The sequence below is a fragment of the Lynx canadensis genome, chromosome X (genome assembly GCF_007474595.2).
Source record: "Lynx canadensis isolate LIC74 chromosome X, mLynCan4.pri.v2, whole genome shotgun sequence".
Lineage (NCBI taxonomy): Eukaryota > Metazoa > Chordata > Mammalia > Carnivora > Felidae > Lynx > Lynx canadensis.
Genome location: NC_044321.2, coordinates 105,390,377 through 105,534,555, shown reverse-complemented (window position 1 = coordinate 105,534,555; position 144,179 = coordinate 105,390,377). Strand labels below are relative to the sequence as shown.

The 144,179-nt window shown below is 37.8% G+C and overlaps 1 long non-coding RNA gene across 2 annotated transcripts; it reads left to right on the top strand.

Annotated features, from left to right (window-relative positions):
• Positions 1-31,999: 31,999 nt before the first annotated feature.
• LOC116737899 lies at positions 32,000-137,404 on the top strand. 2 transcript variants are annotated; one of them, XR_004343222.1, is made up of 3 exons: positions 32,000-32,170; positions 33,405-33,464; positions 136,869-137,404. It is a non-coding gene; the product is annotated as an uncharacterized LOC116737899 (long non-coding RNA). The 2 variants fall into 2 exon arrangements; XR_004343223.1 differs by lacking the exon at positions 136,869-137,404 and adding an exon at positions 89,537-89,878.
• Positions 137,405-144,179: the final 6,775 nt, after the last annotated feature.

Sequence of the window (144,179 nt, the reverse complement as noted above, 5' to 3'; positions counted from 1 at the left end):
GGGAATCTACTCCTGAAATCATTGTTGCACCATATGCTAATTTGGATGTAAATTTTAAAAAAAAGTAAAATAAAAAAATTTAAAAAAAATATATGAACCTAAAAATGTCATTGATGATTCAGGGATAAAATTTGCATTTGAATATTCTTATTATTATGTAGCACCATGTGATATAAACTTTCATTATCTTTTGAACATATTAGGATAAGTATAAAATATAGGTAATATTTATTTAAATTTCAAAACAAAATAATATAACAAATGCCCACAAAACTACCACACATTAAAAAACCAGAATGTGAGTCTACCTGTGTGTTACTAATCTATGTCACCTTCCTATTGCCCCCTGGGAAGAAGTAAGAGCTATACTGAATTTTGTGTTCATGTCCTTCCTTTCTTTACATAATTTTATCACATATATAGGTAACCTAAATAATAAATTGTTTAGTTTGATTGGAAAAAAAAAGAATGACTGACACTATAAAAACACTGACAGTAGCAAGTGTCAGCATGAAGGTGTAGCAACTATAACTTTTATCTATTGCTGGCATAGGTGACACTTAACCACTTTGGAAAACTATTTGGCATAAAATGTTGAAATTACCCATATGTCTACCCTATGATGTGGTAAATTACACTCTTAGATATATTTCCCAAGATAAATGAAAATAAGTGTCAAAAAATATGTACAAAAATGTTCTCAGTTGAATTATTCATAATAGCCCCAAACTGAAAGCAACTCGAAATTCCATCCCAGTACATGGGATAAGTATTAAATTCATACAGTAGAACGCCACATAAAAATTTAAAAACAGACCACTAGTACATGCAACAACATGGATAAATCTCATTAAAATATATTAAGTGAAAGAAAAATAAAAAGTACACACTGTATGATTCTATAAGTATTACATTTAAAATAGACAAAACTAGTCTATGATGACAGAATTCAAAATAGTGTTTTTTGATGGGGATAAGTGAGTGGAATGGAGCACTGTAAGCCTGCTGGATGCTGGAAATATTCTATATCTTGGTCTGGTGGTAGTGACAAGGTGTTTACATGTATAAAAATTCATTAAGCTGTATACTCAAGATTTGTGCCTTTTAACTATATGTAAGTTTATACTTCAGTAATACACTCAGAAATGCAAATAGAATTAAAAAATTAGTAAAAGGACAAAGGTTTTCAAATTAGACCTTATAAACCCAATTCTGTGCACTTTGCATTAAGTATAGAGAAGATTCAAAAGTAAAAGGCTGGGAAAAGATACATACCATGCAAGCACTAACTGAAAGAAAGGTAATAATGTTATATTATTATGATTCAAAGTATACTTAAGGAAAGAAGGATATTGCATAATGACAAAGGGTAATTTTAACAAAGGAAATCACAGGAAGATATAAAAATCATTAGTTTGTATGGACATAATACATCTTCAACAGAGAGATATGAAAAACAAATTTTTGTGCACATAATTTCACATCTTCAAAACATATAGCATAAATAAATTGACTTAAAGCATAAATAGACATATTTACAACCATAGTTGGAGATTTTAACACACTTCGCAAAGTAATTTGCAGAAAATGCAGAGAAAAAAGTCAATAATTATACAAAGATGTAAGCAACACAACAAAGTTGACCTAATTGATATATATAGAACACCATCTGCAAAAATTACAGAAAACACACTATATTCAAGACCTCACAGAATATTTCCCAAAAGGGACCATATGTTGGGTGATGAAGCAAGTTGCAACAATTTTTTAAAGATTGAAACAATATGGGGGAGCTTCTGTTACAAAAATGGAAACAAACTAGAAGCCAACAACAGATAAATAACCAAAAATATCCTAAATATTTGGAAATTAAGCAACACCTTATAAATAACCCAGGAATCAAACCATTACAGTGGAAAATAAAAAGTATTTTTAACTGGATGATAAAAGTAATACAAACTATAAATATGTAGGATTCAGGTAATCAGTTTCTATAGGAAGGTTATAGATTGAAGTGAATGCACTGAAATGAAAAGGATTGAATGAACATCAGTAATCTAATCTTCCAGCTAAAAATAGCCAGTAAAAATATCAACCTAAAGAATGTAGAAGACAGAAAATGATAACACAAACAGAGGTCATGTACAATAGAAAAAATTTTTTTCAGCAAAAAAATTATCCCTTAACATAGAATTTATAAAACCATACCAAGACACGTCAAGATTTAAAAGAACACTAATCACTGATAACAAGAATAAAAGGTATATATCTATAGGTTTTATATGCATTAAAATAATAGAGATAATTGTGAAAACTTTATTTTAATGCTTATGATAATTTAGATAAAATGGACAAATTCTTTCAAAACACCACTTAGCAACACTGGCATTAAAAGAAATAAAAAATATGGGTAGTCTTATCTACTGAAGAAAGTGAATCTGTTGTTATAACCTTTCCCACAAAGAAAACTCCAGGCCCAGATGGTTTTACAAATTAAGTATATCAGATGTTAAAAGAAAAAAAATGACACCATTATAAACCATATTCTTTCCAAGATAAAGGAGTAAATAACACTTGCCAATTCATTTTATGAGGTCAGCATTATTCTGATACCAAAACCAAAGATAACACTATAAAATAAAACAATAGGCCATTATTCCCTATAAACATGAATGAAAAAATCCTTAACAAATATTAACAAATTGAATCTAGCAATATATAAAAAGCATAACATATATGACAAAGTGGGTTTTATCGTACAAATTCAAATTTGGTTTAACATTTGAAGATCAATGTAAGTTCTCATATTAATGGGATGAAGAAGAATATATAATAGTCTTAACATTTGCATAAAATGCGTTTGATAAAATTCTGCACCCATATCTCATAAAGTAAAAATAGAAGAGAACATCTTCAACCTTATAAAGGACATCCACACAAAACCTAAATACAGCATCATAGCTAACAGAAGACTGAATATCTTCCCCCTAATATCAGGAACAAGGCAACTGTGCACTCTCACCACTTTTCTTCAACATTGTATTGAAAGACCTAGCTAGCACAATAAGGCAAGAAAATGAAATAAAAGGAATTCAGATTAGAAAGGAAGAGGTCAGAACTGATTATTTGCAGACATGGATAATGCTGAGAAAATTTCAGGGAATCTAATGAAAAAAAATAGCTACAAGAACTAATAAGTGAATTTAGCAAGGTCGCTGGATAAAAGGTCAATATACAAATATTGATTGCATTTTTGTATTGTAGCAATGAAAAAAGAGAAAATGATATTAAGAAAATAATTCCATTTTATTTTTTTATTTTTTTATGTTTTTATTTTACTTTTGAGAGAGACATAGAGCATGAGTAGGGGAAGGTCAGAGAGAGAGGGAGACACAGAATCCGAAGCAGCCTCCAGGCTCTGAGCTGTCAGCACAGACCCTGATGTGGGGCTGGAACCCATGAACCGTGAGATCATGACCTGAGCTGAAATTGGACGCTTAACTGACTGAGCCACCCAGGTGCCCCAATAATTCCATTTTCAATAGCATCAAAATATAAAAACACGTAGGGATAGATTTTACAAAATATTTTCAAGAGCTATACAATGAAAGCTATAAAACACTGCACACAGAAACTAAAAAAGAAATAAATGTAATAATGTGCCAGGTTCATGAATGAAAAGACTCAATATCTTTCTTTCTTTCCTTCCTTCATCTTTTTCTCTCTCTCTCTCTTTCTTTTTTTTGAGAGGAGCAAGCAGAAGGGACAGAGAGAGAATCCCAAGCAGCACAGAAGCCAATGCGGGGCTCAGTGTGGGGCTTGATGCAAGGATGGAACTCACGAACTGTGACATCATGATGTGAGCCAAAGTCAGAGGTTTAACTGACTGAGCCACCCAGATGCCCCAAGAAGACACAATATTGAAAGATTTCAATTCTTCCCGATTTTATATATGCACTTAATATAATAGCATTCCAAATTCCAACAGGTTTTTGGAAATTGACAAGCTGATTTTAAAATGAAAGGCGCACCTGGATGGTTCAGTTGCTTAAGCATCCGACTCTTGATTTCTGCTCAAGTCATGATCTCACGGTGTGTGAGATCAAGCCCCATGCTGGGCTCTTCGCTGACAGTGTGGAACCTGCTTCGGATTCTTTCTCCCTCTCTCTCTGCCCCTCCTCTGCTTGCACTCTTTCTCTCTCTCTCTAAAAATAAATAAATAAACATGAAAAATAAAATAAAAATATATATATGAAAAATCAAACACCATAGAATAGCCAAGGTAATAAAGGAGGAGGAGAAAAAGGAGGTAGAGAGAGAAGGGAAGGAGAAAATCACCGTCTTCTACCACCACCAAGCTGGATTACGCATAGTACTAGATACCAACAATTAATATAATGCTACAGTAACTACACAGTGTGTTATTGTGAAACCATAGGTGAACAGATGAGTGGAAGAGAATAGAGGGCCAAGAAACAGTTCTACAAATGTAGTAAGTTACTTTATGACAGAAGTGTTATTACCACTTAGTGGTGAAATGGTAATGCTGGGCCAAGTGAATATCCATATGGAAAAATTAACCTTGATGTCTACCTTACATTATACACAAACACTAATTCTAGAAAAAGCATAGAAAAAATTTTTATGACATTTACGGAGACAGTTTTTCTTAAACAGGGCACAAAACCCAAAAAAGACAGGTGGATAAATTAGACTTTATTATAGCTAAGAAAATCTTTTAATCAAAAGACAAGATAAAAATAGAGTGATGGGGCGCCTGGGTGGCGCAGTCGGTTAAGCGTCCGACTTCAGCCAGGTCACGATCTCGCGGTCCGTGAGTTCGAGCCCCGCGTCAGGCTCTGGGCTGATGGCTCAGAGCCTGGAGCCTGTTTCCAATTCTGTGTCTCCCTCTCTCTCGGACCCTTCCCCGTTCATGCTCTGTCTCTCTCTGTCCCAAAAATAAATAAACATTGAAAAAAAAAAGATAAAAAAAATAGAGTGAAATGGCCAGCCAGACTGGGAGAAGATATTTATACATTTTGACAAATATCCAAAACATATAAAGAACTCCTACATATCAATAAGAAAAAGATTGACAAATCAATGTTTTTTAATAAACCAAAAGGTTTATTAAAAGTGCTCTCAACATCATTATTCATCAGAGAAACATAAAGCAATAGAGAGACCATCTATACTATCCCCTCCCCAATCAGAATGACTGCAATTAAAAGTACTAATAATAGGGGAGGAGCCAAGATGGTGGAACAGCATGGAAGTGTTTTGTGTCTCACGTCCATGAAATACAGCCAGACCAACACTAAATCATCCTACACACCTAAAAAACTTATTGGAGGATTAACACAACAATCTGCACAACCTGAACCATAGAATTCAGAAGGTATGTGGCACAGAGAGGTGAACTTGGGAAGAGAGAAGCTGGTGGTGGGCAGGGAGCCACTTTTGCAGGTGGAGAGAGGACGGAGATGGCAGGCGGGGGTAGAATATGGGAAAAGCACCCCTCCCCAAAAGCAGCTGGAGTAAAAGTGGAAAATTGGAAACAGCTGCAGGGACTAAACTAAAAAGGCAGAAAGGAGAGGGTTTAAATTCCATTAAGACTTTAAACAAAGGTAGCACAAAGTCTGCAACTCTGCAGCTCCATACCTGGTGGTGCTCTGGTGGGAAGGGCGAATCCCCAGGAACAGAGTGGGGCCGAGAGGTTCTCGGGCCACACAGGAAAAAGCAGTTCTACTGCTGGAAGGAGATTTGGTGGAGACTGTTGAAGCCACTTGGTCCCAGCAGACCCCAGAAAACAGCCACATTCACTGGTGCTGGAACAAGGTCATTAAGGGTGAAGGCTGGTGCCAGATGTGTGTTGTGATTTTCCATAATCCCTGAAAAGCTGCTGCTACACTATCACGTGAACTTTTTCTGGGGTGGGCTGGCACCTGGTCACAGTCTTGGGGAACCAGCAGCAGCAGGGTCCAGTAGGTGTTCCTGGGTACAGCCTGCACCTGGCCATTGCTCAGTGAGACCCTCCTGCAGAGGGGCAGAATGGGTCAAATCCGCAGTCCTTCTGAAGAAAGGGGCCAGGGAAAATAGCCACATCTGAGACAAAACTCAGGAGAGAGGTACTGCCTGGGGCTTGGTCACGGACAGTGAAGAAGCGGGGAGTGGACAAAAGCTGAAGACAGAGGACGGATGCACGATTGCTGATCTGGGAAAACAGACTGGGTAGCTGGGTGGCTCCATTTTCACTGCTCCCGTGCATTTGCATACACACCTACCAGGGCCGCAACAATCCACCCCAGTAGGCTAGCAGCACCATCTAGTAGAGAACAAAGCCGTTACACTGAGCACCGTCCAATTGGGCCAACCTCGCTCTTCAAGAACACAAGTCTTACTGCCTACTTAGTTTATGGACTATAAAGAGCTACATAGTCTGACTTCTAGGGGAAAATGAAGTCATTTCAGTCCTATTTCAATCTGTTAGCAGGTCCATCTATTCAATTTTCTTTCTTTTTTTCTCTTTTACACTACTTTTCTATTTCTTGAATACAGAAAGAGAAAAAACTAATTTTTATTTTCAATTTTTGTTAAAAATATTTTTCTTTATTTTTTTACTATATTTTTTACTTTTGTGTAAATTTTTTCAAATTCTATCTTACCTCCATCATTTTATTTTAGTCTACTTCAGTGTATTCACCTTTTCAAATTTTCAAATGATTTCTTTTTTTCTCTTTTTTCTGTTTTTCATTTCTTTTCTTTTTCTTGAATGCAGAAAGAGAAAAACTTCGTTTTTATTTTTAATATTTATTAAAAATATTTTTCTTTAATTTTTTTCTACTATATTCTTTACTTTTGTGTAACTTTATTCTTTTTTTTTAAATTTTTATTCAACGTTTATTTATTTTTGAGACAGAGAGAGACAGAGCATGAACAGGGAAGGGTCCGAGAGAGAGGGAGACACAGAATCTGAAACAGGCTCCAGGCTCTGAGCTGTCAGCACAGAGGCCAACATGGGGCTCAAACTCACGGACTACGAAGACATGACCTGAGCCAAAGTCGGACACTTAACTGACTGAGCCACCCAAGTGCCCCTTGCGTAAATTTTTTCAAATCCTATTTTACTCCCATCATCTCATTTTAGTCTACTTCAGTGTAGTAATCTTTTCTTTTTTTTTAATTTTTTTTTAACGTTTATTTATTTTTGAGACAGAGAGAGACAGAGCATGAACAGCGGAGGGGCAGAGAGAGAGGAAGACACAGAATCTGAAACGGGCTCCAGGCTCTGAGCTGTCAGCACAGAGCCCAATGCGGGGCTCGAACTCATGGACCGTGAGATCATGACCTGAGCCGAAGTCGGACGCTTAACCGACTGAGCCACCCAGGCGCCCCTGTATTAATCTTTTCAAATTCTCAAACGATTTCCTCCCCCCCCTTTTTTTCCTCCAATCTGTAAAACGACTTTCAACACCCAGACCAAAACACGCCTAGGATCTAGCATCATTTATTAGATTTGTGTGTGTGTGTTTAATTTTTTAATTTTAATGTTTTTTATTTTAATTTTTTTATTTTAATTTTTCTACCTCATTAATTCCTTTTCTCCCTTCAAAATGACAAAATGAAGGAATTCACCCCAAAAGAAAGAGCACAAAGAAACAACAGCCAGGGATTTAACCAACACAGATTACAAGCAAGATGTCTGAACCAGAACTTAGAATCATGATAATAAGAATACTAGCTGGAGTCGAAAATAGATCAGAATTCATTTCTGCAGAGATAAAAGAAGTAAAATCTAGTCAGGATGAAATAAAAAATGGTATAACTGAGCTGCGAACATGAATGGATGCCACGACGGCAAAGATGGATGAGGCAGAATAGAGAATCAGCGATATAGAGTACAAACTTATGGAAAATAATGAAGCAGAAGAAAAAATAAGGAGATTAAGGCAAAAGGGTACAATTTAAGAATTAGAGAAATCAGTGACTCACTAAAAAGGAACAACATCAGAATCATAGGGGCCCCAGAAGAAGAAGAGAGAGAAATAGGGGTAGTGGGGTTATGTGAGCAAATCATAGTGGAAAACTTTTCTGATCTGGGGAAAGACACAGACATCAAAATCCTGGAAGCACAGAGGACCCCCATTAGACTCAACAAAAACTGACCATCAACAAGGCATATCAGAGTCAAATTCACAAAATACTCAGGCAAGGAGAGAATCATGAAAGCAGCAAGGGAAAAAGTCCCTAACCTATAAGGGAAGACAGATCAGGTTTGCAGCAGACCTATCCCCAGAAACGCGGCAGGCCAGAAAGGAGTGGCAGGATATATACAATGTGCTAAATCAGAAAAATATGCAGCCAAGCATTCTTTATCCCTCAAGGCTGTCATTCAAAATAGGAGAGATAAAAAGTTTCCCAGACAAACAAAAATTAAAGGAGTTTGTGACCACTAAACCAGTCTTGCAAAAAAATTTTAAGGGGGACTCTCTGAGGGGTGAAAAGATGAAAAAATATATATAAATACCAAAAGCAACAAAGATTAGAAAAGACCAGAGAACACCACCAGAAACTCCAACTCCACAAGCATCATAATGGCAATAAATTCTTATCTTTCAGTATCCACTCTAAACGTCACTGGACTCAATTTTCCAATCAAAAGACATAGGGTAACAGAATGGATAAGAAAACAAGATCCATCGGGGCACCTGGGTGGCTTAGTCAGTTGGGCATCTGACTTCAGATCAGGTCATGATCTCACAGTCCATGAGTTTGAGCCCTGCAACAGGCTCTGTGCTGACAGCTCAGAGCCTGGAGCCTGCTTCAGATTCTGTGTCTCCCTCTCTCTCTGCCCCTCCCTTGCTCATGCTCTGTCTCTCTCTGTCTCAAAAATAAATAAAAACATTAAAAAAAATTTTTAATAAAAAAAAGAAAACAAGATCCATCTTATATACTTTACAAGAGACACACTTTAGACCTAAAGGCACCTTCACATTGAAAATAAGAGGATGGAGGGGCGCCTGGGTGGCTCAGTCGGTTAAGCGTCCAACTTCGGCTCAGGTCATGATCTCGCAGTTTGTGAGTTCGAGCCCTGTATCAGGCTCTGTGCTGACAGCTCAGAGCCTGGAGCCTGCTTCGGATTCTGTGTTTCCCTCTCTCTCTTCCCCTCCCCTGCTCATGCTCTGTCTCTGTCTCAAAAATAAAACATTAAAAAATTTTTGAAAATAAGGGGATGGAGAACCATCTATCATGCTAACAGTCAACAAAAGGAAGCCATAGTAGCCATACTTATATCAGACAATCTAGACTTTAAAATAAAGACTTTATCAAGAGATGCAGAAGACATTATATCATAATCAAGGGGTCTATCCACCAAGAAGACCTAACAATTGTAAACATTTATGCACCAAATGTGGCGGCACTGAAATATATAAATCAGTTAATCACAAACATAAAGAAACTCATCAATAGTAATTCCATAACAGTAGGAGACTTCAACACCCACTCACAACAATGGACAGATCATCTAATCAAAATCAACAAGGAAACAATGGCTTTGAATGACACACTGGACCCGATGGACTTAACAGATGTATTCAGAACATTTCATACTAAAGCAGCAGAATATACATTCTTCTCCAGTGCACATGGAACATTCTCCAGAATAGACCACATACTGGGACACAAATAAGCCCTAAGTAAGTACAAAAAGATCGAGATCATACTGTGCATATTTTCAGACCATAATGCTATGAAACTCAAAATCAACCAGAAGAAGAAATTTGGAAAGGTAACAAATACTTGAAGACTGAAGAACATCCTACTAAAGAATGATGGGCTAACCAACCAGTTAAAGAGGAAATTAAAAAGTATATGGAAGTCAATGAACATGATAACACCACAACCCCAAAACTCTGGGACGCAGCAAAGGCGGTCATAAGAGGAAAGTATATAGAAATTCAGGCCTTCCTAAAGAAGGAAGAAAGATCTCAGATACACAACCTAACCTTATGCCTTAAGGAGCTGGAAAAAGAACAGCAAATAAAACCCCAAACCAGCAGAAGACAGGAAATAATAAAGATTAGAGCAGAAATCAATGCCATCAAAACCAAAAAAAACAGTAGAACAGATCAATGAAACCAGAAGCTGATTCTTTGAAGGAATTTACAAAATTGATAAACCACTGGCCAGTTTGATCCAGAAGGAAAAAGAAAGGACCCAAATAAATAACATCAAGAATGAAAGAGAGGAGATCACAACCAAGACAACAGCAATAAAAATAATAATAAGAGAATATTATGAGCAATTTTATGCCAATAAAATGGGTAATCTGGAAGAAATGGACAAATTCCTAAAAACATATACACTACCCAAACTGAAACAGGAAAAAGTAGAAAATCTGAACAGACCCATAACCAGTAAAGAAATTGAATTAATAATCAAAAATCTCCCAAAAAACAAGAGTTCAGGGCCAGATGGCTTTCCAGGAGAATTCTACCAAACATTTAAGGAAGAGCTAACACCTATTCTCTTGAAGCTGTTCCAAAAAATAGAAATGGAAGGAAAACTTCAAAACTCTTTCTATGAAGCCAGCATTACCTTGATTCCAAAACCAGACAAAGACCCCACTAAAAAGGAGAACTATAGACCAATTTCCCTGATGAACATGGATGCAAGAATTCTTAACAAGATATTAGCCAACCGGATCCAACAATACATTAAAAAAAGTATTCACCACCACCCAGTGGGATTTGTACCTGGGATGCAGGGCTGGTTCAACATCCACAAAACAATTAACGTGATTCATCACATCAATAAAAGAAAGGACGGGAACTACAGGATCCTCTCAATCGATGCAGACAGAGTGTTTGACAAAATACAGCATCCTTTCCTGGTAAAAACCCTCAAGAAAGTAGGGATAGAAGGAGCACACATCGAGATCATAAAGCCATATATGAACGACCCAATGCTAATATCATCCTCAATGGGGAAAAACTGAGAGTCCCTCTAAGGTCAGGAACAAGACAGGGACGTCCACTCTTGCCACTGTTATTCAACATAGTATTGGAAGTCTTAGCCTCTGCAATCAGACAACACAAAGAAATAAAAGGCATCCAAATCAGCCAGGAGGAGGTCAAGCTTTCACTCTGCGCAGATGATATGATACTCTATATGGAAAACCCAAAAGATTCCACCAAAAAACTGCTAGAATTGATTCATGAATTCAGCAAAGTTGCAGGATATAAAATCAATGCACAGAAATCGGTTGCATTCCTATACACCAACAATGAAGCCACAGAAAGAGAAATCAAGGACTTGATCCCATTTACAGTTGCACAAAAAAACATAAAATACCTAGGAATAAATCTAACCAAAGAGGTGAAAAATCTATACACTGAAAACTATAGAAATCTTATGAAAGAAATTGAAGAAGGCACAAAAAAATGGAAAAAGGTTCCATGCTCCTGGATAGGAAGAACAAATATTATTAAAATGTCAATACTACCCAAAGCAATCTACATATTCAATGCAATCCCTATCAAAATAACACCAGCATTCTTCACAGAGCTAGAACAAATAATCCTAAAATTTGTATTTTACCAGAAAAGACCCTGAATAGCCAAAACAATCTTGAAAAAGAAAACCAAAGCAGGAGGCATCACAATCCCAGACTTCAAGCTATATTACAAAGCTGTAACCATCAGGACAGTATGGTACTGGCACAAGAACAGACACTCAGATCAATGGAACAGAATAGAGAACCCAGAAATGGACCCACAAACGTATGGCAACTAATCTTTGACAAAGCAGGAAAGAATATCCAATGGAATAAGGACAGTCTCTTCAGCAAGTGGTGCTGGTAAAACTGGACAACGACATGCAGAAGAATGAACCTGGACCACTTTCTTACACCAGACACAAAAATAAATTCAAAATGGATGAAAGACCTCAATGTAAGACAGGAAGCCATCAAAATCCTCCAGGAGAAAGCAGGCAAAAACCTCTTTGATCTTGGCCACAGCAACTTCTTACTCAACACGCCTCCGGAGGCAAGGGAAACAAAAGCAAAATGAACTACTGGGACCTCATCAAGATAAAAAGCTTCTGCACAGCGAAGGAAACAATCAGCAGAACTAAAAGGCAACCAACAGAATGGGAGAAGATATTTGCAAACGACATATCAGATAAAGGGTTAGTATCCAAAATCTATAAAGAACTTACCAAACTCAACACCCAAAAAACAAATAATCCAGCAAAGAAATGGGCAAAAGACATGAATAGACACTTCTCCAAAGAAGACATCCAGATGGCCAACCGACACATGAAAAAATGCTCAACATCACTCATCATCAGGGAAACACAAATCAAAACCACAATGAGATACCACCTGACACCTGTCAGAATGGCTAACATTCACAACTCAGGCAACAACAGATGTTGGCGAGGATGCAGAGAAAGAGGATCTCTTCTGCATTGTTGGTGGGAATGCAAGCTGGTGCAGCCACTCTGGAAAACAGTATGGAGGTTCCTCAAAAAACTAAAAATAGAACTACCCTACGGCACAGCAACTGTACTACTAGGCATTTATCCACGAGATACAGATGTGCTGTTTCGAAGGGACACATGCACCCCCATGATTATAGCAGCACTATCAACAATAGCCAAAGTCTGGAAAGAGCCCAAATGTCCATCGATGGATGAATGGATAAAGAAGATGTAGTATATATATACGATGGAATATTAGTCAGCAATCAAAAAGAATGAAATCTTGCCATTTGCAACTACGTGGATGGAACTGGAGGGTATTATGCTAAGTGAAATTAGTCAGAGAAAGACAAATATCATATGACTTCACTCATGAGGAATTTAAGAGACAAAAGAAATGAACATAAGGGAAGGGAAACAAAAATAATATAAAAACAGGGAGGGGGACAAAACAGAAGAGACTCATAAATATGGAGAACAAACAGACGGTTACTAGAGGGGTCGTGGGAGGGGGAATGGGCTAAATGGGTAAGGAGCATTAAGGAATCTACTCATGAAATCATTGTTGCACTATATGCTAACTAATTTGGATGTAAATTTTAAAAAATAAGAAATAAAACAAGTTATAAAAGAAAGTACTATTAATACTGTTAATGAGGATATGAACTAACTTGAACTCTCATATATTACTGGCAGAAGTGTAAATTTTATGGAATATTCTTTGGCTATGCAGATGTATATCTATGATAAACTTAACCCAGGAGGTAAAAGACCTATACTTTGAAAACTATAAAACACTTAAAAAGGAAATTGAAGACAATGCAAACAAATGGAAAGATATCCATGCTCACAACTGGAAGAATTAATATTGTTAAAATGTCCATACTTGCCAAAGCAATTTCAAAGGATTTTGAAATCCTTATCAAAATACCAAGAGCAGTTTTTCACAGAAACAGAATAAAATACTAAAATTTGTATGGAACCACAGAAGATCCCAAATAATCAAAGCAATTTTGAGAAAGAAGAACAAATCTGGAGGCATCACAATCCTAGATTTCCAGATATACTACAAAACTATAGTAATCAAAACAGCATATTGCTAGCACAAAAATAGACACGTTGATCAGTAGAACAGAATAGAGAGCACAGAAATAAACCCAGGCTTAGATGGTCAATTAATCAATGACAAGGAGGTAGAAATATACAATGGAGAAAGACAGTGTCTCCAATAAATGGCACTGGGAAAACTGGACAGCCACATGCAAAAAAATGAAACTGGACCACTTTCTTACATCATACACAAAAATAAACTCAAATTGCATTAGAGACCTAACTGTGAGATCTGAAACCATAATACTCCTAGAAAAAAACACAGGCAGTCATCTCTTTAACATCAGCCTTAGCAACATATTTATGGGTATGTCTCCTAAGGGAAGGGAAACAAAATGAAAATAAATTATTGGAACTACACCAAAATTAAAATCTTTTGCAAAGTGAAGGTAGCCATAAAAAAAAATGAAAAGGCAACCTACTGAATGGGAGAAGATATTTGCAAATGATATATCTAGTAAGAAGTTAATATCCAAAATATATAAAGAATTTATATAATTCAACATCAAAAAACAAATAATCTGCTTAAAAATGGAAAGAGGACCTAAATAGACATTTTTCAAATAAGACATGCAGATGTCCAACAGGCACATGAAAAGATGCTCAACAAAACTAATCATCAGGGAAATGCAAATCAGAGCCACAATGATATATTACTTAACACCTGTCACAATGGCTAGTATCAAAAAGATAAGAAATAACAAGTGCTGGCAAGGATGTGCAGAGAAGGGAATCCCTGTGCACTATTGGTAGGAACATAAATCGATGCATCCACTGTGGAAAACAGTATGAAGGTTACTCAAAAAATTAAAAATAGTAATACCATATGATCCAGTAATTCCACTATTAAGTATTTAACCAAAGAGAAGGAAAACACTAATTTGAAAAGATAGGTGCACCCTCGTTTACTGCAGCATTGTTTACAATAGTCAAGATATGGAAGCAACCTAAATGTCCATTGATACATGAATTGATAAAGAAAATGTGGTATATATTAATGGAATATTTACTCAGCCATAAAAAAAAATGAGATCTTGCCATTTGTGACAACATGGATGAACCTGAAAGGATTATGCTAAGTGAAATAGGTCAGACAGAGAAACACAAATACCTTGTGGTTTCACTTACATGTGGAATCTAAAAAACAAAACAAATGAACAAACAAAAACGCAGAAACAGACCCATAAATACAGAGAAGGAACTGGTGGTTGCCAGAGGGGAGGTAGGGAGGGGGATGGGCAAAATGGGTGAAAGGGAGTGAGTGTTACAGGCTTCCAGTTATGGAATGAATAAATCACAGGGATGAAAGGTAGAGCATAGATGGTAGTTACAGTTGTAGTGAGCATAGCATAATGTGCAGAGTTGTCAATCACTCTGTTGCACCTGAAAGTAGTGTAACATTGTATGTTCACTACACTTCAATTAATTTTAAAAAGACACATTGAAAAATAAATCAAATTAAATTAATAAATTAATAAATAAGACACATTGAAACACTTCTCCATCTGAGGGCTTTAGAAGACCTAGAGTTGGGGGAGGGGGAAGAAGAAGCAACAAGTAATAGGGGTATGCTGGGACTCCTGGGGGTAAAAATGCCCTTATAGCCCACAAAGCCCTGGATAGAGTAGGTGCCTAAAATGTGCTTACTGGCTGAAGGAGAGGGTGGGGGAACTCGGGAATCAGCCTTTGTTTGGTTTCCCCACTTTTTTTTAGTATAGTTGACACATAATGTTACATTAGTTTCAGGTGTGCAGCATAGTCATTCAATGAGTTTATACATTATGCTATGTTCGCTACAACTGTAGCTATCATCTGTCACCATACACACTATTACAATATCATTGACTGCATTCCTTATGCTGTGCCTTTTATGTCTGTGACTTTTCATTCCATAACTGGAAGCCCATATTTGAAGGTGCAGATGGTAGAGGTGGTAGGGTGTATGATACTACTCGTACCCTTTCCCCCGCTGGCACCAGAGCCTACCTGACCCAAACTCAGAGTACTTAATGCTCATCCTTGCTCTAATTCCACATCATATAATTACCATTGGAAGTTGCTACAATTTATGACATCATGATTAAAAACATGAACACTGTTTCTGCCACTAACTAGCTCCCTGAGTTACTTAACTTTTCTGAGCCTCACTTTACTTGTCTGCTTCAAAAAATGGCTGTAAGATTAAATTTTAAAACACATGTAAAATTCTTAGGTCAGTCCTGGTATGCGGTAAGCACTCAGTAGTACCTTTTGATGGGTCTGTAGGCCAGGGGCTTTACACATATTATCTCTAACGATCTACACTCCTCGACTCCCTTTCCACCAGCCTCACCATGCATCCAGTTACCCTTAAGGTGCCCTGGACCCCCCACATTGTCTGCCCACCGCACCATTATCCAGTAGTCCTATGTGACTCAATTCCCCTATCTTTCCCTCCAAACTCAACAGCCCAACCTCCTATATCTTAGTCATTACCTCTTTTGTCCACAAGGTGGCACCAGAGAATGCGAGGAGCCAATGAGCTGAGCAAAACTTCCGAAGAGGCTTTTGAATTCTAAGAAGCTTCCTGGAGAACCAAATAAGACTTTCTTATGGAAGAAGAGGTTTTGTTTCTTGTTTGAAGCCTGCCCCAAACCATGCTGCATGGACCATCTTAGCCCATAGTCATGTTATAGCCTTGCCCATACTTTTCATTCATGCTTCCCTCACCTTACCTTTCCAGCATTTGGGCCAGGAGGGCTTTCAAGATAAAGTGTGTCTCTGAAACCCTTTAAAAAGGTTCTTTAAATCCTCTCAATCCTGTAGCTGGGAGACAGGTGCTCCACCTGCACTTCTAAGCTCTGTTTCCCCCAAAGTCACTCACTGGTACTTCCTGGAAGATGTCCCCTGGAAGATGTTGGGAAGATGTCCCAATGAGGTGGGGAGTAGCAGAAGGGAAGATAGATATGGCTGGTTCGATTTTCAAGTCACTTTGACTCTGGAATCCTCAAAATTTCTAGACTTTGAGCATTTTATCTTATACACTAGAACATTATTGGAATAAAATTTTATCCAAAGATAAGACAGATCATCAGTGGGGTAAAGGGTGGAGTAAGAGAATCAAGAAAATAGCTCTGAGAAAAAGAGGTGGCTAGATAGTGCTTAATATGATTCAGATTCTACAGCTATAAAACAGTAAATAGAATAGTCACTATCACATAAGGCTATTATAATTAATAAGAGAGTTACTCCCTGTAAAGCACATGTAACAGTACCTGGCATGTAGAAAGTGTTATTTTAATTTATAGAATTGTAGTATACACTTATACGATTATTACCAGTCCTTGATCACGCTGAAGCCCTCCAGACAGGCTGCTTTAGGAGCCTGAACTTTCCCTGGTTCACAGTTACTTCAGTGACTTCAGATTTCTACTCACCCTGAACTCTTTCTGATATACCACAGGATCTATGACATCCTCCTGGAAAATGTCCTTGTCGATTAAACCCCATTTGTAACTAAAATCAATGAGCAGCAATGGGGCTGGTGATGAATGAGCAGAGAGATGTCTCAAAAAGCCAACATATGGCCTATCTGTGGGACTAGCCCACTGTAGATGACAGAGTGAGCCATTTTTAGCACCAGCAAGAGATCTAGAACTTTCTCCCTGATCCCATTTTCCGCATTCCTTCCTTGTAGTAACTCTAGCTCCCCACACTGGCCTGAGCAATTATCCTTCACCCCACCACACCATGTCATCATGTACTGCTTTCTGTGACTCAATTGTTTATTTCTAGGAGGACAAGAAATGTGCAAAGTATGAAGTCATATAGTAAAAACCATTATTTTACAAAAAATGCTACAACCAAGAGCTGGGGGGAGACTTGCTTAAAGTCACGATGCTAGTATGTTTGTTTCTTCCAAAAGACTCTAGGCTCCTTAAGAGCAGGGACCGTGATTTCTACTTGATTAGTATTTCTCTCTACATAGCACTTTATACTGTAGAAAGCCAATGAGAGCATAGAAATAGAACTTGTCATCAAGTCAGAAAACTTGGGTTGTGAGCAGACATCACTCACTAACTGCATGTGCTAGGTTGAGTCACCATGCTCCTTACACTTAGGTTCTGCGTTTATAATGTGGGGCTAATCATCCTGACTTCTCTTCTTTACAGAACATGGTCAGGGTGAAGTAGAAGGATGGGCACAGGTGTTACCTATGGTCCATGAAGTGTCAGACAAACTAAGTCATTTAATAGATCTGAGCTAGGCATAAAGAAGCTACAAAATAAATGCTCTCTAAATGAATGGAAATAGGGCCACTGGCAAAGTGGCCAGGATGTCAGAAGCCAAGGGTACAGGCAAAGTGTCCAGAGACTTGGATAACTGTGTCTCCCTTTACTATCTTGGAAAAGGGATACAAGAGCAACACCCCACCTCCAGTTTGCCTGGGACACAGGCCCATTGTCCCAAACCTACCCTTACTGCCTCTCATGCAGTCTGCAACCTCTTCCACCTTTTCCGCTTTCTGGGTTCTTTAAAACCTTCTCGGGGAGTGAGGTTATAGTCTTCAGCCAAAATTCCCAATCATAGTAGCCCCCCACCTCTTCACAACTTACTATTATACACTAAGCGCAATGCAATGCACAATTCTGGGGTAGGGGGCCAGAGGCTCCATTATCATTGTCATTATCATTGTGGGCTATGTGACTAGCGCCCTCTGGTGCACAACTCCAGGAAAACAATGTGACAGATGCACCTGCGCATCCTCTTTATTCCTGTCTCTATGACCACACACAGGCTATCTCCTCTCCTAGCAATGTCCTATTCCCCTTTTCCCCACCCATTCAAACCCTCCCCATCCACGGAGGTCCTATTCAATGTCTAACACCTCCATGAATCTCTCTCTGATTTCTCTAGCCAAAGTTGACCTCTTGCTTCTATGAATATCTGACATGTCAAAAGTGCCATCCTAATTTATATAATTGTGGCACTACACTTATCTTATTATTAGCAGTTTTTGATCACACTGAAGCCCTCTGGACAAGGTGCTAACCCTTTACTGGCACTCAGTCACTTCAATCTGTCAAGATTCCTATTTACTACTCACTCTTAAAGTCAACATCCCACAATTTAACATGTTTAAATGTTCTCTTAGTTTCTTCATGTGCTTTAGTCTTCTCTCTGTAAGTACTAGAGGGCAGAGACCATGTATGATTCCTCCCGGTGTGGTGATTAACAGAAATAACGTACAGGAATAATAAGAGGTGCTATTTATTGAGCACTTATAATGGGTCAGGCACATCAAATGAGACATGCTTTAAATAAATATATGCCATTCAATTGTCATAGGAACTTCATGTGGCAGGTACTGTGAATCATTTTTCACAGATGAGAAAATTGAGGTTGAGAGAGGCCATTTGACTTGCCGCAGCCTAGAACCACATTCACTAGCAGCCTGGCTCCAGTGGTCATGCTAAATGATTATCCCACTGTTTCTCAAAATGTGGTCTGCATCAACCATCTGCATTAGAATTATTTCCGGTGCATGTAACAAGTAGTTACATGCCCCTTCGAGCTGAGCTGAATCAGAATCTCTGAGGATAGGCTCCAGGAATATTGGAGGTTTTGTCCAGGTAATCGACAGTAGACTAACGTTGGAGAACCAATGTACGATACTTAACAGCTACATGCTAGATGACACAGAATCGTGCATGTAAATGCATACCCACGCATGCACATAAATAAATATATACCCATCAACACACCCATTCAGTGAGGGAATATTTCTATGAGGTCTGCTTTTCCAGCCAAATCGTCACATCAAGAAATTCTCATAATAAATTCCACATTCCTGCCTCCATAGGAAAAATGGGTATGAAATTATCTTGGCCTTGCTAGTTCCCCACAGTGGAGGGTAGCTGGCTGGCTGCCCTGACTCACAGCTCATCCAGCCTCCCTGCCACCCTGCACACTGTCTGTGTAGTCTGTCCATTAAGTTATGCCATAAGCCAATTTCTAAAGATGGTGAAGGTACAAAGGAGACAGACACAATGCGTATCAAAATCTTTCCTTGGCTAATTCTTAGCTGTGTGGACTTGATCTTTCTTGCTTCAGTTTCTTTGTCTGTAAAATTGAGGTTATAACAATAATGGTACCCATTTTACAAGATTGTTATGAAGGTTAAATAAGCCAATACATTTAAAGAGCTTGAATTCTAAGTCTTAGAACAAGAACTTACCAAGTTGTACTCAATGTTAGTAGTACAGTAGCAGTGGTAGTTATCAGGTTTTGAGCTTAGCATCCAGACCCTGCTTCTGGCTGGATTACAAGTGGATCCCTAGATAGAGAACCCTAGTGAGCTTGTCAATATGGTGTGGGAGAATATTACCTTAAATATAAACCTAGGACAGGAGAAAAAAATAAAGTTATTATTTTGCTTAGCACTTCCTCCTGTGTCATACTCATTTAACTTAATATTATTTATTTTATGATATGCAGCTTTACCGCAAAAAAATTCAGTGCTCCCATTCCCTGGCCTTGGCAGATGTTTCCAGGTATGAGATAAAATAAGGAAGGTCGCATTAGAATGAGACAGAAAGGAGAAAGGATGTACATGTCCAAAATGCCTCATGTAGAATCCTTAGAGTCAGATATTTTCTGAAATCAGTAATTTGGCGGTATTTTAGACAGGTTATATGGTGAATATATGGTATGTTACACAACACCCTTGATTGGTGTTACAAACACGTTAGTATTTCATAGTAAAATGCAAAGTCACATAAATAGGTTAAGACTATAAATAGCATCATATAAGTTTAGGTCAAGTTTTGCTGCCTAATGAGTTTTGGTGCCAAAACTTATGAAACTTTTGGTTTTTACAAATTACTGAATTTGGGGATTACATAGTCCATGGTTGGGTAGGTCAAGAATGAGAACAAAGAAAAGTCACTGATATTCAATAACAAGGCCATGCTGAAGGCTCCTTAGTTGTGGATTGGAGGTCCATTTTGCACCTTCTCCAGCCAGAGATTACACACTTCCTCCAGCCTCGTGTCCCCAAAGTGTATATGACTTTGATTGTAGGGTTGTGGATCACTTAAGGCAAAGGTATTCCTACTATACACGCAGAGAACATGATCCTGGGATAGCAGCCCTTCATACACCAGGGCCAAGTGTTGACCATGGGTGGCATCAGGAAGCAAGAACTAGAACAAAGAGCTCTGATTTGCTTTTTTAATGTATTGAGTTCATGCACAAAATTTTATCTGGAGGAAGGATACTGCACTGTAGTCAAAGAATATGTGCAAACCATACTGTTGGAAAGTACATTGAATTGTATAACTGAAATTTTCTAAGAGAGTAGAACTTAAATGTTCTCACCAAAATAATTAATTAATTAATTAATTAATACAAACATGTTAGGTAGTAAATATGTTAATTACCATGATGAGGGGCATCCTTTCACAATGTATATATATATAAAATCATCACATTGTACACTTGAAATATCTTACAATTTTATTTATCAATTATACCTCAATAAAGCTGAAAAAAAAGAAAAGTGGGCCTCTGAGTTTATTCTATTTTGAGTTCTTGGATGCATAGACTCATGTATTTCATCAAATAAGGAAGTTTTTGGCCTTTATTTCCCCAAGTGTTCTTTCTGCTCCTTTCTCTCTCTTTTCTCCTTCTAGGATTACCACTACAATTATGTTGGTGTACTTGATGGTATTCTGTACGTCCAGTGGGAGTTTCCCCTGCCATACTGAAGGCAGAAACATAATCAATCCCTCTTGACCTCAGCATATAAACTTCCTAGGGGAAGATATGGATGCCTGATACAATGTCGATAAGCCAAGTCAAGACTGGACTGTGGAAATTATGGAAAGTTGGCTGTTAATTCCCTTAGAAATACTATTTGTAAGGCTGGTCCTTGGGCTAGACAAAAATGTGAGGGCCTATGTCAGTGATCATCTACCTTTTTTCCATCCGCCTTACCCATCATAGGTACAACACACCATCAGTAACTTTTATTTTACACTCAGGGAGGGATTCTCTCGGAGGGGGTGCCCTGCAGCTACATGTACTCCCATGGAGCTTGTTGTATAGCTCTTTGTGGGTGCTCTCAATTCCTCACAGGTTCAAATCACTGTAATAAATGACAGAATGGAAGCCTAACATATTCCTACCACTAAACCCTTCCCTACATCAGCCTTCACCAAGTCCAAAATGTCCATCCTGGAGGCTAAGGTATTTTGAGGCAGCATGATAAACTAGGAAGGAAAAATCTTCCACTGAGGGTCAGAGGTCAGAGAGGTTCTAATCTCAGCTCTGCCACTCATTAGCTGTGTGACTTTAAGAAAATCACCTAACCTCTCTGAACATGTTTCCTCAAGTGTGACAAGGGGATAATAAGAAGAACCACTTTACAGTTATGAGAATTAAATGAGACAAAGTTTATAAAATCAAGGGGTGAAGATGAAATATAAATCCCACAAGCTTATTATAGGCAAAGCAGTAGCATGTAAACAGAATAGGAGATGGAAATAAGATAAAGCTGGATTCAAAACCTGGCTCTGCATTTACTAGCTGTGTGACACTTTTGAGGTTTTTAAAGTAGCATTATAACTGGTTTCCTTGTCTGTATAATGGGAATAAGAACACTCATCACAAAGGACTGCCATGAAGCCTCAATAGGAGAATATAAGTAGAAACAAACATGTGCATACATCCCACCAATATTTATTGAACATACAGGGAATATGATACAATGAGATCAGTATGGTGTGGGGAAAGAAAGGGGGCGGAGGACTTGAGAAAGGGAGCTCAGGAAAGCCCAATGCTAGCACATAGAACATGATGGAAGAGCATCGCAAATTGGAGTTCCCATTCTTTGTGAAGTTTTCCAACTCACACTACTTCCACCCAGAAAACTTGTAAAAGTTTCTCTCCTTTAAGAAGCACATATCGGGGTACAAGTGGTCTGAAATGTTCATAGCAGCACTCTCAACAATAGCCAAATTATGGAAAGAGCCTAAATGTCCATCAACTGATGAATGGATAAAGAAATTGTGGTTTATATACACAATGGAATACTACGTGGCAATGAGAAAAAATGAAATATGGCCTTTTGTAGCAACGTGGATGGAACTGGAGAGTGTTATGCTAAGTGAAATAAGCCATACAGAGAAAGACAGATACCATATGGTTTCACTCTTATGTGGATCCTGAGAAACTTAACAGGAACCCATGGGGGAGGGGAAGGAAAAAAAAAAAAGAGGTTAGAGTGGGAGAGAGCCAAAGCATAAGAGACTGTTAAAAACTGAGAACAAACTGAGCGTTGATGGGGGGTGGGAGGGAGGGGAGGGTGGGTGATGGGTATTGAGGAGGGCACCTTTTAGGATGAGCACTGGGTGTTGAATGGAAACCAATTTGTCAATAAATTTCATATATATAAAAAAAACAAAAAAAAACAAAAAAAAAAAACAAGACTTTCTTAAATAAAGTACTGACAAAAAGAAAAAAAAAAACTGAGAACAAACTGAGGGTTGATGGGGGGTGGGAGGGAGGGGAGGGTGGGTGATGGGTATTGAAGAGGGCACCTTTTGGGATGAGCACTGGGTGTTGTATGGAAACCAATTTGACAATAAATTTCATATAAAAAAAAAAAAAGAAGCACATATCCTGGGATGACTCGGTAGCTCAGTTAAGCGTCTGACTTCAGCTCAGGTCATGATCGCACAGCTCATGGGTTCGAGCCCTGTGTTGGGCTCCGTGCTGACAGCTCAGAGCCTGGAGCCTGCTTTGGATTCTGTGTCTCCCTCTCTCTCTCTGCCTCTCTCTCTCTCTCTCTCTCTGCCTCTCTCTCTCTCTCTCTCTCTCTCTCTCTCTCATTTATTCATTCAGTGGTGCCTGAGTGGCTCAGTCAGGAAAGTGACTAACTTTGGGTGATGTCATGATCTCACGGTTCATGGTTTCAAGTTCCACATTGGGCTTTGCGCTGACAGTGCAGAGCATACTTAGGATCTTCAGGCTCCTTCTCTCTCTGCCTGTCCCCTGCTCACTCACTCTCTCTCAAAAATAAATAGACATTTAAAAAGTTTTTAAAAATTAAAATTAAAAAAGAAGAAGCACATATCTATTTTCCTGAGGTGCCGACTCCTTATTCACCAGTCCTTTCCTTTCCCTCTCAGTCTCATGTGCTCACCCTGCCCCACCAACATAAAATTCTGAAACACCAATGACACTGTTGGTCTTGATTCAGTAGTCAGCCGTTTGCCCTGGTTCCTTCCTTGTATCATGGCTGCTATTTCATTTGTAGGAATCTTCTTTCCTTTTAACCTTTTTTTATGACAACTTTATTCAGATATAATTAACAAACTGCTATCACACCACATCCTAAGCAGCTGGTCTCTTTAAGTCTGGTCAGAGACCAAGCTGCCAACACTGAATGCAGTTTCTGTGTTTAACCCTGGGTACCAACCACACACCTAACTAACCCAAGACATAGCCTGAGTGCCTAACTTTGGACTTGAAGTCTTAACCCTAATTTCACACTAAGCCTTTAGCCCTAGCCCCAAATGGAGACCTTAATTCTACCCATAAACTGAGCCTATTTCTGGCCACACTCCAAGGCCAGAACCCTGATTCAATGGAGTCCTTTAGTCCAGTCACATACTCACTACGTCTGGTCCAAGACTCAGTACCTACAATTGGTGTCTGATGGAGTCTCTAGCCTTGATCTCCTATTGAACCATAACTGTGGCCACTGATAAGCCCTTAATTCATGACACAGAGATGCAACCTATTATGAGACATAGCCTGTCACAAGCTGAGTCTCAAGCCTGATCTATACACAATGTGACCTAACTCTGGGATATACTTAATATCCTACACTGACCACAAAATGAGTGCTCAGCATAGATACTGATGGAGCTCTAGCCCTGATCACAGACTGAGGCTCTAACTCGGTCACAGCCTGAGATTTGATCTTGGAAACCAACCCAGCTACAATTTCCACAGACTTAGCACTAATCAGAAAATGACCCCAACACTGGCAACAGAATGACTACTAAACTTGGCCTCATGCAGAGACAAAAACACGTACAGAGACTGAACTCTAAACTTGGCCAAAGACTGTGCCTTAATCCTGGCCAAGAATTGAAACCAAATCATCTACAAAACTTGAGAATATATTCTGACCACATCATATGCCCTAATCCTGCCCACAGAACCCTGAACATAGCCACAGCCTGAGACTTAACTCTTTTCAAAGTCCCAATTATAAGCCTGGCCAGAGAGTTGGTTCATAAATATGACTACACAATAATCCACTGAACCTGGGACAGACTAAGCTTCATCACTGGCCACTGACTTGGCCCCCATATCTTATAGCCTCTAACTGGTTATAAAAGGAATCTCTGGCCACAGACTGAATTCCTGACTCTTACCACAGACTGACTACATAAGCCTAACCTCCAATGTGAGTTTTCACCCTGAAAGTGGAACTGGAACTGATCTCCCACAAATGGTTAATGACTGAGCCTGGCTTAATATGAGCCCCAGAATGAATCCCAGCTCCAACTACAGCTTCAACATTAACCCTAGCCGCAGACAGATTTCCAATACCAGAAACTGAACTGTTTGCTAACCCTGGGCAAGGACTGAACCCAAGGCTTGAAAATGAATTAAGGACAAAACAAAGCAAATATTTTTCATATTCTTTGTGTGAAACATAGCAAGAGATTTGACTTTAACCCTGAGCACATGCAACTCACCATGGCCAAAATCTGAGCCTTATTGCTGGCCACATACTGAGCACCACCCTGGGATAAAGAATGTAAATCTTGCCCACAGTCTGAGACCCAAAGACCGAACCCTATGCCTGTCTAAAGAACAATTCCTAACACTGCATGGTTGAACCAGAACCCTCCTCATATTATTAGACCTAATAACTGATACTGAGTACTACCCTTTGTCACAGACTGAGCCTTAAACCCATAAACAAAGTTCACTATGTTAGTGGCTACAGAGTGTGTCCTAGCACTAGCTTGCAGTTGAGCAATCAGCCTGGCCACAAACCTAATCCTAAATTGGGGAGTGATATACCCGTGACACTGGGCACAGTAGAGGCACTAAAAATTAGCACAGACTGAACTCTATTACTGATATCAGAATGCTTGCTACACTAGTAGCCAGAGTCTAAATCCCAAACTGACAACAGGATATGAACACTCTGAACTCAAAGCCTGGCAACAGCCTGAGACTCTAAACCTGAACACAAGCTGTTGTCTATTCTCACACTAACCTTATTTGTAAATTGGCAGGTAACATCAACAGCCTATCTGAGAAACATGTTTACTCTCTTAGCCCTAAAACCTTCTTCACAGTAAGCCTTAGTCTGGCTATTGGTAACCCCTAAACTTTGGTAAAAGCCTGATCAGATACAAACATCAGCTGCATCTCTATACATTCACCATGAAATCTCTGAAAATAAAATTAAGAAAACATCCCGTGTATAATAGCATCGGAATGATAAAATACATACAAATAAACTTAATCTAGGAGGTTTAAGACTTATACACTGAAAACTATAAAAACTTGATGAAAGAAATTAAAGTAGATCAATAGATACAGAAGCATCCCTGCCTCATGTATTGAACAATTAATATTGTCAAAATGTCCATACTACCCAAAGTGATGTACACATCCGATACAATCCCTATAAAAATCCCAATGGCATTTTAAGCAGAAATTTTATTTTCTTATTTTGTAATATATATTTAATGTTTATTTATTTATTTATTTTGAAAGAGAGAGAGAGCACAAGCAGGGGAGGGGCAGAGAGAGAGAGGGAGAGAGAGAGAATCCTAAGCAGGCTCGGCACTGTCAGTGCAGAGCCTGATGTGGGCCTTGAAGTCACTAAGCATGAGATCATGACCTGAGCCAAAATTAAGAGTCAGATGCTTAACCGGCTGAGCCACCCAGGTGCCTCTTAAGCAGAAATTGTAAAAACAATCATAAAATGCATAGGTAACTGAGCAGACAGTTCTCCAAATGGTCTTATACAAATGGCCAACAGGTATATGAAAAGATGCACATTGTCACTAATCATCAGGGAAATGCAAATTAAAACCACAGTGAAACATCACCTCACACCTGTTAGGATGGTTATTATCAAAAAGGCAAGGCACAACAAGTGTTGATGAGGAGGGAGAAATTTGAATTCTTATACACTGTTGGTGGGAACATGAAATGGTGCAGCTACTTTGGAAAGCAGTGTGGAGGTTCCTCAAAAAATTAAAAATAGAACTACCACATAATTCAGCAATCTCATCTCTGGATATATGTCCAAAGGAAATGCAATCAGTATCTAAAAAATATATTTATACACCAATGGTCATTGCAGCATTATTCACAATAGCTAAGATATAGAAACAACCTAAATGTCCATCAATAGATGAATGGATAAAGAAAATGTGGTATACAAATACAATGGAATATTATTCAGCTTTTACAGAATAAGGAAATTCTACCATTTGTGACAACACAGATGAATATAGAGGACCCTATGCTAAATAAAAAAGCCAGTCACAGAAGGACAAATACTGCATGATTCCACTTATATGAGAACTCTAAAATAGTCAAACTCAAAGAAGCAGAGAGTAGAATGGTGATTGCCAGGGGTTGGGGGCAGTGAGTATGTTTCAGTTTTGCAAGATGAATAAGTTCTAGATATCTCTTCTATAGCATAGTGTCTATAGTTAAAAGTATAGTGTTGTGTACTTTAAAATATGTTACAAGGATAGATCTCATGCTAAACATTTTTACCACAAAACACACACACACACACACACACACACACAGAGTTTTGGAGGTGATATGTTAGGGCCTTGATTATGGTGATACCATAGGTATACACATAAGCCCAAGCTCATCAAAATGTATACATTAAATATGTGGAATTTTTTGAGTATCAGTTATATCTCAATATCACTTTTAAAAATTGGATGGGGAATTGCCCATGATTTTTGTTTTTAATCAGGAAAATAAACTTTTCCATAAATCAAACCATATTTCTTTCTGTGCCTCATTGATTTAAAAGAAAACACCTGATAAAATGTAGCATTAGCTTTGAGAGTCTGTCCTTTGAGGAAGATATGGAAAGGAGATATTTTAAAGGTACTGGGCTAAACAATCAACAGTATTGCCACAGCAAACCAATATCCTTATTAAAGGGCCTATCTAAAAATATTTCATAACTTGTTGCCCCAAACCTCAATCCAGCTACTGATCATTATAAGCCTCCTTAAACTATCTAAATAAGCAAAGACTAAGTGTACTGTGTATGGGATAATATTGCAATTATACAGACCAAAATGTTAATAGACAAATAAAAGCTTAATTAGATAGCACTACTAGCAGCACTCAGTGAGCAGGAACTCTATACAAAGTCAAAATGGGACCACTACCTGCATAATAAACTCTGACACAGGCCAAGTTGAAGTGCTAACACAGGTCACTGACCGAGCCATGCTCTGGCCACGGGATAAGGTACAACACTGGCCACTGGCTTAGCTCCACAGAATATTCCTGATAGGGGCTATCGACAAAGACAGAACACTGAGACTGGCTAAAGCCAGAAATTACACTTTGGGCTTACTCTGGCCAGATATGCTCCCAAATCCTGTTCATATGCTCAGTTGAAATCCCAGCCACAATTGATACTCTCATATTGTCCACAGATGAAATGCTAACGTTGCTCTCAGACAAAACTCTGGGGCACATCATAGGTGATGGTGTAAAATGGCAAAAGACTAAATATTAAATTTAGACACTGTGCCTTAACACTGACCACAGCCAAGAATCCACTCTAACCATGAACACTAATTGTAACTTTACCTGATAAAAGACTGAACATAACTCCTGTTCAAATTCTTGTTTAGCCTTTTCCAAGACAACAAAATCAGCATGAACAGCATCTTCTGGCAGAGCCATAACTGGTCTTTGTTGAATTCCAAGCCTAGAGAAAAAAGCGATTCCAATGCTGACCAAAAAGCGAAAGTCAAACCTTGAGCTGAGCCCTATCCTTGGGTGTCTCTCTGAGGCTGGTCCACAGACAGCACTAACAAGAATAAAACCTCTTCTTACATACAGACTAACTAGTAATACTGGCTAAAATTTGAACCCAAATCTTGTACATTGGCTTCACAATGAGATATAATTCAAGCCACACTGGACTAATGACAGCTTCCGAGTGAACTTTCATACCAAAGACTCTGACCCTTGACACAGATTGAACCATAGCTATACCTCTGGGGACTGATGTTGATGTCAGACTAAGCCCTAAATTTGGTACCAGGGTCCTCTAGCAAGGGATCCACACTGACTTATAAAGATAGCAACAGAATGATTAAGCCTTAATCTAAGCAAAAACTGAAGCCAAACACATTCCACATTCATAAACCTGAACCGTGGCCAAGACTTGAGTTTTACACTATCTGTTGACAAAGCCTTAACCTTGGCCTACTGACTGATCTATAATTCCAGTCACACTAACATACCCTGGGACATTATTTCACAAATTTGTCTTCTTATACTCAATTATTTTTTTCCTAAATGTATTTTCAAGCATACTTTTTACCCACAATAGATCAAGAGTCTCACCTTTGTATGTATAATACACATATACACACATATCCATTCTAATAAGACTTGCAGAAATATTACTTGTCATAGCTATATATTTTCATTATTAGTCTTGTTAATTCATTTTTTCCCTATTAGAATATGAGCTCCAAAGGGAAGGGATGTTATGTGGTTTTTTCCCCTACTTCTCTGTTCCCAACACCTTGAATTATGCCTGGAATGTTGCAGGTACTGAACGAATATTTGTTGAATGGATGAATGAGTAGTTCCATGTTACTCTTCTGTCCTCTTTTTTTTAAAAAAAAAATTTTTTTTCAACGTTTATTTATTTTTGGGACAGAGAGAGACAGAGCATGAACGGGGGAGGGGCAGAGAGAGAGGGAGACACAGAATCGGAAACAGGCTCCAGGCTCCGAGCCATCAGCCCAGAGCCTGACGCGGGGCTCGAACTCATGGACCGCGAGATCGTGACCTGGCTGAAGTCGGACGCTTAACCGACTGCGCCACCCAGGCGCCCCATTCTTCTGTCCTCTTGTTTGACCTCTCTGTGTTATATTCTAGTAGTTACACTTTATTTTCTCTTGGTTCGCCTATCTGGCCATTTCTTCTCAGCCTCCTTTGAAGGCAAGGAGCCTTGACTTCCTCTACCTACTACTTGAATATCGTTGTTTTCTAGGGTTCCATTCTTAATCTTTGTCCTTCTAAAAATTACTATTCTAAACACTCTCCAAGTGAAATTTAATCCATATTTATTTATTTACTTGCCAGCTATATACTGTTGTCTCTCAAATGTTTAGTTCCAACCCTGACCTCTCTCCTATGCTTCAGACCTACACCTCCTAGCAGCCTACTGGGTATCTCCACCCCAATGTTCCATAGACTCCTCAAATTTAAAGTGTCCAAAACTTAATCTCTCCTACCCATCACAAAACTTGCTACTCTTTCAGGCTTCCCTAATTAAATGAGTGGTACTACCACATACTCAGTCTTCCAAATCAGATCTTGAGAGTAACAATAGACCCCTTCCCTTTCCATATCCAAGTTATCACCAAGTCCATCTGATCATACCATGTCCTTGCTTAAAATCCTTTAATGGTTCTCCACTGCTTTCAGGTTAAATTTTGAACTCATTGATATGGCCTCCTATTCCTTCCTGTTCTAGCTCCTGCAACGTGGAACATCTTTTTTGGGGAGTAGGTGTGGGGGGAGAGTGTTCTCTGCACTCTCTCACATTCTTACTCCTCAGTATGAAATATGGTTGATCTCCCTACCCCAAATAGCTTACTAGTCCTTCAAGTCTCATCATTCAAGATGGCTTCCTCCAGAAGTGGAATGAGTTCTTCCACTTCTATGGTCCTGTTGAACCGCATGTAGACCTTTTTAGAGCACTTTGCACAATGTATACTCTCTCTCCTGTCCTAGATTGTGAACTACATATGAGCAAGGGCTGTTTTCCAATTCTGTAGCAACAGTGCCTAGTCCGGAGCCTTGAACAAAGCAGTTTGCTGAGTATAAATTATTCAATCTATTAAGTCCATTTATTCCTTCACTTGTCTTTTAAAATTTTAGGCAATTAATTACCTTAGCAAAATGCAATTCCTCTTTCTTTGCATTCATTCCACTTGTGAGTGAAAAGGTTGTTCTAATGAGTAAAATTGTAGTAACCCAACTGTAATGATCCTTTCGGCTATTAAGGATTCACCTCTGGAAAGGAAAAAAAAAAGTCAAAAATTAGGAGTAAAATTAGCCTTAATAAGCCACCATTTTCCTCAACCTTTAAATCACTTGAAAGTGCTAGTGGTCTCCATCTATTTATTTATCCGGCTTATTAACACATCTTTACTAAACAATAGTTTCTTAAAGAAATATACATTTATTGCTTATTCAAGTTGTATTCTCTATCTGTTCTAAATTGTTGCATGACATCAGTGATGTGGCCACTGTTCTTCATGGCAACAATGTGGCTTCATTATGGGTTAAATGGGATTCTTCTGGGCTGGCTTTGATCACATTTATATGCCTATTATGCCCTACTTCAAAAGGAAAAATATGATACTCAATTAGAAACACAGTATACATTTTCTCTAGGACCTTCGAAGTGATTCTAATGCAGATGGTTCACACAGAATACACTTTAACAGTTTTAAAGGACCAGTTACAATTCAAAGGGAAAAATGTGATACCCAACTGGAAACATAATATACATTTTCTCCAGAGCCTCTGAAGTCATTCTAATGCAGATGGTTCACATAGAACATACTCTGACAGTTTTAAAGGACCAGTTACAATTGTAAGCTTATCGGAACATAATATTTTTAAAAAGTCATTCAATCAAAAGTCAATGAGAATTTTAAATCATGATATAAAGTGCCCCCCCCCAAACGCGAAGAGCTTAACCAAAAGGTAAAATAAATCTAGAACCTTCATCTAACCCCACAAGCACAACCCCATACCCCAAGAAGGTAGATTCTGTAGGACAGTACACTGCAAACTACAACACCCAGAATACCCTCCTCCATCTGAACTCAGGGGACGATCGGACTGGATGAAGAAACTGTGGGTATACCGAAAGAAGTGCCTCGACTTCATCTCCCACAATCCCCTGCCTTCACCTGAGTCTCTCCGCCAATGCCAATATTGGATACCCCAGGAAGACAGCCTCCAGCGACCTGAAACTACATTTCCCATGAGGACAAGGGCTTGGGCCTCCTGCTGCCCTGGTGACCAGTAACCAATAAGAAATGCTGCAGCGGCCGCGATGTGGGTGAGAGTCCAGCCCTGGGCCCGAGTGCCGGGCCCAAGCCGGCTAGCGAGAGGCGGGGAGTTCAGAAGACAGTTGCGTGGTGTGGGGCGCGGCGAGGGCACTACGCTCTCAGAAGCTGTCACGCCGGCCCGATTTTCCGCGGCAGTATAAGGAGTAGCCCCTTCGGTAGCCGGGGAGCTGGAGGTCAGAGAGGCAGAAAGCCCGAGCGGCTGTGGTTGGGGAGTGTGGGACCGAGGGGCCTAGGGAGGAGGGTGCTTCCGGGCCGTTGTCTTCGGCGCCTGACTCCGCCCAGCTCCGCCTCTGCCGGGGAGGGGGTGTCGGGCCTGGGAGTCGGGGGTGGGCTGCTGAGCCCTCCGCGCCCGTTTCCTGGAGCTTGGAACCTCGGGAGCGCGCGCTCTCTATTTCTCCACCTAGTCTGCAGTCTTTAATCCCCCAAAACGCCATCGTGTATCCTCGCTCCCGTCCTGTGCCTCCTCCGAGATCTGAAGTTAGGGTTCTTGACCAGGGTCTTCCCTAGGCGGCGTCTGGACTCCCCTTACTACTTGGAGGAGTTGGATGATCTCTTTCTTCGCTTCCCTCAATTTACATTTCAGATTTGGGCACACACCCTTTCTAACGTACACACTCCCCAATTTTCTCTGGGGTGTGGGAATTCCTCGCACGCTCAGGGCGTGACTTTTTGTCCAAATTTCACTTTTTGCTTCCTTGCTGGTGATATAAAGATCGTCGCCATCTCTTTATTGGCCCTTCCAACCACCCGCCCCTGCCCTGACCAGATCTTTGGAGTGGAAAGGGTTTCTCCTTACAGTTCAGTGCAGTGTTCTGGTGAGAGTCAAAGGCAAGTTAGACCGATTTTAAAAACCAAGCGCTATCGAGGTTTCTAACACTACTCATAACAGCACTAAGGTTGAAAAAGATTTAGGGGGCACACAGACTGTGGAATAAAGTAGACTGTGCGAAACAGACTGTATTAATTATTTTATTATTACAAACGCGTGCAAAAAGTTTCTAATACTGATGGGCTTGGGGGTTGATATACGTAAGGAAGGTCAAGCTTAACCCTGGAAATGCTGTAGTTTTGAAATTGTCATCTTCCAGACCAATCCGGGTATGCTTTCTGGAGGACTTGAATTTTAATTTTGGCTCCAAAGGAGTAAATGGGATTTGAAATGGGCAAAGAGGAGGGAGAATGTGCTTTCTGGAACTGGCGTTGGAATCTGAGAAGGGTATATAGAAGAGGGAGCATTTTTATGAAGGGTGGGTTTGCCTGACTGCAATAAAAAGGTGTCATGAAAGAGATTGGGGTCATAATAACAGGACACTTTAAAGCATCCACATAATTTGGATATTATTCTGTATCAAATAAAACTAAACACAAAAAATTAAGATTGGGTGATTTTTGTTTTTTTCATCCTAGGGGAACCTGATTTGAGATCATTTCTTGGAGAACACAAAGAAGTGTGGTGGTATGTTCCAGGTGTGAGTTTAATTTAAACCCAAGAAGAACTTTACCTTATAGACCGTTCTGTTTGTGGCTATTCTTAGCTACACTTCTATAGTTGTCATTTTAAAGCCTGGTGACAAATTTATTAAGAAATGTATTTGCTCTCCTTATGCATCGTATTATCTGAATTGTAGTCATTTCATTGGGTAACAATGACTCCTATTTATTGAGCCCATATAATGTTCCAGGTGCTATCATAAGCACTTTGTTGCATTATCTTAAGAGTCTTATGAACTAGGTACTATTTTCCCCATTTTTCTAGAAGAGAAAACTAAAACTCAGAGAAGGTTGTTTAACCTACCCAAAGTCACATAGATTGTAAGGAGTTGAGTTGGGATTTTGGTATATAGATTTCTGGCTCCAGAGCCCATGCTCTCTCCACCATGGTTTGTTAGTCCCACTGTTCAATTTTCTTCTTGACTTTCTGTTTGTGGTAAGGAAAGATTATTGTCAGGTGTAATTGGTCATCCTGGCAGAAACCCAAATGATTCACTTTTAGTCTCTATGTCAGTATGTGTATGCTGTAAAGTGGCTGCCAAAACTGAATTAGCTTCACTGTTATTGCAGCCGTAGCTAATTGTGTCTGCCAAAACTATATGGCTATTTCTGAATCAGGTGATTCTCTTTAAAAAAACGTGCCTTACATGTAAGCTATTTGGGCCTAGATAGTCCTTTAGGTTTTATTTTATTATAGCTTTTATTTTAAGTGACTTCCTAGATCACTAGGTCTCCTCCATGACCTTTGCTCACAGGGATTATTCAGGATGCAACAGAGTATGAGAGCTTTTCCTGGGTGTAGCTGGGGAGATATATGCCCATAATTCTGAGATAATGTAGCGTGTAATATAACACTAAGAAGTACAAAGTGCTATCAGAAGAATAAAGGAAGCAGTGACTAACTGTAAGGGAGAATCAGGGAGAAGCCTTCTGTGAGGAGGTGACATGACAGGTCTTGAAGGATAATGAGTTCACCAGGCAGAGAACAGTAGAGGGGAGGCATTCCAGATTAGAGAGACAAGTCTGTGAAAGACATTGGGCTGTATAAAAGCAAACCATGTCCCTTCAATATTTTGGAATTCAGCATGACTAGGGTATAGATTGTTTGGGGAAATGAAGGTATAATGGTAAAAGAGTCTGGAAAGATAGATTGGGTCTGATTTGTGAAGTTCCTTGAATGCAATGTTAAGAAATGTGGATGTGCTTCCATAGGCTATTGTTTTTCAAACTGTAGAGCATCTACCACTGGTGGTTATGTTGTACTCCCACAAATATTTTAAATTTCAGTAATTATATATTCTAATGTGTCTCATAAAAGGTAAAGCTGAACTACATCTTTAAATGTAAGGTTGCATAGGAAATGGCTTAGGAAAAATATAAAGTGAACAAGTTTAAAGTTGATTTAAAGACAAATGTTAAGTAAATAGTAGTACCCATGATGTGTGACTATGATAATACTCAGATGACTCAAATTTGGGAAGTACTGATAGTAGACAATAAAAAACATTAATATATTTTAGAAGATGAGCACCATGATGAGGTTTTTACTTTAGAATGTACTGGAGTGGGCCATGACCAGTTAGGAAGCTAGAGATGATGAGGACCCAAGGTAGCCACATATGAGAAGAGGCAACAGATATGAGAGCCATTTAGGAAGTAGAATTAGTAGGACTTGGCTGACGGGAATATTATTATTCTATCAATGTCATCAGAGTTATTTTTTAAAAGTCTATATGTCACTTGCCTGTTATCCTTTAATTCTAAAATGAGCATATTATTGCTCAAATCGGGCCATGTACATATATGCATTAAGGTAACAGTGGAGGCTGTTTTCACAAATGGGTTTGGATTACACACAAGCATCCTCACTGCCTTACTGAGTGTCCTTAACACCAGTGGCACAAATTTCCAAAGCACTGGTAAGGAATATGAGTATGATCTGTGACCCTTACTCATCTGAGGAACTCCTCCTTCAAGACTCAGCTCAAATATCCACACCTCTTTGAAGCCTTTCCTGCAGCTCTCCCTGCCCTCCCCCACCACACACAAACATATACAAGCATACACAAAACAGTGTTAGGCTCATGGCTTACATAGAACCCTGCAGTTACCTCTGTCCTAGGCTGTACCACACTAGTGTATCAGTCTGTGGATGTGTCTGTCTCTCCCCAAGACTATGAGCTCCTTGAGGGCAGTAGCCAGGTCTCATTCATATCCACACCCATAGCATCCAGAACAGCACTTGGCATGTGGTAGACACCTAACAAATGGTTATTGGATGAAAAACATGCATAAACATGAATATAACTCAGAACTTTGGTACCAAAATGCCGAATGTTACGAAAAGATTAGCTGTTTGCTACATTAGCTACTTTGGCTAAACAAAGCAGTAAACTAAAGTCACCTGAATGCAGAACTTCTCTAGAGGCTTCTTTTCTTTTCATTTAAACTCCCCCCCACCCCGAGTCTCCTATGGTCACCTTACCTTTTTCTTTCTCATCATTTATCCACCCAGCCACCTGTTCCGTAGGCCTGCTCATTGCTTTGCTCTTCTTGACACAGTTCACATTGCTGCCTTCCCAATACTCTGCCAAGGATCTGTCCCTCATTTCCACCTACAATCCAGTTGACTCCATCCTTGAAATCACTCTCAAATGGGTCTCCTACTTACAGATACTGCTAGTGGGACTGTAATTTGATACAGCCCTTCTGGAGAGAAATTATCAATGTGGATTAAAAATATTAAAATTGGACATAGCTTTCAACCTACCACTTCAACTTCTAAGGCTCTATGCTAAGGAAATAAATGTGGTGTTTCCAAAATTTTATTTCTCGGAATGTCTATCCCAGGGTAAAGAAAGAAAATAGCATTTTAAATGTCCGTAATACCAGAGATTTTGATTAAATTAATTATCGTGTATCTGTAACATAGATTACTATACTAAGTAGCCATGTAAGTGGATGTTACTAAAAAATATTTAATGATGTTGAAAGTTGTTTATGATATATTAAGAGAAAATTCACATTATAAAGCTGACAAATCCCAGTTTAAACGCATACACATGTACATGGGCACACACACACACACACACCCTATGTGTGCATACATAGGAAATCATTATCCTATAATGTTAAACACAGAAAAAAATTCAACAGAGGTTTGCTATAAGTGGTAAGATAACATGAGTCCTATTTTTAACCTTTTGCATATTTTTTAATCATCTGTAATAGTATATTTGTTACTTAAAAACATGTTTTCCACATGTGTTCTATTATTGCCTTAGTTTGGGGTACACCTCTCCCCAGCACACCCTGCAACACACCCACAGCCCCCCCCCCACACACACCCCTTCTAGACTGGATTACTACTGTCTCCAGCCTGCTTTCCTTCCAATCCATTCTCCACCAGTGCTGACAGAATGTTTTTTCTAAATCACAAATCTGAAGCTATCCAGCTCTGCCCATTGTCCTCAAGATAAAATCCAAACTTCTTAGACTAGCTTATAAAACTTTTGAAAATCAGCTCCCTGCTTTTCTCTCCAGTGTCACTTTTTCCTCCTATGGTTTACTTTTTCTGGTGTCTTAGGCCAGTACCTGGCGTATAATAGGTGTTTACTTAATGCTAGCCAGATGTTGATGCATATTGTATGGGTTAACTATTCTGTGCCAGGATTTCATTTCATTCTCATAGTAAAAATATTAAATACATACAGTAGTTATCCCTATTTTACAGATGAGGAAAATTAGTTAAATACATAAAAGTGGGAAGAAAAATCATTATGATAAATAACATTTTTCAAAGGAAAAATTAAATCCCCCCCTGCTGTATAACACAGCTGTATTTGTTTTTCTGCAGCCCCTGCCAATCTTAGCATGCACACAGACTTTGTTCATTCCCTTGGGCAAGTTATATGTGACCACGGCATAACAAGAACAGTCCAGACTGACATGATCTCACCATGTCACAGTTCACATTGTGCTAATGTACAGAGCTCTTTTCTTTGTGTACATAACACTTCATGCAGGACAGACAGAAGAGCTCCGATTGCTCTGTTTTTCTTTCTGTTTTGAAATTCTATGTCTTTAGGGATGGGGATGTCAGTAGAGAGCTACAGAAAACTGTGATAGAATTGAATGTACAAGAAACAATGTGTCTCATGGGAGCCAATGTCATTGGTTAATTTATTTTTTTAAATGTCATGTAGATGTATTTTCCAGCAATCTCTCCCCAGGGAAGACCTTGGTTGAATCCAACTGTTAATCCTATTTACAGAATGCAGCCCATGCATGCACTATATTCCTGCATTGTTAAGTGATTTTAGACATATGTGGTGGATTACCATAACGACATACAATCAGGTGAATATGGGATATCTGATTTTCTCTACAAAATATATTAGTGTTCATATTGTCATTCAGGATCCTGCAGCGTGGACTTTCCTTCATTTGCCTTACAAATAATTCCCATTGTGCAAAAATGGATGCTTTTAAAGGACAGAAGTCCTAAGCACAAATCATTTGAATAAAATGACTTTACTTTGTAAGGAATTGTCACTGTTAAATACTTCAAGAAAAAGAATCTATACTTCTCTTGTTCCATGAACAAATAAGTTGAACATAGAAATTACAGATAGAGTTTCAATTCATTTGCCGAATTATTGTGGGCTTATTATGTGCAAAGCACTCTGTTAGACACTGCCCTGGATACATATAAATACCTTCTTGTAATGCCTTCCAGACAGAGAGACAGAAACAGAGATTGATCTCGTGTACATACAAGAATGAGTGTGCAAGAGGAAATGAAAGAGAAGATTTTAACAAGCAGGCTTGTCATATAAGTGAAAATCTATGCGGCTGAAAGTTGGGATATGTACCAGTAGGGACTTACTCTTTTTTTTTTTTTCTCTTTCCTCTGTGGGACATATGGGCAAAAATAAGCTACCAGATAGCTGATAAGCAAATGATCTACTTCTCTGTTTACAAACAGTTTGAGAGAAGGAACAGTGACTTTCTGTACGTCTAGCCCTGCACAAGCCTGCTAGTGATGTTTTGAGAGTTATGACTATGTCAGCTTCTCCAGGGTTTCTCTCTGCTGCAGAGATTTGGCAGACACCTCAGACAAATTTTATGTCTCTTAAATCTTCCTCAAGCTAGGCTTGGCTCATAGATTTATATGTACAACAAAAAAGCGAAATGTTTACCAGTTTGACATTTTTGAAGATCAAAACAGACTAAGTTTTTTTTTAATTCCGCATACACCTCAGTTTAGTCTACAGAAGGGGCTAATTGCTTTTGCTATTTGTTTAAAAACAGCTGAAATGTTTACTTTGCAGAAGTGGCAGTGGATCATATGTCTAAAGATTTATACTCCAAGCCTCAGTGTTGCTTCCTCTTTCTTGTGCCTACAGGCATCAAGTTTTGCCAAAGTCTTCATTTTTTTTTTTTGCCTTTACTGTTACATAATATAAACCAGTGCAGGATGGGAGGTGCTAGGAAATATATTAGCAATCTAGGAGAAAAATAAAAGATCATTTTTATTAGCTCTGCTCGGCCCCCTTTTTGGCTCTCAGTTTTTCAGTGGTTCCTTACCCACAAAATATTGTTCCTTGGCATAATAATGACAGGTGAGAATGTGAACTGGGGAACTTTCAGTGACTATCCATTAACAAGTCTGGTCCAAATGTATCTGTAGGCAGAGCACAAATGAAAGTTTGGCTGTAATTCAGAAGAATCAAAACACTGTGTGGAGAATGTTATATAAACAACTTTCCTTCAGTGCTGAATTATGAAAGGTAACGATGGGGAAATCCCCACTAAGGGCCCTTCCTGTCCGCTCCAGCTGCCCTTCTTTTTAGTCAGCAACAGCTGCCAGTAAGAGCTTCCTGGGGTAGAAAGGTCCCACAGGAAGACCCCATAACCTGTCCTCCTACCACTTCTGCAGTCAAGTTCTCAGACATACTTCACTGGGATTACTTTGGTCACACAATATTCTAATTTTTACCTTTCAAGAGATGCTGAGTTTGAATTCAAGGAGCACTTGATATTCAAGCTCATTTATTCAATAGACATTTGAGCACATACACAGGACCAAACCCTATGGTAAGTGCTAGGAGTACAGTGATGAACTAGAAGTAGTCCCTGCCTACCCTTAAGGAACTCACAGTTAAGTGGGGGGAGATAGACACCTAAATCAATAATTATATTACAGCGGGAATAGTATATTACTCTAGATAAGAAATACCCTGGAAACATGATGGAGGGAAGAATTATTGCTGGAGGTGGAGAAGTCACAGACCAGAGTCTACCTGTTCTGAATCACCAAGGATGAGTGGGCATTGCCTAGAAACGAGGTGAAAAAAGATGTGGTGGGCAAGGGTTCCAAGCAAAGGGACCACCGACACATGTGAAGCAGTCACATGTGTGAGAATGGATACTTTAGGAAAAGGTAAGATACTGTGTGTGAACCACTGGGAGTTGGGTGAGGGGGACAGGATAAGAATCTGGAGACAGGTCTGTGTCCAGTTGGTGAGGGAAGTCTGCCTGCTAAGGAGCTTGGCCTTTATAGGCAGGGGGGAGCCAGCTCAGAGTTTTAAATGTGGGAATCGCATGATTGGATTGGAAGATGGGCTTTATAGGGGGGAAAAAAACTAGAGACAAAGTCCACCTTATAGTTTGGCAGTCTTTGAGAGGTCTTACCCTAATCACTTGCTGCTATTCAGCAATACCGTCTCCATTAGGTTTTCTTTCAGTATCCAAAAATCACTTTGAACAACAGTTTCCTTCTACACATATGACATACCTTCCTGTACTCCTTCACATGTTGCTTAGCTGAATATTCATTTTTCCAACTCAAATCAATTATCTCAGTAGTGATTGGGGCTTGATTACCATGAAGGAAAGCAGAGATTCAAAGCTTAGCAACTTAGTTTAAAAAACTATATGAGGCTTATTTATTGCTTACTGAGTCAGCAGGGCTAAGCTGAGAGCTGGGCAGTTCCCCTCGGGAGCTGGGGGAGGGAAAGGAACAGAGGCTGAAAAGATGACAAAGTGGCTGTTAAAAAAAAATGGGTAGCATCCAGAATGTTGAAAATCCCTAAAGGCCACATCCAGATATGGGAAATAGAAGGGTCAGAAGTATATGAATAGAAAACAAATATGTGTTGAAGGTACCTGTGCTCAAACAGATTATTACTGTGTAGCCAATGTGTTTTAGAACATGTTCTTTCCCTGACTCAGATACTGTAAATGGTTTCCCATTATCCATAGGATGAAGTCCAAACTCCTTAGCGTGGCCTTCACTACTTTCCGTAGTCTGGCCCCAATCTACCTTTCCAGTCTTCATACTTCTCTTAACAGAATTTCTCTGCTCTAGCCAGCTACCCTTTCAGACGCTGCTTTGGCATTCCCTCACCTGCACTGTGAGTCTCAGGACAGGGATTATGTTTTTTGTCTCTGAATCCCCCAGAATGCCTAGCATAGTGCGTCTTGCATATAGTAGGCACCCAAGGTAGATCTGTCGGTTGATTATTGCCCCCCACCTTCATTCTTTCCAATTTCTCTACTATTATTGACCCAATATCCACTCTACTAAAAATGGCAAATGAGACATTAGGTAAAAGGGGCCAGTGTTAACAAACTATCTTTTAACTTTCTATTTTAAAATCATTTTAACTATAGAAAAATTTCACAAATCATATAGGACTGTCATCTGCCATCCACTCAGATTCACCAATTTTTTAACATTTTTCCTGATTTCATTATGCTTCTTTATATAAATATGATATTTTGTTCTGAAATATTTGAAGTTGAAAAAGCTATACCCTTTACCCCTCTCCTTTATCCTCAACCTTTTATGATGAAAAAATTTAAATATACAGAAAATGTGAAAGAATTGTACAGTAAATACCCCCTATGCACACCATTTAGATTCTGTAATTAACACTTTGTTCTATTTCTTTTATCACCCATCTCTCCATTTATACAACTTTTTATGCATTTCAAGTAAAGTTGCAAACAACTGTACATTTTTTTCTAAATTCTTCAGTATGTGTGTCATTGACTGGATGAACAAACTACTTTGTGCTCTGAAATCAACCGAATCATCTTGTTTTAGCTGCATTTACTGTATTGCCAAAACTCCAGTCTACCTGTGTATCTTAGATCTATTTGGCCATGGAACACATGTCTCTTCAATTAACTTTTAGATGTCCCTCTACTTTACCTAGTGCAGTGCCACACACACATTCCATAAATACCACTGGTTGCTCATGAACAGAGACAGAGCTAGAGCCATGAAAAGAATCACAGTAAAACTAGAATAAACCAAGGGCGGACGGGAGTATATGAGAAGTGGGCCACAAGGGAATGGGAGAGAGAGAAGCTAGGGCTTGAAGAATTAGGGGAAGAAAAGGGCCTTAGCCCACTTGGTACTTCCAGCAGTACTTCTATCTGCTACTTTCCAACCCTCTATTTAGAAGGATAGGTTCTAGGGAACTGGAGACAATTGCTGCTCAGCAGACCACATGACAAGTCTTCTTACTACTACTTAGGCACTGCCAATTAGTATATTCATAGAGCCTCATGAATATGCTAATCTACAAGATGCAGCTTAGAGGGTATGGGTGGGCCACTGAAAACTTGATTCACACTAAATCTGTTCTACAGGCCAAGGAGCACTTGAGTTCAATGAATCCTGTTTTTCTTTTTCTTTATAACCTTTCCTTTCTTTCTCTGTTGCTTATGAGTCCGAGGATAGCTCTAATATACGTTTATTGAACAATTTTATGTCAAACACTGTGCTAGCTGCTATCACATCATTAATGCTTTACAACCACTCAGCCAGGCAGGTACTACTTCTTTTCCCATTTGCCAGATGAGAAAACTTGAGACTTATAAGCCAGAATTTTAGCAACTGAGGTTTTTCTTACTCCAGAGCCCAGTGGTCTTAACCACATGTCTGATGAAATTTTTTAAAATTGTCAAGTCAGTATAAAGGCAAGGATTTTTTTTTTTTTGCTGTATTGACTCAGCTGGTAATTTATTCACTGAGCAAGCCCAGTTGAATCACTGAATTAAGAAGGAATTCAGTCATTCAGAATTTAATCATTAGAGTGTTAGTATAGTAATGGATTCAGATTGCTTGAGTTCAGATCCCAATTTTATCACTTACCAGTTGAGTGAGAGTAAGAAAGTCACTTAACATCAGTAAACCTCAGTTTCCTTACATATAAAATGCAAGATAGTAATATTGAGCACATAGCTATGTTGTGAGAGCTAATTTAAGAAAATAATGTAAAGTATCATGCCACGTCTGGCATACAATAGGTGCTCAGCATATTCTAGATGACTTTCTTTCCTTCCTTTTTCCCTGTTGGGGTCAGACCACTCACCTGTAGCTGTCCTTTGAAGAAAACAAACTGCTCCTGGAATGCTTTTTGAAGAGAAATATTCTGAAGAGGAATATTAGGCTGACTATTCCCAAGGCTAAGCAAGCACAGTTGACTAACTCCTATGTGAGCATGTTTCAAAATAAGCTAGAAACAGAAACCATTAGGAGAGTTGCAGAGGCCCACCTCCATGATTCCTAGAAATTAGGGCCAGATTGTGACAAATGTTTTCTATTTTGTCACGAGAGTAAATGTCACAATTGTCATAGACCATTAGACCTGGGATATTGATAATCACAGCCCAGCTGTTCCAAAGCAAGCAAGCTGAGATTGAATGAGTATAAGTGACTTGACCAAGGTCAAACAGTAGAAAAATCAGGAGAACCCAGTTCTCCCAACTTCTTATCCAGTGTTAATTTTATGGTTCCTTTGTGGGTTCTTAGGCAGGTGAAACCAAGTCTTGATGTGTGTGCTTTGCAGGAATGTGAACTGATTGGACTCTAAGGGTTTGGTACAAGTTTGATCGATTCCCAAAAGTTGAGTTTTTTTTGTCTGCTTGAAGTCAACTCACTAGTTGTTGCTTTCAAACTGTTAGCACTTCTTTTGTTTGGGGTTTAGCAACTTAGTGTTGTTTCTCCCTGTTTTAGGTTCATGGTTTGATTCACATTCTTGGTTCTTTGCAATCTTCCACAGGGGCATTTGTTTTGACAAAAATACTTAGTATCTAACTAAGGTGGTTAGCAATGGGAATTCATTTGAAAAGGGCAGTGAGGCTTGGTGACGGCTGCTGAGAAGGAGCTTGGGTGGATTAGGGAACCATTAGTGCTTACGTTCTGGAGCTTGAAATCAGGATAATGGAAACATTGCAGCGGTTCTTGGTGTATATGTTTATGTGTTTGTTTTTATCAGGATGCTCTGATGCTTTCAATTCCATTCTTGCTAATCTGGGTTGAAACTGCTGCCTCCTACTTCATTACCTTTTGATGTATGCTCTCAGTCATGTTCTTGATGCGATCCTCATCTTTGGACTGTGGGAAGGAAGCTAACAAAAAATTATCTTCCCTGTACTTTTCCCTTTACTTTGAGTGGCCCTTCTGAGGAACTTGTGGAATATGAATTTCAAGCTTATATATATATGTGGAGGAGTTCAGTTGCGATGCCCAAAGACAGAGCTCCTGATTCTGAAATACAACCTTTGTTCCTTTCTTACCAATGTGGTTTTAAAAATCTCAGGCAAGTCTCCTTTGCTGAACCTGAAATGGGGCAACACCTTTGTTAGTGGCCAGCCATACCACAGTCAAGGCTGTGTGTGTGTGGGGGGGGAAGTTTGCAGTGAGGAGGCCTTTCGAGAACTGTACCCCGCCTGCCTGACTTTCCACATGCCAAATGAAAGTGAGTTTTGGTGCTAGGGCTGTCAGTGCTTTTTCAAGCGGTTGACTATTTACTCACGCATTTAGAAGGCTAGGATAGCAGCTGTGGTGGTAAAAAGGCTATTCTCAATACCTCAAAAAGCAAGAATTTTCTAAAAGGTGAGGTTTTGGGTGAGTCCAGCTAGTATTTTTCTGCTTAAAAAAAAAAAAAAACTTCTCACTTTAGATTCATTTGCTCTTCTTACCTCCTTTCTCTTCCTGCTTCCTCTCGCCTCCCCCGCAACCCTCCCCTCCTGTTCCCCTTTTAATGCTTCCTCCCTTTTAGCTACCAGTCACCCAACTCTTTGTGAATTATATTATCCATTTGCCCCCTTGATTTAACATAGATTTTGGATACATATTTTACTGGCATTTTCAATATTGGCAATGACATTCAAAGGGGCAATTAGAAAGTTTTCTTTCTTCTCACAGGAAGTGGGCTCAACACTTGTTTGCGAACACAGATGGTATTAGAGGGGGCCAAGGGGAGCTGACATCTGATATTTCTGCTATAGCGCCCACTTTTTTTTTTTGGCTGCTTCAGATTCAGCCCATGTGGACAGACACACACTTGGGTAACCACCATACAGATGGAAATCAGGACATGTGGGATTTGGCTGAACCAAAGGTCCCCAAACATTGCCTGGATCATTTAGTGCCCCAGGTGTGGCCACCCCAGGACTTCATGTGCTAAAATTGTGTCCCAGCTTAAACCAGCTGGTCACTGTATATATAGTATCAAGGCAGCTTGGAGCCTCATAAAACATGACTTTGGATTTTTACCTTGTGGATTTAGATTTAGCTAATCAACCTGAATCCTTCCACACACCCTGGGCAATGAGGATATACCAAGTTAAAAGAAAGATTTAACAGAAGGTGATGCTCATTGTCCTGTAGCTTGCATTCTAGATGGCACATAATATTAGACCATACAAAAACAACTGAATTGACTTTCCAGAAAGGAAAGAAGAAATTAGAGGCTTCAGTTTCTTTAATAAACTTTTGATGTATTATGTATCAGATTTAAATTTTTTTCTTTTAAGACAATTTCCCTTCTGTGGCATTTTAAGAGCAAACAATATTTCCTTCCAACTTTAAAATTGGAAGAATAGAGAATTATTTTCATGAAATTATATTGGGTCTTTCTTTTTACTTATGTGATAGAGGCGCCTGACTTCAGCCATTTAGGCAAGATTTGTTTCAGAGTATAATAATAATAATAATAATAACAATAATAATAAAAATAAAAATAATAATAATAATCCCATACAATTTTATAACCCTCTATGATTTACAAAAGGGTTTTCATATCTATTATCTCATTAGCTCTTCATAGCAATCCTGTGAAGTAGTCAGGATAGGTACTTAGATATAAGTTATGTCAAACTTATAAATAAGGGAACATAAGCTCAGAGAAGTTAACTGACTTGTCCAAGGTAACACAGCTAGAAAGTTGTAGAACTGAAACCTGAACCTAGGTTTCCTGATACCCAGCCGCAGTATTCCTTCAGTTGTGTCATGTTTCCTTCCTAAGTGACTATCTCCTTTTTGTTTCTACTCATCATTAATCTTGAAGTTGGTCTAAAATATGTGCTTCAGTTTAGGAGATGAGTAAAACTGAAGCGTTTACGGGCAAAGTGCCTTATTAAGGCTGTCTATGGAGAGAGTTGTGCATATAGCTCTTAGCTTTTCATCTTGACTTTAACTATTTTTAGGTATACATAGGTTGTTTTCCAGTGTTTAATATATGTCCCAAAGTTGTGTGATCCAGTGATTATAGGTGTGAAAGCTGCACCTGGGGAATGGGGTTAGGGATGAAAAGTTGGCTTAAAATAATTAGCTTCCTGCCTTTTTGTTAAAAGATGTCATGTTCAATATAATTTAATTTCCTCATACTTCCTTTGCTTCCAGGCTTTTAAGTACAATTCTTTAGGGGAAATTAGCAAATATTCATTTTGAATGTTGATTTCTCGGGAACAAGAGTAGCTAGAGGAAAGAGAAAGCAGAGGGGTGACTTTTCATGCTCTGTAAGTGTGGGGAAGCAGTATTTCGTTTGGAGCTGTGAGCTAAGATTTCTTCTAAGGCATGCAAATCGTAAAGTTCTGATTTGTCAACTGCATGCTGTTTCTTTAGGCACTGATGTATGAAATCCCGAACGAATTCTCCGATGAACATACTGCTAATTGCTTCTCCACCTGCTCTCCAACCTCCTCCTCCCCACCCCCTCCACTCTCAATTCAGCCTATAAGTGTCCGTCATTGGAGATGGATGGTGACACATGCAGTAATAGCAATTCATAAAAGCCAGTTCCAGCCCTTGTCTTCAAGGCTCCTGGATTTTCCACTGCCTGCTTTTGTGTAAGTGAAGTGGATGGAAGTGCTACTGGCATCAGAATCTACCTCCCTATGCTCCGTTGCTAGAGCTCAGTTGCTCGGCTGGAGCTGAGCTAAACAGAAGCATCGGATCTAAGCTGAATTGTAACTAGGTTTTTTTTTCCTCATTGGGGGTGTGGGTTAGGGGTAGTGTGTAGTGGGGTTTGGGGTGCTTTGGCTTTTCTTTTTGTGGAGAGAAGAGGGTAAGGGGAGAATAACTCACGGTAGGATACAACGTGAAACAGTTCCCTGAAGAGTGTCACGATGTTCCTGGTACAATATACAGGTATGGTATGTTTTATTTTATCTGAAATTTCCCTTTTGTTTAAAGTGCACTCCTCTCTTATTTTGCCTCCAATTCAACTGTACTGAAGGACAAATAAGGTTCTAATGAGCTAAGCAAAATAGCTGCATGAAACATGCCTTCCCCTTGCTATAATGTTTATAGCAGATTGCTATGAAAATCTGGGTTTTCTGTTAAATTGTTAGTCCTGATCCCTTAATTGTGCATGCTTCTCTGCTATATTTTTGTGTTGAATTTCTCAAGTCTCCTGTCTGCAACTGGTAGTATGCGATATAGACTAGAGTGTTTGCACAGAAGACACAGTGCTTTGGAAGCAAAAGGCAATTTTTAAACACTTAGTATGTTGTGTTTCTCTTGAGTGTATTAACTCTTGGGTTTGTTAATTGGTTGTCTAGATTTGGGGTATAGTTAAGAGAAGGGAAACTTCAAACAAGAAGCATTCCAGAACACATTTGTTTTGGTAAACTTATTTTTATTTCATTATTTAACTCAGATTGATGAATATTATATATTATTGTTGTTTGGTCTCTTGGTAGAAAAAAAGTGCTGGAAACAACAAGGCTAAAAATTCCAGCACCAAATCATTTTGTATTGTAAAATATCATTGGACCAAAAGTGTTCCTTAAGTATTCTCTTAAGCTTTCAGAAACATGTTTGTCCATAATAAAGAACTTGAAGACTGATAAGGTATTGGTGAATGTTTGTTTTAAAGGCTTCTTACGCAGCAGTTAGACAGAAAGGATCCTTCCAAATGAAAAAATCTTAAGAAAGTTTCAGTTTCCTGCTGAACAGAACAGAAGCTTAGTTCCTACAACTATGTGTTTTGAGAAGTTTAAATATCATTTATTGTCAAGGATTCTCACCCCCATTCATGCTTTATTGTCCTTAAAATATTGTGCTCCTTTGCTTAAGAGCTAAAAGATCATGTTCTGTTTTGATGCGTGGTTTGACAGTTGATTTCGCTCCTCATTAATTGGACAGCATGCAGATGATGTGGAGAAGTGAGTGAGTGACAGTATTTCAAGGTTACGCTGAAGAGCATACAGTGAACCTTAGTGCCTGGACCAACAGCTGCTGAATTGAATTGTCTGCAATTAAAGCAACAGCAGGTTTGTGTAGTCTCCCTGCAGCCTGTTTATTTGAATTTATAGCTTCAGTTTCTTCTTTGGGTAGCGGTTGGTTTGTTTCACTAAGTGTTGGAGAGTTGTGCTTGTTGGATGTTTTCTCTACCCTGATGCATGCTTGACTCCAGAAGAGCCATTTCTGTACATTTTTAATGTGAGAAGTTCGTGTGGTTTTTCTCTTTGGATTAAAAACACAGACTATCTTGTTTTCTCTACTACAAAAGCAAATAGATACATTTCATGGAAAATATTGCTTGGTTCAATAAATACAAGTTTCTCATGGACCTGTATTACTGGTTTAAATTTCTGGCAGTGAAAAACGTTGGACTTTGCTATGCTACTGGATTACTATATCTGGGAAGAACTTCTCCATGCTAATAAAAGTGTTTATGTTAAAAAGAAAATGATATTATCTCCTTGCCATCTCTCAATTCCAGGGTGACCTAATGAATGATGTCAAACCCAACTAGATGCCTTTTATGACTGAATTTTATTTGCATGCTAATAATGAATACATGTTTAATTCCCTCATGGTTTTACTCTATTAAAAAATAACTTACAGTATAGTTGTTGGTTATTGACTGATCCTGGATGTGGTGTAAAATATTTACACAGTAATTTCACATATACTGGATCAGTTTATCCTCATAACAACCTGGTGTGAGGGCAGTGGCATTATGATATCCACTTCAGAGGTAGGGAAACTGAGGCTTCAACGATAAGTAACTGGCCTGAGGTCTTACCTCTAACAAGTGGCAGAGGCTGAACTCATAGGTTAGATGATGTGATTCAAGAATCTGCTTTTTCTGCCTCTCAGCTGATGGATCCAGGGTAAATTTGACTTAAGCTACTAGTCAAGAAAACCAAATGTACTCATTTACTAAAAACAAACAAAGAAACAAACAAAAAACAATGTCTTATTTGAGAGCACTCTAGAGATTTTTTTCCCCAAACTATGTTAACAATTTTATTTTAATACGTGGGTGCTTTCCAGATTAATTTTGCAGATGCATGAAAATATTAGTGATTTTTGTTTTTTTAATGTTTTTTATTTTTGAGAGAGAGAGAGGGAGAGAGAAAGGAGGCAGAGAGGGGGACAGAAGGGGACAGAGGATCTGAAGCAGGCTCTGTGCTGACAGCAGCAAGCCCGATGTAGGGCTCAAACTCGTGAACCATGAGATCATGACCTGAGCCAAAGTCAGAGCTCAACCAACTGAGCAACCCAGGCGTGCCAAAAAACATTAGTGTTTTGATTAATTTATACATCAATATGAATGAAAGTAGAACCTTGTAAAATTGGGGAGAGGATTAAAATGTCCAATCAAAAAGGTTAATGTGGAATATTTTCCTTCTAAAGCAAGCTAGTTTGTCTTTAATATTCTGTTCAATAAACATATACAGTTTTCATAAAAATATGTGTATTTTAAAGTATACTGGCCATGAATGTGAGGTGCTATATGTTTTAAAATTTGCATATTTTATCCAGATCAACAGAAAAAATATACAGCTAACTCCATTTCACACTTTTGTTTCTGTGTATCTTATCTATCTACCTATCTAAATAAAATAGACCAGATTTCTCATCTTTCCAAATTTCCAAATAGTTTTTTAATTTTAATTTCATTAGTTTAAAGGGGAAAAACATATTTTCTGTCCCACTGAAGAAGGGAATACTGTTTAAAACTGTGTTATCACTTCATTTGCTGAACCCACATACTTGAGTATCTCATAGTCGTTCTCTGGTAAAAACAATTTTAAAAGCCTCTTCAGGAAACATTCTTGAAGCAGTCGTTCTTAGCTCTGAATTTAATAGAGACTATGCCATATACTGGGGAAATGACTGGATGCTCACACCATAGACAACTCGTCTTTAGTATTTGACAAAGAATATTTGAGAACGTTGCCAAGAACCTGAACCAGAGATTGGGCCAATATTGTTATGACCTATTTATGAGACTTTTGGAAAGATGGCAATGGATATATTGTCTCAGATGCCATGTAATTAGAATTTATCCTTATCTAAGATAGTATCTTTACACTTTAACATATCTTAACTTAAAGCTATTCTTATATTAATCCTTTCTAGCAAAAAAGAAAAAAGGATGATATAAAGCCCTCCTTATCATTCTTTAAACTTAAATGGAATTTGACACTTAAAAAAAATACTGGAGGGAACTTGGGGGAATGGGTCAGGGTTAGAGGGCAGGGAAATGGAAAACTAGGCAGGTGATTGGAAGCTCCAATTTGGTTTCAGGTGGCAAATTTCCTATGCAGTTGAAAGCTCTGGCCAACACCCCCTCACCCCATTCCTCTTTCTGGGAACAAGCACTCTAAATATAAATGAAAAGGAACTTATTAGGACTTTTTAAAAATGTTGACATTTTCTGGTTGGAGAAAGAAAAAGTCTTTCATCTACAAAATAATCATTTTTTTCCCCTGTGCTCTTTGAGGCCAAGAGAAATTAGAGAGGGAGTAGATTTGTAGGTTCGGGCTGTTAAGGGAGCTGAAGATGGTTGTCTGATGGATTTTTCCCTTCAGTACATGTCTGAGAATGTTGTAGGGGTGTGAAGCCAGGTCTTATGGATGGGGGTATGAGGGCTATATGCATCAGCCAGTGGTATGCTGGAGCCAGCTTACACTAGCTTACGTAAGGGGATCACTAAGAATGTCTATAAATTTAAAAACTTACTCATATCTGTCCCTTTCCAAAAAAAAATTAAGATACTCATTATGTATAATAATTAAGGCATGCTGTCCGTGCAGGACAGTATACTGCAGATGCCCTTTGGTATGCTGAACCATACTGATTGCCATCGCTTAGATATAGCACTAATGCCTTCAAGGGATGTTGAACATAGAACAAGTAAGCGTGTCCCCCACATATACACATAATAATAGCTAACATTTATTGAGTGCCTACTATGGATCAGACCATGTTACAAATGCCTTGTATGTATATAAACTCATCAACTTTCACAGCACTCCTATGAGGTAGGTAATATATTTCCAATTTTACGGGTAGGAAAAGCGAGACACAGAGTTTAGGTAATCTGTCTACCAGGCCACACAATTACTAAGTAGCAGAATCAGGATTTGAACACAGGAAGTCTGTCTCCAGAACCTATGCCCCCTAGCTACTATGCAGTATGTTGTATATCTTTAAGGGCACTTCACTGAAGAAGCTGTTTGCCACTCATGTGACACCCATGTCCACATATCCCATTGTCCATGCCTTTGGAAGACATAGAAAGTGTAGAGCTGTCTGCTCACTAGACTGTGGGAAATCTTTCTTTTTTCTGACCCTCATTGCTGGTATTCTATTGCCAGAGTCATGGTGGGTCATTGCATCTCCAGAATCTTCTAAATACTGCCACTAGAAATGTTCTTTCTTCAAATTTTCAGCTAAAACAAAGTCTCATATTCTGTTGCTTCTCTCTCGATTCCCAGCTTTTTGCAAGAACAAGCATTGCCAACCAGAGGTGCAGTTTTTCTTCCAAATGACCAAATCATAGGACATCTTCCCTGCATCTTCTTTCACTCCATTTTATGCCTAGCTGTTAGAGTGTTCTTCCTAAATGCAGATCTTATCATATGACCTTTTCTCCTCAAACATCTAAAGGATTTGGTGGTGGTGTTTTTTTGTTTTTGTTTCTGTTTTTTCCAAACAGGCATTTAGGACCATTCGTGGTCTGGTCCCTGGCACCCAGAATGCATCTGTCACTTCACAACTTTCCTTAAACCCTGTTCACTAACCACTCTAGATCACTTCTAGGTCATGAGGTACACCCCAAATTTTCAAGCTCCTGAGCTTTTCCTCATGCTGTTCTCCAGATTTTAATTGCCTTTCTTCCACATCCCTGATGATCCTAGAGCAGCTCAACATTTAAAGTTCAGCTCAAATGATACCTGCTCCTATATTATAATACTTATTTGTGGTCTGTTTTCCCCCACTAGACTGAACTGTTTGAAGTTAAAAAAACTTATTTTAGTAGTCTCTTAGCACCTAGCCTTTTGCCTTGTATATACTTAACACTTACATGCAGTATTTAGGTCTTCAGAAACTGCACCACCAAAGTTTTTCTCCTCTCCTGCCAGCTCAATATTCAAAGCTGTTCCCAGAGCTTCAGAGTTCCCGAAGCTGAATGGCTAGATAGCTTCTGCCCCATAGATATTATGGAATATTCTGTTCAGAAGATTTTTTCTGTGTCTAATGTGACTATATTCTTGATTTTTTTTTCTTCATATTTACCTTTGCTCAGATCTACTATGCCTTGAAAACTCCTTCTTTTGCCTTTGTGGAATATTTTTGCAGTTTTGTAGAGAGACAAGGACTTGCCTGGTACACATATAATCCATACAAGAAAATGAATCAGAATTTGTAAATTGATCGTTGAAAATTGTGTTTAGTGACTACTTGTGTCAGCATTGCCTAGTATATATGTTTAAAATGCAGATTCCTGAATACCCATCCCAGGTCTACTGAATCGTTCTTTGAGTTGTCTGCTTTTAGCAAACACTCCAGATGATTCTTCTGTACAACTAACCTTTGAGAACCACTGTCCATGTCAAAAATAAAGTGTTAAGTCCTAATCTGTATTCTCTGTGGATATGAATATTAATTACATTGTAGAAAAACTATCATTAGAATTGTTTGAACTTTTTGGTCTGACATTTGAATTTTTTGGTCTCTTGGTGTCTAACCCAGAGCCATCCAATAGAACTTTTTGTGATGATGAAATTTCCTGTATCTTCATTGTCCAACACATATGGCTCTTGAGTACTGAAATGTGGCTACTGCAAGTGAGGGACTGAATTTTTAAATTTAATTAAACTGAGATTTAAACAATTACATGTGGCTATTAGATGCACTACTGGAAGTACAAATCCAGAAAGCTTGGCTATCTAGAATGAATAATTTCCTTAGGGGTCTAGTGGCTACAGTGATCATTGTATATAAATAAGAAATCAAACAGGAACATCATTTTCTTTGACATAGAGGACACTGCATTTCTTTTTTTTTTTTTTGAATAGTCTAAAATTTTTAAATGGCCTAAAGTGAATTATCCTCAGAAATGATTTAACCAATTATGATCTCAATTAAATTTAAATGAGATCTACACTCTGCATTTCTCATCAGTACTATTTTTCTAATCTTATTGGCTTGCTGTTGAGAGCTCGCTGATAAGCCCTGATTTCTGAGCTAGGGATAAGAAAGTTGAATTAATCAGAGGAAAGAGCTCTTGGTTCCAATGTTTGGGATGTAGACACTTCCAGACATTTTAGCTCTCATAGACCCTTTAACCATTCTCTTTTGGATTGATCAGCCCCCAAGCCACTCATTACTCATTACTTTTCCACTTCCATTTCTTTCTCTGACAAATTTTCCTTAAACCAGTAGTATATCCCTTTTAGCATGATTTCATTATTTAAATAGCATTAATACTTTGGAAGAATTTGAATGAGAAATGGATTGTAATCTCTACATAAAGACGCATAAATCTTGGCACCTTGCTTTATTGTGTGGAGTTCATCGTGTGTATTAGTAGTACTTGGTGGCTTTCTAAAACTATCTGAGGGTCAGAATCTATGGTTTTGGAAAAAACACGTAGGTAGAATAGTGGACTTGACTATTGCTATCTGTGGAAACTATATGATAAATAATTATGCCTGTCTGACCTGCCTGCTGTTGCCTAGATTCCAGTTCTTTGTAACTCTTTTCAGTTGCTAGAAATTTTAGCACATCCTGAAATTTCTTTTTCTGCCTTCACATTCTTCACTTTCTTTGGTTCTGCTTTCTGTTTTCAGTGGACAGAAGACTCCCCCTACCCCCAGTTTTTTTGTACCATTCAGGCTCACTCTCAGAATCTATTGTTGTATCCAGCCTCACTGGACCGCCTAGAGGAGTTCAAACCCGGTGTTTGAAAGTGCCAGTCAGGGCCACCCTTGAGAACTCTGCAAATAGGTTCTTTTGTTTTGAGAACTAAAGAGATAGTACCACGGCTACAGTTTTGAGAAATGCATAAAGACAAAACCCATTTGGAACTAAAGAAATTTTTTAACCCCTTGGCTCTCCCTTCCCCCAGCAACAAATGACATTTATAATTTTCAGTGACATTTCCATTTAGGAAGCCAGATATTTCTGCTTTCAATGAAAAAGTATACTCTGATCAGGACTCTTCATAATTCAAACCAGGGTGGAGAAGGAAGCAAATATATTTTAAAGGTAGATTATAGAACTACACTAGGATCTTTAGATAAGTTATTTCATTTAATCCTCATTAACCCTCTAAATAAATGTTGTCTACCTTACTCAAGACTGTATATACCACTAACTTGTCTACAGCTCTATCCCTAGACTCCAAAGCCTGGATCCCCATTGCTTTTTTACTTATATATGAACTGAGGAATGGTTGTCTTTTCTGTGTGTGCGAGCATGTGTGTGTGTGTGTGTGTGTGTGTGTGTGTGTGTGTGTGTGTATGTGTGTGTCAGAGTCAGAGAGAGAGAGAGAGAGAGAGAGAGGGAGAGAGAGAGAGAGAGAGAGCACGCGCATGTGAGAGAGAAGGTTCTCAGCACTAGGGTGTTTCCTCACAAAATTCCCAGATCAGTGTAAAGTGAGAGAATGTAAAGAAAACATTCCCTGTGTTAACTTTTTACAAAACAAGAATTGGGATGAATCCAGTTAATGCTTCTGATGAAGAGGTAGTAAAGAAAGCCTTCTTTAAATCCTTTGTACACTCTACCCATTGCCACGCCCATCTGCTATGCTAGACTGCTAACTCTTGCTGCTAAATATGGTTGGCATTTTCCCAAACACTGCCCTTTGGTTTGGAGGTGGGGCTGGAACTACAAAGAACTACAACTCTAGTATGCTTTTCTGAGTCATGGAAATTTGCCCAACTTATTCAGTGGAAGTTGTGCAATCTGAATTCACCTAAACTTTTGATAAGGACTGTGAAGAGTATAAAATAATTGTGACAATCCATATTTAATAAAAATTACATTAATCTGCAAGAACATCAGACTATTTTGAAAAAGCTTTTTGGGTGGCATATTATATTTTTTTCTTGGTTGTGAATATCATACAAAGAGATCATCATCAAAAGTCAATTTGATTCATGATTTTGAAAGTCTACAGGTGATAGGAGATAGTAAACTATATTAAGAGTGTGCAGTATAATCTGGCATTTAAAAAGCCAATGTAATTTTGAGTAACTGACATGGATATGGACTAATAGCTTCTTAGAGCAAAGTAGTGAGAATCCCTTTTTAATTGGTAATAAGACTATGCCCAAGTTTCCATTCTCTGGAATTGAGTTGCTTGAAATGGAAAAGAGCAATGAGTTGCTTGAAATGCTTCAGGGATCCAGGGAGAGTGGTTTACAATGGTGGGATACAAAGTAAATACAATAAAGATAGCTTCAGTAGTTAGTGAATATTGGTACTCATGACTATTTTGAGTGGTGTGAGCAGTAAAGAGCACAAACTGGCAGAAAAAGGGATAAACACAGGCAGAAATATGACCATTGGAGAAATGACCCTGGGATTCCACTAGTATCTTTCCCCCTCCCAAATAGCATTCCCTGAGTGCCCTACCCTTGGGCTGTATGAGGCTTTTAACAGAAGGGAAAGAAATGGTCTGGAGAGAAAAGGTCTCAAGGACTTGAAGTGACAAGGGAATAATTATTTTGTTAAATATTTACAGTTTAAAATGAAAAGAACTTCCACCTAGCAGCAAACTATCCAGAACATTTTCTTTGCTGGCTTCACATCAAGACCAGATGAAGCACAAGCTGGAGAGAAGAACTCACTCTAACATGGAATATGATCTAAGGCAGTGCCCTTCTTGGAACTTATCCATGGAGATTTATTACTGGAAGTAACAGAAGGGCTAAGTAGAACATAGAACACAGTTCCAAGGCATGAACGCCGAGGTTGGGATTTATAGTACGGCTCTGATGTATTAGCTGGACAGTGAGTACAATTTCATTGCAGATGTTTTCCATTTGAGATTTTTGATATAGGGATTTTGTGTATGCCTAAGCTATCAATGAGCCAAGACAAGTCAGTTAGGATTACTTAGATAGTTCTATTTGTGTTGCCTGTACTTCACCAGTCCAATAAGGAGGGTACTTGACTTGAAGCTGTTTAGCTGTTTCTGATCCTCCCGTCACTATTGGTAAGCTGCCCCTCACAGGATGTTAAACTGCCCCTTGCTGTTGTGAAATGGATGGATGGATGGATGGATGGATGGATGGATGGATGGATAAGCAGCCTTTCTCATTGTGTCTGAGCTTTTCTTCTTCAGTATAGCATCATTCTGACTAGTTCTAAAATGTAAAGTGGAGCAGAGGACTGCTACCACATGAGGTTTTAAATCTAGATCATAATGGACCACCCAACAAATGGTTCCACTTTATGATCCCCAGTTAAAGTTATTGACAGAGAGAAAAGCATTGCAGAATGGAGTGCCAGTTTCTTATGGCATTTGTGGATTTAGGCCAAAATATTTGAATCCTTGCATATTCTATACCTGATGAAAAGACAAAAGAGGGTAAAAAGAAAGAAAAGACAGAGTCCAGAATGATTTGTATTCATTAACTTAACTATTATCAGTATTAAGTGCAGTGTAAGATCCTATTCTTATTAATATTTATGAAATGCTACCATTAAAGCTATAGACTACAGAAAGAGTAATCTAGTAGATAGGCCAGTGCTAAATGATTGAGCCAGAGACTGCATATAAATATTAGAAATGGCCTAGACCCCACCATCAAGTTTTATTGTTTCATAAGAAATCACTATTGGGACTTATGAATCTAGTGGGGATATGTAAGTACTCATTTATTCCTAGCTAATAAGGAAATGATTAAGAATGAGAAAAAGATTTACAGATGAAAGTTTGTAATATAGGCATTTTAATAGAATCTTAGGGTTATAGGAAACCTTAAAGGCTATTAAGTCACATCTCCCTCTTCTACCACATATATATATATACAATCTGTTACATGAACCCATCTCACTGCATCTTTATTTTTTTTTTCAACGTTTATTTATTTTTTTGGGGACAGAGAGAGACAGAGCATGAACGGGGGAGGAGCAGAGAGAGAGGGAGACACAGAATCGGAACCAGGCTCCAGGCTCCGAGCCATCAGCCCAGAGCCCGACGCGGGGCTCGAACCCACGGACCGCGAGATCGTGACCTGGCTGAAGTCGGACGCTTAACCGACTGCGCCACCCAGGCGCCCCTCTCACTGCATCTTTAAATGGTTACCCAGTTTATGCTTGGATGCTGGCAATAATTTGGCACTTTTCACTATGACGTAGCACATTTGATCTTTGAATAGCACCAGTTATTAAGTGTTTGCATAAGTGAGCCAAAATCTCTCTCCCTTCAACGTCCACCCAAATGCTACTACTCAGGCATAGCACCTTTGACACAAGCTGCAACATGAATTGAACCCTCTGGAATTATATTGTGTGGTGACCCTCATTCTGCTTACCCCTTGGAGCTTACACCAAGCAACCTCACCCTGTTTCCATATGGTAACTCCTCAAATGTTGGAAAACAATTATCATGTGCTTCTCAAGTGACTGATTTTTTTATTAATAGCTTTAGTGGGGTATGATTTACATACCATTCAATTCACTCATTTTAAGTATATAATTTAATGACCTCTAATACATTCAGTGCTATGCAACCATCATCAAAAATTCAATTTTATAACATTTCATTACGCCCCAAATAAATAAACCTTGATCCCCTGAGACATTATCTCTCTAACTTCCCATTTTCCCTAGTGCTAGACAGCTACTACTCGATCTCTCTATGGATTTGCCTATTCTGGACATTCTGTATGAATGGGATCATGTGAAATATGTGTCCCTTTGCATTTGGCTTCTTTCACTTAGCATAATATTTTCAAGGTTCATACATGTTGTAGTACATACCAGCACTTCATTCTTTCTCATACCTATACACTATTTTGTTGTAATGCTATACTACATTTTGTTTATCTACTCATGAGTTAATGTTCATTTGGGTCATTTCCACTCTTCAGCTATTGTAAATAATGCTGCTCTGAGTATTCATGTATGAGTTTTGTGTAGACATAGATGCACATTTATTTTGGGTATATACCCAGCAATACATACTTGAGTCATATGGTACTCTATGTCTAACTTGTTTAGGAGCCATCAAAATTGTTTTTCAAAGTGGTCACATAATTTTATAATTCACCCAAGCAATGAATAAGGGTTCCAGTTTGTCCACAATCTTGTCAACAATTATTATTATCTAATAATACTAAGGAGCCACTCTATTGGTGTGAAGTGGTATCTCATGGTTTTGCAAATATTTTCTACCACTCTTAGACTGTCTTTTCACCTTCAAGATGGTATTACAAACACTTGCAGCACAAAATTTCTTATTCTGATGAAGGCAATTTTATTTTTTCTTTTGTTGCTTATGTTTTGGTGTCATACATAAGAAACCACTACCTAACTCAAGGTTGCAAAGATTTACTCCTATGTTTTCTTTTTTTTTAAGTTTTTTTTTTTTTTGAGAGAGAGAGAGAGAGAGAGAGTGGGAGAGAGGCAGAGAGAGAGGGAGAGAATCCCAAGCAGGCCCCATGCTGATAGCACGGCTCAATGTGGGATTCGATCTCATAAACTGTGAGATCATGACCTGAGCCAAAATCCAGAGTCAGGTGCTTAACCAACTGAGCCACACAGGCACCTTCCTATGTTTTCTTCTAAGAGTTTTACATTTTCAGCCCTTATATATAGGTTTCTGATCCAGTTTTAGTTAATTTTTGTGTACGATGTGAGATCAAGATCCAGTTTTATTATTTTGCATGTGGATATCCAATTGTCCCAGCACCACTTGTTGAAAAGAGTATTTCTCCATTGTATGATCTAAGCACTCTTGTCTAAAATCAATTGGTGGCAAATACGAGGGTATATTTTTGGATACTCAATTCTGTTCCATTGTTCTATATTCCTGCCCTTATGACAGTACCACACTGTCTTGATTATTATAGTTTTATGTCATTTTTGAAGTTGGGAAGTGGGACTCTTCCAATTTTGTTCTTTTTTCAAGGTTGTCTTGATTATTATGGATCTCTTATATTTCCACATGCATTTTGGAATCAGTGTGTCAATTTCTTTAAAAAGAAGCCAAGTTGGATTGTGAAAGGGATTGTATTGACTCTCTCTATAGAGTGATGTTTTAAAAGGCACAAACATCATTTAGAATGAGACCCCATGAGGAGTGGCTCCATACATAATTTCCATATGCCCTTTCTCACTAGCAGCACCACTTCAGAACTAAAACTTACACCTTTTACAACTAATCTATTATTTGTGAAGTAGCCAGAATCCCCATGGTGTATGTAATATAAGACAACCAAAGTGAAGTGCCCTTTTCAGTGACCAACACATCTCTTGCATTTGACTGGGATTATTCCCAGATAAGTGAAGAATCCAAGAAACAAATCTGGAGAAGAAAATTGATTAATCTGAGATGATTTCTTTTCATTCAGCCCATTCTGGAATGCAGGTGTTGCGTGTGTGTGTGTGTGTGTGTGTGTGTGTGTGTGTGTGTGTGTGTTGTTTTTGTGTCTTCTGTTTTGTTTTTGATTGTTAACCCTAGCAATAATGCCTTTGGATAATAAAATAGAGTGTTCCAAATAAGCTTTGTGGCATTTCATCCTTTTAGCTGAGCTGATTGATATTTCAGAGTTACATGTGAATCTGGCTGTGCCACCTGAAAAGGGGGCTTATAATCTGTCTTTTATTTCTCTGTTTTTCTTCCTATACTTTATTTATTACCTTTGCTTTACAGTAATTTCTGCATTTGCTTCTTGGTTATTAAGCCATAAGATCTCCATAGTTTTTTTTTTAATGTTTATTTATTTTTGAGAGAGAGAGAGAGAGAGACAGAGCACAGGCAGGGGAGGGGCAGAGAGAGGGGGAGACACAGAATCGGAAGCAAGCTCCAGGCTCTGAGCTGTCAGCATACAGCCCCATGAGGGGCTTGAACCCACGAACTGTGAGATCATGACCTGAGCCGAAGCTGGGCTCTCAACCGACTGAGCCACCCGGGCGCCCCAAGATCTCCATAGTTTGATCTACCTCCCTGTGCTGTTGTGATCACCTGTGCTGCCAACCTTGTGATACTGGTTTATTGACCTTTATCCTTTCTTCCCACCTCTTACTACCAAGGAGTCAGTCTATAGAGCCTTTCTAATTCCCTCACACTCCATACCTCAGATGGTGCTGAAAGTGCTTCCCAATTACAGATTGAGCGTGTTTCTAGGCCATGACAACAACACTTCTTAGAGTATGGAGTGTAGAAGCCAGTCCTTAAGAATGAAAAGAATTCAATTTTTCCAGGGGAAAAATAAACTGTAACTACTGTTATAATTAAGAGAATTCAATTCAATTTGTTTAAAACTCAGTCAACTAGAAAGCTGGTGTTGTATATTTCCTATAGCTTAAAAAAAATTTCTCCCTGCCTTTCTTCTTTTCTTCTTTTCCTTTCTTTCCTTTTTTTTCATTTCTCTTTTTAGCAATGATGATCATGCAAAGTTAAATTGGGAATGAAGGTGGGTAATAGTTGGTAAGTATTATTAAGTCTAGAGCAAGGCTGAAATCAAGTGGAGAGAGAATATGCCATCTTGGGGAAATGTCAAAATATCCAAGGCTGGGAGGCATAGTTTGAAAAGATTTGTTGGAGGTTCTGATATGATCTTCAGTGGGTATTACACCAGCCTGGTTGGGGATCACTGAGATAAATAAAAATGACTCCTCTATCATCCATGAGCATTTTACTTTTTATCAGTCTGAAATGACTCTCTGTATCTTCATAAATGCTTTTGCCTTACAAAATAAAACAAACAAAAGAACGCATGCTGAAGACAATAGAAACTTACTTAGAACAACCCCACAGATTGTTCACAGTGTTTGCAATTTGCTCTATCAAGGAACCCAATGAGGTAAAGAAGTTCTTATAAATAAGGGGAAAAGGCATGTCCTACCTGTAGTGATTCTGCATATCTTAAGTTCTAGCGGATTATGTGTGGACGGGAACACCACTGTCTGAAATAGACAAAGAGAAGAAAAATGCTCTGGGGGCCTCTCCTAGCTTCAAAATACCTTTTCCATGTAATTGTACTAATTAGAGATTGTGTATTGGCTGATGATTTTTTTCTTTTAAGATACTTGTGTCTCATGGGAAAGTTAAGCCTCAATCATATTTTAGCATCAATTACTTTAATTAGATATACAGATCAATTCTTATCTGAGGTGTCTGTCTGAGTGGCTTAGAAAGGAAAGTGTAAGAGAGGTAGGTGTATTTCCTTATCTCCTTCTTTACCTATTTGATGGTATTATGGGGAGGGACTTTCAAAACATTTCTGTGGTAAAGAACTCAAGTGCTGGGATAGGATGAAATTACATGATATAGATTAATTTCATATTTAGTTTGTCCTCCTCCTTTACCTTTCCAAATCCTATCTAACTTAGCAAACTCAAATTCTACACATCACGGAAAGCCTCCTCTTTTTCTGCCAGGCTACATTGATTTCCCCATTTTCCAAACTGCAACATTATTTACTATCTGTACCACCCAGTCCAATGTTCAGTTTGGTATTATATCTCCTCCTATTCTTCAGTGAGTTTATATGTGCTAAAATTGTTCTCCTTATACAGGATTAGTGATGTATGCATACTATATGTGACTGTTGGAAGGAAATGGTTATTAAGTTCTTGAAGACAAGGACTGTGTCTTTCTCATTTCCTACTTTATTATTCTTCATGGCATATAGGACAGTATATTTGGATCCAGGGGAAAAAATAAACTGTAACTACTGTTATAATTAAGATTTTGTTTTATGCTGTTATCTAACTTAAAACATACATTTGCAAGTGGATGCTATGATTGATATGCTTCCAGAAATGGCATCATTCACTCTGCCTAAACTGGCAGCGTTCTTTCCCTGCTTTGCACTAGCCTTTGCTCATGGCCCTGGTCATTCCTGATGGCTAAGGTCTTGATACTGGCTCCTTCTCATAACGAATTAGTGAGCAATTAGAAATGCCTATTTCGCTTCATGAAATAGGATAGGACCACTGAAGAAAATATAGTAGTTCTCTCTTATTTCCAAGATTTTCAAAGTGTTAACTAATCTTACTGTGGTAATCATTTCACAATATATACATAAATCATCACATTGTATACATTAAACTTACACAGTGTTCTATGTCAATTATATCTCAGCCTGGGGAAAAAAAGATCTATACCTGATAATCTCAATAGTTGTTTCTTTCTTAAAGTTCTCTCTGTAGAAATAGAGGAAAAAAAGTTTATTTAGACAAACCCATTTTTTTTACATAGACTCAAGGGGGCAAAAAAAGAATACCCTTCTTTTTTTGAAAGAAAGATAGAGTGGCTTTTAATTCTCCTTAGAAGTTGCTGGAACAGTAAAACACAGTAGCCATTGGCAGAATGTGTGTTAAAAGGATTTATATATTTAATCATTTCCCCTCTGCACGTCCTCACCCTTGTACTTCTTCCTTGTAACTTCAGGTAGAATACAGTGCTGACGATTGCTTCTCTTTCCCCCCAGTTGAAGTTTAAAATTATGAACGCTGTATAATGAAATGGTGATTTTTATTCTGTTCTGGTGGTAAAAAGGGATTTGCTGATGTGTAAAATGAGACAAAGATAAATAACAAACAGATGTTCTCACAAAATGTTCATTAAATCCCTGCCTAGTGAAAGATGCTAGATTACATGTGTTCAAACTCTAAATGTGTTAGAGAATAAGGAGCTTTTATACCTTAATGCTCAATTTACAAAAGACTATATAGCTTTCTCTGTAAAAATCATAGTAATCAGTGACTTATAGTCTCTTCCTCATTTCAGAGTGGCTTGTCATGACTGTTTTAAAACTTTTCTTATTGATTTTGACAGTTCCAATTATGCAAACAGACATCACCTTATTGAGAGATTATGAAGTGAGTTTAAGTCTTCTGGCTTGTAAATCCCCACATAGGCGTTATCCAACGTGTAGAAGTTAAGACTTTTCCTTGGATCATCTCTAAAAAACTGTCTGCTGTGGGGAATATGATAGAGATTGGGGGGTGAGGGGTGAGGTTGGGAAGGAAAAGCAGGAAAAATACCACCTTTGTCTTGTTCCTCTCATTCTTTCATAAAAAGTAGAAATAATGTTGACATAATGCATTGCTTACAGCAAGGGCTACCTGCTACTGATAAGCCACTGTTCTGTGCTAAGTGCTAAGCAGGTGTTTATTTCTGGTAAGTTATAATATGTAGTTTGTGTTCCAAAGGTGGGAAGGAGTACTCAGCTTTACATGGGGAAGGTGGTAACTAGAGAAGGTAAGTTCAAAGAGATGATATTTGATCTGAATATTGAAATACAGTAGAAGTTCATTAGAAAATAAAACAAAAAACATTTCACTCAGAGAAAATAGCATATTGCAAAGACACAAGATCCTGAAATGACGTGGAAAGCTTTAGATGAACTCCCAATGATTCAGTTTGGCTTTGCACTTCAGTTTCTTCATCTGTAAGTTGGGCTAAATAAAGATACCTGTTTTATATGGTTGTGAGGACTAATAAGTTAATATACGTAATTTGGAGCAGTGCCTGTTGTATAAGTAGTGATTAATAAGTCTTAGCTCTTATAATATTAATAGATGGAGTTAGGCATTTGGATAGGAAAGTGGATTTGTACCCACTTTAGCTTTTGCTAAATTGAAGTACTAAGTAGAAGGGGGTAGATTATAGATTAAGACTGTGCTAAGGTATATATATTTTTTCTTATAGATGATTAGAAACTATTATGGAGTTTTAAGCTGGGGTTTCACATAAGTGACCAAATTTGCATTTTAGATCACTTTGCCTTTTGAAAGATCTGTATGGGGCAGGGAAGGAAAAGTGTTTATGGAAATTGGATCCTTATAGTCAGTTATAAGACTATTGTAATAGTCTATGTAAAAGATGATGGAGGATCTAAATTAGAAAAATGGCAATGGAAGAAGTGGAAAGACAGGTGCAATTTCAGGAGATATTTCAGAGTTGTCAGGTATCACAGACTTGTGACTAACAAGTATGTTTTGTTTAGCCCATGAAATGTGTTTTGTTTTGTTTTGTTTTTTAATATGAAATTTATTGTCAAATTGGTTTCCATACAACACCCAGTGCTCATCCCAACAGGTGCCCTCTTCAATGCCCATCACCTACCCTACCCTCCCTCCCACCCCCATCAACCCTCAGTTTGTTCTCAGTTTTTAAGAGTCTCTTATGCTTTGGCTCTCTTCCACTCTAACCTCTTTTTTTTTCCTTCCCCTCCCCCATGGTCTTCTGTTAAGTTTCTCAGGATCCACATAAGAATGAAGACATATGGTATCTGTCTTTCTCTGTATGACTTATTTCACTTAGCATAACACTCTCCAGTTCCATCCACGTTGCTACAAAAGGCCAGATTTCATTCTTTCTCATTGCCACGTAGTATTCCATTGTGTATATAAACCATAATTTCTTTATCCATTCCTCAGTTGATGGACATTTAGTCTCTTTCCATAATTTGGCTATTGTTGAGAGTGCTGCTATAAACATTGGGGTACAAGTGCCCCTATGCATCAGCCTTCCTATATCCCTTGGGTAAATTCCTAGCAGTGCTACTGCTGGGTCATAGGGTAGATCTATTTTTAATTTTTTGAGGAACCTCCACACTGTTTTCCAGAGCGGCTGCACCAGTTTGCATTCCCACCAATAGTGCAAGAGGGTTCCTGTTTCTCCACATCCTCTCCAGCATCTATAGTCTCCTGATTTGTTCATTTTAGCCACTCTGACTGGCGTGAGGTGTTTGAATTTGAATGCCTTTAGATGAAACATGCATTCTCTAGTTTGACTTAGGCTCTGTTACTCCTTATTGTATCACAAATTGATATTAACTGGCCCTTTATGGGTGAGGGAGAGGTGGGAGTTAAGGATGACTCCTAGATTTCTAGATTGGATGACTGAATGAACAAAGGTACCTTCAGCCTCGATTGGGAATTCAGGGCTTTGAAGAATTTGAGAGAAAACATAAATTATGTTTTGAGTATATTATGTTGGAGGTATTTACAGGATACTAATCAGAAATATATATCTGTGGGTCAGGAGATGTCTGCATTAGAGATATAGATTTGGGGAAATCATTAGTTTATAGGTGGTAGCTGAAACCATTTAGGTGGATGATATCACTCATTGCCTGTATTTAGAATGCTAAAAGAAGAGGACTGTACTCAACAAGAAACCTTTGAAGTGACCAGAGGTAATGCTACAGGAGGAAAGAGCTCCGGGCATAGTGTAGACCTCAAAGTGTACACTCATAGTGTAGATTCAAGTGTAGATTCATAGTATGGAACCACTTTGAGTGGTTCTCAACATGCGGTCCATGGACCCATGGGCTCCCCAAGACTCAGGGTGCCTGAGAGGTCAAAACTGTCTTCACAATAATTCTAAGATGTTATTTGCCTTTTTTTAAATTGACATTTTCACTGCTAGTGCAAGAGTAATGGTGGATAAAACTGCTGGTGTCTTAGCAGAAATCAAGGCAGTGGCACCAAATTATGCTAGTTGGTGATTGTATTCTTTACCACCATATACTCACAGTTAAAAAACAAAGTCATTTTCGCTTATAATTTCCTTGATAAACCAGTAAATATTACTAACTTTATTAAATCTTGACCCTGTGTACATCTATGTATTTATTTAGTGTGTGTTTATTTAAATTTAAGTTAGTTATATACAGTGAAAACACTTTTATTGAGGTATAATTGATATACAGAGAACTACATGTATTTAATGTGCACAGTTTCATGAGTACATATCTTTTTAATCTGTGTGTCAAAATGGAAAGTATGCATAAAGCACTTCTGATATATATTTAAGTATAATAGTGTCTCCAGGTAAAGCACTTGCATGATTGAATTACAAACTGAACTAGCAGCTTTTTACATAGAACTCCAATTTTACTTGAAAGAACAACTAACAAACTATGGTTTTCAGACTTGGGTATTTGGCAGCCATTTTATCAAAAATAAAGCCCATCACTTTAATGGAAATAGCTGACAGCATTTGTTGTCAACAATAAAATTTGACCTTTAAAGTGAAAATTAAAATTTTGGGACAGTTGTATCTGCCACCATAAGCTTGAGAGCTTCCCAATATCATAACTTTCTCTGATGAGATCAGCAGTGACATTACTAACGTGATTTTTAAAAATATTATACAATGAAATGTGTCACCATTTGGAAGATCTGCATAACTCAGTGAAACAACATTTGTCAAATGATCAGTGCATGATGTAAAATCATGCCTGGCTAAAAGATTCATAAAGTATAAGACTGGAATTTAAATAGTGGATTTTAATACAACAAATTCTAAAAAGTTTATTAATATGGATTCAGATTCCTCATTGCATTTATCTTAAGGAAACTACCACTGTCAAATTTTGGTGTAGTACTAGAGAAGGTATCCACATTACCTGAAAAAACTATTCAACTACTCCTCCATTTTCCAATTAAATCTGTACATAAGGCCAGATTTTCTTCATATACTTTAACCAAAAAACATATCACAACAGATTGAATACAGAAGCAGACATAAGAATTTAGCTGTCTTCTACTAAACTCTCTTCTATAAAAAAGATTTGCAAATTTATAAAACAATGCCACTATTCTCATTGTTTATATTTTGTTTTTAGAAATATTATTTTTCACATGTCATTTATGTTAACAAGTATTAGGTTTATTTTTATATTTAAATAATAAAGAATACTTTTTAATACAGTTAATACAGTTATACTTTTTAATACTTTAATACAGTTATAACTTCTAATATAGTAGGTATTAATAGATAAAGCCTATAAAAATCAAAGACTCTTTGAGATTTTCAATGTTTTTAAAAAGTATAAAGGAGTCTCAATACCAAAAATTTTTAGAGCTGCTTTTGTGGACTACTGAAAAAAGTGGTGGGGGCTACAAATGATGACATTTGTCTTACTATTTAGTAGCCTAGACTCCTACAGGGGAACTGAGATAATGAAAAACATAATATGGAAAAATATGACTAAGTGTCAAATCAAGTGGCATAGACAGTAGGCACTAACCAAGAAAAAGAAGTGTGAACTAAAGTGGTAAGGGATTTGTTGGAAAGGGAAACTGGGGAATAGGTAGGATTTTGTAAAACAAGAGTGGGGACAACTCTTCAGTCTTGACGATCACCATGACAAAGTCCTGGAGACCAAAATAAACATAATATGCTCTAGGAACAGTAAGGAGACCGGATTACCTGGGGTAAACAATTTGAATTGGTGAATAGCAAGAAGTTAGTTGAATATAATAGACTAGAGCAGATTATGGAGGGCTTTAAATGTCAGGGTGAGGAATTTTGATTTTATGGACAATGGGAAGCTATTAAAGGGTTGTGATTTGGGATGATGACATGATGAAAGTTATATTTCATGAAAATTAATCTAGACATAGAGTAAAAGAGAGACTGGAAATAGACTACAAATCAATTGGGACAATATTATAATCATTCATGCATGAAGTGATGAGGACCTAGTTGTGGGAATAGAGAGTAAATAACGAATACAAAAGATATTGTGAAAGCAAAATGAATGGGACTTGATTGATTAGAAAGAGGAGACTGATTTTGAGACTGGATGATTGAGAGGATAGTGCTGTCATTAATGGAATATACAAAGGCATAGAGAGACCCATTTTAAGTATTTCGTGATGAATAGATTATTAACTTGTTTGTTGAAAGTGTGGGATTATCCTAATGGAAATATGTATGTATAGGGAGTCACAATATAGGAAGTTGGATGAGAAGTATAGAATTGAGAGACTACACTAGAGAGATGATTATTGGGTTTGAGGAAATGAATGAGTTTCCTGAGGAAAAAAAAATTATATAAATCAGAAGCCCAGGAACTAAGATTTCTGATCTAAAGTTATTAGGTTTTGATAGGAGAACCAATGAAGAAGACTGGCAAAACAAATTGAAAACTATTAGGAGAATAGAATAATATCAGATTGTAGAAGCCAAGGGAGGACAGAGTTTCAAGAACAAGATGGAAATCCACCATTTCAGATTCCACAGAGATGGGATGGTTTAATATATAATTTAACCTCTGGGAAAGCAGAGATCTTTGTATCATATGCTTTACTCAATGATGTTTCCTACATGCCTAGAACTGTGTTTGGCACATAGTATGTGATGAAAAATTAAATGACTACACTTGTGATGACAAAATTAAATGAAAAAGCAATGACTACTGCTGCTAAAAGTTTTGCAAACCTTATAAATAATAAGCACATTGAAGAAAAAAATCAATGAGAAATATCTTTAGATACAAATCTCTGTAGATATATTGATTCTATTTGCTCATCAGGTAGTATTATGGGAAGCTAGCAGAGTGTTGTTAAATGCACAGTGAAAATGGAAGTGGATTGTTTAGCTACTGATTTGCACGTGAGTCAGCCCGAGAGAAGTAGATGATGTATGTCTATTTGCATAACTCCACAAGCCAAAACACATCTGGTAGCCTTATCTTCTAGTCCTGTTAGGCTGTCCTATTCATCTGTATAGGATATATTCCTTTGCTGGTAATGTCTAATGCGGTAATCCTTCATTGAAATGAATAACCATTTTGGGATTTAAACAGCGAGAATCATACCCATTAAGAAATTTGATTTGATTTTACACTTATTTTGGTATTTGTTTATAAATTTTAGTTGCAAGTCTTTCCAAAGCTTAGTGCTTTGGTTGGATTGAAAAGACTATGTCCAATTTTGGTGGTTAAAGTATTTTCTTTTGTTTCAGTTTTTGCATAAGTTGCCATAATGGATACTGGAGAAATATAGGTGAATTTACTGGAGGAAACAAGTTATTTGATGTTTGTGGATTTCCTCACAAATGAATTATATAGCAATGACTGTGTTTTGAGTTTTGGTTTGGATTTGTGTATTAGTTATCAACTGCTGTGTAACAAAGCATCCCCAAAGTTCGCATATTAAACAGCAAACATTATCTCACAGTTTCTCTGGGTCAGGAATCTAGACATAGTTTCACTACATGCCTCTGGCTCAAGATTTCTCATGAGGCTGCAGTCAAGCTATTGGCTGAGGCTGTGATCTCATCCGAAGGCTTGATTGGATGGAGGGGTCTGCTTTCAAGCTTACTTATATGGTTGTTGGTAGACCTCAGTTTCTTGTCACATGGGCTGCTCCACAGGGCTGCCCCATTACCCAGCAACTGGCTACCCCAGAGAGAGTGATTCAAGAGAGTGAGGAGGAATGCCCAAGACAGAAGCCAGTATCATTTTATAACCGAAAATCAGATATGACATTCCATCACTTCATCCATATTATAATTGTTAGAAGTAAGTCTACATCCAGACCACATTCAAGGGGAGGAAATGACACAAGGGTTTGTGAATACCAGGAGGCTGAGATCATTGATCTCAGGTTAGAGCTGATCATTGATCATAGGTTAGAGCTTCCTAACCACAGGTTTGATGACACCCATTTTACCTTCAAAACACACAGCTGAAATTGTAGAAAGAGAAAAGATACAGAGCTAAAGTCAAGTGTTTAGTGATGAAACCAGGAACACATCCTGTCTCTTGAAGTATGAAAATTTGTATCTTCTATAAAGGATAAAGAATTTCAGAAAAATGCCTAAAGCTTAAATACACATGTATTAAATTATATATAGGGGCGCCTGGGTGGCTCAGTTGGTTAAGCATCCATCTCTTGATTTCAGCTCAGGTCATGATCTCACAGTTCATGGGTTCGAGCTCCACATTGAGCTCCATGCTGATGGAGCCTGCTTGGGATTCCCTCTCCCTCTCTCTCTGCCCCTCCACTGCTCAGGCCCTCTCTAAATAAATAAATAAATAAATAAATAAATAAATAAATAAATATTTAAAAATAATAAATTAGGGGTACCTGGGTGGCTCAGTCAGTTGGGCGTTTGACTTCGACTTCGGCTCAGGTCATGATCTCATGGTTCATGAGTTCAAGCCCTGCATTGGGCTCTGGGCTGACAGCTCAGAGCCTGGAGCCTGCTTCAGATTCTGTGTCTCCCTTGCTCTTTGCCCCTCCCCCACTTGTACTCTCTTTCTCTCTCTCTCTCTCAAAAATAAATAAGCAATATTTTAAGATTTAAAATAATAATAATAAATTATATATAATTTTATAAACACACATACAATTTTTACAGATATAATGTGTTTACTGAAGCACTGTGAGAAGTAACTGAAAAGTGAGAAAAAAAAGTTAACACAGATAAAACTTATCTTCAAGTGATTCCTACAATTACAAAACCACCCAGAAAGACAGCAGAAAATGTTTGACATTAACAGTAACTCCATTTTAATTTCAATTCTGTTATTCAATTAATGTAAGTTAGTATGAAATAAGATACAGACTACAATTAACTGTAGCCCCCATACTTTTAGTGCCTATTTGAAGGCAGAGGTAGAGAAAGTAGACTAAACCAGTGAGAAATTGAATTATAAAAAGATATTACACATTATCTCATAGTTCATGTCAGAACTATCTCTTCCTCTTACCTTTTCTTTACCTCTATTAGTTTAGTTTAATAACTAAAATTGTAGAAATACATATTTTTTATGATAAAATGGTAATTTAGCAGGAAACAGAACAATACTGTCTTGCAGCAGATCTTTAAATTCAATTTTTAACTAAATTAATTTCATGAGGTCTAGGTTCTATCTAAATCCAGAAATTATAGTATTCATTTACATTCATAAACCATATCCCATTTACTCCAAATAAAAGATATAACCCTGTCCTTGTCTGTAGAGACAAAAAAAAGAATAAAGAGAAAAAAGTGCATTATTAATCATAACAAAATCAGATGCCTATTTGAAACTGAGGAAGGAGAAAATATGTATAATATTTAAAAGAAGTGTGTTTATATATGTGTATTTCAAAAGGATTACATTTACAAAGTAGTCATTTGGAAAGACAGACATCTTTGCTTTCAAAAGGGAAAATAAGTAAAAGAGGAAGCGTTTGTATTAGATGGTCTCTAAGGTCTCTCCTAGCTTAACATTCTCTGAGTCCATGTTCAGAGTATACTTTTGAGGTATAAGTCTTGATTATTTGTCTTAAGGAAAATGACAGAACATACATAATCAATATCTGTAGATATCTGTAAACTTCATTTTAGCCTGAACTTTATTAAAGTCAATACCAAATGTGTATGTGTGTGTGTGTGTGTGTGTGTGTGTGTGTGTATTTTTCTGTGCATACATGTGCACGCATGTGGTCAGGGCATCTGGGCATGGAGGTTATGGGAGGGAGGCAGTGCTGTGAACCTTGCAATAGGATACTCAGCCTTTCTGTGTCCTACTAAGGAATGTGGATAATTGCTTTACAGACATAAACCACCTTTGTATTTTCTGTAACTCAGGATAAGAAGGAAGCTGTGATTAGCCTTCCTTATGCCCTTTGGAAATTCTCTTCAAATAGGCTTTTCTTCTCAAATTCCCCTATTCTCAAGTTTAACTAAGGTTGTTGCTCCATACTTTCTCATCCCCCATAGGTTCTGTTTCATACTCATTTACTTATTCATTAAAATTTTTGAGTGCTTGGGCGCCTGGGTGGCTCAGTCAGTTGAGCATCCAACTTCGGCTCAGGTCATGATCTCACAGCTCCTTGAGTTCGAGCCCCACGTCGGGCTCTGTGCTGACAGCTCGGAGCCTGGATCCTGCTTTGGATTCTGTGTCTCCCTCTCTCTCTCTGCCCCTAACCCATTCACATTCTATCTCTGTGTCTCTCAAAAATAAATAAACATTAAAAAAATTAAAAAAAAATTTTGAGTGCTTGCTATGTGCCAGGCATAGTTCTAGGTGCTGGTAAAACATCTGGTACAAAAAAATCTCTGTCCTATGGTTTAGGTTCTAGGAGGAAGACAGGCAAATGTTACACACACACACACACATACACACACACAGAGCCTTTAGTGATATATGCACATATATATAAGGTGATAAGTGATTATGTGAATATGTGTGTATTTACATATGTATGTATATACAACACACACACATATATATATATAGTCAATGATTATATATATATACACATATATATACACATATGTGTATATATATATAGTCAGTCAGTGGTATGGAAAGAAATAGAGCAGAATTAAGGGGATTGAGAGCATTGGTAGGATGCAAATGGCAGTTTTAAATGGGCTATTCAGGGTAAGCTCATTGACAAGGGATATTTAAACAGTTATTTGAAGGAGAGTGACTATCTGAGGGAAGAACATTCAAGCAGAGGAAATGACCAGCACAAAGACCTTCAGTCAAGAGAGTGTCTGGATTATTCAAGGAACTAGCATTCAGGAATCTAGTATGGCTAAGAGCAGAGTGAGCAAGGGGAATGATAAGAGATTAATTTAGAAGAATATAATTGGGGGAGAGGGCAGCTCTTTCAGAGCCTTGTAGCAATTATTAGGCTTTGGCTTTTACTCTGAGTAAAGTAAGAAAACTTTGGAGGGTTTTGAGCCCAGGAGTCTTGTACTCTGACTTTCAAAAGGATCATGTTGGCTGCTAACTTGAGAAGAGATTATAGGGGTGTGGGCAGGGTAGAAGCAGGGAAACCAGCTAGGAAGCTGCTGCAATAATCTAAGCAAGAGATGATGGTGGCTGGGAGCAGTATAGAAAGACTGTTAGCTAGTGACAGTGGATAGATTCAGGGTATTTTATGAGCATGTAATAAACAGGATGTGCTGATATATTCTATATGGGACGTGCAAGGGAAAAGTCAAAGATGAATTGAAAGTTTTTTGGCCTGAGAAAGAAGGGGACGTTTATTGAGTTGGGAATGATTAGGTGGGTTTGACACGCAGGAGTTCAGCTTTGCACATATTAGTTTGTGATGTTTATTAGACATCAAGTCTAATGTCAAGTAGGTAGGTGGGTATGTGAGTCTGTAGTGCAGTGGAAAAGTCTGGGCAAGAACTATACATTTGGGAGGGAGTCTTGCACATACATCGTATTTATTTTTTAATGTTTACTTTTTAATTTTTTAATAGGAAATTTATTGTCAAATTGGTTTCCATACAACACCCGTGCTCATCCCAACAGGTACCTTCCTCAATGCCCATCACCCACTTTCCCCTCCCTCCCACCCCCCATCAACCCTCAGTTTATTCTATTTAAAGTGAAGGGAGTAAAGACAGAGCAGAGATCCAAGGACTGAGCCCTGAGTCAATCCATTGTTAAAAAGTTGGGGAGAAGAGGAGGAACCAGCAAAGAAAACTGAGAAGGAATGGCCAATGAGAGGTAGAAGGAAAATCAAGAGTATGGCATCTTGAAAGCCAAATTGAGTAAACTGACCATTGATTATAATCTATTTTGTCCTCTCTATTGCTATTGCCCTCCCTAGTTCAACATCACATCATTACTTGTCTAAACTACAACAGTCTCTTAATTGGTCTTCTTTCCTCCCTTCTTATCTCCTGTGATGCATCCCCTACACTACCAGAGTTTCTATTTAAAACACAAATTGGATCCTGTCACTTCTTCGCTTAAAATGCTTAATCTATTTGTAGTTTATTCACACTCTGCTGCTTCTTTTCTCCATGCCTCTGCCTCTGCTCATGTAGTCCATTGTGCCTGAGATCCCCTCTCTACATTTCTCATCATCTAGCTAACTCCTACTCATCTTTCAAGATGCAGTTCAGGTACTATCTCATTTAGAAAGCCTCCCCTGGTCTTTCCTCAGTACTTTAGTTATGCCTATATTTCTATTGTTGCCCTGACCATACTATTTTTTAATCATCTATTTTATTCCCATTTAGGCTGTTATTTCTTGGGGTGCAAAGATGATATTTTACCCATCTTTAAATGTTTGGCACCAAGCACAGGGTCTTACACATAGTAGGTACTTAAAAATGTTTAATGAATGAATGAATAAACGAGTGGTCAGTTTTTCTTCTTGCTCTGGATATGTCAGTTTCAATTTGGAGGGTTATAAATTTTTCTCTATAACTTTGAATTGTTTCCAATTCCTTGATTTAAAATTCTAATATAATAGTTATGGGACAGAATAACTGATTTGCATCTCAGATGCAGGAGCAGCATCCTGAATAACAATATGCTATGGGTTTGATAGCACTGGAATATTATCTCCTCCAATGTAATCAATATACATCTGAGTTATTGTAATATAGCCAATTCTCATGAGATGGATTTGTTAGGTTACTGCATTTATCTCTCTGGGATATCTTTACATGTAAAATAAGTTCTTATGGGAATACTCAAATTTGTTTGTACCTCTGTAGAGAAAGAACTTATTGCCATCCTGGGCCTTTATCTTTTTATTTGATTTTTTAAAAGTTTATTTATTTATTTTGGGGGGGTGCGTGGAGGGAGAGGGAGACAGAGAATCCCAAGCAGACTCCATGCTGTCAGCACAGAGCCCAATGTGGCACTCCATCTCATGAATCATGAGATCATGACCTGAGCCAAAATCAAGACTCAGACACTTAAGCGACCAAGCCACAAAGGCACCCCCATCCTAGACTTTAAAAGGGTACTTAATACTCATTTCTCATAAGCTAAAAGTATAAATCTAGTTTTTTTCACTGGTTGCCTTTATTTCATAGATAGAAATGCAAAAAATATCCATGATGAGGCATACCTGTCATCCACCTGATCCAGTATTGTTTCTGAGACGGGTTTATTAGAAAATCATCATGTCTGCCTAATACCAATCTCAAAGTAGGTAGAAGTGTCCCTGGGAGGAAAAAAAATATTATTTATTTCAATAGTCCATTATAAATCTATTGTCTGATTTTACCTAAAATTATTTGAATTTGTTCATTTGTAAAATTTTAAAATTTCACTGTATTTGAGACAAAAGAATTTTCTAGTTACATTTTACTATTTAAGGAAATGCTTTTTAAACATTGAGATAAATTTTACATGAGATGCACAGATATTAATGTACAGTTGGATGATTTTAATGGGGGCATATACCCTGTAATCAACACAAAAATGAATATATAAAACATTTTCATCACACCAGAAAGTTGCCCTATGATCCCTTCCAGCTGATCTCCAACCTAAGCAGGCAACCACTATTATAACTCCTATCATCACAAATTATGTTACTAAACTTCATAGAAATGAGATCCTATACTATGTACTTTCTTGGGTCTGGCTTCTTCCCCTCAGCACTCTTATTTTTTAGATTAATCTATATTGATGGGTGTTATCGGTAGTATGTTACTTTTTATTATTAGGTAATGTTCCATTATATGAATTAACTATGATTGATTTATTCATTCGCCAGTTGATGCGTATTTGGGTTGCTTCCAATTTTTGTCGATTTTGACTGTCAGCTATGGACATATAAGCACTTAATGCTGTATATTCCACTCTAAGTACTGCTTTACTTTATACCACAAATTTTGATTTGGTCAGTTTTTATGTTCATTCAGTTCAAATACTTTTGTCATATCCTATATGCTTTCTTCTTTAATACATGGATTATTTATGTTTTTCAGATATCTGTTACTGATTTCTAACTCAATTCCATTGTGTCAAAAACAAGCTTTATATGACTGAAATAGTTTCAAATTTATCTGAGACTTGCTTTATGGGCTTAAATACAGTCTATCTTGGCAAATGTTCTAGGAACTGTAACCTTAGTTACCTTTGGAACTAGGACCTCTGGACCAGCAGAGCCAAAGGTCATGGAAACAGAAAGCAAAAAATTTGCTACTGGATTACTAGGATTACAGGGATAATAGTGACTTAAACCACTCCCATTTTCACCTCTAATAATTATTCCTGGATCCATGAATCCTGACTATTAGGAAAATAACACCATATATTGGACACTGATTTAGAGCATATACTATATCCTGGAAGGCATTACCACCTAGCTGGTGGTTAATCTTCAAAAGGCCATTTCACAATGTAGCAAACCTGCTGTTTCAGCATGATGAGGAACATGGTAACTAGTGAATCCCATGAGCATGAGCTCATTGCCATTCTTCATCTGCTGTAAATGAGTTTCTTGATCAAAAAGGATTCTATGTGGAATTCGTGATGGTGGATTATACATTCCATATGTTTTTACGAAATTGACAAACTACGTTTTAGAATCGCTGCCATTTTACATCCCCACCAGCAATATGAGTGATCCAGTTTCTCTGCATTCTTGGCACAATTTGGTGGTGTAACTGTTTTTTATTTTAGCTATTTGTATAAATATGAGTGATATCTCATTGTGATCTTAATTTGCATTTCCCTAAAGGCTAGTGATGTTGAATGTCTTTTCATCTGCTTATTTGCCATCTGTGTATCCTCTTTGGTGAAATGTCTCTTCATGTCCTTTGACCTTTTTCTAATTGGATGGTTTGTGTTTTTACTGCTGAGCTTTGAATGTTTTTTATATATTTGTGTACATGAGTACTTTGTCAGATATGTGCTTTGCAAATATTTGTTTTGTTTTATCAATCTGTAGCTTGTCTTTTCATCTGCTTAATAGTCTTTCACCAAGGAAAAGTTTTAATTTTTGATGAAGTATGATTTATCTTTTTTTTCTCCTATGGATTGTGCTTTTGTTTTTATGTCTAAGAAATCTTCACCAAGCCCTAGAACCCAAAGACTTTTCCATAAGTTTTCTTCTAAAAGTTTTACAGTTTCACATTTTCAGAGACTATGATACAAAATGAATTAACTTTTGCTTAACATGTGAAGTTTACATGAAGGTTCATTTTTTTTTGCCTATGCACATCTAATTGCTCTAGCACCATTTGTTGATTACTATATAAACTATATATAAACTATATAAAGTTTACTATATAAACTTTGAAATAGGATAGACTGATTCCTCTCATGTTAATCTTCTTTTTCAAAATTGTTTTTTTTTTTTCTATTCTAGTTCCCTCTTCTCTCCATATAAATTTTAGGATGTTTGTCTATATCTAGAAAAAATCTTGCTGAGATTTTGACAAATGCTGCATTTAACCTATATGTCACTTTGAAGGAGAATTGACATCTTTACTATGTTGAGTCTCCCAATCCATGAGCACAGTAGGTGTCTCCATTTATTGATATTTTCTTTTATTTCTTCATCATTTATTGTCATTTTCAGCACATAAGTCAGGTACCCATTTTGTTAGATTTATACCTAAGCATTTCTCTTGTTTTTGAACAGTTATAAATGGTGTTTTATTTTTAATTTTGGGGTTCACATGTGAATTGCTAGTATATACAATTGATTTTTGTATACTGGTATTGTCTCATCTGACTTTGCTGAATTCCAAATTAGTTCAAATTAGGAGAGTTTCTACATAGACCATCATGTCATCTGCAAATAGGGATAGCTTTATTTCTTTGTTTCTTGTTTTTAGGTTTCTTATTTATTTTTCTTGCCTTATTGCACTGGCTGGAACTTCCAGTGTGATATTAAATAAGGGTGGTGATATAATTTATCTTTGCCTTGTTCCTAATAATTGAAGGAAATTATTCAATCTTTCACCTTTAAGTAAGATGTTAAATGTAGGTTTTTTTGTAAATATTCTATACTAAGTTGAGGAAGTTCCCCCTCCTATTTTCTTAGACTTTTTATCATGAATATGTGTTGCATTTTTCAAATGCTTTTTCTGCATCAATTGGTATAAGTATGTGATTTTTTTCTCTTTAGCATATTTATATGGTGGATTCCATTGACTAATTTTTTAAATACTGAACCAGCCTTGCATCCCTGGAATAAACTCCACTTTGACATGATATATAATTTTGCTTATATACCTGCTATCATTCTAATTGTCTTTCCTTTATTGGTAAAGATGTTCTTTTTCTCTTGCTGATTTCAATATTTTTTCTTTGTCTTAGTTTTCAGTACTTTGATTATGATGTATGTTGATGTGGATTTTTTGTTTGTCCTATTTGGGGTTAGTTCAACTTTTTGATTCTGTAGGTTTATGTCTTTGGCAAAATTTCTGAAAATTTCACCTATTATTTCTTTGAATAGCCACTCTCTCCCTTTTATTCTAGAAATTCAATCATACAAATGTTAGATCTTTTGTTATAATCCTACAGCTCCCTAAGGATCTGTGCAGTTGGTCCAGCCTATTTCTCTTTATTGCTCATATTAAGTATTTCTATTATTCTGACTTCAAGTCCACTGAATGTTTCCTCTGTCATCTCCATTCTACTGTTGAGCCTATTTAGTGAGTTTTTTATTTGGTTATTGTATTTTTCAGTCCTAAAATTTCTGTTTGGTTTTTCTTTACATCTTCTGTTTCTTCACTCTGACACTCTATTTTTTTCATTTGTTTAAAGCATGTTCATAATTGCTTGTTCTAGCATTTTCATGATGGTTGATTTTAAATGTTTGTCAGATAATTCCAACATCTATGTCATCTTGGCATTGGTGTCTGTTCTCCTTTAAGTTGAAATTTTCTGGGTTCTTGTTATGACAAGTGATTTTTTTAATCCTTGGCATTTCAAATATTATGTTATGAGACTCCGGATCTTATTTAAATCTTCCATTTTGGTAGGTCTACTCTTATGTCATGCTGGTAGGTAAGTAGTCACCCCTTCATTACTCCCATATGGAAGTAGAAGTTTAGGTTCTCTATTCAGCCTCCACTGATACTATGAAAAAGTGGATGGGGACCCCATTACTGCTCATTGGTATAAAATTTGAAGCTCCCCTCTAGATTGTTGCTGCCCTCTAGACCTCTGTCACCCTGGCTGATAGAGGGAGTGGCACCTAATTCCTGTTCACCTTGTGATCTCCACTGACATTGCTGGTTGAGAATGAAAGATCCATTTCGCTTTCTCTGATATACCACCCCAATAGGCAGATTGGGTCACCTCATTAGAGTCTGGAGAAGGTGGAAGTATAGGTTCCCTACTTAGCCCTTGCCTAAAGGGTGAGGGTAAGGTCCACATTTTCCCTATATTGTTTGTCTGTAGTAGGGTAATTATTATCTAAAAGTTTTCTGGATTGCTGTTTTCCCCTTTCTTGGTCTTTTGTCTAGAGAGCACAGGTTTTCTTGAAATTAGTTTTGTCTATTCCCATTGGCATCTCTGGGTTGGTGGCTTCTCCAGTATCCAGTCTGGGATATATGAAGTAAAAGAATACCCACAGAACTTACTACTTTGTCATTCCTTGGGTTTTGAGGTCTCTAGCCAGCCTTCCTCCTTTTCTCAACATTTTACATTCTTTGTATAATTGTTTTATATGCAATGGCCAGGTTTTTAGCTGTACTTAGTGGGAAAAATAGGGAAAAGTTTATCACTTTAACTTGTTCTGGAACCAGAAACTCAGATATGCTTTTTATTATTCTAATTTACAATCTGTAAAGTGTTTTCCTAGAATTGCAGGTATCAGCCTACAAAACCCCATTTGTAATGTTCAAAATGGTCATTGAAATTATTTATTTCAACCATGTCTTCTCTCAGCCTTCTTTCATCCCTTGAATCATTTAGTTGACCTTCAGTAGATGATATTTTCAGCTTTATTATGACTTTCTTGAATATCCCGATGATATTTCCCCCAGATTTCTCAACTCTATGTCAGTTCTTACTTCCAACTCCAAACATAGTAATTTTAGTGACCTCCTGGATTTTTTTTTGATTGAAGAGAAAAGCCAAGACAAGTCTTCACTTGATTCATAGCTATACTCAAATGTCACTTCTTCAAAGTGGCCTTTCATGACCATTCTCTGTACACTTACTCTGCACTTACACCTACTCTGTACACTTATTTTTTCACATTTCTTAACACTATATGATATTTTGTATCTATGTGTTTTCTCATTGTCTCTCCTCCCCAAATATAAACCTTTAAAAGGGCAGGGGCTGCTGTATCCCCAGTGCTTAGAAAAGCCCCTGGCATATACTAGGCTCTAAATAAATATTTTAACTGGTTGAATGAATACATACTTCACAAAGGATTTGGGTAGAAGACTGAAAAGAGAATAGAAAGTCCTTGGCACTTAGTCTAAAGGGAATTCCAACTAGCTTGTATGATACCAAATAGTAACCTCCAGATAGATATATACAGACCAAACTTAGATCAAAATGTGTGAAGGCAAGAAAATAACTTTTTCCTCATGTTATTTTTTTCTCTCATAGATGCCACATTTCTTGTTCTATGAAATACTTTAGCATAGGAACAAAATCTTTCTAAAGATGGCAGTTGTAGTCCTCTGATGGGAAATTACAAATTCAAAAATTTAAGACTCTTGACCAGAGATTTCCACATTTTACTTAGATGATGGAAGTAAGTGACAGTTTGGCCAGCTGCCCCAGGTGCATTAAAACTCATGTGGTCTCTGGAGTAACTGGATTTATTCCAAATGCAAGTCTTCCAAATGAAGCTCAAGACCTTGAATTGAATCCAGTTTTTACAGAAGAGCAGTTAAAATGAATACCATAAGGCAGTGATGTCATCTATTCTCTGCATTCAGGACCTTGCCCTATTTCTCCACTCAATGTGACTTTTGTTGCAGCTACCTATGAAGCCCCACATAGACTGGGATCTCTTCACTTGTTACAGCAGAGGAAGGGATGCAGCCTTTTCTCTTAAGATGTCATTGCACCTTGGAAGAAGAGGAGAAAGTAATGAGATATTTCTCACTTTATGTTTTAGCTTGATATCTCTCTAAGCAACTCAGATATAAGGCACCATAGATTGGGGGAAAAAAACTGTTTTACACCCCCCCAGGATGTTTATAAAAATATGTCCATTCATGGGGCGCCTGGGTGGCGCAGTCGGTTGGGCGTCCGACTTCAGCCAGGTCACGATCTCGCGGTCCGTGAGTTCGAGCCCCGCGTCAGGCTCTGGGCTGATGGCTCAGAGCCTGGAGCCTGTTTCCGATTCTGTGTCTCCCTCTCTCTCTGCCCCTCCCCCATTCATGCTCTGTCTCTCTCTGTCCCAAAAATAAACGTTGAAAAAAAAAATAAAAATATGTCCATTCATAAGACATATTATGAATATGAATAGTGTATAGTATACCATAATAAAATATTAGGGATATGCTAAAACAGAAATGGAATTTAAATTCACCTTAATGTCCTTTTAAATGTAATAGCCTTCTAGGGAAACACAATTCAGGTTTTGGAACATTCGTTATACACAACACTTGTCCTGGATAACTGATAACACCTGAGCTATAAAAATACAGAGCCACCTGGCCCTTTCCAGGATTTCCCCCAGAAATTATATTGTTCCTTAAATAGGCAAAGCTTTTACTCAAATGAGCTATCTCCAGCAAGCTTTCCATCAAATTCTCTGCCATCGGTGTAGTTGTCTTAATTTTACTTAAGTGCCTACTGGCTGACTTTGACTCCAAAAAGACAAAGCATATCTTACAGGACAGAATGTAAGCTTGAAAGGAAAAAGAAAAACAACTGCCTTCTTGACCTCTCTGCCTTCTTTCCACTGCTAATGAAGATGAGAAGGAGGAGAACAAGAAAATGGCCCTCATTTCTAACTTGATTTACCCACTTTAAAGACTTTCTTACTTGCACCACACAAATACCTCCATATTAACAGGCTTGTTGAAAGGCTTCCTACCAAAGCAAAATTTATTCTAATTATGTGCTTCCACAAAATTATGTTTCAAGTAGTTGGGCAGAATTTTGCCTTTATTTGTTCTGCTGACTCAAGCTGGGGGAGTGTGTACTCAATGGTATGTACTTCTTTGCTTTGTTTTTATTCTAATAAAATAATCACTGTAAGTAATTGTAGATAGTAAATAGTAGAAAGAATAATGAAGAAATTTGGTTTCTTTCTTGTAACACTATGTTTAAAAGAAAAAAATTCTCTAAAATATAGAAAGTGCTTTTAACTCAACATATTTTTGGCTGAACTGCAGTGAACATGAGTAGAATAGCCTTATCCATCCATCCATCCATTCAGTATTTATTGAGTACCCACTACTATAGGCATTGATGACACAGCTACAAAAAAAGAAAAGTGGATCTTCTGTTCCATTTAGTGGGCCCTGATGGTATCCTGCTCCTTAAAACCCTCTCTCTTCTGAAGTGCATCCTCATTTTATTTATTTTGCTTTCCACAACAAAAGGGTGAGTTTCTCCAAGGCAGAAATCGTATATTCTTTTTTCTATGATGTTACACATTCAACAAATACTTGTTGGATTAGATTGAACAAAGATTTTTGAAGATGTAGGTGAGGAAAGTTTCAAAGTTAGCCATAGGATGTTAGATCTAGAAGGGCCCTTAAGGTCTTTTAGCCCATAGGTTTTTAAAAGGTATCTATATAGGTACCTTTAGGGAATGGGGGAGGTCCAGGGAATGGGGGAGGTCCAGCAGAGGGATTATAGGACTGTTATAACTTTCACTGTGCTTCAAGCATAACATTTACACTTTCAAGCCTTTTATATGTAGGGCATTCCTATAAGATTTTATTTGAAGAAAGGGTTCGCTGCTTAAAACAACAGAAAACCACTGATTGGTCCAAGACCTCTCTCTTATGGATCTTTTAGATAGGCCTAAGAAAGTTAGGTAATTTTTTCAAGATCACATATTTAATTATTCATATTCTTAAAACTAAAACCTGACTCTTGTAATTTCCAATCTAAGGTTCTTTCTATGATATTCTGTTGTTTATTAGTTTACAACTGTTCCTACTACACCCTTCTTGCTGCATCTCTACAGATGCAAGTTTTTTTTGTCTGAATTCGTAGTTTCAGCTCTTGCTCTGGCACCTTCCCTAGTTTTGTGGGTTTGGCTGGTTCCCCTTTCCTTTGCCTCCCCTGTTGCCTATTTACTCTGTTTTTCAGTTGAATGTCTTCTCCAGTCCAGATTACCAACATTGCTGACAAGGATTTTGAGCTTTCCTCAAGGGGAGGTTACTTAGGATTGCAGTTTTTCACATTTTGAAGACAGAGCCTCTAGGACCAGTTTGGCCTTAATGTTCTCTCTCTGACACAGACAATTAAGACTGTTTTAGGGAGGGTCTGCTGCCACCAGCCACTGCTGCTACTGCTGTTTCCAGTGCAATGGGAAAGAGTGGGTTGGTTTGGTGGCCAATTGGGTTTTCTTTGTTTTTCTAGTTTATTCTTTGTTTTTGAATGCTGTTACCTCTTTCTTACTAGCACCCATAGAGAAAAGCACTGTAACAAAAGTTTAGAATTCAAAGGTAGAACTGCAGTCTCCATTTGGTAAACATAAAATAAAAAATAAATAGGACCTCCACTTTAAAGTTCATGCTAAGTTTTCAGTATTTAATTTAAGGCTATTCTCACAGTTTTCTTTGTTCTCCACTTTTCTTTTTTCTCCTTAGGCATGACTTTGTTATAGTGAATGAGAAGTATATCCTATCCTTGCCCATCATTTTAAAATGGATGGATTCTCATACAGCAGTGTATCTACTGTGGTGTAGAGTTTGATATTATGTATTGAGAGCTTAGAATTCAATCTTTTCAGGGGTTCATTTTTATTTGTTGACATTGATAAATAGAACTATGGCTTTTCTATTCATAAGAACTATAGCAATATAGTTCTTAATTGCAATTATTGTTCAGTGCATTTATCATTTTTAAAGCCTAGAGGTTCAAGAAACCTGGACCGTCATCAGTTACAGATAGAGGGTACCAAACTATTTTTAGAAGAGATTTGAAACTGGGATTATTAGATGATTTGAAGGTATGAGTCTATGACTAGGTAAGTTAGAAACTTGGCTGGTTTATCAGACTGAAAGCTGATTTTCTATCCTAGAATCACACTGGAACTAGGATTTACTTAGAGTGAACTTTATCTTAAACACAATAGAATCCTTGAACATTATAAAATGCAAGACATTAGTTTGTATTTATCATAGTCAACAAATATTTATTATCTATGACCCTTTATCTTAGGAGTTAAGGTATTAGTTTCACAATAGTTGGTTAAATGTATTCTATTGCTAATTCATATTTTTATACAGTTAATGTAAAGAGATTATTCTTTATGTACATGAGTTAAACAGAAGAATAGGCAGCTGTCTGGGTTTTAGTCCTGATTTTTCTATGGATCCTCTGTCTTCTGACCTTTTTCTCTTAGAGGCCACCTAATAGATACCACTTTGCTAATGCATCAACTTGACTATTTCTTATAATTGGACTCAAGGAAATATCTATCACAAATGGAATTAATATCTAAGTGATCTATCCATGCAGTACAATAATATGTTTTTACAAACTTGGGGCATTTTTTAAAACACTGTCTTCTGAGAGATGCCACCAGATGCACATACAACCAGAAATTATGCCTATATATTAATATATAGCGACAGTGAAGAACAGATTTAGGATTTCCCCAGAATAATCCTATTTACATTTATTTATTCATAGATCTTAAGTGTATCAGACTAATACTTAGAAATAGTGTAAAAAAAACACCTTTTCCTCCATTACACTAGACCTTAGTGCTACCTCACTCCGAGCTCTTCAGAGATTCATTTTAAAGCCAATGTGAAAACACACTTCTTTCCAAGTATAGATAGTACACTTCCCTTTTCAGGACACTTTTAAGGACCTTCTTACTTCTCATTTATAACATTCTTCTGAATTTAGCCCCAAGCCTTTTAAAATGTTTCAAAAAAGTTTTCTCATCCCCTTTTGTCGTGAAACTCTACTTCCTCAATGGGGACAGTAATTGGTTAGACATTATCTCAGTCTCCTGATTTTGCAGTATGGATTTCTTTCCTCTGCCTGCCCACCACAGAATAGATATTCTAAGCTTTATGGAGACCCAATATGCCCATGTTCAAATTTATAAAAAAAAAAATCAAAAGCAAGTCTACATGAAGCTTGGTGGTACAGGGATACCTCACTTTATTTAAAAAATGTATTTCTAAGAAACTGAATATATAAATTCCATATCTGTAAAAACAACTCCTACTTAAATGTACATTATTAGTTTTGCATTTTAAAATATTCCTATGTGGACTACTCCCAGCAGTTTCAAATATTACTGTGTGGGAATGTATCCCCACATAGAATTTTTCAAGGAATGGCTCCTTTCTTAGACTCTGATTTCTCAACCTGATCTCCCATGGTTTCTTGTGGTTTCTTCCTACTTTATTATCCCGGTGACTCAGGTGTGCTTTCCCACCCTCTGATGTCTGCTTGGCTATCACATATTAATATATCAAAATGTAATTATATATTTGTATATTTATATGTGAGATATAGTTAGAATTGATATAGGAGCCCTATAAACTATGTATTTACCTATTTACCTAAGTTCCATGGTATCCAAGATCACCAGGCACAGTGGGCATTGCTAGGGTTTGCTCACTTTTTTTCTGTATGTTGCTATTTATTCTAAATATTCTAATTTTTTCCTCTTAGCCTTTACATGACAAACTAACTCTATCCACTTCTGAACTGAAATGGTGTCAACCTAACAGTGTTGAAAATGCTATTGGCTTTCTTTAGAAAGTGGACACTCTTCTTTTTTCTTTGCACTGAAAGAGTTTAACCCATCTCCAGCACTGGCAAGGATAATGTTCTTTTGATTTGTTTTTAAAAGGGTGTGCACTAGTAATCTCATTTTAGCCTTTCATTTTCCTCCTTACTATTCTGCCCCTTGGCTTCATTTGCCTCTTTATGGGGAAGAATGCATCTGAGGCTTTCTGTGCTTCTACTCTTGCCATGATATGTAGACTAGTTTATGGAGAAATACATCAGCTGCCTGCTGTGCATTTAAATTCCCCACTTCCCTGCTATATTTGTGTGCAGCAACTGAAAGACAAATAGATGAATGCAAGGCCATTTTTGTCAGCATAAGTTTTCGGATACATACATTACCAAGCACACATATCATTAAATACGAGTTTAATATCTAGAAGCAAAAGTGGTAGTACATCAACATTGTCCACAGAGGAGAAAAGGGGTCACTGTTTATGAGAACTAAATGGAAGCGTATCCTTCCTTATCAATCAAAGAAATTAAGAGATGAGAATTGGTCTTTTAGGCCATCTGGTTCTTGCCCCAGGGACCAGTAGAGGATTGGTCCTTGCATTATTATATTCTTAGTGCTGGTTATTTTTGTTACATATTCCCATAGCTTTGCAGTAACTTCAAATGCTTCTGTAACCATAGTTCTTCAACTTCTCTTGATCATAGTTCAGGTTGTATCTCATCTCAAAAGAGTTGTCTCCTTTCCTTTTAAACTTTCAGTAAGCCTTATTCACCAAACTGTATCAAGTTACTGGGATTCAACCTTTTAAAAATAACTTATGTCTACTTGGCCTTAACTTTTTCCTTACCTGTTTTTTGTTTGTTTGTTTGTTTGTTTGTTTGTTTTTACTATTCTGAGTGTTATTAAACAATTTTAAGAATTTTGTCACCGTATAGTAAATTAACATTGTCAACATCTTAAAATTAGACCTTTGAGACCAGCTATCATTTCTTACAAAGCATAGAAATGGGAAGGGAGGGATGTCCAAAAACTGCTTCACTATCTTTCATTTCCCTTCCTCTCTACCCTTCACTCCCTCACTTCCATTCTTCCTCTTCTCCTCTTTCATACACACACACACACACACACACACACACACACACACACACTGGCCTTATGTCAAACCAGATTGTCATGGTGCCGTTTGGATGGGGGTGGAGCATGTAGGAAAGAGAATGGAGAGCCTGAAATGGAGTTTCGGCAGAGAATCAGATATGTTAAGGAAGCAGTGAATTAGAGAATTTCCAAGCCCTAAGGGACCATGGAGAATGTTTCCTTAGTTATACAAATGAGGAAAGTGAGGCCTAAGGAGTTAATGCCTAAATTGGCTGACTTCTCTGGAGTTCACTGTTTTATTTCCTACACTAAACTGAAGGCAAAAATTATGAGAATTAACAGTATGGTGTCAACATCCTGGATTTGCCATCTGTCCGTTGATTCATTTAGTAATCATCATATATTTATTGATCAATTATCTTGTGCCAGACACTATGCTAGGTGCTAAGGATGCCATATGATCCCTGACCTCAAGGAGGTTTTAGTTTATTTACAAAACCTTAGTTGGACTTAGAGAAGCTGAGAAATAGGCAATCACATGGAGGATGCTAGCAGAGAATAGAAAAAGCATCACCTAACCCAGCTTTAGGTGGCTGGGGATAGCTTCCTGGCAGAGGTTACCCAGGCCAAAGTGGGGCAGAGTGTTCCAGACTGATGTTAAAGTATATACATTCCCCGAGGCAAGAACTGAAAATAGTTCAGTATGGCTGGGGAATATAGCGTAGTTAAGGGTTGAGAGCATAGGTGGTTAAGGGATTTGGTTAAGGAGGCTATAGTGTATGGATGAGACTCTAGAGATAAGCAGGAGCCAGGTCATAAAGGACCTTATTTGCCACATCAGGGAGTTTGAAGTTCTGCAGTCTAGGAGTGATAAAGTAGTCGCTGAAAAGTTTTTAAGCCAGGAAGTGACATGATCATATTTGTCTTTTGGAAGGATCACTCTGTCTGCAGCTGGAGAGTTGATGGGAGTCAGAAAGAGATGTGAGGAGGTCTTTGCAGTAATCCACCTGAACTGAGATAATGATAATTGGGATGAAAAGAAGGGCTCACGTTTAAGATAGGAGGTAGAGTCCATAGGACTTGGTTACTAGATATGGAGAACAAGGGAAACGAAGAATATGCATAACTTCCAGGTTTCTGTATTGAACAGCTAGGTGGGTTGTATGCTGTTTACTGACATGGAGAACATGGGAGAAAAAGCAGAATTATTGAGTAAAAGTAATGGGTTAAGTTTAAAGTCCCCATGAGATGCCCATACTAAGAACAAACCGGACTGGAGATATAGATACCAGAGTTATCAGCCTATATAGAGATAGGATTTGAAATCATGGGATCCCCAGAGCCAGTCTGAGGGTCATTTGCCCTTAGACTCCTTTAGGTATCTGATAACTATAGACCCTCTCCCCATAAAATTTACATATATAATTCTGCATGCAATTTTAGAAGGTTCATAGACCTCTTGAAGCACATCCATGCACCCCTATAATGTCTAGATTAAGAACCTCTGGTTGTGGAATAAGAAGAAAAGAAGCATAAAGTGGAACACTGACATCTCAGAAATGAGTAGAGGGAGAGAAGTCCATGAAGGATGCTGAGAAAGAGAAACTAGAGAGTTAGGAGGTGTCACAGAAAGGCAAGGGAAGAGTTTCAAGAAAGCAGGAATGGCCAGTAGAGTTAAGTGCTGCAGTGAGAAAGAATAAGATGAGGACTAAAAAGTGGTCACTGGCTTTAGCAAGAAAGAGTGTCACTGACATTTGCAAGGGTTGTTTCAGTAAAATGCAGTGATTAAGGAGTGAATAAGAGGAGACGAATTGGGAACAGCAAGTGCAAGCCACATGTTTCCAAGGGGAGGGGGGATGGAGGGGAAGCTTCTCTTTTGTTCGTTTAAGACAGAATTGAGAGTGCAGAGTGTCTTTTAGAATTTTCTTTAAATGTGTCATGCCATTTTCTGATTTCTTTTTTTACCATCAAAAAAGAAAAGAACAAATAAACCAAAGAAATTAGGTCTATGAGAAATGGAGTTTCACAGTTTTCCAGTGCTTCTGTCTGATATTAATAAATGATGAATTGTGGTTTTAAATCCCTCTAGTTCTATATCTCTTCTTTGGTTTTGCTTAAGGTGTCTATCTACCCAGGATCCACAATGCCTCGGGCAATACTAAATTAGCACTATAGGTGTATTCAGGCCTGCCTGGCTGGGAATGAGAGAGGCAATAAGGCTGGTTTCAGACCCTTGATTGAGGAGCCAGCTTCGTAACACCCAGCTTAGTAATTATGGGGGCTTTGTGTTTGCATGCGTGAACCTTAGTTAAGCTTTGTCATAGGTTTTCCAAAACAGCTGGGGCTTTTGGTCTATGAAGACATTAATTTGCGTCTCCAGGGGCTATGCATAAATCAAACTGGGAAAGAGGGAGGAGGAGCGAATTTCTTTGTGTGAATCCCAGCTCCCTGTTAACTGTTTAATTGAGGAGAAGGAAAGAGTCCTATGACAATTACTGAATTAGGGATGCACTATTATCTTCTGCTTGATGTGTTCTTGCTTGGTGTATTTATGCTAAGAAAGGCAGTAAACCCTGTCTCTCCTAAGAAGGCAATGCTTTGTTGACCTTCAATAGAAATGTAGACTCAGATTTCACAGTTTCCCTTGTTTCAAAGGGATGCTTAATGTTGGTAGTGATGGTTGTTAATTTAAACTTTGGTCCTCTTTTCTTACCATCTGCTGTGTCGTGGTGTCTCCGCCATAGTTCAGGGATAACAGCAAGAGTCCCACCTGGGGAAAGCAGAGTAATGACATAGACCTTTGGAAATTCTTCTGTGTCTTCCCCTCTAGCCACAGAGAAGATAACTGGGAGACCACGTCATCATGGAAGGATTTGTCATGTTGGAGTGAATTAACGATGGGAAATGAGCCTGGACCTAAATTCTTCTGACCTTTAGAAATATCAGTATAAATGATGCTGTGGTGAGCCAAGGTTCCCCCTTCCCCGACTATTTTGGATTTATCTTTCAGCCACTGCATGAATCCAACAAGAATGCCAAAATGTTGAAAAATAGAGGTTTTTCATGGTTTTCTTATTTTCATATGTGCTGCCTGATAGAGAAATACGTCCTAGAAAATAGAATATCCTCTGTAAAATACTATAAGAATTCTGCCCCTACCAGCGTGTGTGTCTGTGTGTGTGTATGTTGTGTTGTGTATGTGTGTGTGTGTTTTACTAAACATTCTTAACATTCAAGAGTATGATCATAGAGGGAAGGGATCATGTTCTCCTTTATAACAGCCTTGTGATGCCATTGTCAGAGTTCAAATACCAGAATTCATAGTCCATGACTCAATATGGTGTTTCTTGAGTTAGAAGCAAAAAACCATAAATTTTATCAATGTTTTATGGGATGTTTTTTATTAATGAGTATACCAGCAATGTTGATACTTAAGACTTCTATTGGGTAATGTATCTATAGATTTAATAGATTATTTTCTTAGATTGTAAAAAAGAGTATAGCCTATCCAAAAGATTAGCCTACACATTTGAAATCTCTCATAAACCAATTACTTTATATGGACTAGAAGTAAAAAGGCATTGTTCTACAGTAATTTTGGCTACTACCTTAAGATTTAAATTAATAACAAAAATTTTAAACATACTTATAGTATGATCTCTGACACAGCATAATGGGTGATTTATGTACTCAGACATTCTCACAGCATAATACTAAATTGAACTCTGAAGAGTAGAATGTCTACCCAAGGTCAGGTTCCAAGCCATTTCCTATGGTTAATATATTATAAACAGACTTGCTCAATGCAGCTCTCTCTGTTGTACCTCACTTGTAGGTGTTGAATTCTCTACTTCAGCTTGGCTATATAATGATAATCTTTGTAAAACACAGTTTCGTTAACTGCTTTAAAATTACATAAGCAAGAGATTGGGAAAAGAAATGGTCACCTGTTTCAGCTCTCTATTTAAATTACATAAGTTGTTTAAAAACCCCATTTTGTCTGGGATATTCTTCAGTGATAACTGCTTAAAAAGGTAAGTATGGTGTGGGAAAATACAAGTTTTTAATTGGCCATAAGGCACAGAATAGAACTATATATTTTTAGATCCAGAAGAGACATTACAGTTTGCTTGATCCAACCCTCTCATTTTACAGATAAGGAAACTATGATCCATATAAGTTTAATGACTTACCCAGGATTGTATACTAAGTTAGTGGCATAGATGGGGCACTGTATCAAGTTCTGTGACTCTTGCTTAGTGGTCTTCTCAGTATTCTATACTGCCTACAGGAAATTGGAAAGGTGGAAACTGAACTCCACCCTTGTACTTTCAAAGCATACACTCTACCTCTCTCTATGCCTGGAAGTGCTTCATCAGTACTAACCAGTAAGATTAAAATTATTATCTTTTTAATTCAATAAGTTACTTAGGAAAACAACCACATAAAATGGGTTGGAAGAGACACTCTGGCAGTAATGCCCGTCAGTATATGTGGCAGGAATTAGATTGGCTGTATTATTATGCATCACAACCTGCTACAAAAGCAGAGTCCCAGGAAAGAGCTACTGGATCTGGCCAATACAACTGCTCTGATTCAATAAGTAACTTGAAGTTTTGATGGAATCGATCACTCATTTGCCTGTGGGCCAGGAAAAAGGAAATCAATGAGCAAAAAGAATCATGATGATAAGAGAATACACCTCAACCCTGCCTTGCCCACATATGCCTGTAGCTGAGCTGTATCTTCCCAAGATTAAAGAAACTTTAAGATTGAAGTCCCACTCTACTCCGCGTGGCACACATGTGTCACACTTCTGGAATAATGCTTTCTATCCCAGGCAGTACATCTTAGAAAAACACTTGACAAACTAGAATAAAACAAAGATGGTCAGGGGCTGGAAAACCTGTCATATTAAGAAAGGTTAGAAACTGGGACATTGTGCCTGGAAAAGAGAAAACTTAGACATGGAGAATAGGAAGGAAATTGACGTATTTTTAAGTACCTACTGTGTGCCAGGCACTTTGTGTACTTCTCCTTTTACTCTTTTTTTAATTTTTTTTTTTTTTAAATTTTTTAACATTTATTTATTTTTGAGACAGAGAGAGACAGAGCATGAACGGGGGAGGGGCAGAGAGAGAGAGGGAGACACAGAATCGGAAGCAGGCTCCAGGCTCTGAGCCATTAGCCCAGAGCCCGACGCGGGGCTCGAACTCACGGACCGCGCGATCGTGACCTGAGCCGAAGTCGGACGCTCAACCGACTGAGCCACCCAGGTGCCCCTCTCCTTTTACTCTTATACAACCCTATGACCATACCTCCTAACACAAAGTTAAGTGTAATAATACATGTTAAGAATGAGATAAACTCAAAGACCCATTTCAACTCTAAAATTATATGAATCTAAGTTGGTACATCTACTGGTTAGGGAGCAACCATGCCCTTTCTGGGCCTTTTGTGGACTTAGCTGGGTACTCAGAGCTCACAGTTGGACAGGCTTTACTTCTGTTACTATGTATATGAGCTATGGGCACAGGTGAAGTATAAATTAATGCCCTGGCCTGTCAAATGGAGAGAAGCTGTTTCAAGGGTTTGTTTCAAGAACAAATTGAGAAATCACTGGGCAAGGTCAAAAGAAATCCATTAATGAAAATTGATTAGCCTCCAGGGTTTCTTTTCTAATTGCAACAGTTTATAATCCAAATGAATTTAGTACTCACTTTCAAATTCCAACTCTTTCACTTTATCTTAATAATTCCTTGCATTAACTTGCCATATGGTTCTTCCCTTTCCAATCTTATGATAATGTCATTTATCTATTCATTCAGACACCTTTGTATTTCTAATATTGGCCAATTACAAAAGCCATCTGTGATTTATATAGCATTCTCACCTAGAGCACAAAGGGTTTCATTTAATTTAAAAATACAAATGTACCATGCCATGAGGAAAATAACCCACAGATAGAGCTAAATAGCTAACCGTTCCTCCCTCTCCCTCAGCCTTCCTTTACCTTTCTTTGGCTACCTTTCTAAAATAAAGCATTTCACAAAAAAAAATGAGCTCTTTAGGAATTCCATTACTGTGAGTAGTAGAAGTGAGAAGACACTATCATTAACCTCCTTTGCTCAGTGGCTCTTGCGAGAATTGGAAAGGCAGCTAGGAGTATGGCTTATCACATCCTATGGCAAAGATGACAGTGGGTTGTCACCTGGGAAGGCAATGGGGCAGAGAGAAGCTAGTCAAGAGCTGCTCTAGAGAAATACAAACATAAAAACTTAAGGCTTTTCAATCAGTTGCTCCTCAAACTGGCTGGAATCCCTGTAGAAGGCCAACTGAGTTTTTGAATGTGTCCATTCTTTCTGGAGACTCACTAATCAATTTGGCATTGTGCATTGTAGAAAGGATCAAAAATCAGAATCCATCTATACTGATGGTGATCCAGTGTGTGTTGCCAAAGTTAGGTGAAGTTTTTATAAAATTCCCAAATGCTCAATCCCCTAGAGAAGGGAATTCGCTGACTGTGGTGTAGTTATGTTTCACAGCTAGCCTTCCTCTCAATTTAACTTTACTAAAAGCACCAATGATGTTTCAGAAACAATGTGTGAGGTTTATATTAGAACCATTTTTATTGACCTAACTGAGGCCTTTGATTTAGTCACCCATAAACACTTTCTTCAGAAATTCCATGATTCTGGGCTTAGCGGTGACCCTGTAAAATGGTTTTCTCTCCGTTTAGTTCTTGCCAACTTAGCCTCGACCTGGAGGTCCAAAATACTTGCAGACTGTCATCTTTAGTGAAGATTAACTGAAGCTTCTCTTTGGCTGATGGTGAAGGAGAGTTCAAAGACTATGCAGGCAGCTCCATTTATGATCACAAAAAAGGTTCTCCTTTTAAAATCATCTCCCTCTTTCTAGCAGATCTGCTTGTGTCAAGGGTACACTTTTTAGCAGAATCTCTTTCTCAAGTTGCTTTCAGTGTATATTATCCCCAAAGGCAAAACATTCATTGTAATACATACAATATAACTTATTGTCAGCAGAATAATAGAATGGCAGAACTAAATGGGATGTTATAGAATCTTTATCTTGATATTCTTGTTTTATAGATGGGGAAACTGAGGCCCAGAGATGTTGAATGACTCATCTGAAGCCATACAGCTACTTAGTGTCAGAGCCTAGAGCAGAACTTAGGTCTCAGGACTCCTGATCAAGTGCTTTTTCTGCTATGTCATGCTGCTTCATGCCTAACTAATTCATTTAGGAGTTACCTGTTATAAATGCTCATATATATTATATATAAGTATATATTATATGGGTATGTCTGTTATATACTCTATGAATGGCAACATAGCCTAACAGTTAAGAGTAGACCTGGGTCTGAATTTTATCTCTTGTATGAATTTACACATCCAACTTAATCTCTGAGCTTTGGCTGACTCATCTGTAAAACTGAAATAATAACACCCACCTGTTAAAATTATGGTGAGAAGGAAATGAGAAACCATATATAAAGGACTTTGGAAAGTGCCCTGCACATAGTAAACTCTCAGTGAAATGCTTACTATTTTTACTTATATATAGCTTTTTTTATGTATAACTCATTCCGCTCCCCCTCCCTACTCCCTAAGATTTCTCTTGGAAATCTTTATTTTATTAAACTAGTATGCAAATGTGTTAAAATGCAGCAACATTTTTTTAAGCTAACCTGAGTCTAGTGTATCAGGTTCTTTTCTAAGCTAATTGCAACCTAATTTGGTTCTGTTCAGTATCACATCTATTTCCACAAACAGGAAATTGTTTTTTCTAGATTTTGATTGGCAGGAATGGTTTTATAAACTTTATTGAATTACATTAGTGTTGCTCTGTGGTGGAGGAGATTCTTTCATTACAAGCCTGTTTCTAGGTGCTTATCTTTTTCATAAAATTACCCTTTGGACTGAAATATTTTCAACTTGTTTTGTATTTCAGATGGGAAGGAAAAAATTGGAGGGCAGGAAAAAAGTGGAGAAATTTCTTATAACATTTTATTTGACTACTGAGTAATCACATTTAAAATTTTTCTGTTTGCTCCTGTGGTTTCAAAATGTTAAAACCCCATAAGAACCCAGAAACACACAGCACAATTATTTTAAAGAACAGCTTGCAGAAATTCCACAGGAAGCAACTGTGTATATGAGATCAGAGTCTTATGAAGACATGGTACCTGGCCCCAGAGGCTTTCTTTTTCAAATTATCTTTGACAATCCAGATTTTTTAAAACAGATTTATTTAAATTGGACTGTGGTGTTTCATATTCCCAACTATCTTTCTTTCTCAACTTGGGTGAGAAATATTTGTCAGGAAAAAATAGAGGTACAAAGTAAATAAAAAGAAGAGACTAGAGAGGAATAAAGGAAAGCAAGGATTTGTAAATGGAGCTGGAAGCTCAACTGAGAGGCTAAGGAATGGCTAATCAGAGATTCCCAAGATGAGAAGCCAGAGCCCAGTGAATGCCCTGGTAATTTTGGTCAAATTGCTGTCACCATGGTGTAAGAAAGATGAGGAACCATTGCAAGAAGAGTTCTGTTCATTAGAGATAATCTCAACTACAGAGGGTGTGACTGAGGACCTGAGAGGGGAGTGGAGGCAGCTGAGCCTTTAGGCTAGACCTCAGAGTGGAAGTGGAGTATAGAAACATCAAAAAGCAGCAAGAACACATAGGTGCAAAGGTTGGGCTCTAGAGTAGAAGCTAAAGAAAGGAGGAACAAGAAGGGACTGTGTAATCACTTGAACCAGTATGAAACTATGTGGTTATTGTAAAATTGACTGTAACTTACCTTAACAACCCCCATTTAAATTGTGAACTCCATCAGAGTAGCACTGATCATCTGTTTACTGCTGTATCCCCAGCACCAAGAGCCATCCTTGGCTCATAGTAGGTGCTCACTAAATATTGGTTGAATGAATGATCTGCATGGAAATTTACTTTAAGCTTTCCTCCCACCAGAGTAAAGATAATTGTATATGTGAACTGCCTGGCTGTGCTGCATTGGAGTAATGGGGAGAAAAAGGTGAAGGAGGATCTTAAACCCAAGATGTGAAGCAGAGACACCTGGGCTTGCGGCAGGGATGGTTTGGATGGCTGCCTTTAGAGTGTTCCATTTACCTTAGTTACTCGGAAAAAAATTGCCTTAATTTTTTTTTGACTCTCCTTTCCCTAGTCCTGAGTTATTCTATGCTAGAATTAGGAAGGAAGCAAGGTAGTCCTGAGGAAGAGGCTCCCCATTTGACATCTTACCTGCTATGTACAACCTATGGTTGCTGTTCCATTGCCTGACTACAAACAAAAAAGGAGCAACCTTAGAAATCAGAAACCCTTCTCTCTTGTTACTGTCTTATGCTCATTTGAACCTGTGCAACCCCTCTGTGAGCTTGTTATGCCAGCCTCTAGAACAGTGCCTAGCACCTAACACTCAATAAATACTTATTGAGTATTTATGACCCTGCCTGGTTATGCAGTTTTGAAATACCATCCAGTGTGTTAAGCCCCTTTCCTTCATCCCTTAAAGAATATAGGGCTATATCAGGATGAGCAATTATGAGGAAATTGGAGAAAAAGAATGGAAAGTAATTATAATTTTATATATTCCCAAATTCTGGTGCACTTTTGGGAATCCCCTAAGTGTCTTAGATGAGTTGCAACTCCAAATCAATGTATAAGGTAGTTATTTTAAATGTACAGTGCTAAGACTCAAGAACATTTAACACCTGTTTTCCTTCTAGGGTGAAAAGGAAATTTTGTGCTCTTCTATATGTGTCATTACACGTGAATACTTACACTTGGAGGTGAAACTGTTAAAACAGTTGTGTCTTTCTTGTGCTTTTCTGGCCCATCAGCTAATGGGTTATACTTAGATATGTAATTCAAGACTTTCTCACTCCTAATCCCAAAGCATTTGAGCATAACCAACGTTTCTCTAGAAGGGAGTGGTACGTGTGGCAGATATGCTTTCTACAGGATGAAAGTTGGAATTTGAATCCCAAAAGGTTTATAGGCAGATTTTGGAGGCTCCCACTCCAGAAGCCAGGAAGCAAAATATCATGGACAACATTTTTAATACTAGGCTAGATGTGTAGGATGTGAAACTAGTACAGGAAATGTAGAACATTTGGCAAGCTTATGCTTCCTGTCTAAAATAACTGTTATGGAACATTAGTGGGAGGTAATGTACTATAGTGAATTCTACTGTTTTCCTTATTAGACTCATTATACTACTGAATTTTCTATATGTTATAGATTTCTTTCTTTTATTTTTTCTTGTAAGAAAGGTCACATCCCAACTGTGTATGTATAAGGGGATATCTATATTTAGTTTCTACCTTTAGGTGCATTTGTTTTCCTGAGTTACATCTTCAACAACTGACATGGTGTTGTTCGGGCAAGACATTTATTTTGAGCACTATAAGGTTTCTGATGGGAGTGCTGTAAACTCCAGCTCTAAATTGATGTTGAAGAATCGATAAACTACTTAGCAGAGGAATAAATGACTTGAGGTTAAAATAACTAAGTAAAATGTAACTCTCGCTTTCTGTTCAAGTATGTATAGTGAGAAGGAGCATATTTGACAAAGAAAGCCTTGTATAGTTAACAACCTCAAGATCCTGTTCCTCATCTGGGTAATGTATGCAGATTATTTTTTTAATTTCATTCAGAAAGAGATCATCACGAAGATCAGAATCAGATGACTACAGTTTAGTAAAGGATTTGGAATCATGAAACCAGTTAGATTCTTTTCCTAGAGAAGTCAGAGTTATTTTCCCCTGTTCAGAGTATCTTTATTTGATAGTAATGTGTTAGTGACTATAGAGGACCTAAAGAAGAACTCTTGACTTCTTGACTTCTTCCTTTTTTGGTTTATTCTAAGGACTCTGTCTCTCCCCATTTGATCATTGTTTCAGGTATTTTTCAATAGGATCCAGGGATTAATTAATTCATTCCATAATTCAGCAAAAATTTATTGAGCACCTGCTTGGTGCCAGATACTCCATTAGATATTATAAATACAACAGTAAATGAAAGATATACAAAGGTCCTGCTATCATTGAACTTCAAGGCAGATGAGTGAACAGAAATATATGAATACATACATAGAATTCTTTTTTTAATGTTTATTTTTGAGAGAGAGAGAGGGAGAGAGAGAGAGAGAGAGAGAGAGAGAGAGAGAGAGAGAATGTGAGCAGGGGAGGGGCAGAGAGAGGGAGACACAGAATCCAAAGCAGGCTCCAGGCTCTGAGCTGTCAGCACAAAGCCTGACATGGGGCTTGAACTCAGGAACCATGAGATCATGACCTGAACTGAAGTTGGATGCTTAACTAACTGAGCCACCCAGTTGCCCCTACGTACATAAAATTCTTACTGATGGTGGTTAAGTATGAGGACAGCTATGGAGGAGAAAAAAAATGTCAGGGCCTACTTAGATATCACAGAAGGAAGGTTTCTCTAAAAAAATGCATTTCGGGCTGAGGTGTGATGGAGGAGAAGGCGTCTGATGCACAAATAGCCTAGGAAACAGCAGGCACAGGTTAAAGCAAGAAAGGTTTGGTGTGTTGCAGGAACAGAGGGAAACCCAGCATAGTTGAGGAGAGGGAACATGGCATATATAAATATAAATAAAGTCGGAAGAGGTAAATGGTGCCACATCATACAGAGTTTATAGGCCTCAAGAATTGGGGTTTTAAAATTTGGATTTTATTCTAAAAACAGTGGGAATCCATAGAAAGGTTTTAAGCACAGGAGTAATGTGAACTCTTATATATTTTTTTGTAAAGACTACTTTGGCTGTTTGTGGACAGTGAGTTAAAAGGTGGACAAGAATGGAAGCACAATGGCCAATTAGGTTATTCATTTATTGCAGGAGACTAGGTAAGAGAAAATGCTGACATCGATAAAAGTGATGGTAGCAAAGATGAAGAGAAATGGAGAAATTCAACATGGATTTTGAAGTTATAATCAAAAGGCAGGATCTACTACTGGTTGGGAAGTATGGGATGTTGAAAGAGTAGAAGTCAAGGCTGACTTCCAGTAGAAAGGGAGAAGTGATGATGAAGAAGTAAAGGAATCTAGACAGGAGCAAAGTCTTTGAGCAGGCAAGGGAAGATGGGATTGGGGGATACTCTTTCCATCTCAACAAAGCAGAAGAGAAAGAATAAAGATGTAGGTCACTGTGTAGATTTGGTGGTGGGAAGAGGAGAGAGCTCTTTCTGATGGCTTTTGTTTTCTCCACAAAGTATGAGGCAAGATCATCAGCTAAAGGCAGGAAGTGGGAGAGGAGTGGGAAAGATATAGAAGGATTGCAGAGAGAAGTGAAGATATATCATAGTCAATTTGAAGAATGGGAAAGCAAGCTTAATGCAGAAGGAACACTGCGGGGCAAAGATGAGTGCTCAGTTGAGGCTTGTGATTGGAAATACTTTAAATGAAAGTAAAGCCCATCAACTCAGCTATGTGAATTTTCTCCAGTCATGTTCAATAGCTCAGGTCCAGGTCCAGAAAAGGCAGTTTAGCAGAAGTCTACTCCTGTTTTGCCATATGAGTATATCTGGAAGAGCATAGCATGGTAGAATGGGATGGACACTTGACTGGGGTTGAGAAGACCCAGGCTGTAGTGCAGGCTCAAGCTACTTGCAAACCATGTGACTTTAAGTAAGTCGGTTCAACTTGCTCTGCCTCCCTTTTCTCATTGGTAAGATAAGAAGGTTGGACTAAATAATCTTTAAGGTTCTTTCTGGCTCTGAAACTGTGTGATTATTATTTTTTTCCTTGGGAAAATTCCTAATCTCAACCAATTTCTCATTAATATAGTGTTGTGATTAAGCATGTATACTCTGGAGCCAGACTGCTTGGATTTGGATTCTAGCTCCACCCCTTCACAGCTGTGTGACCTTGAGTAAGTCATTTTACCGTTCAGTGCCAGCTTTTTCATCTTTGCAATGGGCATTAAAATGCCACATATATACTTAGTAGGGTATTGTAGTGATTAAATGAGTCAATGCATGTGACACTCTTAGAACAGCACCTATACTATGCCCTCAACAAATGTTAGCCATTACCCCAAATAAGTTCTAGTTCTACATCATCCATTCAGCCGTAAAATGCCTGAAAGCTTGGAATTTCTTCTGCTTGCAAGCACGCATACCACCTGACACCATATTTAGAGTACATCATTTTGTTTCAGGTTGGCAGTGTGGCATAGCAAACTGATTTTGGGACCAGATGGGCCTTGTGTCAGATGGGCCTTGGTTTAAATCCTGAGCCTGCCATTTACTTAGCTCTGGGATCTTGGGTAAATAAATTAATGAGCCGGTATTCATGTTCCTCTTCCACAAAATGAGGACAATAGTAATATTTATCTGATAGTCTGTGGGAGAAAATCAAATGAGGTAGTGCATGTGAAGTACGTGATAGTACAGGGCTCGGCACACAGTCAGGATTTAATGAAAGCAATTATTATGATTATGTTACCATGCCCTAATATTTACCTTGTTACGTCAGTTCTTGAGGTATAGGTAACCTTTGTCCCTGTTACTTGTTATTTTCCTGAAGCACAGAGGAGCAACAAGTAGCCCATCGGAGAGAAAAACCTGAAAGAAAAAGCAGTATCAACCAGTGCATTAGAGACAAGGTGAAGCTAGAAGGACTAGAGTAAAGGAGTGCACACTGTGATTTGTTACAATCAGTATTGTAAACACAGATTTATTTTAACATTGAAATCTTCCTTTAGAATTTGAATATTGTCTTTCAGTGAGAACAGGTTAGTAGAGCCCAAAACAATAGTATGCCTGGTCTCCTCTGCTCTAAGAAGGTCACCATTGCCTTTCATTTCTGGACAAAGGCACCTTCCATGGACCCCTGCTGATCAAGCTCCAGGGAAGTGGCCATTCTTTTGAGGCCCTTGAGCTCCTTGATGGAAAGGCATCATGTGAGGCTGAAAATGTAATAAAATCTCATTCATATCTGACACTCAAAAAACTGCTTTGGAAGCAGCACCTACTTTGCTTCCTACGTTTGAAAACACCCTACTGAGTTATATTGATTTTTTTAAGGAAAAGAGATATGGGGGAGAGCAGCTCATTCCAATGCTTTCGTGTACCGGTTATCAAACTAGATCATTTATAAGGCTCATAAAGGAGCTCAATTAATATCGATGTTTTAATCTCAATGTTGTTTTCCACATGGTATTAATTACAAACATAAATTAGACGCAACTTTTTTCTTATCAATTATAGTTCAGAAAAATATCATATTTAATTCTTCAAGCTGAAATTTTGGTCATTCTTGTTAAATGCATTTCATCTTATCATCTACTAAACTGAATGTTTATGACCAATATCAATGCAAGACTTTATGAACTTAGACAAAAAGTAAACTTCGATCCCTGTCCTAATATCCCCTTGTATGTGCTAGTTAAATGCAGAAGCTAAATTTCTTTTACAAGGCGCCTGCCAAGCAGATTAGTCACTATGAATTATGGGCTTTCTTTCTGTCTCAGATATTTGCTCATATCTCTTTCTCTAGCTCTAAAAAGATTGTGATAGCAATTGTGATCTTACTAGGATACACTATTGTAGTGGCTGGAGCATCAGCTTAGATATTGTGATATCATTTGCAGTTGGACAAATTCACTTTACTTCTTAATCCATTTCCTCTTCAGAAAAATGACAATGATAATATCTGTCCTTATCTATTTTGCTTGGAGGTTGTAAGAATAAATGAAACATAGATGGAAGCAGTTTGAGCATAAATACATAAATCTGAAAAATTATGACTCCTCAGGAATTATTTAGGCATACTCGTTTTTGTGTTTTTACAAAGTCCTTCCCTCTCCAGAAATACATGTGTAACATACTCCATCACCATCAGATTTAAAGAAACATATAGACACAGACCCTCATGTAAACTAATATACTTTTAAAAAATGGTTACCTTGCTCTGTATAGAATTTGATCAACACGTTAATATACTTACATCTGGCTGTCTATGCATCCATCTATGCACTCATTAATATATTCAACAAATATTTGTCAAGTTCCTACTATGTGCCAGGTACTGTGCTTTCTTTGCTGGATGAAAATTATAAGAATCAAGACATGACTGATTCCTGGCTCATGAGCTTGTGATCTAGTAAGGGAGATGACAGACAGTTAAAATAAAGTTTAAGTGCTGTATGTAATAGGTGATTGTCAGAGTGTAATAGAATACCAAGCAGGAGTACAGAACCTGAGATGTGGAGGGTAGAGAAGGTGGAAAGACTTCCCATGGAAGTGACAGGTAAGACTTGAAGAATGAGTAATTGTAGCCTTGCAAAGATGAGTAGGGAAGAATATTCCAGAGGAATATCACTGCAGAGGGGTATCACTGCACTTAGTATTTTGGAATGTTTATCCCATTTAGAAATCAGCCAATTTATAGGTGCCTCTACCTAAATTTGGAGGAACTTCATGGCTTTTCAAACCTTGTGGATTATTGGCTCTCTTCCTGGATACACTGTATAAATGAAACCCTGCCTTAGTATGAACTGATTTTGCTCTTTGATTTCTTTTCTAACTCCTACAAGTCAAGTTCTCAATTTCAAATGTTTTATTAGGGCCTTCTTATGGTTCTGAGTGTTGTTTATTTTGGTTATCACAATTGCAGATAATTGCACATTTGCATTTAACATGAATTTAAATGCTTTTAATGAGTTTCTGCATTTTGGCTGGGTTAATTAGTTTATTAGTAGGGAATTGTGTCCAACGCAAGTCTGTTTTATCTATATAAGCCCCAGCAAGCGTGTATAATTTTCTGATATTAGCATAGATTTGGAAATCACTCATCTATGTGATTTAGATAGTGACCATTTATTTATAAACATTTTTTAAGACCATGTAAGTCACTTTCTAAACTTAGTTGAAATCATTTCCCTCCCAAATTTTCTAGGATTTCATTCTTCTCTGAGCTCCGGATACTAAATAGTTTTCAGCCCTGTATGTTTGAACTATTTCTTGTTGACTTTTAAGTATTTTTCTATACTATTTTCAAAGCATCAGGCTGCTGCCTTGTGTTTTCCTCAAACTAAAAACAGTTTACCCTCCCAGGCAATATCTGGACCTAATGCAAGCACATCAAAGTTCACGTGAAAGTAAAGAACATTGTATGTAATTAGCAATAGGGCGTAATGAACCATCTCACTGGCCTGAATACAGAGCTAATGTCTGCAGGTGCTATCACTTTTTGAGGAACACAAATGAATGATTTAAAATGTGATCCTGGTATGCACTTGACAGTATATATAGTGAAACTTTATAATATGTAATTACATATGCTTATCTCTTTATGGGACTTTATCTAAAATGAAAAGGGCACCTAAGCCCAACTCTCAATTTGGACTGCATAAGCTGACGGGTGACAAAACAGGGCTCAGAGTTGACATAATTTCTACCATATAGCTAACTTTAGCTTTTGATCAAAGTGAATATTTATAGTTGTAAAGGAAATGTACTTCTTCATTCTTTTATAAAAGTAATATATTGTGAAAAGCTTCAAATACAGAGAAGAACATGGTATACAGCTATGCCCACCATACAGATTTACCAAACATTAATATTTTCCATATTTGTTTCCAATCCTGTAAAAATACAAATATGGTTGAGCAGTTGAAATTTACTTTGTGCCCTTCCCTGATCACATTATCCTCCCTTCCTCCCCTGCAGAACTACCATCCTGAAGTTGATATAAGTCCTTCCCATTCATGTATTTGTACAAATGCATGCACCTAGAAATAGTATTTAGCAGAATTTTAATATTTACAAAATGTATATCATACTATCCATGTCATTAATCAACTTGCGTTTTCCACTCTATTTCTGAGACTTATCTATATTGATATACATACCTATTCATTTTAGTAGCTATAGAGTATTTCATTTTATTTCTCCATGTCCTTGTTGATAAATTTTGTAGGTTTCTTCTCACTTAACGTTATTACAAAAAGTACTCCAATATACATCATTGTATATGTCTTCTTCTGGGTGTGTATAAGGTTCCCACCTTGAAGTGACAGTACTGGATTGCAGAGCATATGCATCTTTCAACTTTATAAGACACACCCAAGTTGTTCTTCAAAGTTGTCATTCCACTGTCTTAGAGTTGGGGCTGCTGTAACAAGTACCATAGACTGGGTGTCTTATAAACAACAGAAACTTATTTCTCACAGTTCTGGAGATTGGAACTCTGAGATCAGGGTGCCAGCATGGTCAGGTTCTGGTGAGGGCTCTCTTCCAAGTTTCAGACTGCCAACTTATGTATCCATATATAGTAGAAAAGAAGGCTAGAGGGGTTCCTGGCTGGCACAGACAGTTGAGTGTCCAACTCCTGATTTTGGCTCAGTTCATGATCCTAGGATCATGGGATTGAGCCCTGCATTGGGCTCAGCACTGAGAGTGACACCTGCTGAAGATTCTGCCTCTCCCTCTGCCCCTCTCAGCCACTCATTCACTCTCTCTCTTTCTTTCTCTCTATCTAATAATATATATATATATATATATATATATATATACACACACATACATACATACACATGGGCTAGAGAGATCAGAGGGACCTCTTTTATAAGGACACTAATCTCATTCATGATGGCTCCACCCAATCACCTCCCAAAGGCCTCATCTCCAAATACTAACCCATTGAGGAGTAGGGATTTCAACATATAAATTTGAGGGAACACAAAGCATTCAGTCCATAACAACTACTTTATACTTTCTACAAGTGGTATATGAAGGTTCCTATTTCTCCATATCTTCCAGCACTCAGTATTGTCACTTAAAACATTTTTCCAATTTTGTGGGTATGAAATTATGTCTCACTGTGTTTTAATATGCATTTTCTTGTTTACTACTGAGGTTTAATATGTTTTCTTGTATGTATTGGTCATATAGGTTTCCTCTTCTATGAATTGCCTGTTCTTATCATCTTCTCATTATTCTATTTGGTTGTTAGTCTTTTTCTTACTGATTTGAAGGAGATTATCTATTCTGCATACTAATCCCTTATGCTTTGTAAATATCATCTCCAAGCCTGTGACTTGTCTTTTAACTTTGCTTATGATGCCTCTATTGAACAGATGTTTATTATTTTAATTGAATACAGTGTGTCAGGGTCCCTATTCTTTAAATATAAAACTGTGTGGAATAAAGTAATCATTCCCCTAGAAACTGGAGTCGTTAGTAAATTAAAATGAAGCAACTTTATTTATTTTATTTTATTTTATTTTATTTTATTTTATTTTTTTAATATATGAAATTTATTGTCAAATTGGTTTCCATACAACACCCAGTGCTCATCCCAAAAGGTGCCCTCCTCAATACCCATCACCCACCCTCCCCTCCCTCCCACCCCCCATCAACCCTCAGTTTGTTCTCAGTTTTTAACAGTCTCTTATGCTTTGGCTCTCTCCCACTCTAACCTCTTTTTTTTTTTTCCTTCCCCTCCCCCATGGGTTTCTGTTAAGTTTCTCAGGATCCACATAAGAGTGAAACCATATGGTATCTGTCTTTCTCTGTATGGCTTATTTCACTTAGCATCACACTCTCCAGTTCCATCCATGTTGCTACAAAAGGCCATATTTCATTTTTTCTCATTGCCACGTAGTACTCCATTGTGTATATAAACCACAATTTCTTTATCCATTCATCAGTTGATGGACATTTAGGCTCTTTCCATAATTTGGCTATTGTTGAGAGTGCTGCTATGAACATTGGGGTACAAGTGCCCCTATGCATCAGTACTCCTGTATCCCTTGGGTAAATTCCTAGCAGTGCTATTGCTGGGTCATAGGATAGGTCTATTTTTAATTTTCTGTGGAACCTCCACACTGCTTTCCAGAGCAGCTGCACCAATTTGCATTCCCACCAACAGTGCAAGAGGGTTCCCGTTTCTCCACATCCTCTCCAGCATCTATAGTCTCCTGATTTGTTCATTTTGGCCACTCTGACTGGCGTGAGGTGATATCTGAGTGTGGTTTTGATTTGTATTTCCCTGATAAGGAGCGACGCTGAACATCTTTTCATGTGCCTGTTGGCCATCCGGATGTCTTCTTTAGAGAAGTGTCTATTCATGTTTTCTGCCCATTTCTTCACTGGGTTATTTGTTTTTCGGGTGTGGAGTTTGGTGAGCTCTTTATAGGTTTTGGATACTAGCCCTTTGTCCGATATGTCATTTGCAAATATCTTTTCCCATTCCGTTGGTTGCCTTTTAGTTTTGTTGGTTGTTTCCTTGGCTGTGCAGAAGCTTTTTATCTTCATAAGGCCCCAGTAATTCACTTTTGCTTTTAATTCCCTTGCCTTTGGGGATGTGTTGAGTAAGAGATTGCTACAGCTGAGGTCAGAGAGGTCTTTTCCTGCTTTCTCCTCTAAGGTTTTGATGGTTTCCTGTCTCACATTCAGGTCCTTTATCCATTTTGAGTTTATTTTTGTGAATGGTGTGAGAAAGTGGCCTAGTTACAACCTTCTGCATGTAAAATGAAGCAACTTTAAGTAAGACACCAGATTGTATGAATATGACTTCATATAAAATAAAGTTGGGAGGTTATCTAGAAATGTACAGGAGTTGTAGTCACTAAAAATGTAACTTCAACAGACCATTAAAGAAATTACATAAAGTTATACAAGATGAAAAAGCTCTAGATATTTGCTGCACAAGAATGTGCATATTGTACAGTAAGTAACAATACTGTATTGTACATTGAAAAATTTGTTAACAGGGTGGATTTCATGTTAGTTACATTTTTTTTGGTCATAATAAAAAAAGAAAATCACTCAGTACATGTCCTTTCAGCCTTAAAAAAAAAAGTAATTTCATTGGAAATCTAAGTGTTGGCTCCATTATTTATCCATAACTGTATTCCTTAGACAAGTCATTTTACCTCTCTTCTAATTTTTTTCATATGTAAAGTGAGGAAATTATGTCTGCTCTACATCCTATTCCAGGTCTAAAAGTTCTATGGTATATGGAAATAAAGAATGGTTTGGATGTATTCTAATGATTTCAGACATTCATTAAGAATTTTCCCAATTTCAGACCATGCAGATTTTCAAGAATTCCACTAGTATTTCTTGGAAGCCTTTTAGTATACATCTGTACTCCCTTTTGAACCTTAGGGCCATATATAGTACTAAAAACAATTCCCATGAATACTCTTGGAAGACCTAAGCTAAGAGAAGTGAAAAAGAATGAAGAACAAGAAGTCGTAGATCAGAAAGGGAGGGAGGGAAGAGAGTGAGGTGTTTTGAGGCGAAACCTCTGTACTGTTCTGTAACACCAAAGGCATGGGTTGGTGTCCTGTGTTCGAAAAGTCAGAAAAATGCCTTTACTTTGATTAAGCAAAAACAAAAACAAAAAACAGAACTGATCAAACATGTGGATCTTGGTCAAATGTGTCCATCAGCAGTTTCTGACTTAGAAAGCACTTTTCTTGCCGTTTAAAGATGACCCTTATCATGACTTCTCATCTCTGTTGGCAAGTGACTGACTGCCTTTTGTATGCTGCTTCCACATGAAAACTATCCCTTGATTTGCAGTCAAAGTCATTACTAGGTGTTTTTTTTTGTTTTCTTTTGTTTTTGTTTTTGTTTTTTTTTGTTTTTTTGTTTTTAATCTGACTATGCTTTGGATACTCTGGGCTGAACTTCTGGCTCAGAAACAGTCATCTTACTTTTAAGGTCTGCTGCCTTACCCCAACACTATTTCCAGTGCATCTTTAAATCATATCTCTACTTTCCATTGTCCAATTTCTTTTTTCTGATTATCTTGTCATCTCACATTTTTTCCCACCCCTTTGTCTATATGTTGGTATCCTGGTTTCATTAGAGAATCTTAGGTGGGTAATATTCTTCTGTAAGACTTCTTGGTAATACTACAGAAACTGTGCAAGAAGTCAGATAGCATCCAAGTCTCATCACAAAATAAAAAGGCATGGCTGTTCTTCTTAGTACCCTTTTATGTTGTACTCACGCCCAGCAAGACCACTAAGTTTTCCTTGAATTTACTTTTGTACTGTGCATTCTATGCCTCTGCGCCAGCCATCTCTTTTGCCTGAAATACTCTCCTCTCTTGGTCCTCCCTCCTGTCTGCTTTACATATTCTTTAAGTACCAGCTCACATATGACTTACTGAAGAGGTCTTGGAAGAATTAGGCTATTTTTTAGCACTTTGTTTAGACTCATCACATTCTATTATGTCTACTTGTTTGTGTCTGTTCTGCAGGTTCCCCAAACACATACACACACACTACACACATTCTGTATACTTCTTGTGTGGGTGGAAACATAATTTTCATTTGTAATAAAAAATGCCCCTTTCCTCATGAGAGACATAATCTTCCTTGTAAAGTGTTCTACCCACAATTTTAATATATAAAGAATGAGAAGAAGGGGACAAATATGAGGAGTGACTTGGTTGTGGAAATCAAAACAAACTTCGTGTTAGTCCAGTCCAAGTAGTATAAAGCTTATACCATAAGGAGAAAATAAAAAACAGCATTCTAGGACATATGGTTGGCCTTATTTAAAGGACCATGAAAGAATGAATTTTCATTGCCACTCCGGTAGAACCCAGTTCTATAGCAGTGACGCCAATCTTGGCAAGTGTGGAACTAGAATCATTACTTTAGGTAGTGTACTGTCAACTTTCTTCATGACAGTGTTATAGATGCTATCTGAAGTGGGCATTCCAGCATCAACACTTGTTAAAATTGTGGTGACTGGTTCATTGTGTTTTCAACAGCTGCACATAAATCAACTCCTTCCCTGTAATGGAATAGCCAGTGCAGCTACCAACAAAGATGAAACAAATTGTAATTTTCTGACATCTTTAGGTAACTAAAGCAGTATGTCTCTGTTAATAAACTTTATAAACTCTCATAAATATTGTCACTTGCTCCTTGCATCACCTTTATCACCATTTCTTATTGGTCAATAGGGACATAACAGGAATTTACTTCTAGGCCAAAGGATTTTCAAGAAAATATTGACTAACCTTAGTGAATTAAAAACAATTAAAAACCTACTGATCTTTATATCACATACCAGGGCAATTAGGAGCCTACCATAAATGTTCACTCTGTGGTGTATTGAGAGATATAAAATTGGTAGTGTAGTCTCTAGTTCTGTGAAGTGGGTGACAGTATACAAAATGAAGACCTATACATTCCACAGCTCAATAAGGTGATAGAATCTCTAAGTGCTTGGAGAATACAAATCAAGGAGAGGTCTTTGTGATATAGGTTATTCCCAGAAGTCTTTTTGTGTCTTGTTAGGTGATTTACTGTCCTGCCCAAATCATATTTGCCCGTTTGGGGTCTACCCTTCCTGCTACAATGAGTTGCAGATATCTGAGAACTTTGCAGATCCGAAAATTTTGAAATTTCTTTCCAAGTTGCATATGCCCTTCTTTATACCTAATTGGTGGTGATTTTATGTATGTTATATTTGTTTGTTTGTTCCACCTTTCTGGCTGAATATTGGAACATGATTTCTATTAATTCAGTAGACCGGAACCATTTTCTAAACTGTGTACCTATACAACTCATCTACTCATATTCTATCTATTCTACCTTATACCTCAAGATTAGAAAGGGCTTTGTCAAGAATCCTTAGCCTTTTGTTGTCTGTTCTAGCTCTTAAAAAAAAAAATAGAGGACAAGAGACAACAAATGCTTCCTAGAACCTGAGTAGGTCAAAGCTTTTGTTAATAGGCCTAATCTAATCTGCTTCCTGATCTGGACAAAGAGATTTATCACTATTTGACATACAATATATTTTACTTATTTTGTCTATTTTCTGTATCTGCTACTAGAATGTGAGCTCCACGACGGCAGGGATTTTTTACCTGTTTGTTCAGTGTTGTATTTCCAGAGACTAGCATGTAATAACTGCTCAGTAAATATTTGTTAATTGAATAAAAGTGAAGTTACCCATGTCTTACTGAGGCCAGTATTAATTAGCTCAGGTACCAAGGGTAACTACAAGGAAGGAAGTGTGAGTAAAATGTAACTCATTTTACTAATACTTTGCTCAGTATAAGATCTGTTGACTATGTTTTACTTGGATTATCTCAAAAGCTGTGTAAAGTAAATAATATTCCCACTTACAGATAAAGAAATTAATGTTCTGGGAGTTAATTGTCTTGTCACAAGTCAGTAAGTAGCAGGTAGGAGGATTGTTATTCTAGAGTTTCACTCCAGAGCCTTTGTTCTTCTACCACACTATTCTGATCTTCTGGGAAGTCTGGGGAGCATTTTGCTATCATACAACCCACTGCCACTTAAGTTGTAATCTAAGGGAACCGTATGTTCCCAAGTAGGGCTACATGATGGTCACCTTTGTTAAGGGAAGGAATTTAGATGATAGGAAATTCCTTTGGATGACACCTATAGAGAGGATATGAATCCCAACTGCTCCCATGAGGAGTACTGTTTATAAAGAGACTGGAATCTAGTTCTGGATCTCCCTCCCATTAATGAGCCATCACTTCCCCTCTCAATAACCCTCAAGTTCTCAGCAAAATGGCGGTGGGAGGGTGGTTAGATCTGGTGACTGCAGGGTCCCTCCCAAGTCTAAGATTTCTTTTCTCTGACTATGAATGACTGGAAGACATTGCAATTAAGAGACATTGTTTATTTTCACAGTGGGAGCTCAAATGGCTTTCCAAAATTTACCTTTCCCATTAAGTCTTATTGAAAAGTTCTTCTCCCACAAAGTAATGATAATTGGCCCATCATTTTTTAAACACCCTATAAAATTTTCATCAACTCTTCCAAACTTCATAGTAACTGGAGACTGAATATCTTATGCTTTCAGCTCATGGGCTATATGCTACCAAAATACATGCCTTAATATTCACAATGGCTTTTTACTTCCTTATTGGAAAGTAAATGACCTTATCGACTACTCTGGAATGTACCTATAGGACTCTTTGCATATGAGTAAATGTAGTTAGGGGAGGTAGTATAATATGTTCATTCATTCAGTGAACAAAATTAGTTAGTTAATATTGAATACACATATGTGTCAGGCACTGTGTTAGGTGCTAGAATACTAAATTTGCACTGTAGTGTTTAGACCAGTTCAATGCCTTATAAGCTATATTGGGCAAATTAATATGTTTAAACCCCAGTTTTCTCATTTTTAGAAGAAAGTAATAATAATACCTGCCCTATGTACTCCAACACTGAGAGTTATAAAAATAAATATGAAATGGTATAAAATACCTTTTTAATCTATAAAGCACTATTTAGTGTTGGTAGTTTTTTATCCTGGACTCCATGTGTAGAATTTTAATTAATGAGGTTCTTTTAGTCCTTGGAACCCATTAGGATATTTCAGAATAAAAATCATGATTTTTGTTCTAGTTCATTGATTCACCCAAAATCTCTGCGTGAGTCATTGGTAATTCTAGAAGCAGAACTGGAGCTCTACTAATGATAAGAGTTAAATTGTAGTATCCCTTGCTGATTTGGAAAGACTTCTGTAAAAAAAAATCCTTATGATGCTTCTTAATATTTTAACAGTCTATAGACCACTCATTGCTCTTCTTTTCCACAGGAATTTATAGAAATATTTATGCAATTATATACTCCTTACTCATTTGTTTTAAAATAGCTTATATGGGTGTTAAATTTATTTGGATCTGTGAAGTGGAAGATGCTTTTTCAGTATGGTAGAGATAGCAATTCCCTACTCAGTCACACAAGGGCAGTATTAACAGTGGCAATGTTCTGTAACAGTAGAAATGTTTGAATGAAGCGAAGTGTGCTATAGGCTGCTGGCGTGATGACTTGTAAACTTTTCCTCTTCCCCTAACAAAGGTTAAATATCAGCCAGATTTTGTATACGGGAGCAACAGCTTTGCCAGTTCTATCTGCTGTAATCCATAGCATCCTTTATTTAGATGATGATGCACTCAAAGACCACACCCTGCCCAGTCTGGTAAAGGGAATCACCAGCAAACAGACACCACTGTGTCCATGTGAACTCTGTCAGTTAAGCATATTATTGCAGCTGATTTATGGCAAATTATGATTCGCTTGTTTCTTTACAGTAAAGCCTTGGAGACAAACATTTCCAATTTGGCTTTCCTCTCTTCCCCTTCAACTGCAAGCAGGATCAATAATTGTCATCACAAAATAGAGCTCTGTTTTGAGTTTTAACATTGACCCTGCTCCCTAAATGAAGCCAACAAAAACTCCATTCACTGTCTTCCTCAGTTCTATGTCTCTAAGGAAGTGAAAATAGGAGTGGTAGAAAGAGAATGAGTTGTTATCAGGGAAAGATGTCCAAAGGATCATTATAAAATATGTCATCAGGTATGTATTGAGTGTCTGTGAAGTACACAGTGTGTTATGATGTACTGCAATGTCTAAGTGTGTGTGTGCATGCCTGTGCTGGAGTTGGAGGCACAGTCTGCCAACAAGGTGTCATCTGCTTTGGAGAAAGAAACCACTTCCACAACAGGACTTGCAAACAATTCTAAACTAAGAGGAATGCAAGTAGAGTATGGAATGAGCAGCCAGAGTAGGAGAAAGGTGCTAATAGTGTTGGAATGGTCACAAGGAATATTTAGTTACTGATGCCATTTCAGACATCTTCCCTAGGAAGCTACCTTACTATAAGTTAAGGAATTCTGGACTATTATTCCTTACCCTTCCACCACATTCAGCTTCAATTTCTCCCAGAAGTGCTAAGTGTTTTCCCTTTATTGATGACATTATTTGTAGAAAGAACATTTCCAAAAATATGGAAAAGTAGTTTTAAAGTCCAAAAAGCTGCCTTGAAACCATCACTGTACTTGAACAGGCAGTTTTACTAGGAATTGTGAGATCTCTGGGAATTGAAATATTAATAGTTTACATAGCAGGGAAGATAGCAGGTTTAAGAACATGGAGTTGAGAAATGAATCTGGATCTGAGTTGAGTAGCTGTAACAGGAAGCCTGTCATAGACTGACATGAATTCTAAAGATGGTATCAACTACTTAGTGGCAGAGGGTAGGTAGTATTTTTGTGCAGAGATCCCACTACATTAAGGAATGAGAAGTAAGAGGAGTAAAAAAAAACTTTAAAGCAAATTCAAAGAGAAGCATGGTAGGTGAATGCAAAGGAACAGACTCCCCACAGCTCTAGTCTGGTACATGCATTGAGAGGGAAATCTGATGCTTAACTCCTAAAACGCAACTAGCCAATATACTGATGTTACTGGAATGTTGACTCGTAATGAATCAACACATCCTGCTTAAGGGAACAAGAAGTACTACTTAATTTGTCAACCATCTCTCCTAGCGTTCCAGGCTCCTATAAAGGTTAGCACACCTTTGGATGCCAGAGACTAGGGAAATAATAGAGGGAGTGTCAAGAGAGGCTACTAACAATAGTCCCCATACCAAAGTTTGGCCATCACTCCCCACTCCCATTCCTCCAAACAAGGGCTTAGAAATCAACTGCAATTCTGTGTTTAAGATGCTAAAGAAAAGTATAGAATGATGGGTCTAAGTTAGAAATAATTGAGGTTTAAGTCAAATCTTGATTATTTAAGAGCTCATTATCTGGTTTGTGGGTTTTCTGTACCCTTGGTATTCTTTATTCTCCATTCTGCTGTCTGCTTTTTTGGCAATTTTACTGCTCATTAGTTATTTTACAAGAAGGTGGGCAGGGAAGGAATAGGACAATGATGCTTTAATCGGCAAATTTTGCTATCTATTAGTGCTCTGGTGAAGATTCTGACGGGGAAGGAAGCAGAATCCATGGGCCAAAATGCATGGTTTGAGGTCTATATGAATTTCATTTTTCTTCACAGCCTCTATCACCTGTGAAACATTGAACAAATTGTATGCCTTTGAGGAGAAAATGCCCAACTTCCTGATAAAGAGAGGGAAAATCAGCCCCTTAAGAAAGTGCTGAAAGTTCTTTTTTTCAGACCCTTTTATCACTATATTAAGCCAGAAAATACACTATACTAGGCAAACATCCTCTGATCCCTTGTGAGGGGTAGATTAAACATTTTAACATGACATTTATAATAACAACTTGTGGATTTTTTTAGTGGTGGTGGTCAGAATTTTTCATTTTTCTGGATTACCTCTGGCAAGTTCGTTATTCATTAACACTATCATACATATTTGACCTCTCTCATAGTTACCCCAGCTCCTATTTGTAATCCTTGCTCGGATGACTGGGCTGTGTCCCATTTAATTCTTTTCCTTACTCCCAAACTAATTATTTGGGGCTGATAATTACACCTCATATGTCATTTTCTGGTTTATGTATAAAGTACAGATCTAACCATGTTATAATACATATTTTTGAAAAGTTAAGGGTTTTTTATCATGGGTAAATAGATCTGGATCACAAAGGGCTAGCCTTTGTGGTGGTCCAGGAAGCAATAAAAGTGACATTTATTTTAATAAAATATATGCATAGAATATAGCTTGTGGTTTACTTGCAGTGAGGAAGAAAGAAGTCAAAGGCTTAGAAAAATCAGTTAATAAAATCCTAGGTAATCTTCAAGAAGAAAAGAATTAGAAAGATGAAGAAATATAATTATGTTTAATAAAATATTTTAAAAACAAAATGTTGGGCAGATCTATTTTGTGGAATTAAATAACATCGTATAAAAAGAAGATCCTCAATTTTTGTATAAATTCCTCATTTTAAAAAATATTGCATATGTTCCAACAAGAAAACTTGTGTCAAATATACATGAAACTAATATTCTTATATTTTAGAGGGAGTATAAAAACAACAGAGATGCCTCAAAAGTAGTATCAGCTATACCTTCGGTATTTGTGAGTAAAGGATGCATCATGGCATAACTAGCTCCATCCTTGCAGAACTAAAAAGAGTTCTAATACAGAGAAAATACTGGTACCATTGTTTTTGTCCCTTTAAATCCTACCTTTGGGGGGCTTAATAAATGTTCGATTTGCAACGATTGCAATTAAGGCTCAATGTGCTTGAAAGAAATTTCTTGTTCAGAATTGCCTGCTTACCATGATGGCTTCCTCACTTCTTGTTTCTAGGAAATCATTTCTAAATAATTAACTAGGCAATGGTACAAATTGACATAACTGCTTAGCTTTTCATGACTCCTAGTAATTCTTTTTTTTAATATAATTTATTGTCAAATTGGCTTACATACAACACCTAGTGCTCATCGCAACAAGTGTGTTTTCACTCATATGTGGATCATGACTCCTAGTAATTCTTTAAAATACAACTCTCCTGATGACTAGGAGCCCTAATAGCCTGATCCTTAGAGTGGCAGTTGGGAGATCCAGCTCTGCCACTGGCTTGCTGTGGGACTTCAAACAAGTCACTTAACCTCTCTGAGCTTTAGAGTTTCGTATGTTAACTGTATAATCATACTCTGGTCACCTCACTAGTAAGCTGTGAGATGGATATGAAGGAGAGTTGAAAAGGTAATAGCTTCATTCTTTTGCATGTAGCTCTCTAGTTTTTTCCAACACCATCTGTTGAAGAGACTGTCTTTCCCATTGCATATTCTTTCCTGATATCAAAGATTAATTGCTGTATAATTGTGGGTTTATTTCTGGATTTTCTCTTCTGTTCTAATGATGTATGTGTCATTTTTCTGCCAGTATCATACTGTTTTGATTATGACAGATTTGTAATATAACTTGAAGTCTGGAATTCTGATGCCTTCAGCTTTGTTTTTCTTTTTCAAGATTGCTTTGGTGATTCAGGGTCATTTGTGGTTTCATACAAATTTTAGGATTGTTCTAATTGTGAAAAACACTCTTGGTATTTTGATAGGGATTGCATTAAATGTGTAGATTGTTTGGGAGTATAGACATTTTAACAATATTTGTTCTTCTAATCCATGAGCATGGAGCATCTTTCCATTTCTTTGTGTCATTTTCAATTTTTTTCATCAGTGTTACATAGTTTTCAGAGTATAAGTCTCTCACCTCTTTGGTTAGGTTTATTCCTAGGCATCTTATTATTTGGGGTATAGTTTTAATTGGGATTGTTCTCTTAATTACTTTTTCTTCTGCTTCATTATTGGTGTATAAAAATGAAATAGATTTCTGTATTGATATTGTATCCTGTGACTTTACTGAATTTGTGTATCAATTCTAGCAGCTTTTTGGTGGAATATTTTGGGTTTTTTATATATGGTATGATGTCATCTGCAAAAAGTGAAAGTTTGACTTCTTCCTTACCTATTTGGATGCCTTTCATTTCTTTTTGTTGTCTGCTTGCTGTGGCCAGGACTTCCAGTACTATATTGAATAGAAGTGGTGACAGCAAGCACCCTTGTCTTGTTCCTGACCTCAGGGGAAAAGCTCTCAGTTTTTCCCCATTAAGGATGATGTTAGCTATGGGTTTTTCATAGACAGCCTTTATTATATTGAGGTATGTTCCCTCTAAACCTAGTTTGTTGATGGTTTTTATCATGAACGGATGTTGTACTTTGTCAAATGCTTTCTCTCCCATTTAATGAAATGATCATATGGTTCTTATCCTTTCTCTTATTAATGTGGTGTGTCACATTGATTTGCAAATATTAAATCACCCTTAAAACCCAGGAATAAACCCTACTTAATCGTGGTGAATGATTTTTTTAATGTATTGTTGAATTCGGCTTTCTGGTATATTATTGAGAATTTTTGAATCTATGTTCATCAGGGATATTGGCCTGTAGTTCTCTTTTTTTTTAGTGGTGTCTTTGTCTGATTTTGGTATCAGGGTAATGCTGGCCTCATAGAATGAATTTGGAAGTTTCCCTTCCTTTTCTATGTTTTGGATTAGTGTAAGAAGAATAGGTATTAATTCTTAATTAAATGTTTGGTAGAATTCATCTGTCAAGCCATGTGGTCCTGAATTTTTGTTTATTGGGAGTTTTTTGATTACTAATTCAATTTCTTTACTGGTTATTGGTCTGTTCAAATTTTTTATTACTTCCTGTTTCAGTTTTGGTAGTTTGTATGTTTCTAGGAATTTATATATTTCTTCTAGGTTGTCCAAATCATTGGCATATAGTTTTTCATAATATTCTCTTATGATTATACTTCTGTGATGTTGGTTGTTATTTATCCTCTCTCATTTCTGACTTTATTTATTTGAGTCCTTTCTCTTTTTTTTTTTTCTTGATTAAGTCTGACTAGAGACCACTTTCTTACACCATACACAAAAATATACTCAAAATGGATTGAAGACCTAAATGTGAGACCTGAAATCATACAAATTCTAGAAAAGAACACAGGCAGTAATTTCTTTGACATCGGCCATAGCAACTTCTTTCTAGGTATGTGTCCTGAGGCAAAGGAAACAAAAGCAAAAATAAACTATTGTGACTGCATCAAGATAAAAAGCTTCTGCACAGTGAAGGAAACAATCAACAAAACTAAAGGCAACCTTCAGAATGGGAGAAGATACTTGCAAGTGACATATTCAGTAAAAGGTTAGTATCCAAAATATATAAAGAACTTAGAAAACTCAACACCCAAAAACAAATAATCTAATTAAAAATAGGCAGAAGACATGAACAGACATTTCTCCAAAGAAGACATATAGATGGCCAGACACATGAAAAGATGTTCATCATCACCATCAAGGAAGTACAAATCAAAACTACAATGAGATGTCACCTCATACCTGTCAAAATGGCTAAAATCAGCAACACAAGAAACAACAGGTGTTGGTGAGGATGTGGAGAAAAAGGAACCCTCTTGCACTGTTGGTGGGAATGCAAACTGGTGCAGCCACTGTGGTAAACAGTATGGAGGTTCCTCAAAAAGTTAAAAATAGGGGCTCCCTGGATGGCTCACTTCCAACTTCACCTCAGGTCATGATCTTGCAGTTCATGGGTTTGTGCCCTGCATCAGGCTCTGCACTGAGAGCTCAGAGCCTGGAGCCTGTTTCAGATTCTGTGTCTCCCTCTCTCTCTGCCCCTCCCCTGTTCGCGCTCTGTCTCTGTCTCAAAAATAAACAAACATTAAAAAATGTTTTTAAAAAGTTAAAAATAGAACTACCCTATGATCCAGCAATCTAACTGCTAGGTATTTCCCAAAGAATACAAGAACACTAACTCAAAGGCATACATGCATCCCAATGTTTATAGGCAGCATTATTTACAATAGCCAAATTATGAAAGCAGCCCCAGTGTCCATCAATCGATTAATGGATAAAGAAGAGGTATTGTATCTATATGTGTATACACATAAACGCACTCACACACATACGCACGCTGAAATATTATTCAGCCATAAAAAAGAATGAAATCTTGCTATTTGTAACAACATGGATGGAGCTAGAGAGTATAATTCTAAGTGATAGAAGTTAGAGACAGGCAAACACCATATGATTTCACTCATGTGGAATTTAAGAAACAAAACAAGGGAAAAGATTATATATATATATATATATATATATATATATATATAGAGAGAGAGAGAGAGAGAGAGAGAGAGAGAGAGAGAGAGAGAGAAAGAGAGAAACCCAGAAACAGACTCTTAATTATAGAGAACAAACTGATGGTTACTAGAGAGGAGGGGGGTGGAGGACAGGTCAAATAGAGGAAGGGGATTAAGAAGGGTACTTATCATGATGCGCATAGGGTGATGGATGGAAATGTTCAATCACTATATTGCCCACTTGAAACTAATAGAACACTGTGTTAACTGACTGGAATTAAAGTAAGAAATTTTAAAAAAGAAAAGAGAAGGTAATAGCAATTTCTGAATATAACTTATTATTGTTAAAATAAGAAAATCAAGTTTTTATTTAATGGTAACAGTAAGGAAATGTTCCTGCTTTTGAGGATTTTTCAAAGTTATCCACATCTTGTCAATAAGCTTCAACTTTTCAATGAATCAGACAAGACAGTACATTTGGTGATACAGTTCACCACTTTGCTGAACTGAAGGGCAGAAGCAACCATTTTTTAATGTAGCTTTCCAGAAGATATCTGGGAAGCAGCAACAGATATATTGCCATTTTTAGCCTAATCATTTTGTTGACCACAAGGCAGAACGGCAGCAAGCTCAGATGGGAGAGCTGAAGTCATTATCCAAAGGTCAGACTTGATAAGCAGACTGCTATTTCTTCCCCTAACTCCCATATGTCTGGAGGGGCATGTGGGCAACAGGAGAAGCCAGAAAGCTCACTGTCAAAAAAGTAAAAAAGTATTTAAGTGATTTTATGCAAATAGAACTGGCTATATTCTGTGCAGAATGACAGGATTCCTGTCTTCAAGGAGTTCTTAGTCTCAACAAATGAGGAAACAGCAGGAATTTCAGGTAGACTCCATATCTGTCTTGTGGCTTGGCTCAAAGTAGGCATTCCACAAATGTCATCTGGATGATTGGGTGAATGAATGGGTGGACAGACCAGTAATGAATGAACAATGAACTCTGAAAGGTAATACTTTGGAGTTACTATTTGGAAAAGCAGACGACAACTTGAAAACCTTTAGCAGTATAACTTAGAAGTCAAGCATCAAATTCCACTAGACATTAAAGTAATTGAAATTTATACCAAGGGTGGAAATTACATTTATTATTTTTATTTATATGTTACATGAAAATAAAACTTAAAATTAAGAAGTCTAGCTCTTCTACCCTCCATTGAATTGCTATATTATGAAGATATGTTATGTTGAATAGTTTATCATAATTATTTTTATTTTAGAGAGAGAGTGCAAGTGGGGGATAGGGGCAGAGAGAGAGAGAGAACCTTAAGCAAGCTCCACTCTTAGCGCAGAGCCCAAAGATGGGCTCGATCCCATGACCCTGGGATCATTACCTGAGCTGAAATCAAGAGTCAGACACTCAACCAACTGAGCCACCCAAGTGCCCCTATCATAATTATTTTTAATCAATTTGATTTATTTTCTACCTAATCATCTGGAGATAACATTTGCACTTTTTCTTTCATTGATGGTAAGCTAGCCATCAGTAAAAACTTTAATCCTAGGGGCACCTAGCATGTGATTCTTGATCTCAGGATTGTGAGTTTGAGCCACACGTTGGGTATGGAGATTCCTTAAAAATAAAAACATGAAACAAAACTTAGAAAAATTAAAAAAAAAACAAACCTTTAATCCCAGTACAAACCCTAAAGGGAAGATAACATACTACAAGGGAAAGATATGTAGCTGGAAGATGGGAGTTCCAGGCCCTCCTCACACTCATGTTATAACCTTGGGAAAGCACTGAATCTCCCCTGAGCTGCAGTTTTCTCATCTACCAAGCAAGGACATTAATATTTTTCTCCATCATAGGGATGTTGTGGAAGTACTTGGTAAGATGTGAAATTCTATGATAATGTCATTTATTGTTAGGGAAGGAGTTAGAAATAATATTCTGGTGTTCCAAGGTTTTGGTTTCTGGCATTTTAGTGTAGAAGGTGGAGTGCTGTCCCTGAATGTTGGCTATCACCCTGATATGGCTATATAAACAATTCCTGAACGTTACCATTAAATAAAATGTATTTAACGTGGCAGTTGAACAGATTGTAAGGTATAAGTTTAGATGCCATTTAGATGGTACTGTTCTTTTGAAGATTTCTCTTTATTTATCTCAGCTTTATTTATATTTGCCAGTCTACATGGCATATACCATGCATTTCTCTGATTTGCAGTGACCAGAATAAAATTGTTTCTTTGATAGGCCCTCACAGCATTTGACAAGTAACAAAGTTGCTAGAAGCTTTTACTTTAATTGTGACTCCCACTAAACTGTAAAATAACCATTTCAATTTGGAGGATCATTATCTTACTAAACATAAATCATTTCACTATCCTCTAAAATGTGACTATGTTTAAGAGCAATAGACAAGCCACAGCCACTCTCTGTGTGTTGGATGAGGTTGTAAGTGTGTCACCAAATGCTCAAAACCGGTTGTTACTGAAGAACAATCCTATCTCCAAGAGGGAAGACAATTATTAAGAATGAACTTAGAAAAAAAGACATTTTGTAGATGTATTAAAATAGAAAACATAAGCTGATTAGGCAAAGTTCCAAAGATTCATTAGTTTATTAAAGTAGATTGAAATGAATGTTTGAGAGATTTAAATAAATTAACCTTTAATGAGTACCCAGGGGCCAAGGAAAAAGAATGACAGGGGATTAGGAGTATTTTGTCTGATTGTTGCATAATGCACAGTGATTAGGTTTTTTTCTGAATGCTCATTGCTGTATTACAATACTAATAAATAAAAAAAGATTAAATTTAAAATATCTCTAGATTGTAATTGTTGCCTGCTCTTATGTGTACACAAATACCATGCTTGGATTTAATAGCAATCACTATAACTTTGCAGAAAGAGACAGGAATTTTTGTCATTACATCACTATATTTTGAAATGTCTCATATGTGAGCAAAGCTTTGGTCAATTAGGATAATTTATTCCTAACATGCTGGACATGATTTTATCATTTCAGCATTAGATTCTTACTGAGTTTTGTAATACACGTGCTCTAAATAATATTAATTGATAGCAAGTTACTTAGAAGATGTATTGGTATTCAAACATATTATTTTTTTTAACTTTTATGTATTTATTTTTTTTGGGGGGGGGAGGGACAGAAAGAAAGGGAGAGAGAGAATCCCAAGCAGGCTCCACACTGTCAGTGCAGAGCCTGACACAGGGCTCCATCTCAGGAACCGTGAAATCATAACCTGAGCTGAAATCAAGAGTCAGCCACTTAACCAACTGAGCCACCCAGGTGCCCTGAAACATCTTATTTAAAAAAAAAAAAAAAAAAACAAAACAAAAAACAAAAAACCTTTCTGTACTTCCTTACAACTTCTGGTTTATAATTAGAAAAATTCTTAAGATTTTTTTGGAGCAGTGTTGGAAATGCTTTGTGTTTTTTTTTTCAGGGTGCCTTAACTGTATTACTATTAAATCATTTATTGACTTCAAAGTAAGTTTTGAGTTGGTGGTACTAGGAAGGCATTCTTCTAAGCATTCTTCTGTCTCATTTGCTACCCATTACTGAGTTTTATATCAAATTTTTATTAATGTGTTCTAGCTACACTTTTCTTGTTGTTTTACCTTAAACTCAGAGCTTGCAGATCACACGGTTCTATTCTCATTTTTCAGATGAGGAAACATTGACCAAGAAATACTTGCCCATTTCCCAACTGAGTTGTTGGAAGAACAGACACCATATAGTCTGTGCCTTTGTGTCCAGTTCTTCCACTATACTTAACTGCCTCCATAGCACTTTTTACATTTTACCAGATCCTTCTTTTTTTAAGTTTTTTTTTTGTTTTTTTTTTAATTTTTATTTATTTTTGAGAGAGAGAGGGAGAGAGAGCAAGCACAAGTGGGGGAGGTGCAGAGAGAGAGAGAGAGACAGATAATCTGAAGCAGGCTCCAGGCTCTGAGCTGTCAGCACAGAGCCCGACACGGAGCTCGAACTCGCGAACCATAAGATCATTACCTGAACCGAAGTTGGATGTTTAACCTACTGAACCACCCATGCGCCCCTTTACCAGATCCTTCTTAAAGTTCAGTGGAATCACTGAAGAATCACTGAGGTTACAGATGTCGTAAGCAAACCACACTGTAGCCTGATTTTATTAAAAATAGTTGTAGTTTAGACACAGTGTTTCCCAACATTCTTCATGACATTGTACACGTAGTGGAGTAAATGAATGATCTACTTGAGGGCAGGGGTGACTGGCCTATAGTCCCAAAGGTTGTAAGGTTTGAAGCCTATCCCCAAGGCAGTTTGGAATCTTTCTTGGGAGACAGGAAAAGAGACACAATAATTCCGAAGTATTCTAGCTGGTATCTCCTGGAGCAAGGAAATGAACATAATCCCGTAAATATACTTTGCCCCAAATTCCTCCAAGACTTCAGCTTCTTTTTGTTTTTTCCAGCAACCCTTCTAATCTTTCTTTCCACCTTTTCCATGGAAGCATTATAAATTGGACAAATTTAGATCTAACCTATTTATAGCACACAACCAATACAGTTCCCTGAATATTATAGATAATGAGTAAATGAACTTACCCTCTAAGTGTTACCTGATTTTAACTTAAAAAAACACTTTGGTCAGTGTATTCATTTGCTCCATTTAGAGCAATGGCTCTCAGTCCTGGCTGCACATTATAATCACCTGGCATCTTTTAAAAACTAGATCCCAAGGCCCCACCCAAACCAATTAAATCAGATTTATAGGGGGTGGGGCTCATGCACTGGTATTTTTTAAAAGTTCCCCCAGGTAATTTTAATATGTAGCCAGAAATGAGATGCTCTCCTAACAAATCTGTGAGTTTGGGGACTTGATGGAAGCAGAAAGTAGTTAGTGAAAAACAAAAGAATATGGCACTTCTTTTGGCACTGTTCACTTTGTGGCAAACCAGATTTGGGTCACATGTGTATCAGAGAAAACAATTGTCTTTTAGGAGCACAAAGTGAGGACTCTTAAATATAATTGGTTTACTATACTCTGACTATATGGTCATACTTGGCATCTGCCCAGTAGGCTAGACTGCCTGGTCAGGTATTCATGGCCTTAGCTCATTGCTATTCCAGTTCTTCCTTCCACCATCATCCTAGGCAAGTGCCCAACTTCCAGGAAAATCTGAGCCTATAATTTTACCAAGGCTGTAAATTTACCAGTCCAAATATGTCTTCAAAGAATGCATTTCCCAAACCTGTGGGGAAGGGGCTCAAAAATATCAACAACAAAAAGAACATAATGGAAGATGGAAATTGATTCAGTTAGGGAGGAAATAAAAGTTGGAATGATCTTCTAAATCAAAGTAACTGTGGCTTTTGAAACCCATTCCAAGATCCCATGGATGTCAGTTGGATCTAGACGATGTTTAGGTGTGTTCCAGTCCTGGATTCTTCCTAGCAGCAGTTTTAGAAAGTTACAATGCTTTCACACTTTGACTTCACCTGGTACAACTGACTCCTCTATTGTTTAATCAGAATGGGTTGTCCACTTGCTGCCTCTGGGGTGCGTAGAACTTTAGGTGTTAAGAATCTGTACAGTGTTTAAGATCTATTATCTCATGATGTAACAGGACTTTTAACTTCCATGCAGTGCTATTTTGTTGCAGAGAAACTCTTAAGTTGAAACCGATCATGGAATTGAATTCGGCTGTAGCCCTCTCTTCAAGGCAATCCATCACTTCCCAATCTCCTAGGAGCCCTGATTTGCTCTGTCAGTTGTTTGTCTCAAAGCATCTTTCTGAAATGAATTTACTTTAAAGTTAAAGATGATTAGAGTGCTTCTTCTCCAGCAGACAATTACATTGCTATATTCTTTGGCAGAAAGAAAAACTACGAAGCATTAATTTTTCCAAGCTTTCTTTGAGTATTGTTAAAGGAGAAACATCAGCTTAATCCAACATACTATAATAACCAAAAGACAACTGCTATTAAAATGCAAGATTTTCTAATAAGACCATTTTGAGGAGTTATTTGGGAGGAGGAGAAAAGAAAGAAATATGAAGGGAGGAATGGAAGGAATTTATGAAGTGTTCCTGACCTGCAAACACACGTTGTCTGTGAATACTGTAGACAAAATAAACCAAGTCTGAGAGCTATTATTAAAATGTTTTTCTCTCTTCTTAGCCCAGTAGTATGTTATCCTGCCTCTTACACTATTCTGCTTTATATTTCTCTGGATGAATTGATATCTTTTGACAGGCTTTATTAAGAATACATAGTAAAGGTCAAGTATAAGCCATTTGCTGATGTTTCCTGGCAGCCTTTATGTCATGGTAAACAGAGATTGGAAGTGGTTTTATATTCAGCATAGCATAGGCTTGGATTGTGCTTTTTCTCATACTGAAGCCCACAAACCTTGCATGATTTTCAAGACTGTGACTTAAGAGCTTTAAAATGGAGTCATCTCAGACTCTTCTCATCCCCTCAACTCCCAGATCTAATTAGACACCAAATCCAGAGGATTCCACTTCATGAATATCTCTGAAATCCATTCATTTTTACCATGCATTGCCACTGTGTGAAGTAATAGTTACCATCATCTCTCCACCGTATCACCCTGGTGTTCTAACTGGTCTCTCTGTCTCTGGTGAGTTCTCACCAGTGCATCCTGAATTCTGCCATAACTGTAAGCTTAGGCACAGATCAGATGTTGACAGCCTTCCACCCAGAATACATACAACCCCACAAATATCCAGAATGAACCCCAAGGTCCTGCAATAAGTGCTCTGATAAAAAGGCTCTGTGTATTCCTGTGGAGCGAGCTTTTGGGGATTAAGAAACTTTTCACTAAAGATTTGATCAACGTTTTGAAGGATGAATAAGAGCTCTCCAGGTAGAGATAAAGGGAAAATTGTAATTTAAGCAGAGGGAATGGTATGTACAGAGCACCAAACAGGGAGCCCAGAAACAAATCCAGCATATACTATCAATCGATCATCAGCAAGGATGCAAAGAATGTGCAATGGGGAAAACATAGTCTCTTCAGTAAATGGTGTCAAGAAAACTGATATCCACATGCAAAAGAATGAATTTAGACCCATATTTTACACATACAAAAAAATCAACTCGAAATGGATTAAACATTTAAATATAAAATTTTAAACTAAAATTCGTAGAAGAGGGGTGCCTGAGTGGCTCAGTTGGTTAAGCGTCCAACCCTGGATATCAGTTCAGGTCATGATCTCACAGTTGTGAGATCAGTCTGTACACTGGGCATGGAGTGTACTTAAGATTCTTTCTCTCCCTCTCCCTGTGCCCCCCCCCAAATAAATAAAAAGAAAAAATAAAATTCCTAGAATAAAACATAGGGAAAAGCTTTATGATATTGGTCTTGGCTGTGATTTCATGAAATGACACCAAAATCACAGGCAATGAAAGCAAAAATAGACAGGTGGTACCACATCATACTAAAAAGAAAACACACAGCAAAGGAAACAATCAACAGAGTGAAAGGCAACCTACTGAACGAGAGAAAACATAAGGACTTAATTTCCAGAATACACGAAGAACTCCTACAACTCAATAGAAAAAAAAAAAAAAACCTTAATAACCCAATTAAAAAACAGGCTAAAGACTTGAATAGACATTTCTGCAGAGATGCACAAATGGCCAACATATGAAAAGATGCTTCGTGTCACTAATCATGAGAGAAATGCAAATCAAAACTACAATGGATATCACCTCACACCTGTGAAGATGGCTATTAATAAAAAATAATAAGTGTTGGTGAGGATGTGGACTAATTGAAACTCTTGTACATTGTTGCTACGAATGCAAAATGGTAGAGCTGCTATGGAAACATATGGATGTTCCTGAAAAAATTGGAACTAGAACTATATGATCCAGCAAGCTCACTTCTGGTTATTTATCCCAAGGAATTGAAATCAGAATGTTAAAAAAATATTAGCACCACTATTCATTGTAGCACTATCCACAATAGCAAAAGTGTGGAAATAACCTAAATGTCTGACAGATGAATGGATTAAAAAAAAAACAAGTAGTATGTATGTACAATGGGATATTATTCAGCCTTAAAAAAGGAAATCTTGTAGTATGTAAGAACATAGATGAACCTTAAAGACATTATGCTAAGTGAAATAAGCCAGTCACAGAAGGACAAATCTTGCATGATTCCACTTTATATGGGGTATCTAAAATAGTCAAACTCATAGAATCAGAGAGTAGAATGGTGGTGGTTACCAGTGGCTGAGGGGAGGAGAAATGGAAAATTGCTAGTCAATGGGCATAAAGTTTGAATTATGCAAGATTAATACACTCTAGAGATCTGCCATACAACATCATGCCTGTAGTGAACAATACAGTACTGTACACTTAAAAGTTTAACAATGTAGATTTTATGCTGTGTTATTACCACAATAAAATAATTCTTTTTTAAGAAAAAAGAAGCACAGACATGAAAAGGCCTAGCATATTTGAGGAATTTGAAAAGTTTGGTATGAATGAAGCAAAGGGTACTTGTGGGAAGTGAAATAGCAAGAAATGAAGTTGATGCAGTACTTTGGGCCAGATTTTCTGTGTACTTATCTGCCTTCCTTTCTAGTTGTGATCTTTTTGAGGAAAGAGACTGTCTTATCAAGTCCTGAAATGCTGGGGCCTAGCATATTGCCAGCCCCACAGAAATGTTTCAATGAATTAGATGAATAAGAAGAGAGACTATCTGTCAATATTATTTTATAGATTCAGCCATTCCAATACATACTGAACACCTCAGACTCCAGGCTGGAGCAAAATGAAGATCCTAGTTATTATTTTTTTTAATGTTTATTTATATATGTTTGAGAGAGAGAGAGAGGGAGCGAGCGAGCAGAGGAGGGATAGAGAGAGAGAGAATCACAAGCAGGCTCCACACTGTAACCGACTGAGCCACCGAAGAGCCCCAAGATCCTACTTATTCTTTTATACAACAACAGTAAGACTTGTTTCAAACACAAATTAGTTCTTTTTTTTTTTGAAGGCTTTTTTCCTTTATAGTCATGCCATCTTCTCAAAGACTAGATTCTAGCTTTCTTCCAAGTAGTAGGTTTGACGTCAGCCCAGGGACATCTCTAAAGGAGTTTATCTCTTGGTGACACCCTGTATTGATACTCCTCAGGTGGAATTTTTATAGTGGAGGTATGGATCTACAAAGGATGTATTAATATATTACAGAAACCTGTTTTCTCCTGTGTGTTTAATTTCATAGCTAATGCAGGGTTGTTTATCATACATTCTTGAAAAACTAGTCCAAATGGGGATCAAATATTGGGAATGCAGAAAGCATAACTCCAAAACATTAGTGATACAGTATAGCAAAATTAATGGGGTGGAGGGAAGGAAAAAGGATAAATCTTTCAAACATGTAAATGAGGATTTACTGTATTTATGTAGTTCTATCTTTAGGGACTTCTAAATCACAAACTCATCATTGGTTAATTATAAGGCAATTAAAATTGTAGTGCAGCGATTGGGTAAATAGTTAATGAAGACTGAATGAAATGAAGAAAGGAAATCTAGTGAAATTAGTGTGTACGATTTGGGGAAAACAAAGATACAAATGTTATTCGTGCAGGGCATCAGTCTGAAAGGATACCAATATCCTTCTAGCACTAATTGATAAAATTAACTCTGCAAAGACCAAAGGAGTTCCAGCTCTCACTCTCTCCTTCAAAGCATCCTACACTGGCACGCAGATTTATCTGACTGCTACTTCAATTTTCACTCACTTACAGCATGTGAAATTATTTTGTTGAACCTTGTTTACAATGTATTTACTGACATCTTAAGAATCTATTAGAACAAACTGGCGTACTCTGTGTGCAGTAACTGTTACTACGCAAAGGGCTGGCTCAGCCAAGGCTCCTGACCAGATCCAGTTGACTAGCTAGTTTTCAAAACCAGCAGAGTGGTTTCTGCAGGGAGAACTGTGCTTGCTTTTGATAATTACCTCAGCTTTATGAAATCAATCTGCCTGAAGGGAAGACCTCATTACAGATCTGACAAGATAGACTCCAGTTTCAATACCAGAACAACTCTCTGTCCTCAGGCTCTGAAATCTGCAATTATTTATTTTATTTAGACAGAGACACCCATAATACAGTGCCTCTGGGCACATTCTCAGGCAAGTATTAAACAGATAACCTAATGGTCAGTGTGTTAGGAACCTACCCTTTTCCTGTCACTCAAGTGGAAAATTGGTCAACAGGAATCGCAGCATGGCCTAGAGCCAGCTCAAAGTAGGCACTGATCAATCACCATCTTTCTAATCCCCCGCCCTTAAAGATGTGGAGAGAAGGGTAGTTGCTGTAACTGTTCTCAGGGATAAACTGCAGGAAAATAAGACTTTTTCTTCTCCGTTCCTCTGAAGACTGCCAGACTTTATCCTAAGGAAAATGATAAATCACCTATCTACCATCTGTCACTTTGAACTGTTCTATCAAATCAACATTTTTTTTGAACTTTGTTTTCATTGAGGAATGTGATTTTGCTGTGTTTCCCAAGCCTTAAATTGTATGGGAGAAAAGAATCCTGAAGCATTCTTCTTCTTGAAGTTGGAAATATATATTTTGCCTTCCTGCTCACAGAACTCAAGCACCTTAACAGATTTAGTTCAGACTTTTCTGAAATAATTCACCTTTACTAGGCCTGGGAGATGTCAGCCCCACAGGAAAAACACAGGTAACATTCTGAGCATAGGAAAATACGGGTTTGGAGAGAAATAGTCCTTTTCCATTCCAGCTCTAGTGTCACTGTTAGTAGTTTTCTAACAATAAAGCAGCCAGCTGAAACTGAGCAGTGATTAAAGCTTTGAGAGGAAGCATTTCAGTTGTAAGGGTAAAGTGTGGTTCTTTCATGTTGGAAAGTTCAAGGTGACAAATATGGTCTCCTCTCCTAAAAATAGCACAAGCAAAGAGCCATCACTGACTATTCCCAGCATTATTTATTAATGTTTTACCCTGATGGTTGTGTATTATCTGAAAGAAAAAGAGGGTTATAACATGAATGCAAAGCTAACATCCTCTAAGCCGTAAATAGGATGTAGCCTCAGGGCCTAAAGAGCCACACCACTTGAATTTTCTTATTCTGCTTTTGAGGCAAATTCATAGGAACCCTCGATTAGACTAGAAAGGAACTATACACTTATTTAGTGTGTAATATGTGGTAGATCCTAAATATACATTCTCTCATCGAACTTTACTCACTTCCCTATAAGAAGGGACATTATCATTCCCACTTTACAGTGCAGAAACAATCCCAGAGAAATCAAGTGGCTTATTTATACCTCTTGTAAATGGTACACTTAGTAAGTAGCAGATGTGGGTTTGAATCCAGGTCTTATTGTAGAGCAGCACTGTCCAATAAAATTTGGGGGGTGATGGAAAGAGTCTGTACTGTGCTTACTGATACAGTAGCCACTAGGTGCATATGGCTGTTGAGCACCTGAAATGTGGCTTAGTGATGCTGAAGAACTGAGCTTTTCCTTTCATTTCATTTCATCTAGTTTATTTAAACTTAGATTTTTAAAATTTTTTTTTCAACGTTTATTTATTTTTGGGACAGAGAGAGACAGAGCATGAACGGGGGAGGGGCAGAGAGAGAGGGAGACACAGAATCGGAAACAGGCTCCAGGCTCCGAGCCATCAGCCCAGAGCCTGACGCGGGGCTCGAACTCACGGACCGCGAGATCGTGACCTGGCTGAAGTCGGACGCTTAACCGACTGCGCCACCCAGGCACCCCTTAAACTTAGATTTTTAACAGCTATACGGCTACTGTGGCTGATGGCTACTGTGTTGGATAGTACATCTCTAGGGATTGCCTCTTCTTGACTGCAGTTTGTAAAGCAGGGATCTATAACCCAGTATCCATAGAACTATTAAGAAAAGATCCATATATGGAGTTTCTTTTATAGTATTTTCTCATATAAGATCTTAGTCCGGGGAAGGACAGTGCTGCCTTTTTCATTGGAGAATGAAGTTATGCATAATCAAGGTTGGGGGTAGAGTGTATGACCATCTACCAGCACTCCCCAAAGAGTCTCCAGGGATCCTGGATTAGAGGGGATACCAAGAATGCTGAAGGAACCCAAATCATACTTGCCTTCATGACAGCCCCAGCAGCAGGTTGGTTAGCATCTGGGGTGGGAAACACAACTATTGTACCTAAGTTGTAGCAGAGTTCAGATCGATACACTTGTCTGGAGTGTTTGTAACATTGTACAAGGCATCATGCCAGGCATCTTGGAGGAAGAGATTTTTAAAATGACTGGGATGGGACACCTGGGTGGCTCAGTCAGTGGAACATCTGACTTCAGCTCAGGTCATGATCTCACAGTTTGTGAGTTCAAGCCCCGCATCGGGCTCTGTGCTGACAGCTCAGAGTCTGGAGCCTGCTTCGGATTCTGCATCTCCTTCTCTTTCTCTGCCCCTCCCCCGTTTGCAGTCTGTATCTCTGTCTCTCAAAAATAAATAAACATAAAAAAAATTAAATAAAGTTACTGGGAGGTAAAGTGTGTAGTAAAGGAGTTTACAACTTAGTGTCAGTGAGTAAGGCATGAGATAAGGGAGGATAAGAGAAATAGAGAACTATAGCACAAGGCATGCTCTAAAAGGCATATGAAAAATGCAGATGAGAATCTGAGGGGAACCAGAACAGTGTTTTAGAATTTTAAAAAAGCCCAAGTTCCTTGCTGTATTGTTTATTAGCTGCATGACTAATAAAATTGGGAAATTTACCTAAATTCTGTAAGATTCCCTTTCTTTGTTGTAAAATGGGAATAATTAGAAAAGAAAATGAAAAGATAATGTTTGTAAAAACAGAACACATTCTTAACAGCCAATGAATGGTTGATCCCCTGGTAGCCCTGTTCCATTGCTGTGTATGTCATCAGTTGGGTGGAAGTGGATAAGGAAAGGCATCATGAAGGAAATAACATCGGAGATAAACCCTAAGAGAAGGATAGTATAGTATTTTGAAAGTTGGAATTCAAGAAGTTGGTGATGGAGCAATGTGAGCTAAAGGTGTGGAGACAAGGAAATTACTGGAGTGATTCATTGAACACCATGTAGTCCCATTTTCCTAGAGTGTCAGTCTTTTCTACTCAAAGTGTGATTCCCCACACCAGCAGCGTCAGCATCATCTGGGACTTGTTAGCAAAGCAGATCACAACCCAGACTTATTAAATCAGAATCTGCATTTTAACAAGATCCCCTGGGAACATGTGTGCACATGAAAGTTCAAAAAGTGTTGGGGTAGAGTACAAGCTGAAGCATAGTGAAAGACAGTGCTCAGAATGGGTGGGGCCTTATTTTGAAGGCCTTGAATGCCTGACCAGTAGTTTAGGGAATCACTAAAAAGTTGCTGAAGGATCACTATCAATAAAAATCTGCCTGTCACCTGTATCACACCTTGAAAGAGTGACATGAATGTAAATTTTTCCCTGGAAGCTTTTATGTTCACCACCATTCAAGCAAGCTCCTTAGTAGAAAAGGCTTTTGGCCTTTTTCTTTGTCATCACTTTCCCTGTTACCTTCGCTCCCCTATTAATCGTTTACAATTACTGTTGTTTCAGCTAAACCAGTTATACAGAATATTGAACTCATGAAATTAACAAAGTAGGTTTCATTTGTTTGACATGAGCTAAGACCTGGCACTAAGAAATGTTCATTTGTTTTGGCTGGTAGCCACTGTGGCCACAAAGTGATACTGCAGGCCAGGTCTGTTAGACATTGCAAATATTCCCCCAGAAGTAGCAAGTGGAGCAACTCCGTAGTGACAGCTGAAAATATGGAGTCAGAGGTTTTCAGGCCTATGCTGAGGAAGGACGGGAAGCTTCCAGGGATAGATAAATCCTACAAAAGCACCTACCAGCACACTAAGGTCCTAACCATTATCCTAATAACCCCTCGTTTCTCCAAAAGTTTTGAAGTAAAAACTAATTTGGAGACCCTCTACTTCCCCTGATTTCAGACTGAAGTCAGCTGGAAAATAGGATTCAGGTTACAGAAATTTGTTTCATACACAAATTAGCTATAATGTTACTTTTGCCAAAAACGGATACTCTATTTTTTCAATCTAAATGTCTGTCTGGACATTGCTGCCTTGAATTGAATTTACCAGATTTCTCAGTAGCTAACCATTTTCTTTCAAAGGGAATTAATCCAGAGTATAATTGTGTTTCCTGTTTGCTAAGATTGTGCCACCTTAAGTCTATGGCCCGCAGCTGCAAATAAGAAGTGGCAGGGACCCACATGGTCATATTTCCGTACCATAACCTGGAGCAATCATTAAAAGTGTTAGATTGCATCATGAAGGTTAGTCCTAATTTGACCTGATGGTGGAAAGCTCTGTAAAGTGAATTGTGACAGTAACTCTAACAGCAGCTGGGCACAAAGAGATCATTGATCTTCTTTCACAAGAGTCAGGAAAATTCTTCAGTGCTCCCCTCAAAGCCCAGGAATCATTTGCATCTGTATGGCAGACATCATTGCCTGTGAACTCACTGAGAAACATACTTCATTCTGAGATGTTTAATTTGCTGGCTCCATTGGGTGAGAAATGTCATTCTCCAAGGACCCCACCCCCACCCTTCCCCCAATATGCATACTTTCGAAAGTGTGTGTTATGAAGTCAGATAATCTGTATTTTGACGTGACATGAAGTAACAGCTGGTCAGCTCTCTAAACCAGTCAACCTGGTTTTAGATGAGGTTACGTTACCACATGGACTTAATTGTGATCATAAACTACAGCAATAGCAAAAATCTGTAACACTCATGTTTATTATGTTTTCCTTTATTTTTTATCAATTTTTGCTTCCCTTTAGACAAACTGTATATTTTGTGGGGTTAGGCAGTGAGGGGACAAGATGGGAGGAGACATGAATGAGCAAAGTTTAAAGTTTCATTACGTTTATCCTCAGGAATAAAAGGGCAAGGACAATGAGAACTATCTAAGACTTTAGAAAATGTCTAACATTGCTCTGTTAAACTGTTCATGGCTCGCTCGTCTATTTTTCTTGCAGTGACTATCAATAGGACGCTTACAAAGTTAGACGTGCCATGAACTCATTTTAGGGACAATAAGCAAGTTAATAGTTGAATAAAATGCATCCTACTTCGTAGGCAGATTGGGGGAGATGAAAAAGGAACCCTCAAAATAGAGGAGGCAGGAGTTTTTAAAAAGGCCAGCAAAGCAAGGTGAATCTCTGGGAGCACAGCAAGGAATGGTCCCCTGGCCAAGAAGTACCCCCTGGATTTAGGCTCTATAGATAAGATTCCTGTGTTGCATAAAAGAATGAACTAAATAACCGCAAAAGTTTCCCCCTAGTCTAACATTTTCCTAATATCTTTTTAATCTAATGATTTCATCATGTATAGTGGGAAATTAGTAGAACTAGCTTCCATAAGAGATTTAAAGATAAATTCTATAGTTTTGGTGAGAATTACAATATGGTAATTGCTTATATTTTACATTTAAGTCATAATTTCTGCAGGAAGAATCCTTGAAATTAAAGTGGTAGTGTTCTTTTTAGAATTTAAATAATTGTAATGGGGCTATTTTACTTACAATAGCATTCAGCATGGATCACATATACATGACACAGAAAAGATCTTCTAAGTACCTATTGATTTACTGATTTATTGGCTTTATTTTGTGTTGTCTTAGGGGATGAATAAAAAAAATACAATAAAAGTGGCTAGAAAGCACTGGTGTCATAGGATTTTGCTATCTATATAGCCCTTGTTCTCAACACTACAAATCTTTGGAGACTGTATGGGGTCCCAGAGAATATAAAATGTGGATGCATATTCAATCAGTCAACTTACTGAGTGGCATGTCTTTCTCACCTTGATATGAGATCCTTTTCTATAAGAAACAGGCCTGTGATGTTGTGCTTAAATTATCAGGATTGCCACATAATCTGGATCATATATGAGGTGGACACAGAGAAAGTACTTGAAATCTCAGTTTTATTTAGTGCCAAACAAAAATCTGTATGCTAGGAAGAGTAACAAAATACCTAAATCCCTAAAATTATCATCTGGGACTAAATAAACAGTAAAACAATTATAGTCAAATATCTATGACTGAATACTTTTAATTTAGCAGATTCTTTTCCTGGACTCCAACTTCTAGAAAAAGGAAAAGCCAATAATGAAAAGATTCAATGAGGAAAAAAGGTCTATCCTTGAATCAGAGCAAATTCAGACCAGTCTCTGCACATTGCACATCAACAACCTAGGAATTGAAATGGAATAGAAATAGAAATTCAAAATTATGGTAGTGGCAGTTAATATTTATTGAGTATCTGCTATATGCCAGATGTAATGCAGAATCTTCTACATACATAATTTCATTTTAATCCTTTTAACAATCCTATGAGTTAGGCACTGTTATTAGCTTCCTTTTATAGATTATGGCTCTGAAGTTCTGTAAGATCTTCAGTCATCTACTTAATAAGGCAGGGAAATGGACTAATATATTATTCTGTGAAATTATCAAATGCAAAACAAAATAAGGAAAAAAATTTCTGATTAACCATCATTAATCAGAACCTCCTAATCCCTGAGCATTCCTTTTGATCAAGCTTTCACCTTCTTGCAGTATAGTTCTCCAATGATGGAGATGCATTTGAATTCTAATTATTTTAAGTAATGTTGATATAATCAGCATCATAACTTCTAAGTTGTGGCATTAATTCTTGATTATCAGCTATCACGTCTTTACATAGGTTAATGGAATGAGTCACCTACCCCGCCCTGTGGAGTATTAATTCATTAATACTATATGCCATTCACTATATGCCAGGCATGGTGATAGGCACCAGGGATACAGTTGTGGGTTGGGAAGAATTTGGGGGGGAAGATCCTCGTTAGAAGAGTTTACAAGCTGAAAAATTTTGTTTTTTTTAATTGATTTAGAATAAGATAATCATAACTTTAAATATATATTTTTTGTCTTGTTAATCTTTGCAACAACCCTGTACAAATGTTATCACTCCATTTTTACACATTATGAAACTAAGAGTAAGGGAGATTACATGAATTGCCAGCTAGTAAAAGACACAGCTTTGGGTTTTAGCCCTGATCGAAACACATGCTGTATCCACTATGCCATTCCATCCCCCATAGAGCTTGTTTTGGTCAGTATAATATTGCAGAAGGAAATACCAAGAAAAGTTTTTCTAACAGTACACTACTCACATTTGACCCTGGGACCACTCAGGTGCAAGAAACCTCTTCATTTGTAAATTGTATAAAAATCTACTCTTCTTTGAAAATAGTCTTGGCCTTATCTGAATGTTTTTTAATACATTGTTATGTATTTAATACATTGCTATGTATTGATGTTTGTTTCCTTAGTTCTTTCTAATCATGATAGGGATTTAGTAGAACATGGATATGATGCAGTGAACAGTTGACTTAAGATACAGAAGTGAGTTTTCATTCCTTCACTTAGTTACTCAGGTGATGTAAAGGAAAAATGTTTGACAAATCCCAGAAGACCTTTAATGGAGGTGTGCCAAGTGGAGTCTGATTGCTGAAGAAATGGTATTTGTTATGTGGGCTGAAAACATTAGCCTAGGGATACTTTAACTAAAACCAATAATGTACAGACATTTTGTTAGGATCTTAGCAGTCATTTTACTGAAACTTGATTGACTTTTAGCTGACTGGACTCCAAGCTTTTATTGACCGTTTACAACATCGCCTCAAGAATTGTATAGCTGCTGCCCATTGAAACATTGAGGGTTAAAGAATGATCCTGGCAGGCCAACCTGATTCCTCTTTTGATAGGATTAGGGAACCAGTGGCTAAAAGGCTTAAGAGAGATCACCTAACTTTGGTCTTTAACAAAGCTTTTGATTCCACATTTCATGAAGTTTTAATTGAAACACTTGAAATTCCAGGTGCTGCTGCCAGATGAGTAAGAAACCCTCTGCTCCTCCCTGGCTGAAGCATGTAAGACCTAGAGAGTAGACAGTGCCTTCTGCTGTTTTAGATGATGCAGCAGCAACTAGTAAAGTAACCATGCTCTGGCATCATTTGCAATGGATAGAAGTAGCACTAGCCAAACCCGGGTCATTACTCCCCAGCACTCCAACTACTAACTAATCTCATTGCAAGTTCTGTATCTTTGTTTCCTTCTCTCATTTGCCATAGAATTGTGGTTTTCTTTTGTAGAAACCTCTGTTATTGTTGGCAGTGACTTTGATGCCAGAATGCTCTAATGATATCTGCATCACCTTGCAGTGAAAGAATGGAAAAATGTCAAGGGACAGTCTGAGGAATACATAACCAAGCTTTTTCAAAGGAACCGTGGGTTTAACCATAGCCACATTTAAAGAAGACCTTATCTCTTTTAAGGAAGGAGGTAGAAGATAATTTGATAGCTTGTGGCCAAAAATGCTAATTTCCCAGAAACGTCAGGGATCTTCTTATAAGACTGAGTGACAGTCTTACAAGACCCTATGTTTTAAATCTGTACTTGTCAACAAAATCTGGAAAAATTACAGAAGGCAACTGGTTTTAAGGAATTCACCTATTATTCCTAGTTTCTTAAGATTTAGAGTTTTCCTCTAGTGGCTCATATAATACAATCTAGAGACATCCCAGTCCTTAATGGAGTCTGGATTTTGGCTTTCTTTTTCTTCTTTAGGATTGAACCAGCTGCCCTTTGACCCTGCCAACAACAACGAACCCCTGCAGTTTGGTAGTGCCAGTGGCCCTCTGGTCACAGAAGGCCTCATTGAGAATGGAGGGGAGTCAAGCAAGAAAAGAAAGAGAACAAATGCTCCTTCAGGTAAGCTAGGCAATAATGCACTGTCTTAAGCCAGTGCTATTGAGTCAGCATTTTCCCAGAGCCTAGTATGTGATTGACACTTCGCTGGGATTTGTAGAACCACAGAAATGAGAAAGAGTCCCCTGCCCTCAGTGAACTCACAGTGGGGTAGAGTGGGGGGAAAACACATACAAGAATAACTAATAATGAGATAGAGTATCATTGGTGATGTGGCTAACTGTGGAAAACAGGAGGAAAAACCCTATGGGAGCACAAATGGGGAAGAGTATAATTCAGCCTTGGGCATTGTGGAACACTTCACAGCAGAAGTGACCTTTGTAGCTGACCCTTGAATGGGTAGGCTTGACACACACACACACAAAAAAAAGATGAGTAAAAAACATTGATTTAAGTAGAAGGATTTCATGAGTGAATGCTTTCACTGTATGTTTTTCTTTGTGTGTCCATGTGGTGGGCTACCCTCACTTTTACCCGTAATGCAGATAACTGCATATATTTGCATCTCCCCACCCCAGCCTTCTTTCCCCCAGTGCACAATATGTCCACATGTGTTTTATGCCCTCATAGTTCTCTTAGAACAGGTGACGAGCTGATTGCCCTAAACCGTTTATAATAGTCAACTGAGTTTTTATCCTCCCCTACAATCCTCCTTTACCTTCATGTTCCATTAGCCTATTCTCAGGTTAAATTTCTCCAAAACGAGTGGGGAAGCAACAGGAGAACCAATTCTTAACTGATCATTTGATACTTTAAAATTGTATCTCTTTGTTGCTTGGCTATTCATTTGAAAACAGTATCCACAGTATGTAGAAACTGATCTGAGATTGGGGATTAGCCTAATAGACACGTCACGGTGTTTTGTTTTGTTCTGTTTTTGTTTTTTGTTGTTTGTTTTTTTTTTTTTACTATTTTATATTCACCTTGTAACATGGAGCATGTTTACAAACATATAAGATCATATCTGATTCTAAGATTATAAGTCTTTTCGCTTATAAATCAAGGTATTTGTCAAATACAAATTTGGAAAACAAAAACAGTAAAACACAGGTCTCTGGAGCTCTCAAGAAGACTGATTTTTAGACAGCTGTATTTTCTGGAACATTGGAAAAGCATAGTTTATAGCTAAAGAACTGGTGTGAGTTCTAATCCCAGCTCTATTTCTGTTTGTGGCCTGGGGGGGTGGTTCCTTAACCTCTCTGAGTTTCACTTCAATTGTAAAGTAGAAATGGAACTAAAACCCACCTATTAGGATTTAAACACAATTGTATAAGGTAAAGTGCTTAGCATGATGTGTGCACACAGTAATCACTTAATAAATGTTGCTATTTTGTTATCATTATTATTATATGATAATATTATGAACTTTACCTGTTTGAGTATCAACACATGTCACATTTTTAGGTTAACCATTATGGATACAAATTGTGTGTGTGTGTGTGTGTGTGTGTGTGTGTGTGTGTGTGTGTGTGTAAATGTATCTGCCTTTTTAAGGCATGTATTCAACTCTGATCATTTAGAGGTGTAATTCCAGATATTAGTTATTGTACTGCACTCTAATACTCTATTATAGTTTTCAGGGTTTACTAAGGAATATAGGCCTTTTATCTCTACAATAAAATGTCCTACAGTCTGGTAGCTTTTTAGTTATTACAGCCATATTTTATACATGTCCTGTCTCCTTTCTGCAGTCTGCAGTCACTTCTGGTTTCTCTCAGTGTCCCTTCATGCAGCAGCCCTTTTTCTCCTTCTAATCAGTTACAAACACTAAAAAACAAAAAACCCAGGGGCACCTGGGTAGCTCAGTTGGTTGAGTATACAACTCCTGCTCAGGTTATGATCTCACAGTTTGTAAGTTCAAGCCCCACGTGGGGCTCGCTGCTGTCAGTGCAGAGCCCGCTTCAGATCCTCTGTCCTCCCTCTCTCTCTGGCCCTCCCCTGCTTGCAGTCTATCAAAAATACATTTAAAAAATAATAAAACATTTTAAAAAAGCCAGCCATCTCCAAGTTGGTATGTCAGATCCGTATGTTAAATCAGCTATAAGAGAACCTGCTATGGAAAGAGTTAAAGGATTTAGGGCATCAACTTTAGGAAATCTATTTTGGCTGCTCTGAGGCCTTTTTTGATCACTTATTAGTTTTTCCACTGTGTTCTTAATAAGTGATGTGCTAGTTTAGAGTAATACCTCCTGAACTGTAGTTAATTCATGAGAGTGGGGAAAGGGGTGTGAATTCATTGGAATTGTGAAGTAACTTTAAAGAATTGCAGTTTTATTTCTAATGAGCATATTCAGTGAGAGCAAAGTAACTGTTGCAGATATAGGATTTTAGCAATAGATTATACTAATCTACAATTAGCAGAATCAATTTGCATTCAAATAATGAATATGCTGAGGTTCTTAAAAAAAAAAAAAGACTATTTTCTTTAAATAGGTGAAATAGGCCCTGGCAGGCTAAATTAGCTCTCTTGCAATCTTTTTCACACTGTTTGCTTAGTGAACCCTTTCTTTGTAAGTAGTACCCTTTCTTTGTGACTCCAGCCCAGGTTAAATTGCCACAAATTCCAAAAATGTGAAGTCCAAATTAATGAGGTTTTACTATATGGGGAAGCACTTATAATTGCTCAGCTGGCAACCTTACAGCATTATAAATGGGTAGATTGCTTTGTAATTGTATTTTCATCCTTTGTCACTGTTCCCTGCATCTCAGCAAGGAGGAAGGCTAGGGTTGGAAGTCCTTAACAGAACTACCAGTCATTTCAGTCCTAAGCTGAGCTACACATCCAGATATTATATCACTGAACCATGTGACCCCTTTGAATCAAAGCCATCTTTCTCACTCTCCTGTCACTGCAAATGAGGAGGGGTCTTTGACTGCAGTTCTAGTTCCTCACTACACATTCTGGTTTTCTTCCTTTCCCATCCCTCTTATTTCATCCTTTTCTACAATTTGCCTCTCTCCTTTTATACTAAAATTGATTTCTAAAAGGTCACAAGTGACCTCCAAATTGTCAAAGTCCGTGGCCTTTTGGCTGGTCTCAACCATTTTGACCTGTTTGGTTCACTTGATGCTGTTAACAATCTTCCCTACCTTGAATTCTCTCTACTTCTGCTTTCCTTGGCAATGCACTTTACAGATTCCTCATCCTTTTCTGTCTACTTCAAGCATTCTTTCTCCTTTCTCTCCCTACCTCCACTTTCAGTGAGTATACTATTATCCACATTTATAGGTGAAGAAATAAAGGTTTGATAAACTAACCTAAGGATGAACACCTAGCAAGTGGTTTAGGCAGGCCTCTAACTCCAAAGCCTCTCTCTAACTCTTATGCCACAGTTATGCCTGTAGATATTAGGAATCCGGACCCATTACTAAAATATATGTTAAACATTGGTGGCACAGTAAGGAAATCTGTGTTTGTGTGAGAGTAAGGTGAGCAGATTTGATCATTTCTAGGATTCCTCTAAACTCTGAGATCCCATGGTCTCTTCAGGTTTTTTTTTCCCTGCTACTCTATAAAACAAGTCTTCTAGTTCAGCCAAGGTAATCTACTACAAGACCAGCATTGCACCCACCTACTTAGTACCTTGTTCATGCCATTTTTTTTTGTCTAGTGTGCTCTATCTCCTTTAACTTGTCAAAATCCTGTCCAACTAAAAGTACCTGCTACAAATCCAACCGTCTCCAGGAGGCTTTCTGGATCATCAGTTAGAATTGCTCATTTGTACCTGTGAAACCCCTTGGTGGTCACATTCATATGACTCATTTGACACTGGTTATAGATTACCTTGTTGTTATCTGTTCATGTAAATATGTCTTAGCCTTTTAACTCAGTCATTAACCCATTATTGGAAGGGCCCCTGACTCCTGCTAAAATGGCTTTTAGCAAAGATACAGTGTCTTGCACACAATAGATGCTCAAGAAATACTTATTGATTGATCATGTATCTGGATGAATAATTGCTTTACCCTGGCCTTAATATTTTCTATTATTCTCTTATCACTGCCAGAGTAGAGCTGTGTATAAAACTGGGCACTTTTGGGGTGCCTGGGTGGCTCAGTTGGTTAAGTATCTGACTCTTGATTTCAGCTCAGGTCATGCATATATCATGGATTGTGAGATCCAGCCCTGCATCAGGCTCTGCTCTGAGTGTGGAGCCTGCATAAAAGTCTCTCCCTTGCTCTCCCCACTGTGTGTGTGTGTGTGTGTGTGTGTGTGCACGCACACTGTGTCTCTCTCAATAAATAAATAAATTTAAAAAAATAAAATAAAACTGGACACTTGGTATCTCATGTTGATCAATTGACTTCCTCACTTGACCCTAAAGGTTAAACTCCAAACATTTGTAAGATTATATCCTTAGATAAGCCACACATCAGATCCAGGTGCTTGTGAAAAGAATACCTGGCCCTAATGGAATCATTGCCTCTTTACCAGGTGAAATTTCGTGAATGCCCAAGGAAAACTCAGAGGTGGAGTTTGGGTGTCCTGTCCCAACTCCTCAGTGAAGTAGATCAGTAATCTGGATTAGATAACACTGCAGTATTTGACCACAAACCCTTCCTTTGTAGATCTGGCTGCTTTGCAGCTTTTATCTTAAGGCGATCTCAGCATTCTTTAGAGTGTGTTTGCTCTCAAATTTTACCTTTTCCTTGTAGAAATGTTTCCTCAGTAATGGTGCAGTAGCACAAATTTTCTGAAATTGCATTGAGTCCACTTATTCAGATGATACTTCATGGCTCAAGAGTAGAAGATTGTTAAAACCTCATCAAATTATAATGACTGTCCAGAAGATGCCAACTGCCTTCTTGTTTGATATCCACCTGGACTTGTAGAAGCAGAGATACCAATCCTCTTCTCTTACTCTAAAGTGGAAGAATCCATGAGTCAATAAGGCCATCAGATGATGACTAAAATTGAATGCATTGTTTTAAGCAACCTCATGACACATTAGTATTCAAAAGAAAATGTCAGCTCTCTGGAAGAGTAGGCAACTAACCTGGGGATAATTATGATACCAGAGTGATGATGCAGATGTGGACATACTCCTGTTTCCATTGTCTTCTCTCATAGGCCTGTACTGAAAGATAGGTTTGCACTTAAATACATGATGCCCAGTACTGAGTAGTATTATTCTCAAAGTTCATGTGAGTGATGAATAGCTCAGTATGGAAAGAGGCATCCTCAACCATTTTCCATTTGCAATAACGTCTGAATCCCAACTCCCAAGAGTTAAAGATCTCCAGGAAGACCCTTCTGTTCAATAATAATTTGCATCAGCATGGCAACTCTTTCTTTCCTTAATATATTTTCATATTTGTTTCATTTTAGAGATGAAGTGCTAATAACCAGAGAGGAGAAATGATTTTGACTAAGGTGGACTAGCAGCTCCAGGAATGTTATGATAAGGACCTCCAGATAGTATCTAAACTTGATCATAGACCCCTAACTCATTTTCCAAGTATTCCTTTAGAATTTCTGGAAGTCAAAGTGAGACTTGACAATAAAGACAGTGAAGAGTTCTAGCACTGCCAAGGTGAGATTAATAGGATGAAGTGGGCCTGTGCAGCACCAAGTCAGACATAAGGAAGAATTATATTGGAATGAATGGTTACGGGGAAGTTGCTTAAGCCTGTTTGAGAGAGAAATATAAAAGTGAGATAAGCACTCATCTGTTTGGGAGTACTTTTGTTTCCTTTCTTACCTAGAAGAGGGGCGATGAACCAGAAAACTTTTCTATGACACTTAACAGCCTTTTGATTTACCTCAGACTCACAGGGCTGAGACTTTTATTTCACATGTACTTTGAAGTCCACAAATGAAAGCATTGATTGTTTTTAAAGAGAGAAAATGCCACCATTTTATATCTTCGCGTTTGGTATTTCTAGCATGTCAGCTGAATTACTATATTTCCAAAAGCAAGAAGAGCCTATTATTCCTTCAAATGGAATTAAAATAAGAAAAAAAGACTAACAACCCTACTCAGTTTCTTTAGTCCATTGGACATTTTTATCTGATTACAACTTCAAGAAATAAAACCATATGTTGATAACTAGACGATCCCAAAAGTAAGCTGACTTCTGTCTTTCTCACACTGATAGAAACTCATTGTGAAATGTTTATCTTCATGGATTGTCACAGGAACGGGAGATTGAAGGTGGTACAAAAGAGGCAGGATAGAAAAACGCAAATATATCTGTCTTAAGTTGACCCCACCATGAGAATGGCTTTGGAATGATTTTGTGACTTTATTGTATCTAAGCTTTTAGTACTTCTCTTGGCAGACACCAAGTGTGAGTCAGCCTCATGTGTTGGTAATAGAAAGGCTATTGGCGGATGTTGACTCATAGCATTTTAGAGTTGGAGGCAACCTTGCCTAACTCCATCATTTTCACAAAGGAAGAAGCAGAGACCGAGAGAAGAGGCATATCTAATGTCACAGAGTGGGGTGCCTGGGTGGCTCAGTCGGTTGAGCATCGAACTCTTGGTTTCAACTCAGGTCATGATCTCACAGTTTTGTAAATTCGAGCCCTGCATAGGGCTCTGTGCTGGCAGTGTGAGGCCTGCTTGGGATTCTCTCTCTCTCCCTCTCTCTCTGCCCCTCCACCACTTGCACTGTCTCTGTCTCTCTCAAAATAAATACATAAACTCAAAATAAAATAAAGTCATATGGTTAATTAGTGGCAGAACCAGAACTACCAGAGCCATATAATCATTTCAAACTGGTTAGGACTGTGGCATGCAGTTGATTCATCTGTACTGCAGAAAGCGTGTCTATAACTTTAGAGGAGCTGGCTACCCCCATGCTAATAGTATTACGGGATTTGTAGCAAGCTAACCCAGTGGTATATGGCATCCCATATTTATTCTACCTGCTACACAGGGGAGGGCCCTTTGATCTCAAGCTACAAAAGAAGTTTGAGACTGGGAAACACCTATGAGGAAATTGCCTCTGTAGAGCTGGACTCTAGCAGCTCAGAAAATCATAGAATAAGATCTTTGTGACCTTTGCTTACTTGGCAGGGGACAGTTTGTGTCCCCTATCCCAGCCCACCCTTATGGAAACTCTATCCAAATGGGAAAAAAATGTATAATATTTATCTATGATTTAAACATTGTTATATAGTTTTTTCTGAAGTATCTCTTTCAATATCTTGATTTCAAGGATCTCT